Genomic DNA, 143,772 nt, shown 5'->3' on the forward strand with positions numbered 1-143,772 from the left:
GTCACCCCAAATAGTCATACTAGAGTTCCTCAAACTTGAAATGTTACTCATGTCTTGGCCCTTTGTCGTTCAGATGCTTGGAATCATGTTCCAAACAGAAGTTGGGAAGGCTCAAACCTCTCTAATGACTCTCCCTCCCATAGGCAGATTGACGTCCTCTCTTTGCCCTGTATTTTGTCATTATCTGCTTACATCTGTTTCTCCTAAAAGACACTTAAGTCTTTTGATGGCAAAGATGTGGCTTATTTTTTTTTTGTTTCCATCACTTGATAATGTTTGCTGAATTAACAGATTTAAGAACACATTACTGATGCAGTTGTCTGAACATGTTTGGGTTGTTCATTCACAGACATATGTAAGAACTTTTTAAAACCTGGTGTAAATAATTATAAAAAACTAGCACTGACGTGGTGCTTATTAATAGACGCTGGGAACACATATTAACCCACAGGGTTGTGAACGCTCATAACCCTACGAAGCAAGCACAAATATGATTTAGTTTGCAGGTGAGGGGAAACTGAGGCTCGGAGGCTAAGTGATCCATCTAATCATGGCACAAGACCCAGGGTCAGTGCCCCCTGAACCTGAGCTGAACCACTGCGTTTAACCTCCACAGGCGGTGGCGGTTATCACACTGAGTAGGGATTAGAACGACAGTGTACACTCCATGCAGAGTAGGGATTTTTGCTTTGCTCACTGCTGTTCTTTTGGGATCAAAATAGGATGCTCTGGACACGCTGAGCGACGACCCCAGTTAGGCCAGAAGCTAGCACGGCAATTAAGAGAGGGCCAAGTCCTTGTCCACTGCTCCAGCTACGAATCCTAATTACTCGGTTCCCCTCGTGTGTTCCCTCAAGTTTCCTGCTTCTCTTCCTGCGAACGGGCAGCTGCCCTCGGTACTGCCCGCTTCCTCCCATCCCTCTTTCCCATCCGGCTAAGTCATCGCCGGTTCCAGGCTGCTTTCCCCAACTAGCGAGGTTTACATTCTCTGCGAGGTTACTGCATTTTCCTTAACCCGTTCTGCTGCTGGACTGCTGGACTCTCCCAGGCCGGCGGCTCGGTCTTATTTATTCATCCTCCCGTCCCAGGGGACGTCTGCCGTGCCCTCCGAGACGCGGACGTGTTCGCCGACCCCTGGCCTCCCCCCAACCTGTGGCTTCCCCGCATCCGTCCTCCCCTCCCCGGGGAAAGCTTCGCGGGCCGACGTTCTCCGCTCTGCGGGTGGTGGATTCTCAGTTTTACGGGTCTCGCGTCCTCCAAGCGACCGATCTTTCGTGGGCGGGGGGGGCAAGCACACCGGCCCCACACGACTGTCCGAGAAACGTCCCTTCCGAGAGCCCGAAGCGGGCGACCCCGCCACACACGCTGCGCGTCCCGGGCCCCCGCGGGGAGCGGCTTCGCTCCGGCCGGGGTCCGGGAACCTGCCCCCAACCCCGCCGAGCCCCCCGCAGGCCCCCGCCCCCGCGCGCCACCCGACCTCCGCCCCGGCGCCCGCCCAGCCGCGAGCCCGGCCGCCGCGCCACCGCCTCACAATGGCCGGGCGCCGCCTCACCGCGCGCAGGGATCCCGGCCACGCGCGCTCCCCGCCCCCACCCGCCGCCTGCCCGGGCCCGGGCCTTCGCCCACCCTCCACGTTCCCGTCGCGGCGTCCCTGACACTGGGGAGAAAGAGGCGCAGCCAGCCGCTCTGGTCACGGCCCCACCGTCGGCCGGACGGGGTCGCCGGGCGGTCGCCGCGGCGGGGACTACTTTCTCTCCCGCGGAGGGACTACTTCGCGGAGGCATCGGCGTGGCGGCGCGCACGGCATGGCGGCGGCGGCGGCGCGCCAGAGGTAGAGGGACGCCGGCCCGCTCAGGCCTCGGCGCGGCCTATACGCTTCGCTCGCCCGCTCCCGCCCGGTGCCCCGCGCCCGGCCATGGCGGAGCCCTCGCCCGCCCGACGTCCGGTGCCCCTCATCGAGTCGGGTAAGACGCGCCGTCCGCGCCCTCCCCGCGCCGCCCCCGGCCTCGGCCGCGGCCCCCTCCCCGCCGCCGCGCCCGCTCTTGACCCGACTCCCCGTCTTCCCGCAGAGCTGTACTTCCTCATCGCCCGGTACCTATCGGCCGGCCCGTGTCGAAGAGCCGCCCAGGTGAGTGCGGGCCCCGCGGGCGGCGGCGGCCGCGTCCCGGCCCGGCCCCGCCGCCGCCGCCTGGGGTCGCGGGTGGAGGGCGCCGGGTGGACCCGGGTGTCCCCCGCCCCCCTAACTGCGCGTCTCGTCGGCTGCAGGTGCTGGTGCAGGAGCTGGAGCAGTACCAGGTCTGTGCTTCGTGGCGCCCGCCACGCCCGCCCCGTCCCCTCGTGCCCCCTCCCTAGCCTGCCGGGGCCTCTCGCCCAGCTCCCCACCCCGCCGCCCCCTGCCCGGCCCCCCGCGCCCCCGCCCCCGCCCGGCCCCGCGCGGTGGTCACTCGTGTGCGTCTCGTGCCTTTGCAGTTGCTGCCGAAGAGGTTGGACTGGGAGGGCAACGAGCACAACAGGAGCTACGAGGAATTGGTGAGGTTTTTGACATTTCCATCCCCGTGTTTCCGAGCACCCGCTCTCCGCCCCCTTGTCGGGGCTCCTGCTCTTGGGCCGAAGCGGCCGAGCTGTGCTCGGGGGCGACCCCGGGAGAGCGGGACTCCTCGGCAGGTTTTGTTGTGGGGCGGCCGGGTTTGTTTTGGGAGGAAATGGCCCGGGCGGGGGTGGGTGCTGGCGGCAGGTGGGGGCGACCCTGCGCCGCGGTTTGCGGTGGGGTGGGTCCCCAGGTGTTGCTGCCTTTAGTGACTGCCGGGGGGCGCGCGTGCGCGCGGGCGGGGCTCCAGCCACTCAGCGAGCTGCTCTCATCCTTCTGTTTTCGTACCCGACTTGTAACTCGACCTCTGATTGGCCTTTCCTCTTTTGCCCCGCCCAGCTCCTCTAACCACTTGTTCCTTAGGAATAGAATCGTTGGTTTCTGAAAGGTGGAGAAATGGTCCTCTCTTTAGCGTGTTTTTCTTTTCCCTCTGCAGCGTCATAAAACTCCTGCTGCTGTGACAGTATGCCACTCCTCCAGTACTTTTGCCTCTCTAAACTGTACAATACTTGTTGAGTGCCTTAGAAAACTTACTTTGACGAATTTTTGTGTTGACCTTGCTGTACGAAGCTTAGCGTTGGCCCCAGCTCTGCCGTTTCTGCTTTCGGGGCACCGTTAGCGTAGACTACACTTTCCATCGCCCCTTGTCAACTCTTGAGTTGCTCTCACAGTTCTAGAATTCGGTCTTGTGCACTGGATTGCCCTATGACATAAAACATTCTTTAGGAAAATATTTTTGCCAACTCGTGTGTTAGGAGAAAGGATTTCTTGAGTTGCCAGGCTGTATCTGCATCTCGTATGAGCAAAATAACCCCTACGTGATCTTTTACCGCAGTTCTAATACCTGTAATAGGATTTGGTAGTAGAATATGATCACTGTTCTTGGATTAAACGGAAGGACAAAAAATAAACAAGGGGATTTTTCATCTGTATATGAACGGTTAAGTATTATTGAGAAAGTCCGGAGAAAGGATTCTGTTTCAGTCACGAATTTTAATATTTATTGATGTAGTGGTTTTTTGAAGCAAACACTTAAAAGGGAATAGTATTTCCAAGAAAGTGAGTTCTAAAAATTCTGCATCATAGCAGAATTAAGTCTAGGAAACGTTTTGAAGAACTATTTGTTTTAAACCTTCTGGTGAGAGAAAACAGTGTTATCAGGGAAGCAGAAGAGCATTATTGACAGTGCATTTGTGCTGTGGAGGAGATAATTATGCAAATTTTGAACTGCCATAACTACTGGAAAACTTTTAAAATATTACGTTTTTGGCTTTTCTGTTAGAATTGCTTAAAATCCTACTTTAAATTCTGCATAAAGTTACCCCAAATCTGCAATACATTGCTGTGGTATGGCTGTGAGCCAGGTGGTCTCATCACCTGCCTTGTTGAGTATGGTGTGTATCTTCTTTGTCCTTTGCCTTCTTCCCCCGCCTCTACCTTCTCCTAGAACTAAGTGACAGAAGATGAGCTTCTTGTATACAGGAGAGTTACTCTTTGTCCGAGTATGAGTAGCTTCTAGTTCTCCAAATTAACTCCACTTTTTTTAAAAAATTAAGCAGTATTTCAGATATACACAAATAATAACGTAATGAATCCCGTTGCCAATTTGTTACCTTTATTTTGGCTGCTGTTTGAAGTATTCCTTTTTTTTTTTAAATAAATTACCAGTGAAAATCTTCAAACATAGAAAATAAGAGTAATGAACCATCCACTAGGTACTCCTTATCAGCTTGAGTGATTAGCAAAGAATGTTGCATCTGTTAGCTCCCTCCCTTAGGCTGTATTGTCTGTTTGTTTGTTTTTAAAGATTTTATTTATTTATTTGACAGAAATCACAAGCAGGCGGAGAGGCAGGCAGAGAGAGGGGGGAAGCAGGTTCCCTGCTGAGCAGAGAGCCCAATGAGGGGCTTGATCCCAGGACTCTGGGATCATGACCTGAGCCGAAGGCAGAGGCTTTAACCCACTGAGCCGCCCAGGCACTCCAGGCTGTATTGTTTTAAAGCAAATTCCAGACATTCCTTTATTTTATTGGTTATTATGCTGAAGTATTTTAAAGTAAATCTAGATACTATATTTTTTCTCTCAGTTCTTCCAAGTGTATCTTGTAAAAACTGAACGGCTGTTTCTTAAACCACCACAGTGCCAGTGTCACACTTAAAAACCAAAGAATAATATTAATCTTTGGTGATACATATGTAGGTTTATTTATGTATCTAGGCTAAATTTGTTTCTCCTCTTGTTGCTTGGATTTCTTTTTATTTATATTTAGTTCGAACTGGGCTTCAGGCAAGGTCCATGTGTTGTACTGAAATTATTTTCCATCTCTTTTTTTTTTTTTTTTAAAGATTTTATTTATTTATTTGACAGAGAGATCACAAGTAAGCAGAGAGGCAGGCAGACGGGGGAAGCAGGCTCCCCGCCGAGCGGAGAGCCTGATGCAGGGCTCTCCCAGGACCCAGAAAACATGACCTGAGCTGAAGGCAGAGGCCCAACCCATTGAGCCACCCAGGCGCCCCACCATCTCTTTATCTTTAATAATTTTTTCTCCTGTACCATTGATTTTTCTGAAGACACTTGAGTTGGTCAGTCTGTAAAATGTTTCACTTTTGGGGGTTTTGTTTGATAGTTCCCTTGTGGTGTTTGTTTCCTTGTGCTGTTAAATTTATTCTTTTTTTTTCAGTAGACTTTATTCTTGGATCAAAGCCATCTGGGGAGCTTTATAAAATCTGGATACTCAGGCCATGTCTCAGACCAGTTAAATCAGAATTTTTCTCTTGAGAGTGGACATTGCTAGTTTTTGAAACCTTATAGGTGATTCCAGTGTCACTGCTTACAAAGTTAAACAGTTTATCCTAGACTTGGACCGTGTTCTCACTCCCAACATGTATTTTGGAAGCAAGAGTATTTTTGATATTTCTTGAGAGAATTGAGACTACTTATCTGCATTAGCAGTTGGGCCTGTGAATTTGTAAAATGTAATTGGGGTGTTCATGATTTATAGGTGGTGAATATGAAAGAGGAAGAAGGAAATGGAACTGTAGAATGGGGCACAGGAGTGAGGAAGGACCTAATTTGTAAAGGAGGAGCATGTTTAAATAAGGCAAATGCGATTGGGTAGACTCAATAATTGAGTAACACGCCATTGTAGGCCACTGTCTTCCTTAACCAGTAAATGAAATAAAAAAATCCTTACATTAGAGCCTATTGTTAGAGAATTTATTGTCATTATGCTTTTTCTTTAAATGTTTAGTAGGCCTTTAAGGAAAAGAATTAAAGTTATTTATATAGAAATACAAAGTTTATTAGAGTTGTAAATAGTCATTTTTCTTAAATCTTTCAATCATTACAAGTTTTATAGATTCAGTAGTATTTCTAGAAACAAGTATATTTTATTTTTTATTGACTTCATTTGCGATAAGAATTCAATCTTAAGGCATTTAACATCACTTAATTGTCTTAATTAAATTTCCTTGAGTATTTCATACTGTACTACAAATAGATGATTATTTCAGCCACCACAAGATTGCAAACTTTGTCAAATCTAAGTGTAATATTTCTAAAAGTTAACATTTTTTTTTTTTAAAGATTTTATTTACTTATTTGACAGTGAGAGACACAGTGAGAGCTGTGCAGGGAGCCTGATGTGGGGCTCAGATCCCAGGACCCTGGGATCATGACCTGAGCCAAAGGCGGACGCTTAATGGCTGAGCCCTCCAGGCGCCCCTAAAAGTTAACACTTGTAAATATATTTTGAATTCATCATAATAAATAACTCTTTTTACTCTACCAAATATTAAAAATAGTTTAGTCATTACAAAACCACTTACTATATCAGAATAATTTGCACAAATGTATCAATGCATTTTTCTATTTCTTGTGTCTTATTTGTCCATCTCCCTCAGTTATGAATTAACTGCCCAAACCCAGGGGGAGAGCGGTATTATTGTTGTGAGCTCCCTACTGCATTAAGGAATCCAGTTACGGTAGATTATAAACCAAGACTTAGAATTTAGGTGCACTGTTAGACTTACTTGAGGGTTCAGTTGAGCCTTTCTTGTAGCAAGGCTACTTATTTACCCATTTCAAGCAAAAACAACTTTGTATTGGATAATTGTATTGCGACTGACTCCACTGTTGTAATTGTAGGATACTGACACAGCTAATCTCTTTCTGTCTGAATTCTGCATTTCCCTTGTAGTTGACTCTAGAGATCTGTTGTTCTATAGGCATTTCCTTGATAATTTGGGACCCCTTAATGATGATGGCAGTATGATGACAAGTTACAGTCCAGCAATATAGTGGTATAGAAATTAGAAACTTGGATATTTGTGCCAGGTATCTGGACTGTAATCCTGACTCGTGCTGCTTTCTAGATGTTCTAATATCTACCTGAGTTTCTTTCTTTTTTTTTTTTTTTTTAATTTATTGATTTGTTTGACAGAGACAGCAAGGGAGGGAACACAAGCTGGGGGAGTGGGAGAGAGAAGCAGGCCTCCTGCCAAGCAGGGAGCCCGACGTGTGGGGCTCGATCCCAGGACCCTGGGATCCTGAGCCGAGCCAAAGGCAGACGCTTAACGCCTCAGCCACCCAGGCGCCCCATCTACCTGAGTTTCTTGATCTTTGTAACAAAGATAACAGTAATTTATTTTTTCAGATTTTATTTATTTCTTTGACAGAGATACAGAGCCTGAGCAGGGGGAGAGGGAGAAGCAGACTCCCCAGTGACCTGGGAGCTCAACGCTGGGCTTGATCCCAGGGCCAGGAGATCATGACCTGATCTGAAGGCAGATGTTTAACCAACTGGGCCACCCAGGCGCCCCAGAGATAATAGTAATTTTATCAAAGCATTGTTGTAAACATGGGAAAAAAAATGGCTTACAATGCCTGGCACACAATAATGATCAGCACTTACAAGTAGCAACGTTGGTAGGATGAAAAGTCCTAATTGGGTAGACTTCCCCTTTGCTTCATTTACATTTGTAGGGTCTAAATGAGGTAACAAAATACGGTCTCTGTTGGCTCTTAGGTCTGAATGAATGATACCTGGTATTTACCCATTAATGGATGAACACATTGTGGGATGGGGAACTCTAGTGGTACCCTCTACCTAGGTGCTGTATAATGATAGTGGTATTGTTACCTATGAGTCACTTAGCCTTGACTGTGCTATTTTATTTACGAAAGCTCTCCATGAAGCGTAGGGCTTGAATTCAGTATTCTCACATCAAAAGCATGCTCTACTGAGAGCTTGCCAGGCACCCCAGCTGTACTGCTTTGAAAGAGGATAGTTATTAATTACTTTGTTTTCAGAGGCTCTCCTAATCGTAACAGTTATTTGCATGAGACAAAAGTCATGTGAATTTTTTTCCTTTCACATTGTCTAATTTTTTGCAGATTTTTGCCATTTGGCAAATTAACCTCAGTTTTAGGTTCATAGCAAAGTTGAGATGATAGAGATTTCCCATCTTCCTTTGTCCCCTCTAAGTGCACAGCCTCCTTCATTTTCCGCATCCCCCAGAATGGTACATCTGCGGTGGATGAACCTGTTTTGATCCACCGTAATCACCCAAGTCCATAGTTTACATTAGAGTTCTCTTACATTTACAGTGCGTACTCTTGGTGTTGTGAGTTTTGTGGGTTTAGACAAATGACACATACTCACTAATGCAGTATCATAGAGAGACTGCCCTAAAACGCCTGTGCTCTGCCTGGCTGTCCTTCCCTCCCTCCTAGCCACTGATCTTTTTACTGTTTCCATAGTTTTGCCTTTTCCTGAATTTAACCTTTTTTTTAAAAATTAGGAAATGTTCTCTCATAACTTCTCACCTCAAAGTCTGACTTGGCCTTAGTACAGCCAGCCCTGTTTTCTCTCTGTTACTGATGGCATAGTGCATTTTTTCTGTCCTTTTACTTGTAGTAAAGCAAGTATTTTTCCATGTTCTCATTTTCTAAGTATGTCTCCTGTAAACAGCATATAGTTTTATTAGTCTTCTACTTGGAGTCTTTAAGTAATAAAAATACTTAAAATTGTGTTAAGTCTACCAAGTATCTTTTATATATGTTCCCATCTCTTTATTTTTCTTCTATTTTGGATTAATTTTTATACTTTTCTTTCTTTTTAGGTATTATATCCTTTTATTATTTTAGTGGTTGCCTTGGAAGTTACAATAATTGTTGACCATTTATGTTAGTTACTTTACCACTTCCCAAATAAATGAAATTAAAACTTAATTCTTACTCTCCTCTCCTTTGGGATATTATCATATTTTACTTTTACGTATGTTATAAATTTTTCCAGATGTTACTGCTGTTGTTTTAAAGTGAATACTTGGGGCGCCTGGGTCGCTCAGTTGTTAAATGTCTGCCTTTGGCTCAGGTTAGAGTCCCAGGGTCCTGGGATCGAGCCCCACATTGGTCTCCCTGCTTGGCGGGAGGCCTGCTTCTCCCACTCTGCCTGCTTGTGTTCCCTGTCTCACTGTGTCTCTCTCTGTCAAATAAATAAAATCTTAAAAAAGAAAATAAATACTCATTTGTTTACCCACTGTCTACCTTTTTTTGGTATTTTTAGTTCCTTCCTATCTTCCCATGTATCTTATCTGTGATTATTTTTCTTCAGTCTGGACAACTTACTGCATTATTTCTTTTAATGAGGTTTTGTTGGCTGTGGCTTTGGTTTTCCTTTTTCTTGTTTATTTATTTTTTTTGGTTTGAAACATTTTTGTTTTGTCTTTGTTTTTAGAAGTTGTTTTAAAGGTGAAATTCCGGTTGGTGCTTTCTTCTTTTTTTCCCCTTCCCTTTCAGTACATTAATATTGAAAAATTGGCAGTCTTACTGTTTCTTCTTTCAGTATGATGCTTTTTTTCTGACGGCTTTTTAAGATTTTCATTTTGTTTTTGATGTTCAGCAGTTTTACTGTGATGTGTTATAGTTGTTAGCTATTCCTGCATGACAGGTTACCCCAAAACTTAGTGGCTCAAACAGTGCAGGTTTATTATTATTCCAGAGTTTCTGTAAACTAGAAGTTCAGGAGCAGCCGAGCTGATAGCAAGGTTGCAGTCCAGGTGTTGGCCAGGTCTGAGGCTTCAGCTGAAGACTTGACTTAGAAGGGTCTGTTTGCAGTGTTACCGGTTTTTGGCTAGATTTAGTTCTCAGGTTGTGGGACTGAGGAGTCTCGGTTCTAGTTGTCTGTTGGCTGCCCTAAGTTCCTTGCCACTTGTCTATCCAACAACGCAGCTGGCACACCATCAAGAGCTGAAAGCTGACTAGGGAATAATAGTCTGCTAGTAAAACAGAAACCACAGTCTTTTGTAATCTAATAATGGACATGGTATCCCCTCAGTGTTGAGTGTATTCTGTTGGTTAGAAGTAACTTACTCAAGGGGAGGGGATTTGGGATTTCACCAGGTTGTCCGTAACCAGTATTTGGGGATCATTGGAGGCCACATCAGAAGTTGCCTAGTACATGCACCTAAATGAATAGATTTCTTTGCATTTATTCTGCTTGAGGTTGTTCAAGCCTCTTGAATCTGTGGGATATCAAACTGTCTAATGTGTAATTAAAATCCTAAATGGAAAGAATGGAAGAATGGGACAGAAGAAATATTTTGAGAGATAATGGCTGAGCATTTTCAACCTCTGGGCCTTCTCTGGGTCCACTGTTGACTACTGCCTCTCTTGATCATGGGTCGCATTTGGCTTCATGTATCCCATCATCTTTTGAAGTATGCTGGGCCATTTTGTATTAGAGAGTAGAGGCTGAGGTAATACAGTTAGCCCCAGTAAGGGATGCACCCTTTTTCTCTCACGTTCTTAATGTGAGGAGCTGGGTGCATCTGATTTGTGTCCTGTCTGGTGGTCTGGGTTCTGTTGAGCCGTAGTTGGTTCACTTCAGCCCTAGCTTCATGTAGCTTAAGGACTGGATCAGGACTTTACCTTCCAGCAGAGTTTGGGGTTTGGGCCCTGGTGAGATTCCTTAGCGAGCGGGTGAGCCCTCTAGCTCTTTTTTTTAAGTAGGCTTCGCATTCAGCACGGAGCTCAGCACAGGGTTGGAACTCCCCAGAGAAGCCTATATTTTAGAGCCCGGCTGCCAGCTTCCCCAAACCTTGAAAGAGCTTGCTCTGTTTTCTAGCCCAGTTGCCAGCTTTTTGGTTGCCGAGATCTCTTTGCTCTCCAGTTGGGCCCTTGGCTTTCTACTCTGTTTTGCTACCCCGAGCCTTCAGAGGGCCTCTGGAGTGCCCTTGTAGTGGACTGGGTCTTCCCCAGCTGCTCTGCATCCCGTTTTGGGGCCTGTGCAGTTGGTGAAGGCCCGTGGGGAGAATTGGGGTGGTGTCGACACTCCCTGACTTAGGGCCATTGGAATTCTCATCAGGCAACGGACATGCCAGCCCACAGGTGACTGAAGTGTAAAAGCTTGGCAGGTTTTTCCTTGTTCTCATCTGTGGTCAGTTTTTCCTGCCTCCCTGCTAGGGGTGAAAGCAGCTGTGATTCTTTCTGGTCACAGAAGGGCTCACCAGTTTCTGGGGTGTAGTTGATGTCGACTTGTTTTCTCAGGTCTTTGATGGGTTTAAAAATTATTTGCAAGCTAGACCAACCTGTTCTCATTGTTAAGGTGAGAGCGCTATCCTCATGTACTCTCTCCTTTTAGTAGTTGAAGTAAGTGACTACTTTCAACTTAACAGAATTACGTGGGACATGTAACTGTCTGCAGTCCTCTGTGGGTACACTTCACTTGTGCTTCCTGGCACATAGTCGGCTCTCTCTGTTCATTGAAAGAATTAATGTGGGTGTTTTCATGCTTAGTATGTTTTCCTGTTGAGAACCAGTCATCACCAATTTGGTTATTAAATGATTTTTTTTCTATGATCTTTGATTTCTTAAAATCTCTCTGAGTCGTGTGCTTCATTTGTAGGTCAGAGCAGCGTTCAGCACTGGAATGGCTGTGAGATACATGAAAGTTGTACATCCCCCCTCCCCCTTTTTAAAGTTCCTTAGGCCATTTCATTAGGAAGGTACAAAGTAGAATCTTTCAGCGATATTGACACTCTTTCCTTTATTATGTAGTAATGTGAAAGTGACATTTTGAACACAAAACTTTTGTGTTACAGTTAGGTAATAACCATAGCGGCACAGGATGAATTCCGAGTGCAGTACTCAGGATTGGGCAGACACTCTGCTTGTTACTGTAATGGGGTAGGTGAATGAGATCTGGATGGGAGGCTCTTAACTATTAGAAGAAATTCTCTGTGTTGATTTTAATCAGTCTGCATGTATTTGGCTTTAAAAACTTCTAGGGGCCACTTTGGCTCTAAACCCCTTCAGACATTCCTTGATTATCTTGTTACTTGGCATTTTTATTAGGATGCAGTAGAGCCGATTGCAGGGATCCAGAGATGCTGGAGAGTTGTGAACTAGACAGCCAGGGTTATTTTTAGCTTTGCCATTTCTTAGATCTTTGCTTCTGGGCAAGTTATTTAATGCCCGTGCCTACGTTTTCTCATCTGTAAAATGCAGAGTAGTTTGGGGATATAGGAAGTTAGTCTGTGTGTGAAGTACTTAGAACAGTGTCAGGTAGAAATCACCATGTACATGTTAGCTATTATCATTAAGGTAGTGAAGAATTAAATTAGTCAAAACCTTAAAAGACTTAGACGTGTATCTTGTACATTGTAAGTGTGCAGTTTTTTGTTTTTTTTTTTTTTAAGATTTTATTTATTTATCTGACAGAGAGACGTAGCGAAGAGCAAGAGAGGGAACGCAGGCAAAGGGAGTGGGAGAGGGAGAAGCAGGCTTCCCACCAAGCAAGGAGCCTCAATTCGGGGCTTGATTCCAGGACCCTGGGATCATGACCTGAGCCCAGCCGCTTAATGGCTGAGCCACCCACACGCCCCCCCCCACCCCCGTAAGTGTGCAGTATTACCTATTCTTTTTGCGAATGTCGAATCTGAAGTTCTAGAAAGTACCTTGTCCAGGATCGCATAACTAGTTAGGTGGAGCTAGCTTGTACTTTTAACCACATTGCCTGAGGGTCAGGAAGAGTCTACTACCCCCTTACTCAAGTACTTGCTAGTTAACACTACCATTTGTATATTTCAGGCTGGATTCCACATTGAGAAACTTGTTGAGAAAGACCTGTGGTAGAGCCCCAATGTAAAGCCTGCATTTTGCCGATACTAAATTTTGCCCATATTTATATGTAAATGTTTGAGGATCTTGGTGTTGGTAGTGGTCTTTATTGGGGCAGGGGTATCTGAAAATCGATGTAATTTGTTCATTAGTCTTTTCTGTGTAATCTGACCAAAAGTGTCCTAATATTAAATAAAAAATTGCTTTTTATTGTAGGATATTTAGAAAATGGCAAAAAGCAAAGAAAAAAATAGAAAAATCATGAAAACTAGAGGTGTATCATTTTCTTCATGCATATACTCTAACAAAAATAAGGTCTTTTTTTTTTTTTTTTTTTTTTTGAGAGCAAGAGGTGGGATGGGGCAGAAGGAAGAGGGAGAGCAGGCTCCTTCCTTACTGAGCAGGGAGCTGGGCCCTAGGGGCTATAGGGGATGCTCCATCCTGGGACCTGGCATCATGACTAGAGCCTCAGGCAGATGCTTTACCTACTCAGCCATCCCGGCGTCCCCCAAAATAGGACCTTTAAAAATAGGATCTTTAAAAAGATAATATTTTGAGAATTCCTTTCCATTCTCTAGATAATTTTATCTAACCTTTTGTTTGTTGGGCATTTGGTTGGTTTCTAGGTTTTTTTTCTGTTAGTGATTCTATGCATACCAAAGTAAGATCTGTGCATTTATTTACATCTTCTATAATTGTCACTTGTCATAAATCTCTAGAAACTTAACTGTTGAGTAAAATTTTTTTTTAAAGTTTATTTATATATAAATATGAGTTCTACACCCACGGTGGGGCACGAACTCATGACTGGGAGACCTAGAGTCCCAAGCTCTTCTGACTGAGCCAGCCAGGCGTCCCTCAGTAGTTAATGTTTGAGTCATTTTTTGCCAAATACTACTCAAGAGTTGAGGTTCAGTGTATAATTTCATTTACTTTTAGCAATCCTGTTACCCTTGTCTGTATTGTGAATTCTTGTTTGGAGGTGAAACTGGAAGGGATAAGTAACTTCAGTGAGGTAATATTCGTAAGGGGTAGACCCAGCAGCAAGCCCACTTTGTGTGATAGTCATTCAGGAATGTAGGATGCATTTATTGAGTAAATGAAAGCCTATTGTATTCAAGGTTCCAGGGAGACCAGTGTGGTGAGATGGACAAAGCTCCTGGTTTCCTGGGGCTTTACACTCTAGGGGGTAACTAGAAGTAGCAGGCAAGTTACTGTAATACAAATTCACGTAGGTGAAAGGGATTGGGAAGGGTGGTGGGGAGGGACAGCTTTTGTCCATGGGGTGACATATGGCTTGAAGGATGAAGAAGGAAGTGAAGCCATAAGAGGATCAGAGGAAAGAGTGGTTGCCATCAGTCTTAAAACCTGCATAGCTCTTTGGCACATCTACTGCGAGAATGAAGACCATTGTCAGCAATCAGGACTATTGACATTTCAGAAGATGTCAACATCACTCTAAATGACACGGTGTTACTATGAAGGGCCCCAGGGAACCCTGAGAAGAGACTTCAGTCACATCGATATAGAACTTAGTCTCCTTGGAAGAAAAAAAGGCTCCGAGTGACGACTGGTGGGAATGAGAGCAGAGCTGTCCACTGTCCTTGCTGTCTGTAGTTCTGCACACGAGGTGATCAAGGGCATTATTACACTGCGCTTCCTTTACAAGATGACGTCTGTGTATGCTCCCTTCCCCGGCAGGCAGCGTTGTTATTCAGAAGAACAGTTCTCTTGTGGAAATCTGAAGTTTCTTGAGTGAAAAATACACTCATCTGTGGGTTTGGATATGGCCAGGTGTTGCTTGTTCTGTATTTCAAGCCAGGGAAGATGAGTTAATTCTTGAAGGAAAGGACATTGACCTTGTGTCAAATTCAGTGCTTTAGTGATTGAGCAAGCCACAGCCTGTAAAAACAAGGATATCAGAACATTTTGGGATGGTATCTGTGTTTTCTGAAAAAGGAACAGTTGAGCAGGCTGATGAATAAGATTTAAGTTGCCTAGCTACAGAAACAGAAGATACCAGATGATTTTTCAGCCTTATTCATGATATTTTAAAGATGTAAAGATGTAGTAAAAGTGCTGATGTGGGGCTTTTCTTAAACCAGTAATCCTTCCTTCCTAACTTTGGTATTAAACCATCGTAGAAGTAAAAAAAACAAGATAAAATCCTTCATAAGGATAGTACCCAGCAGTTAACATGCTAGACTTTTTTTAAGGAAGTTTGTTCTGCAGCTGTTGATAATTTATCTTTTCTGAAAATGCCTTTTTATATCTTACCTGCTTTCCTACTTTCTGTCTTACCATTTTGTAAGAATTCTTCATCTCTCTAGGTTCCTTTAGTCAGCCATGAGTTGTAGGTCCGTTGTCCCAGGGCTTGCAGGCTTGCTTTTAGTTTTGTGGGAGCTTTCTTTGGAGCCTTTTTTTTTTTTTTTTTAAAAACAGAGGTTGTAAGAGTTTTTACTTTGGTAACCGTGTTAATCTCTATTTTGTCTTTAGGGTTGTCCTTAAAGCGTGTTCTGCACCCAAAAACTAATATTATAAAAGGTGGTATATGTATCTATCTTGTTATTTTTTCTAGGTCCCGTTGTAGTGTCCTTGTCATGTTTTTTCATGTCGTTTGATTTGAGCATATGGTTGGTGTGAGGTATGAATCTAGCTTCTTCCAAACTGTCAGTTTGCAAATACTATTTGAGTCTTCAGTCCTTTCTCTACAGGGACTTGTGGTCATCATTACGTACTATATTCTTGGGGACTTTTTTTTTTTTTTTTTAGGTTTTATTATTTGTTTGACAGGAGAGAGATCACACGCGCAGCGTGCACACATGTGGGGGAGCAAGTAGCAGAGGGAGAGGGAAAAACAGGCTCCCCGCTGCGCAAGGAGCCTGATGTGGGGCTCAATCCAGGACCCTGGGATCAGTCCTGAGCCGAAGGCTTAGCCGTCTAAACCACCCAAGCGCCCTTTGCTGACTTCCATCTAGACTTCTTCTCCATTCTTGTAACATTGTATGCCTATGTTAGTGATCAGATTTATGATACTTTCTTATTAAAATGGTTTATCAAATTCCCTTTGCTCAGGATTTTAGCTCAAAAAGAAGATGATTCTTAAATACACAGTGTGTCTGCTTTCAGCCAGTTAGGAAGGAATTGGTTCTAACTCTAACTTGGGACCAGTATTTGTGCAGCTCTGGATCCTTTCTGCTTGTTACTCGTTTGGGGACTAAGATTTCTATTCTGAATAGAGCCTTACTGTATTAAGAATTGTTTCCTACACTGCAGGATTCCTGCAGCCGAACCTAGAATCGCATGAAGTGCAGGGCTTTTATTTGACTCTGTAAGCTCGTTTTGTTTGTGTTGAGTTTCATGAATTTGGTTTCAAGACCTAGCTAAGATGAATAGGTTTTTATTTCTGTTGGTCTTTTGAATATGGCAGACTTCTTGATGAAGTGATAAACTAAGTCTGGCTAGAAGAGGTACTAATACTGAAAACTCTGATCTTTGTTCACGTGGCTAAAATTGTTACTTGACTGGCACATCACTAGTTCATATCTTCTGTAGTCTGTAGCGTGTTTAAAACTCCTACATTTGAAATGTCCTGCCTCTTCTGCTTTAATACTCTTGTGAAATAGAAAAAAAGAGGTTGACTTTTAGGGCATATTCATTCTTCATTAGTCCGTGTAGAACCCAGACTTTGATTAGTTTTCACACAGGTTCATTTTAATTAGGTTTTGCTTAGAAATTCAATTATTTTCATATGTTATGACAGAATAATCTCAGGTCAGTGGTGTCTTTTCAGAAGTCAGCTGATTTATGGATAAAGCCCCTGATTAGTTTGCCTTTTGTATTTATCCTTTCAGATGATCTTACTTGCTATTGTAGATGGTCGTCAGAGCTCCCTATTAAGAATATCGGAAATCTTAGAATATTCTTCTATGAAAATTTGTAATTGGAAAAGCTTTTAAGGCTAGAAATAGGGCTCACTGTTTTTGCTAAGTAAGGGAAGACGAAAATGATATTAGTAGGCTACCACAGAAATACTAACTAAGGAGATGTCTTTGTTTAGTCTTGGCTGAAGCATGATAGCATTTTCCAGGTAAGCCTCACTTTATTGGGATGGCTGGTGGATGACTTATCTCAGATTTCCAGGTTGGTGGGCAGCACTGGTAGGATTGCTGTGATTGCATCTCACATGATAGAAGGCTTATTGGGATGTTTTCCTTGCTTAGAAGCAGTGGCCTAAATAATAAAGTTATAAGGAGACTTATAAGGTCTGTAGGGAATTGATATAATGAGTTAATGGTGTCATTAAGGCCTAGTCTGTATCTTTTTGATTGGGCACATTGACGGTTTTGGTTTTTTCTCCTCAAACTTTTACGGTTGCTGTCGTATCCTAGAAATGATGGGAGGAAAGGGTTCTTTTATTAGGAGAAGAGACTTTCTGGGGCAGGGTTGCTATCCTAGAAATGCTGGGAGGGAAGGGTGTTTTTTATTAGGAGAATTTTTCAGGAACATCCCTGCCCCAGAAAGTTTCTTCTCCGTTTCTTTGGGCAGGAATACATCACATGGCCTCCTGGTTACAAAAGAGCATCCTTTCCAAGTGGGGGAGATAGTGGCTATAGGTGAGCAAAGCTGGTCTCCAGGAAGCTAAAACTAGGGGTCTTTTCTGAATTAAAATCAGTGTTTTTTGAGTGAAGGATCTTTGTGCCAACACTAGACCATTTCTCTGGCCCATGTCCTTTTGTATAAACTAAGGGTTAAGCTCTTTTCCCCTCTTACATCTATAGGAATATTTATGTTGCCACTGACTAACTTGCATTTCTTATAAAGCTTAGAAAAGAGGCCAAGAACTTCCGTGGCATCAGAGGCTGAGGAGAATTACTTATGAAGGCATCCATTTTTTTTTTTTTTAAAGATTTTATTTATTTATTTGACAGAGAGCGATCACAAGCAGGCAGAGAGGCAGGGTAGAGAGAGAGGAGGAAGCAGGCTCCCTGCTGAGCAGGAGAGCCCGATGCGGGGCTCGATCCCAGGACCTGAGATCATGACCCGAGCCGAAGGCAGCGCTTAACCCACTGAGCCACCCAGGCGCCCCAGGCATCCATTTTTTTATTCTGTATCAAAGACTCTGTTGTCAAGTCTTGTTCATTGTGGTACTGGTGTGCCTATTATATAGGATTTGTGATGTGATTGTGGTAGTTCACTTATGTTTTTCCTTGTAAGGTTTCTAGATGTAGTTTAATGGAGGGAAAGCTAAAGGCTAGATTATGTACATATTAAGATACTAAACATTCATTCTAGACCTGATTATGGTATCCCAAACTTAACAGAAAAAGCTACTTCTCCCATAACTTTCCAATGCGACCTGTTATCTAGACTCTGCTTCCAGTTTAGCTGCTGCCCTGGGCTTGAAGAGGCTCGTGCTCACAATTTTATTTGGTGATAGTGACAGTAAACACAGTGGTCCTAGGATATGCTTATGAACTCTTTGAGACTGACTGGCTACAAAAATAAGATGATACTGACTGTGGCTATAGAAATACTGATGTTGGAAGGAACTTAGTTTTGAGAATGTTGTAAAACTGCCTTACTCATTGAAGTCGCTGGTAGAGACTATTACCAGCCTGTGGAGGACTTGAAAATACCAATGGAACATTATTTATCGTTGGTCATTATGATACTAAGTTTTAATATAACCAAGAACCATGTTCTTTTTTAAAAACATAATTTGAGAGTGAGAATGCATGTGCACACAAGCAGGGGGAGGGGCAGAGGGGAGATGGAAAAAAAGAATCTAAAGCAGACTTCATGCTGAGTGTGGAGCCCAGCGGTGGGGCTGGATCTCACCAGGCTGAGATCCTGACCTGGCAGAATTCAGGAGTCAGTTAATGTTTAACTGACTGAGATGCCCAGATGCCCCTTGTTTTTGTGTTTTGAGATTTTCTCTTTAAGCAGTCTCTACGCCCAGTGTGAGGCTAAAACTCACAACCGTTTTCTGTTCATTTTTGTTGTTTGTATTAGGACTAGAACCACCATACTTTCCAGAAATACCTTGTTGTATACAAAAATAGGTTAATACACTCCTCCCCCTCCATCTTTGTTATGCTGGAATCCTCAGAAATGTAGCGAATCTAATTTTCTTTATGGGATTACAGCTGTTGCATGAATCCATGTTCCTACAACACCCGGACTTGGTCTAAGTACACCTGCCTATGTCGAAGGCTCCTAGTACTTTATGAACTGTTTTAATTGTTGCTTCAACTCAGGCAGCGAGTATAATCTAGAAAGTTCCCCTTCTGATCATTTAAGAGATAAATAAGACCATGTCTAGCACTTAGAAGCACTCTGTTTAAAATTTTGTACCTTTTCTGTTAGAGAATTTGTTTTAGCTTGTCTCTATAGCCTGTCTTCAAGTGTAAATCTCCACTCAGGACACAGGCTTGGTTGTGTAACCCCAAAACTTAAAGCCAAGTACATCTTACCTATCCACCTGGATAGTAGAAATCTTACAACTATTAGAGTGATTTTCTGCCTTACAGAATCCATGTTGCCATTGCCCAAAGTCCTTTTGGTCTTTCTTAAGCTTTTTAGGTAGGTTATTTAGGTGATCAGTGCAAGTTACTTCAGTGGGGGTTTTGTTTCAGATTTGCATCACTGACAAATTCTCAGATCTGTAATTTTCTTGGCCCTGTTGTAATTGCCTTCTAGTTCCTCCTGTCTCTTCCCTCCTGTGATGAGCTCATTATCCACAACAGTTTTTGGGCTTTCACATGCGATACTTTGAAGCACAGAGTGCTAATTAGTATTAGGGAACACTTTGATGTCTCTCTGAGTTTTGATAGGCCTTTTGGAGTTCTGCTGTGGGATAATCTGTCAGTGTAGAAAATAAAAGTTAGGTTGAAAAGTTGAAGATATTTAGCCTCTTCTGTCACAAGGGCTTACGAACAAAAATTTTAAATATTCTATTTACTTGAGAGAAAGAGAGTGGGGGAAGTGGGAGGGTGAGAGAGAGAGGGAGAGAATCTCAAGCAGACTCCATGTTGAGCATAGAGTCCTATGTGGGGCTCGATCTCACAACCCTAAGATCATGAACTGAGCTGAAATCAAGAGTCAGACATTCAACTGACTGAGCCACCCGGGTACCCCACAACAACTTTATATTGAATCCAGGCTTATTTTATATTTGAATTAATGTATAAGAATCAAAAGTGAGATCTTGAACTATGTTTCAAATTTTCTCTGGAGCAGGGTTTCTCAGGGAGCTTGAAAAAGTGTATGGGGCACTGTTGGTGTCAGAGTGGCATGGGGAATACTGTTGGCAATGATGGAAGGGAGCCGGGCGCAGTGGGCCTTGCCTGTACAGACAGTCCTGTACAGTGATGATTTTTGTCTTTCCTCAAATGTTGGTAATGTCACCATTGAGAGACCTCATCTCCTGATTGAGAAACCTTAACACAGCATTAAAATTTGTGATACACATTCAAATCAGGTAACATTAGGCATCTTTAGAAGTTAAACTTACACAGTACCTTCTGTGTTTTTAATTTTTTTTTTGAAATATACATGACCTAAAGTAAACTGCATGCATATTTATAAAGGTTCAGGGTGATGAATTTGCATGTGTGTTAATACTGATGAACCCATCCTAATGAAGATAGTGAACATTTCTGTCACACCCCAGAATGTCTTCTTCCCCTCTGTAATCCCTCCTGCTTTTCTTTTCTCCCTGTTCCCAGGGAGATCTGCTTTCTGTCATGATATATTAATGTGCATTTTCTAGAGTTTTATGTTAAATAAAATCATACAGGGTGTGCTTTTTTTCTGGGTCTTTCAGCGTAATTATTTTGAGACTTCATCTCTTTGTGTGTTATTAATGGTTCATTTAAAAATTTCTTAAAATTTAAATTCAGTATAATTAACCTGTAGTGTATCATTCGTTTCAGAGGTAGAGTTCAGTGATTCATCAACTGCATACAACATCCAGTGCTCATTCCGTCACATGCCCTCCTTAATGCTTATCACCTAGTTACCCACTCCACCCACCCACTACCCCTCCAGCAACCCTGTTTATTTCCTAGAGTTTAGCATCTCTTCTGGTTTGCCTCTCTCTCTCTTTCGGTCTTAATTTTATTTTTCCTCCTCTTCCCCTATGTTCGTCTGTTTTGTTTCTTAAATTTTACATATGAGTGAAATCAAATGGTGTTTATCTTTCTCGGACTTATTTCACTTGGCATAATACCCTATAGTTCCATCCATGTCGGTGCAAATGGCAAGATTTTGTTATTTTTGATGGCTGAGTAGTATTCCTGTGTGTGTGTGTATGTGTGTGTGTGTGTGTGTGTGAGAGAGAGAGAGAGAGACATGTCTGTTCAAATCTTTGCCTGTTTTTAAAAATTAAGTTTTTTTTAATAATTGAGTTTTGAGAGTTTTTTATATTCTAGATACAAGTACTTTAGCAGAGATAAGCTTTGTAGACACTTTCTTTCAGTCTATGGGTTCTCTTTTCATGCTTTGAATAGCGCCTTTTGAAAAACCAGAAGCTGTTAGTTTTGATGAAGTCTATTTGTTGGTTGTTGTGTGGATTGTATTTTTGTTGTCGTCAGAGATCGTTGTCTAACACCAGGTCTTAAAGATTTCTCTAGTGATTTCTGTGATTAGTTTTGCAGTTTTAGATTGTGCATGTAGATACGTGATCTGTCTTGAGATAATTTTTGTTTATGGGGTGAGGTATAGATCAAAGCTAATTTAAAAAAATTATTTTTTGACAAATGGATATCCAGTTGTTCTAGCTGTTTGTTGAAAAGATTATCTTTTGTCCTTTGTGTTTTTTTTAAAAATCAGTTGTCCTTACATAATGATTCCTCAGCGTTAGTATTATTTTCATGCATCAATTTTGTTTTTTAAAAACTGCTTTGGCTGTTGTAGGCCACTTGCATTTGATTATGAATTTTGGAGTAAAGTTGTCAATTTTTGTAAAAAGCCTGCTTGGATTTTGATTGGGATGGCTTTCAACCTATAGATCGTTTGATGTTTGTTTGTTTATTTATTTATTTAAAAAAGTTTTATTTATTTATTTGACAGAGAGATCACAAGTAGGCAGAGAGGTAAGCAAAGAGAGAGGGGGAAGCGGGCTCCCTGCTGAGCAGAGAGCCCGATGGGGGACCTGAGATCCCAGGACCCTGGGATCATGACCTGAGCCGAAGGCAGGGGCTTACCCCACTGAGCCACCCAGGCGCCCCCATGTTTATTATTTTTGAAGATTTTATTTATGTATTTGACAGAGAGAGAGGAAACACAGGGGCGGTAGTGGGGAGGCTTCCTGCTGAGCAGAGAGCCTCATGTGGGGCTCAATTCCAGGACCCCAGGATCATGACCTGAGCCGAAGGCAGATGTCCAGTGACTGTACCACCCAGGTGTCTCAGCTGGCTGTTCATTTAGATTTTCTGTAATTTCTTTCATCAGTGATTTGTAGTTTTCAGTGTACATGTTTTTCTCATGTTTTGTCAGACTTATCCCTAAATGTTTAATATTTATTGAATAATACTGTAAATAATGTTTTTACAACTTGTTCTCCAACTTAGGTCTTGTCCAATAAGCATGTGGCTCCTGATCATCTGTTGCAAATCTGCCAACGCATTGGTCCCATGTTGGATAAAGAAATTCCACCCAGTATTTCAAGAGTCACTTCTTTACTTGGTGCAGGAAGGCAGTCTTTGCTACGTACAGCAAAAGGTACCTTAATTTGAAGAAGTGTTCTGCTTTGTAGCTTAATAATAATTATAATTGTGAAGTAATGTAAGCATTGTGGAAGAAAGGCGATATGTAACTATAAACCATGCTGTGGACTATAAAATTCTCTGCATTTAGCATAGACATTGAATTTTACTACATAAGTGTTTAATGGGTCCTTCTGCATTTAAAAAAAAATGATTAAGGTTTAGATGTTAAGTGAAAAAGCTTGAATTTATTCTGAGATGTGTTTGAGGTTTTATCGATGTGAGTTCTTAATTTTCCATTTTGTAGCTCACTTATAACTTCATTGAATGTAATTGTATGTGTCTAATAAACTCTTTAAATGCTAGAAGTATTTTATTTGGTATTTAGATTCTGAAAGCCCTTTGTAATAAGGGGAAGTGATTTTCTAAATTGGTAGCAGTTTGAAACAAGCACCAAAAAAATGTACAATTGCATGGTTCCTTTTCTTCGATTTTAATTTTTTTGCAAAGTTATGTGGTAGCAAAATGTTTGGAATTGCTGTTCTTTTTCTGTTAGCTTGGTATAAATCACTTAGATTAAGTATATGTATGTGATATGATCTATGTATACGACGTGGCTTAACTGCTAATGGGCAAGAATGTTGGCTCTTCTGATCCTGAGTATACCCGTGATTTTCTTTAAGATCCATTGCTGATACGGTGCTGCCTCCTAGGTGCGCCAGCAGCATGTAAAGCTTGACTGAGAAAGAACAACCCTCCTTCTTGGTTCCATGCCAGACTGGTTTGTCAGCTTTAGTTACTTCTTAGTGCTCTGTGGCCCTGCCACACTGTGGCTTGGGTCAGGAAACTGTTCTTATTCTCCCTTCTCTGTGTCCCTATTCACCTTGTAATTATTCTATTTTAGGTTGTTATGTAGTAGTTGCCTGAGTGGCCTGTTTTCCTCTGTTTTCTTTACTTGTGTCAAGCTCCGTGTCGTTTTGTGATGAGCACTGCTTTAGAACTGGCAGACCTTAGAAGAGACTTGAGCCAGCTGCCCTAGGGTAGGGGCCCATATTTCTCTGTTTTGTACTGGTGTCAAGAGAGGATGCCTTGGTAACTGCTCTTTGGTCACGATAGTGGTAATGAATCCGTTCATGTAAAAAGTAATGTGCGTGTTAGGTGGGGCACCCGAGGCTCAGTAGAGGTTTATATGATGCCTTCCTTCCCTTCCTCTTTCATTTGTGAAGAAGCTAATTCCTGGCACAGCCATAACCTGTGTTACCGCTGCGATCTCATCTAGAGGGGGCAGATGTTTTTCTCAGTGTATTTGTTGATAGTTCAAAGAGGGACGGGACGCTCCAGAATTAGTGTTCCACACTCACAGATCTGTGTATGTGCTCTTGGGTAAAAGGCTTATCCATGAGTCCTAAAACAGAGAAAGCCATTATAATTTTGTCAATATTCCTAAGGAGATTAAAGTCATGGTAATATTGGCGAAAATTAATTTTAAAACTCCATTAACATTTTAAGGATTTTCATATACAGTCAAATAAAATTTTTCTTAACAAAATTTCCATTTTGGGCAAGCTGGATCCGTTGTGATTAAGATCTCTTACCATTCATATTGTGTGGTGTACTTCTGCATTGATGAATAAAAACTTACTCGGCATTGACTAGGACTTGAGAGTCAAAAGATTTGGTTTATGGGTCCATCTGGACTTGGTCATTGGCAGGGGTCTCTTGAAAGGTCCCAGAACCTTTGAGCCTCAAGTTACCTCACTTGTGCGTTGGCGATCACACCTACCTCACAGGGTTGTTGTGAGGATTCACTGAGATGATGTACGTGGAAAGCACTTTGTACATTGTAAAGTGCTATACTCATGTTAGCGTTTGTAGCTGAGATTGTCTTATTTTTTTTTTTTCCCCTTCAGAAATAGTCTAATAAACCCTCTAGGGCTTTTCTGTTAAAGTTGATTAGTTGGTAAAACTTTGAATAAACAGTTTTGTTACAAGTAATACGTAAGTATTCTATAAAATCTTTCTTGTGTGGTTAACTTTCAGATTTTATGTGTATCTAAAATTCGTTTTAAAGGACTGCAGGCACACAGGTTTGGAAGGGCTCTGCCTTTGCTGCTCTTCACAGAGGAAGACCTCCAGAAATTGCAGTGAATTATGGTTCCCCACCCAGTCTTGGTGAGTGAGTGTGCTTGGCAGATGCCCGAAACCCTGCTTTTTAATTTCTTGACCACCCTTTGTAATGGCTGTATTAAAATTTAAAGGGAAATACTGGTAGTGTTGTTTCAATAGTAATAAGTACCATTTTTCCAGACTTACTATTTTTTAAAGTTACTACTAAATGTAATAAAATGAATGAGAGATAATCTTATGGTAACGAGAGGCTCATAAGGGTGGTTATAGTAGAACAGAGTTGGGGAGAAACTAGTGTCCTTAGCATATCATGAACGTAGATTCTGTGACCCTCTAGAATTTGTTTTGGAGTTTTTTTCTTCATTTTTACATATTGGCTCTTCCCTTAACCATTTTCATTGTTTTTATTTCCTAGTGGAGATACATCGAGGAAAACAACTCACAGGGTGTTCCACTTTTAGCACAGCATTTCCAGGAACTATGTATCAGCATATAAAAATGCACAGAAGGATTCTCGGACATCTGTCTGCTGTTTACTGTGTAGCATTTGATAGGACAGGACATAGAATCTTTACCGTGAGTTAACGTTTTAAACTCAATTTGGTATCATCTAGAGCATTGTGTGCATTAGAATCATGTAGGAGATTGTATAAAACATGTAGATCTGTGGTTCCCATTCTCAGGGATTTTGACTCCATTGATCTAGTGTGGGGCCATGAATTTGAATTTTTATTAAGTATCCCAAGTGATTCAGAGGCAGATAGCCAGGTCTTGTAGTAGTGTTTGTGAGACGTTGACTTAGAGAGTGGTTCCATGGGCGTGATTCATCAAGGATCTTAAAAATACGCATGCCTAGTACTTCACTTCCAGCCCATTCCTAGACCTACTGCTGAGGGGTAGTTTCTAGTATGTTCAGTAACCAAAACAGGACCGAAAAAGCTTCCATAAAAATCCAAATCTCTGCAGGTGATTCATAATTCATATTGATTACTCATTGATCCAGGGAATTGATTACTTGAACAGTGAAGATTATTTTATTATTATTGTGAAACTGTATGTAAAAATTTATAATCTAACATTTTCATAGTTTAAGGGACGATTACAATGGGTCAGAAGTTTAAGTTCCTTTTTCAGTTGTGAGAATCAGAGTAGATACTAAAAATTTTCTGAGTTAGGTGGATGCTGGCTGGTGCTACGAGTTTGAGACTGTGTTGTGGGTTATTTAAAATGAGGATGCTAGTCACATTATTTTTCAGTTGTTGTTTGAGAGATTGCCACTCACCTTAGCTTGTGAACTGTAGGTCTGTCCTGATGTGTATCAAATTATTTAGCTGATGTGAGCTAAGCTGACATTTAACCATGTAATTGAAATAGGTGAGGCAATGAATTTTTAGTGAAATCATTACTTGTGGGGAATTTGGGAATTAGTATTTGTAATGTGATCTGATCCACAGAAATGAAAACTTCATAGTATTTTTTTTTCATAGATCTTTATATAAGATGTTACTTGATTTGAAGAAAAAAAATCCCTATTGCTCCGTAAGTGGTTGACTGTAAGACAGTCCATAATTTACAGAGTATCATATACTGGGAGAAGAGAAGAGTTATACTTAATTTGAGTGACCGGGGAAAAATGGGTATTTTAAAAATGCTAGAACATCTTGGTATTTCTGGTATTAGCATTTGTGAATAAAGCTGCTGTAAACATGAAAAAAAATGCTAGAAAAGATTTGCTGTTTTAATATTTGTCTTGGGTTATTTTCTTCCTCAGGGTTCAGATGATTGTTTGGTGAAGATTTGGTCAACACACAATGGTCGCCTATTATCCACATTAAGAGGTCATTCTGCAGAAATTTCAGATATGGCAGTAAACTATGAGAATACAATGATTGCTGCAGGGAGCTGTGATAAGATAATTAGAGTGTGGTGCTTGAGAACTTGTGCCCCAGTTGCTGTGCTCCAAGGACACACGGGGTCAATCACATCTTTACAGGTAAACTAGCTTTAGTGTGCACATTTGTGTATGATCTTTTCCTTTAAAACTCCCTCTTTAGAGATGAGAAATAGTAATTACGTGGTCTGCTTTAGTAATCAAGAGAAAATGTAATTAATCATGCCTCCGTGGATCTTCGAAGGGTGAAGTAATGTTGTCCAGTGCACTTAGGGCTTCACATGAAGGCCTGATAACTTAACTGTTTCCCAATTAGGCTTGTAGTTGAGCTGGGGGAGTGTCCGTTAGAAGCGGGATAGGTTCATGACTTTTCTACTTTAAAACCTGTGGATTTTTCTTTTTTTTCTTTTTTTTTTTTTTTAAAGATTTTTATTTATTTATTTGACAGAGAGAGATCACAAGTAGGCAGAGAGGCAGGCAGAGAGAGAGAGGAGGATGCAGGCTCCCTGCTGAGCAGAGAGCCCGATGCGGGGCTCGATCCCAGGACCTGGGATCATTACCTGAGCCGAAAGCAGCGGCTTAACCCACTGAGCCACCCAGGCGCCCCAAAAACCTGTGGATTTTTCTAAGTTGATTAAGTTTGCTGAAGTATATTTAAAAAATCTTTTCACTTTATTGTGGAGGATAATTTTGCACATACACAAAGTAGAATAGTATTATGAACTCCTAGATGCCCATTAATTCATGGTCAGTTTTTTTTTTTTTTTTTTTTTTTTCTCTATCCACCTCACGTTGTATCTAAAGCAAATCCTAGTCTTAGAGCCATTAGTTCATTCAGAACTGAAAATGGTGCTATTCAGTCAGTTTTTTGAAAATTAATGTTTTGTTAGGAAGATACTGATTTGTAAGGCCTTGTAAGGCACATTGGTGCCTCCGATTTGATTTTGGATAAAACTGTGGGAGTGGTTCCACTGCACCCAGGCTGTATGTTAAGTTGTCTCTAAATAGATGTGTGGAGTCCTGTGACTAGAGACACTTTTCTCAACTCTTCTGGTCAGTTCTCTTGAAGAATAAAGATAACAGATATATTTTGAATGAAGACAAACGTAATTGAGATAGTGTTATATTTTGAAACTTTAAGCAGGGTTTTTGCTGTGCCTTTTTATTTATTTATTTATTTATTTATTTATTAAAGATTTTATTTATTTATTTGACAGAGATCACAAGTAGGCAGAGTGGCAGGCAGAGAGAGAGGAGGAAGCAGGCACCCTGCTGAGCAGAGAGCCCGATGCAGGGCTCGATCCCAGAACCCTGGGATCATGACCTGAGCCGAAGGCAGAGGCTTGACCCACTGAGCCACCCAGGTGCTCCTGTGCCTTTTTATTTTAAGGCAAGAAATTCTCTAGAAGTTTTCATAGTTTGAACATTTATTCAGATCTTCACTGTGTGTTCCATAGTTGACATTGTGGTTGATACAAACTTCCAGGCCAGTATAGCAGCCAATGAGAAAACCTGTGGCTTTGTGCTGGTGTCTGTCCTCAAACCATCATGGAATCCCTCAGTGTGAAACTGGAGCTCTGGTCTTTCCTGAAACCCATTCCTTTGGTAATGGGGCCCACATTCAGTTATCACCAACCAATGATATCTGAAAAGTCTGATTGGGTGGTAGTAAGTTATTATATATCAGAAGGTTGTTAGTGGTTACCAAAGTTCAAAGTCAAACAAGTACACAATTTTAGTTACTAATCTTTTTTATATTCTTTATCCAGTTGTTACTGGCATATAGAAACCATTTTCACTATAGTAAAGGTGTTTTTCTTTTTTCCAATTTATATTAAAAAAAAAGATGTGGAAATAATAATTGTTTGCAGAAAAATTAGATAATAGTTAATAACAAATAAGAAAATAAGCCTCTATGATCTTACCATCTAGAAACAGTCATCGTGAACATTTTGGTGTATATCTTTCTCAAGGGTAGCATTATAGAATGTCATTTGATAGAATTTACATTCTCAAAAATGTTAGTGTTACTACAACCAGAAATAGAACCTTTTGTCTATTTTGAAAGAATAGCAGATGAGCATTCTGCAGGAAGGAAGGACACTGTGTAGGTGGTTTGACTAGCTTTCCTTTTTAAAAAGAACTTGAAAGGCTACACAGGTGGGAAAATACCTGAGGTACATAGAATGAGAAATTAGGATGTCAGGATATGGTGGATAAGGAAAGCGAGGAGCTATGAGTCGGAAGGCATTCGCCAAGTCCAGAGAAGGTGGCCATAAAGCTTAGCGGAATTTTTGACACACTTGGAGTGGAAGGGTAGATCTTGAAAGTATCTATACGTAAGTTCGACTAATTAGAACAAAACATTGCAGCAGAGAACTGGAAGTTAGTACAAGGGAAATTCTAGAGTTGAAATATAAAGCTGAATTTCAGAATGGAGTGGATGGTTTTAATAGTAGATTAGGCAGTACTGAAGAAATTGGAGATTTAATGAACTGGAACTGAGGTCGGAAGAAAATAAATGGATTGAAGCATAGCGGGAAGAGTTGGGCTCTGAGGCTCCGCTGAAAAGACGCCACGTGTCTGTACGCACATGCATGCCGCGCGCGAAACCAGATTTTCTGAGCAAGATGGAATGCAGCAGACCGAGAATTTTGCAAAATTGCACTGGAGAAGTAGAGCCACGGACTGCAGAGACACTGAGGACCCTGAGCACAGTAAAGAAGATGAATGCAGAAGACTACAGCTCTTGAACATCACTCTACAGAGAAATCTGAAAGTAGCAGAAGAAAAAATAAAGAAGCAGTAAGACTGATGATTAGCTTCTCCGGAGGACAGTGGAAGTCAGTGAACAAATATTCCTTCTAAAGTGCTAATAAGGGCACCTGGCGGGCTCAGCTGCTAGAGGATGTGACTTGATCTCGGGGTGATGTGTTCAAGCCCTGTGTTGGGCTAAATACACACAAAAAAAGGAAAATAATCTTACATTTGGGTTTATTTAAATAAATAAGGTGCTAATAGAAAATGACTGTCAAGAATTCTGAACCTATCAAAGATACTGAAATGCTTTAAACACATTTTCAGACGATTTCCTAGCAAGGAAACAGCCTTAAGGGGGGAGTTATAAGTATTCTTTAGGCTGAGAGGGAAATGTGATCCCAGGCTTGGAGATGCAAGAAGGAATGAAGAGTTAAAGGGGGAAAAAAAAAAAGGATGTGGGTAAATGGAAGAAAGCACTGATCGTATACAAGTATAGTAGCTTATGGGCTTAAAAGTTATTACATAGGATCAAACTCACAAATAATAGTAGTAAAAGCTTGTATATCAGGAGGAGCTAACTTTAGTATTCCTAACATCTTTGCATTGTTTGAGAAGTGAAGTAGACTTTTAATAAGATGAATGTGGATTTTTGTAATCTCCAGAATAACGACTAAAAGAACTGTAAAAGAGTGTATAACTACCAAGCTAATAGAGGGGGAAATATGGAATAATTTAAAAAGAAGAGAAAGAAAGGAGAGTGAAAGAAATATGGGAAGTCCTAGGATGCTGCCAGGCTGTGATTAGATAATAGTATGTTCGTGAGCACTTTATTTTTATTTGTGAGTGCATTAGGTGGTTTCATTGAGAGACAAAGATTTCAGACGGAACTAAGAGACAAAACCCCATCTTTGCAGTAAGGCTATAGGGAGGCTAGAAGTAAAGGATGGAAGACTTTAGCAAATATTAACCATAGGACGACTGGTGTACCATGCTAATATTAGCTAATAGGGCTTTAAGGCAGTTAACATTTTTAGAGGCAAAGGGACAATTTATAATGATAAAAAGTTTCATGAGACAGAAGAGTTCTAAATTCTGGGAATGTGGTGCCAAAACACATGAAGCAAAAATAGAATTTATGGGGGGGTGAAATGGACCTCCCTAGTCATAGTGGGAGAATAATATCTTATCTCCATAGTTGGGAAGAAGAGCCTATGCTATTAAGGAATCTCGATTTGAACAACATAAATGATGGCCCTTGACCTGGATGTGCAGATTGAAACATGGCATATAATACCTGCATCCTTTCTTCGTAGTCATAAGGGGGTGTTTATTATGTAAATACTGTCCACGTTCTGACCCTAAAGCAAGTTCTCACAAATTTGAAAATACTGAAATTAATCCCAAGTATATATTCTCTGATGGTAGTGCAGTTAAAACCAGAAATGACTAACAGCCACAATTAATAGGAGAATAGCCCTTAAACAGGTACACTTTTAAATAACCCGTTTATTAAAGGGAAGTCAATAAAAATTAGAGAATGCTGTGCTGATTAATAGTGAAATACTAGTTATTACGTATTGCCGGGCACAGAGTTTCGTAGGCGGCCACCCCAGCTCGTTCAGTGATTCTTGCTCCCGACTCATGCCCCTTTGGTAATCCCCGTGCTGAGTAGGGTTGATCTGTCTAATATCTTGATGGAAACCAGCCGTCATGTTGATAGGACACTCAAACGGCCCTGTGGACTGTTGCATGGCTTCATGGCACTTAACTGAAGTTTCTCGCCATAGGCATGTTGAGTCAGGCCTTTTGGAATCAGTTGCTCCATCCCCCAGCTAAGCCCAGGCTGACATCCGCAATCTCATGAGACCCTGAACCAGAACCACCTAAGCTGCTCCTGAATTTTGACACTTAGTGACTTGGGGTATGAGTATATATTGTTTTTGATAGTTACATTTTGGAGTAATTTATACATGGCATAAAATAATACACAGTGGAAGCTGTGCCCAAAGGGAACTTTATGGCCCTCAGTGCATGTGTTTAAAAAAGTTGAAATTCAGTGATCAAGTGGTACTTTCTCAGAAAGTTAGAAAAAGAATAGGAAACAATAGAGGGTAAGGACATTAGGAAGGTAAGTATAGAAAGTAGTAGAAAAAGTAAGTGTAACAGTAGAGAGGATCAGCAAAGCCCAAAGTTCTTCAAAAGACTAAAAATGTTGCTATAAGATTGATCAAGTGAGAAGAAAATGTCAAAAATAACCATTGTCCGCTTTGAAAAGGGCATTTCTATAGACCCTCTCTCTCTCCTCTTCATTAAAAAGAGGATATTTATTTATTTAAAAAAGTTTTTTGATGTAATCTCTACTCCCAGTGTGGGGTTCAAAACTCCTGACCCTGAGATCAAGAGTTGCTCTTCTGACTGAATCAGCCAGGTGCCCCTAAAAGAGTATTTTAATTGGCTACATAGGAAATTTGAAAATTAAGATATATGGGTAAGTATTCAGAAAAACACCAAGACTGCCTCAAAAGGAGAAAATCTGAATAGACCTTTAATATAAAGCTGTGTAGTTAATATTTTTAATCTACCTGTGTAGTATTTCTGTTAAAGAAGTTTAACCTGAATCTCATGAGGAAGCAGTCAGGACAAATTCAAATAAGAAACAGTCCGTGAAATAGTTCTTCTATATCCTTCAGAAGTTTAGTTTCAAGAAAGACCTCCCCCCCCGCCCAAAGTGTTGTTATAAGGAAGCTAAGAAAGTGGTACAAGTAAATGCAGTGTGTGGCTTTCATGTTGGGTCTTGGCTTTAGGAGTGAAGAAAGCCTGTAAAACACATTTTGAGAAATTGGGATAAATTTTAGTATGAATCATATTACATAATATTGATACTAAATTCTTTTTTTTTTTTTTTTTTTTTTTTTTTAAAGATTTTATTTATTATTTGACAGAGAGAGATCACAAGCAGACGGAGAGGCAGGCAGAGAGAGAGAGAGGGAAGCAGGCCTCCTGCTGAGCAGAGAGCCCGACATGGGACTCGATCCCAGGACCCTGAGATCATGACCTGAGCCGAAGGCAGCGGCCTAACCACTGAGCCACCCAGGCGCCCCTGATACTAAATTCTTGAGTGCTGACAAGGTGTTGTAGTTATGGAGTAGAAAGTTATTGGTCCTAGGAGACTCATGCTGAGGCTCTTAGGGCTGAAGTGTCATGATCAGGTACACATGCTCACCTCTGTCCATTTATAGCAAGAGACAGGGTGTATGATATGCTTTAAAAAACCACGAGAATCTGTTGAAAATGCTTTGGCAGGTTACAGTTTATCTTCTAAAATAATAGCTCTGGGACCAGGTAGTGGCAGAGGCTGCACGGCATGTGAATGTACTAAGTGCTGTTGTGAACTGTACGTTTTATTTTATTTAGTTTAGACAGGAGGAGAGAAAAGGATGAGAAGGGGGTAAGGGCGGGGGGGAAGAGGAGAGAGAGAATCTTAAGCAGACTCCCATGCTCAGTGGGGAGCCCACTGTGGAGCCCACCTTGGAGCTGGATCTCAGGATCCTGAGATCATGACCTGAGCCAAAATCGAGTCAGATGATTAACGGACTGAGCCACCCAGGTGCTCGGTGAATTGTACATTTTAAAATAGCTAAAATGGTGAGTTTTATGTTGTACAAATCGCCCCTCCACAGCTTTGTCTAGAATGGACATGTAATAAAGACGCAGGAAAGATGTGCATTTAGCGGTTAATATGGCAGCCAAATACCTTTGAATACTGCATTCTTTAATAGCAAAACAGAGGATCAGCATATATTAAAAAGTCCTTATTTTGCCACCAAATAAGTTGTAAGAGTAGAACTTACTATGCACCCAGGTGTATGTTCTGTGCTGAATAGTTACTCAAAATGTATAGATTTCAAGGAAAACTATTTTGACTTTGGAAGTAGCCGTGTGAGATTGTTGTACAGAATCACGAAGCCACCAGCGACTTGAGAGATCATACTTCTTATTCTTTCCTTTATGCGGAACTTGCCTAAACCATCTTGGAAAAGTGAGACTCTTAATTTTTAATATCCAAAAAATACATATTATGGTCACTGATGTGTAGCTTTGAGGTTAATTAATGAAACATGGCTGGCTGTCAGTGATACTGCATTTGAGGAATGTTGCTACTTACAAACAGTAAAGGAGAGGCTTGAAAGGTTAAAAATGCCTGTTGGCCTTAAAAAGAAAAAAAAATCTAAAAAGAAAACTCCAAGCTCAGCAGACTCACTGGTGAATTCTATTAAAACTTACTAGAATTGCTGAGATCTTAGTAAACTGGATGGATATAGGACCTATGTCCTAAAACCAAAACTTCACTCTAAACCACCAATAACTAATTAGCTGATATAATGGAGTAAGAACATAATTCACAGTAGCAACAAAAGCCTTCAAACACATTTATCAGGAGATGGGAAAAGTCTATATGAAGAAAGGTCTTAAAATAATGACAGAAAAAAAAAATAATGACAGAGCCTTGGGGTCTGTGGTCGGAGGAGGGGGGAGGGAATAATCTGTATTAGTCAAAATGTCTAGTATACTCCTGAATCAGAAGATTCAATGATGTAAGGATAGCATATCTTTCCAAGTCTTGGTATAAAGTTAGTGTGTTTATGTTGAAATCCCAGGTGCTTTGTTTTAATGGAGTTTAGCATGCCATCAGTTCATTTAGAAGAAAACAAACACATAGAGCCCTTCTCCCGCCCCCCTCCCAAAAAAACCCCTCATCAAAGAGACCTTACAACTTTTTCCGTATTCGGTATTTAAAAATTCTTTAGAGGTATTACAGAGAAAACAGTATGGTGTTGAGCTAGGGGCAGAATAGAGAGCAACGCCATTTGTGTATCTAAGAATTGGATTTAGTTAAATGTAGGTGACTTCTAAGTAGTTACTTTTCCACAGAAATTCAGGTTTAGAATTCTTCAAGTACTCTATGCAGATGTACAGATTTTACGGTGAAATTTTAATTAACAAAAATACTGATTATTAAGTACCTTCGGTTACTACTTTTAACGGGATATCCTCCAAAACTCAGTTTTAGTCCATATTCTGAACACATCTGCTTGATATAAGTAATCACTTTTGGCATTTAAAAAGCACTTCATTTCCTGTAGTGAAGAGAAGGAACTTGGAAGAAGCTTCTTTGAAAAATTATTAGGTGCAGATCTACCTCCCTTACCAAGTGCATAATCCTGAGAAAAATCATAAATCAGATAATATACCGTATCTCTCTGGGATGCTGTAATGTAAATAATCATGTAAATAACCTAAAAATTTCTTCCCAGCTCTTCCTTTTTCACTGGTCTTTGTTGCTGACCTCCTTTGTCTTGAATGCCTCATGAGTCAGCACGGCGTTGGCGTTCTTCATGGCTTTCCTCCCCATTCTGGGCAAAGGAAGGGAGTACTTCCTTCCAGTTAAGGTTCTTAGATTAACTGGATTGATTCTTAGTTGTTTTTCTTATCTGTTTCCTTTCAGTAACTGTGATGGACTGCTGTCCGACACATTTTTTGGGTTTTACTTGAGGACTGCAGTTACTTCTTGATCTTATTCGGTTCCAGATTCTCTACCGTTAACCCATTCCTCACCACCTGCAAAAATGAGCACTTCAGTCACATAGATATTTCTGTTGCTATCACATACCATATTCCTTCTCACTCTGGTACTTCTGTTCATATTCTTTTGCTTAGTGTGTTTTTCTTGTTTTCTTGTATTTTCCTCTTTGTCCATGAGGCCCTCTGGGTATCTCCTGGTCCAAATTGGTCTTACGTTGTCTAGCTTGTTGTGTAACACAGTTGAACTTTGTTAAACATAAATGTTAGCTCAATTCTGAAGTTACAGTATAATTCTTGTGGTTTTTTTTTTTTTTTTTTAGAATACATTTCTAGTTCTTTTTTATAAATATTTGAGTTGTTGATCTCCTTGGAATTTATCCTGGTGTACAGTCCAGAGAATAGCTTCTAGGTTGCTGCACAGTTAGTAAATCATTATGCAGTGATCCATTGTTTCCCCAAACGATTTGAGAGGGCACCTTCATCTTAGCTCTTACGTCAAGGTCCAGTTTGGACTTCAGAGTGTACTTTTCCATTGGTCATTCTGTCACTGTACCTACCATGCCCCTGAATTTTAATTATTGAGGCTTTCATATTGGTAAGACCAGGTCTTCCCTTTCTCTCTGTTAAAAGTTTTTTCTGGCTATTCTTGGTTATTAGTTTTGAAAGTAGTCTTTTATTGAGATCACATTACCTTTATAAATTAGAGTTAGACCTTTTTTTCTTTTATTTTTCACTATACTATTGCCTATATTTTGTAATTCTTAAGTTTTACTTAAGTGTGTCAGTTGAAGTTAACTTTGTGAACTATGACTTCAGTAGAAGGTCAGGAAACTGAATTGTCCGTACTGTTGCATTTTAGTTTAGCCCTATGGCCAAAGGCTCCCAGAGATACATGGTCTCTACTGGTGCTGATGGAACAGTTTGTTTCTGGCAGTGGGACTTAGAATCCCTGAAATTCAGGTAAGTGGCTGTAATTGTGTGATAAGTTTTCTTTCTTTAATGTTTAATTTAGTCTAACGAGATGAAGTCTGATTATAAAGGGAAGTTCCATATTGTGGTTGCCTTTTCACTTTTCTATTATATACAGAAATTGTTGTTTTTTTACTTATAAAGATTTATTTATTTTAGAGAGTGTGCTCAGGGGGAGGGGCAGAGGGAGAGAGAGACAGAGAATCTCAAGCAGACCGCACACTGAGTGCAGACCTGCATGTGGGACTCGATCTCTTGATGCTGAGATCATAACCTGAGCTGAAATCAAGAGTTGATGCCTGACCACTGAGCCACCCCGGCGCCCCTACAGTGCACTGTTGAGGTGTGCGAAAGAAGCACAGCTATTCTTAATGGACACATCTCATGGGGAGAAAAAAGCGAGATTGTATGTATGTGAGATGTTTTGAAAAATGTTAGAGATGTATAATTAGATGCATACTCAGACATTTAGGCAGGATTACTTAAGAATCAGAAGACAGGTTGTAGACCTGTGCTGTCCCGGACAATAGCCACCGGCCACATGGGACTGTCGAGCATTTCGGATGTGGGTGGTGCATTTGAAGAACTTAATTATTAGTTTCATCTTAAAAACTGATACTTGACTCAGGTACCACAAAACCTTTAAGTGTATTTCAAATAGACTGAATTTAGTTTCTCAGCTGTGAGTTTTAGGAAACCTAAATACAGATAAATTATCTTTAATGAAGAGTGTTCAAATCAAGGTGTAGTATGTATCTAGTATATTCGGAAGGTTTCCAAGATAGAGAATGAAAAGCATCTGAAGTTCTCATTAATATTTTATTCATATTCATATGACATTTTGGATATATTAGGTTAAATGAAATAAAACTGATTTTATCTTTCTACATTTAATGTGGCTACTATAAAAATTTAAAGTTACATGTGTGGCTTGCATTGTTTCTGCTGAGCAGTGCTGTTCCTCGTGGCTGTGTACCCTGCCCTACAGCCTGCATAGTGGGTTCGCTTGCAGTGTGAGTTTTAGTCCCCTCAGTTACAAGATGGGGTCGGTGGGTGAAGCCCTTGCTGTGGGGTCGGGCTCTTGGGTATACCGGGATGGGGCAGAGCCTTTGGACTCCGTCCAGCTCTAACAGAATATGCAGAGATGCTTGTGAGCTACTGTATAATAAGGTGATAACATCTAACCATGCTAGATTAAAGCCGGCATTATAAACCCTGTTAATGTGTTGAACTAATGAGTTTTAAAACAACTTCTTTTAAAGTCCACGTCCCCTGAAGTTCACGGAAAAGCCTAGACCAGGTGTTCAGATGCTTTGTTCTTCTTTTAGTGTTGGTAAGATAACTTCAGTAATTTTTCTTCTTAGTTTTATTTAGTATTTATTGAATGATCGTGTTATTGCTAAGAGTATTTGTCAGATGGATGGTAAATCACTTATGCCCATTTCATTAGGTTTAATCCAAGATGTTTATTTCATTAGCTTTTTTCCTCATCTTTTACTCCCCTCATTCTCCTGTTCTCTGATTTCTCATGGTAATCAGAGCCGGGGAAAGGAGGCTTAAGGTATCCACATGAGCTCCCTGTGTGAGGTAATACCAAAACTCTGCTTTTCTTGAATAGGCTGAACTGCAAATTTTTATAGTTTAAATTTGTTTTCCACTCATTTTGGTGAAGTTATTGCACATTTTCTTTTCTTGTACAGTGAGCTTCTGTGGTAATCTTTCTTTTTAGGAGAATTCAGAGATTTTCCCCTTTACATAAAAGTCTGAAAACTTGAATGAGTGAATTTTGTATTCTGAAGCTAGGTTTAGGTGCGTGAAGTTATTTAGAAAGCAGGGCCTCTTTTGTCAAGCGTCTTAAGCAGCACATATGGTCGTTGCCGCAATTAATAAAGCATTGGGAGATAGTGAACGTTTCCGGATTGAAGTACACTTTTAATTTAAGTTCCATCTGATGTATATGTATTTGGTTCTTTTTTTTTTTTTTTCCCAACACCATCCAGCAATTCTTCAGCACCAGCTGGGTGTCCTACAGTTCAGCTCTGTTCTGAGACCCTATCTCTAAAGAACTGTGTGTGATCCCACAGGTTAAGAAGAGTTCAGTCCTACGAGACCCCCAACCCCCGCCCTGGTCAGACCCAGTTGTCAGCTGTGCTTCTGACCGACTGGCTAAAGACCAGAGGTTCCATGACCCCCTCCTTGGGTTTGATTATTTTGCTAGAACCGCTCACAGAACTCAGACATTTTACCAGATTTCCAGCTTATTATAAAAGGATATAATTGAGTGACAGCCATGTGGAAGGGATGCAGAGGATAAAGTGTATGGACTCTCTAGACATGCCAGTCTTCCCAAATCTCCACATGTTCACCAGCCTGGAAGCTTTCTGAACACTGTCCTTTAGGTTTTTATGGAGGTTCTGTTACATAGAAACAGTTGATTAAATCATTGGTGATTGATTCACCTCCCTTCTTCTCCCCCTCCTCAGAAGTCAGGGAAGTGGGACCAGAAGTTCCAACCTTCTAAACATGGTTGGTACTTCTCGCAGTCAGCACCCTCATTCTTAGGTGCTCTCCAAGAGTCACTTTATTAACATAAACTCTGGTGTGGGTGAAATGGATTTGTTATGAATATCAAGATACTTTCATCAGTGTTGTTGCTTGGGAAATCCCAAGGGTTTTAGGAGCTCTGTGGCAGAAACAGGAATGAAGACCAAATACATATATATTTTTTGTTATAAATTACAACATCACTCTGTATTGTATTAATTTCAATAGGTCTTTATATAGTGTGTTAGAAAATGGATCTATTGAGATAAACGTAATTTTGGAATAAAATATCTTGCTTAATTTGATATAGAAATTTGGTTCAGATATTTGTTACACACTGAATTTTTAAACCTTAACATTTTTATTTCAGGTGGTATGTTTTTAGCCACAGGTAGTACTGATCATGTAATCAGAATGTATTTTTTGGGTTTTGAAGCACCTGAAAAAATCGCAGAACTCGAGAGCCACACTGTAAGTATTCATGTTATAAAATTCTATAAACTAATCATTAATATTCCTCTTGGTCCATAGTCAAATATTGCTAACAAAATTGTTATTCTAATTTTAAATGCAGGAGGGATTGCATATATAAAGGTGAAGGATATTATTGACGACTAAGTATATGACTGTGCTAGTATTTTGTGGTTATTTCAGCTTTAAGTTGAAAATCTTGATTATGATAATTTATTCGGGTGGATTTAGTTTCAGGGGACTTACTCATTTTAGTCACACTCATGAAATCAGAATGCTGTTAATGTATAGTAAGGTAGTTAACTCTTAGGATTCTGGAATACTGCTTAGTAGTCAGGTTATCTTTTTTCCCATAGGAAGTTCTATGAAATTAATAGTTCCAAATCACTTTAAAAGAAAAAGAAATTTTTTATATGTAAATAATTATCAAAGTAATGCCTTGTTTTCAGCTACTTTGTGCTTTAATCACTTTCTACATGTGAATTCTTATACAAATGTAATTCTTTGTAAAATACAGTTTTAAACTTAGAAGGAAAGCTTCTTTTTTTATAGTCTTGTTATAGTTAGGTTTTTTGCGTGTAAATGTAGGAACGAAGGTGCTAAGCAGCACAAGTGCACATTCTTACTATCAACTGTGCTTCCAGTTCTAAAAATGGAGTGGGTTTTTTTTTGTTGTTGTTTTATTTACAAACAAGAGTGATCACCTTTGTGTTTGTTTTCTGCCCCATCCCACCCCGCCCTTAGGATAAAGTTGATAGTATCCAGTTTTGTAACAATGGTGATCGGTAAGTGTGTGTGTGTGTGTGTGTGTGTGTGTGTGAGAGAGAGAGAGAGAGAGAGAGAGAGAGAGAGAGAGAGGCAGAGGCACATCAGTGTGAATGTGATTTGAGGCAGATACGCTCTGGTTCATACTAGTAAAGCTGATACATGGCTTTGTGTACTGCAGGCACTTTAGTAGTAAGTGTATTAACTGAATGAAAAGTGTCTGCAGTGCGGCGGGAACACGTTAAGCACAGGTTTTTACAACTGTAGCTTCTACCAGGTCCTATGACCAATAGGAGCTCAACTATTAGGTGTAAAGCTAATGAAGTTTCTTGTTTGAGTAAAAAAAAATCTCTACTAGCAGCCACCATGATGTGTCATGTGACAGAATTGTCACTTTAATTATATACTCTCTTGGTCTCCAGTTTCTTTCAGGTGCCTTTCCTAAATTGCAGTTTTTAACACTTCCTTTGTTAAAAGATGTATTTGTTTGAGTTTATCCTTTGTTGAGTTCATCCTTTGTTAAAAGATGAATTTGTTTGAGTTTAGAATGAAGATGCTTACAGTGGAATTTTGCTCTTACTGATCTTCCCACACATCTTTAATTCTTCCTGTTTTGTTTTCCCTCCATGTACTACTTGTTCATTGTCTTCTCAAAACTCAGTCTATTTGACAGGCTGTTGGTTGAGTTTGAAATGTGCTTTAACTGCATAGGGCCAGGCAAATTATAGCAAACCAGATTTTTTTCCTCATCAGATTTGCTCTAAATCCCTGTCTTTTGAATTAACACCTCTATGTTTCCCTGCGGTCAGGATGGCTACATTAAGAATGTTTTTTGCTTGTGATTTTGACTGTAGTTTTTGGCATGTATATGAGTATAAGATCTTTTTCTGAATTTTTTAAGGTTTTTAAGTGGTAGCAGAGATGGAACGGCACGGATTTGGAGATTTGAGCAGTTGGAGTGGAGAAGCATTTTATTGGATATGGCAACCCGAGTCTCAGGGTGAGTGGAGATGGTTTGTAGGAAGTGGGTGCATCATAATCATGTGGTCTTTCTCTCCCTGGTGGTTGACTGCTTTGTCAGGGGATTGGAACCACCTCCTATTACAAAGCAGTGATCTAAATGAGTGGCTACTTCCTACATATCTGATACGTTGATACATAAATCTCATATATCCCAAAGAATTTATCCTTATATTTATGTTTCTAGGACGCTGCCTGGTCTAGGGTAGCACCGTATCAAAGTTCTTACAAGTTTTTCACATTTAGTTCTTTGAAAATCCTTATGTTTGCTTTACTTTTAATAATTATAGGGGAAATTAACTCCTATTCTGTGACTCAAACAGTTTTATTTGGTTTCAAAATAAATTTGATACTCATATTTTTGTTAAATGATCTATGGTAGGGAATGTGGTAGAGAGAATATATACTAGAAATCTGATAATCCTTGTTCACAAATTGCAACTCTACTGTTATTTAAAAATGCTCTATCTAGATATTTAAAAGCATCTTAGTGTGAGAGTGAACGCTGTCAATCCTTGACTGGTTGAAATAATGAAGGTTAATTCATTATTAAGAGGATAATTTGAAATCACATTTACCTGTGAACAATTATTTTATTAAGCAAAATAGGAATATCAGTGTAAAAACTATAAATCAAAAATTTTTGCTGAGGCTGGAAACTGCTGTTTTCTTACTGCCGTGGAGAGTGCTCTGCCTTTAATTCCTTCCAGTGGTGGAAATAATTCTTTTCTCAGTTAAAGTTTTATATCTTTCCAATCTTGTGAAGTAGTAGAGTTTTCTGTATATAAGAACTCATGGGGGGACGCCTGGGTGGCTCAGTAGGTTAACTCTTGCCTTCAGCTCAGGTCATGATCCTTGGGGTCCTGGGATTGAGCCCCGCATGGGGAAATCCTTGCTCAGTGGGGAGCACTCTCCCTCTGCCTGCTGGTTCCCCTGCTTGTGTGCTCTCTCCCTCTTTCTGGCAAATAAATAAAAATCTAAAAAAAATCAGTGGGTGTATTTGTTTTAGTGTTCTCATCTTGAGGGATCAACTTGATGAAGTAAAATAATGTATATTTCTTCAAGGTTACTAACAGGTGATGCCTTTTAGTTTAAAATGAAGCATGGAGTCTTAGCCTTTACTCCCCATTTTGTCTCTTCTGTTAAACTTTTTTTTTTTTTTTTTTTTAAGATTTTATTTATTTGACAGTGAGCGAGGGAACACAAGCCAGGGAAGTGGGAGAGGGAGAAGCAGGCTTCACGCCGAGTAGGCAGCCCGATGCGGGGCTCTATTCCAGGATCCTGAGATCGTGACCTGAGGTGAAGGCAGCTGCTTAACTGACCGAGCCACCCAGGCACCCCTCTTCTGTTAAACTTTTACCTGACCAGTGCTTCCATTATGCTTATATGGATAGGTGTTACATGGCACTTATTCTATATTCTTAACAGCTGTTTTCTTTAATTAAAATATATGTTTATTATATGTTACAATCTCTTAGGATATATTCTCTGATTTCAGAAGCAGTGGGCTTTGCCTTTTCTCTGTGTATTACTGACTACTATATTTTACAGAGAAACTTTGTACTTCATGTTCATAAAAGCTGCAAAATATTGTAGACATTTGGATCCAAGGCCATTCTTGCCAAGAGATCCCTTAGTATCACTCTGTGCAGGAGAGTGAAGAGATGAGTACGGTTTTATTTAAAGTTCAAAAGATTGACTGTGTGTCAGTTTACTTTTCTAGACACGGGGGGATGTGAGGGTGCATTAACTTCTTTCTGTCTTCCTAAAATTTTTTGTCCTCTTCCCTGGAGAGAGAACAAAATTATTGCTGTTAGGGCTTGGGGTCAAGGGAAGGGAATAATAGAAAAGGGGTAGAGAGAAAAAACTTCACTTTTATGAACAGTGGTGATGTCCTAACATATGCCTTTATTCAAACCGAACTTTAAAAAAAAAAGGTTTTATTAATAAATAAATAAATAATAAGTTTAATTAATTAAACTAATTAAATTAGAGAGAGCATACATAAGCAGGGGGAGGGACAGAGTGGGAGGGTGAGAGAAACTTAAGCAGACTCCATGGCCAGTGTTTTATATGTGGTTCACTCTCAGAACTCCGAGCTCATGACCTGAGCTGAAATCAACAGTCACATGCTTAACCAGTGGAGGTACCTGGGCACCCCTGAAGTGTTTGTTTCAAAAATTTTACTTGTTAGCGGGAGAAGAGTGCATGTGCACAAGCAGGGGGAGTGGCAGGCAGAGAGAGAAGCAGGCTCCTTGCTGAGCAGGGAGCCTGATGTGAGACTGGATCCCAGGACCCTGGGATTATGACCTGAGCCAAAGGTAGATGCTTAACCAGCTGAGCCACCCGTGCGTCCCAGCCCCTGAATTGTTTTTATTACTGTTGTTTTTAAAGATTTTATTTATCTGTTTTGTCAGAGAGAATATAGGCAGGGGGAGTGGCAGGCAGAGGGAAAAGTAGGCTCCAGGGAGCCTGATATAGGGCTCAGTCCCAGGATCCTCGGATCATGACCTGAGCTGAAGGCAGACGCTTAACCATCTGAGCCACCCAGGCGTCCCCCACAAACTGCTTCTATAATTATCCCCTTTCCGTCCCAGTATTTGCTGAAATCTGTTTAGAGATAATCTGTTATGGGTCAGATACATAATCATGTATGGACATGAACTGCATTACTTCAGTTATTTTTCTGTTGATTGTACTTTTCAAATGAATTTGAATTGCTTATGTTTTTCTTAGGGACTTATCTTTGGAAGAGGAAAGGTTTATGAAACCCAAAGTAACAATGATCGCTTGGAATCAGAATGATAGCATTGTTGTCACAGCTGTGAATGATCATGTCCTTAAAGTGTGGAATTCTTACACAGGACAACTGCTTCATAATTTGTTGGTAGGTTGTTTTCATATAATAAAACAAATCAAGATTTTTTTTGAACTATAATTTGATTTTTGAAACTATAATAACGTATTAGCTATGTTTCATCCACTGATTTATCAAATGATTAGAAATTTGTAGGTATACTAATGTTCAGTCACTGTCATTAATACATTTTGAAAGCCCTTGTACACTGTGACAATATGGCTTTTTAACTTTTTAAAACTTAATAACTTGCAAATCCTCCTTAACTCTTACGACTCTTATGACTTTGTTGAATAAAGGGACATGCTGATGAAGTATTTGTTTTGGAGACGCATCCCTTTGATTCCAGAATTATGTTATCGGCAGGACATGATGGCAGCATATTTATATGGGATATTACAAAGGGCACCAAGATGAAACATTATTTTAATATGGTAAGTGAAGTGTAGCTTCGTGTATGCTTACATTGGTTTCAAGTATTTGGATTATGAAGTTAAGCCAGAAACCGATCTGCATGCTTTGGCAGTTTATATTCCTAGAAATCAGGATACTGAAAGCCTGATAAATATCTGACAGCCATATTTCTATACACCTATAAAATTCTGGGTGTAACTGAGTCACATGAGGGAAGGAGTTTCAAAAGTCACTTACTTAGCCCCCTGTATATGTGTGAATGTGTTTGAATTTGCTTAAATTGGTAAAATTATGGCAATTACACACATTTTCACTAAATTTATTAAAATATTTGGTAATGGGGCGCCTGGGTGGCTCAGTGGGTTAAAGCCTCTGCCTTCAGCTCAGGTCATGATCCCAGGGTCCTGGGATCGAGCCCCACATCGGGATCTCTGCTCAGTGGGGAGCCTGCTTCCTCCTCTCTCTCTGCCTGCCTCTCTGCCTGCTTGTAATCTCTGTCTGTCAAATAAATAAATAAAATCTTTAAAAAAAAAATATTTGGTAATAAAACATATTCAGTAAAGTCATCTAGGGAATCAGAAACATCATTTTGTTTTTCCAGCTTTTTTTCTTTTTGCATATGTAATATTCTAAAACCAAATTAGGATCCTGGTGCATATTTTTAGAATTTCTCTTATATAACCACAAAGCTAGTTACAAAATCAGCAAATATAACGTTGATAAAGTAGCATTATATAAACAGCTTTATATTCAAATTTTGTCAGTTCTGGTAATGTCTTTTTAGTTATATTTGGCCCTTGGAGCAGTATTTAATTCAGGATTATGCTATGTTAAGTAGCTGTATATTTCTAGGTTTCTTTAATCTTCAGCAATCCTTTTTTTCCCCTATTTCTCACCTTTTAACTTTTTTGATGAGTGCAGACAAATAATGTTAGAGAATATCTGTGTTTTGTCTACAGAACATCATGATTTGATTCTGTTACACCTTTTTTGGTGGTGATTATTTTTTATAACTTTGTTTTTGGAGAGAGAACTTGGGAGTGTGTGAGTGGGATGGAGAGGTGAAGGGGGAGAGAGAGAATCCCAGGCGGGCTGTACACCCAGTGCAGAGCTATACACGGGGCTGGATCTCAGGACCCTGAGATCATGATCTGACTGAAATCAAGAGTCAGACACTTAACTGACTGAACCACCCAGGGTGTCCTGGTGGTGGTAATTTTAAATATTTGGTAAAGTGGCATTTGCCAGGTTTCCCCCACAATAAAATAGTTGTTTTTCCTCTTTGTAACTGTTTTTTTTTCCCCCTCTTTGTAACTGTTAAGCCAATTTTTTCGGGAGGTATTTTGAGACTCTGTAAATACCCTATTCCTCATTAAACTTTAACTCAAAAACATTAGCATCCATTGAAGGTTTTTAGTGGTATCATTCTTTCCATAGTTATTAGTTGGCATTCTCACACAGTTTTGTAATCTCTTTTTCATCTTATGTACAGAATGTTTTCCAAAATCTTACATAAATTTTTAAGAATTTGCAGTTACATTTTTGACTGTCAATTCAGCCTTTCTCAGAAGGTTACATACCTGGTTAAATTACAGTTGTTACCGTGTCAGTGGTTTCTGAAGTATGCACAGCAGGACCACTTTGAATGTCCAGGTACACGGCTGTTCGTGTAGATCTGTAATTATTTCCCAGGATAAATACTGAGGGAGTTATTGTATAAAAGGATTTCTGTGTTGTCCAGACTGATGTTTGATATACATATGAGATGTTTTATAAAATTACTGTACAGTTTATACTGAGTTCCAGTTCAAAGAGTAATTCATTTTGGAGCCAGTCTAGTTGCAGGGTGTAGATGAGTGGTTCTTAGACCTTTTTGTTGAAGGCCATCTGAGTCCATGTGTTCCATGATTTCTTTTTTAACCTTAAAATTTTTATTTCAGTATGTTTATTTTGGACACTTCTTGACAAACATTTTAAAATGCAGTATTCTATTTATTACCATAAAATGCACTGACAACTCAAATAACATGGCTGAATTGCACATGTGTAACTAGGCATCAAATTATTGGAAAAAAGTCTTTTTCAGCAAGTTTTTTGTGGTCTTAAAATTTATAGGTATCTCCATTTTCTTAATTATCCTTTAGAATTCTTTTTTTTTTAATTTAAGATTTTATTTATTTATTTGACAGACAGAGATCACAAGTAGAGAGGCAGGCAGAGAGAGAGAGGGAAGCAGGCTCCCTGCTGAGCAGAGAGCCTGATGCGGGACTCGATCCCAGGACCCTGAGATCATGGCCTGAGCCGAAGGCAGTGGCTCAACCCACTGAGCCACCCAGGCGCCCTCCTTTAGAATTTTTTAAGAACATTATGTCCTGAATTTAACTTACCAAAACAGGAAACTGCATTAATTTGGGCTTTAAGCATAATACAAGCTGAACAATTTCTGAGGCAAAGAAGTCTCAAGTAGGCAATAGTGCTCTTACTTCCAGTGAGACATGTAAACTTCGCTGTGTATACCGGGTTCTTCCTTTCCTTCTTTTATTTTTTTTAAAAAAAGATTATTTATTTTTAAAGCGCACACATGTGCATGCAAGCGGGTTGGGGTAGGGGGGGCAGAGGGAGAGGGAGATATCTCAAGCAGACTCCCCATTGAGTACGGAGCCTGATGCAGGGCTCAGTCTCACCACCCTTAGATCATGACCTGAGCTGAAATCAAGACTCAGATGCTCAGCCATCTGAGTGAGCCAGGCTGCCCTGAATTGAGTTCTTAACTTTACTGCTCAGCTGAGAGGCTCCCAGTTTTCTGTTAGAGAGATTACATAGGGTTATAAATTACTGACATTACAGTATTTTGTTAAATACATCGTAATTTTCAGTGTGATGTCGAGTATAAGCACAGTTGCAAGTTGCATTTTGTCAGGAATCATTGTGGAGGACTCTTCAAACTACACATAGAAACCCAAGTCGGACTTGCTCTGTGAGAGCCTACTCAGGAAAATTTCCTTCTCTCTAGGTTCTTTAGCAACACTTCTGGTGCACTTAGGTCCACGTGTATGACAGCAGAGGAGCTGCCAGCATTTTTGACTTACCAGCCAATGGTCTGGGCCCAGCCTTTGCTTTCCTTGGAGTGGAGGTTCCCCGGGGGTGCCAAGTGGTGCCGGGCCATGGGGTGGGCTGTGGTGGAGACGGCACCTCAAAGGACTGTGTGGTGGATCTGTGTTCCTATGTTTTAACAAAAAAATTGGAAGAAAGATATGTATAGCACTTATTCCTTTTTATGTTGTTAGAGAATACAGGTTTATATACGTGCTGTGTGTGCACGTAATAGGGAAGTGCCTTCAATATCCCAGTAACTTAGTTTCTAAGTTTGTTAGTTGGTAGCCGCTTGTGTGTGACGTGCTGCTTTTCAAGCAGATGTTTGGGCGTGGAGTGAGTTTGTCTGGGCAGTGAGTGAGGGAGGATTCATTTTCTGGCATTGATCAAACTTTCCCTAAAGTTTAGTTTTTGCACAGTTACAGGCTCAGACAACAAATAGGCATAGCTTTAAGCTGTTAATGAAACAGCTCACTTAACTATACATTGGTAGTGCTAAATTCACATAATTTCAGTTTAAGAGCAAGAATAAAGCTGAAGAGCAGTCTGGGCAAGGCAGCTCTCGCGACGTGATTGGCGCGTCCTTCCTGAGTCCGCGGTGGTTTGCGGTAAGGTAGGCGCAGGCATTGCTGCGCACCGTGTGACTTGGCAGCATTCCACTTTGCACAGTGGTCGGTCCTCTTTGTGGAAAGTTTAAATTCTGGAAAAGTACTGATTTTAGTTCATGAATACCACACTTCATTGATCTGTAATCATTTACCTTGTGGGGTGTTAGTCAATAGCCTTTTGCTATACAAATTAAAACAGAAGTTTATGAAATTGCTTGTCATTCACTTCTAAGAAATGAAGAAAGCCTTCACTTTGGATTGGCTTACGACCTTTCGTTCTGTGGTTCTGAGAACCCATTCTAGACTGCCTTTCAAGGTTTTTTCTAGTCTAGTGGTATCTGAAATGAATTTTATTTTCTGAAAATATTATGTGCATAATGCACATAATTTTGTTTTTAATATTTTCTTTCAGAAGTGATACATTTGGGGACACCTAGGTGCCTCATTGAGTTAAGTGTCTGATTCTTGATCTCAGCTCAAGTCTCAACTCATTGAAAAAAAAAGTAATGCTTATATTGACATGAAAACAGTTGATAAAGCAAAAGCATTCATGTAGAATTGGTTTTAAGTTTTCCTTCCTTTTCCTAGATTGAAGGACAAGGACATGGAGCGGTCTTTGACTGTAAGTTTTCACAGGACGGACAGCATTTTGCCTGCACAGATTCTCACGGACACCTTCTGATATTTGGTTTTGGATGCAGCAAGCCATATGAAAAGGTCTTTTTTATTTTTTTGTAGCATTTTAACCACTTTTAAAAAATTTTAATTCCTGTGTAATTAACAGTGTTATATTAGCTTCATAGTGATTCAGCAATTCTGTGTATTACTCGGTGCTCATCAAGATAAGTGTACTCGTAATCTCATTCATCCGTTTCACCCACCTCCCTGCCCGCCTCCCCTCTGGTAACCATATGTTGTCTCTCCTAGGAGTGTGTTTTTTGCTTTGTCTGGAAAAGGTCATTCTTAGTACTTTTCTATAGTAGTAAAATCAGTAGTTATGAAGGATGTTTTAAAAATAGGTGTACTGATTTGGTTTTCACTGTTTTTTTCATATTATAAGTAACTTTAATATTTGTATTCTTTAACATGTACAAACCTCAAAATGTCAATCTGTAAACAACTTTTTTTCAGATTCCTGATCAGATGTTCTTCCATACTGATTATCGGCCACTGATTAGAGATTCTAATAATTACGTCTTAGATGAGCAAACTCAGCAGGCTCCTCACCTTATGCCTCCACCATTCTTGGTAGATGTAGATGGAAATCCTCACCCGACTAAGTATCAGAGATTAGTACCAGGTCGAGAAAATTCTGCGGATGAACATTTGGTTCCACAGCTAGGCTATGTGGCAACAAGTAAGTGAAAAAAAATTTTTTCTTTCACTTTTTATTTGAAAAATGTAAAAAAATAATACACAGAACTCACATACTTTAAGACTTACCAGACGTTAATAGTTTGCGGTGTTTGTTTTATCATTCTCTCTCTAGATACACATAATTGTATAATTGTTTTTAACCATTTGAGTGATAAGTTCTCGACTGCATGTTCATTTATCCCTAAATACTTCATATGTGTTTTCTAAGAAAAAGGTATTCTCTTATGTAACCATAAGCAGTTACCATCACTTAACACTGATGTAGTACTGTTGCTAAGTCTATGGTCTGTGATCAAATTTTGTCTGTTACTCTGTGCCTGTTAAGACTTCTATTGTTCTTCCCTGATGTGAATCTCAGTTGGGGACTGCACCTTAAATTTAGTTATCCTTGGTGAAGTTCAGGTTGTGCTTTTTAAAAAAAAGTTTTATTTATTTATTTTTACATAATCTCTACACCTAGTGTGGGGCTCAAAGTCATGACCCCAAGGTGAAGAATAATGTGCTCTTTTGACTGAGCCAGGGAGGCACACCCCCAGGTTGTACAGTTTTTGATAGAATATAGTATAAATGATGATGTAGCCTTCCTGGAGCGTCAGGTCAGAGTGCTGAGGATTGTGCTTTGTCCAAATATTGGTGATGTTGTCTTTGCAAACTTGGTTAAGGTGCCTGCTAAGTTTTCCAGTACAAAGTTATTTTTCTCTTTGTAATTGATAAGAAATTTGTGGGGAGATACAATGTAAATAACCTGTTCCTTACCAAACTTTACCTTTAAGTTTTAGGATCCATTGATGATTTTTGCCTGAATCAGTTCTAAAGGTTGCAAAATGGTTGTTTTCCAATTCTGTCATCATTCCATATGCATTTTATTAGTCTTCCTTTTATATGTTTATGTAGTTCAGATTTAGGGATTGTTATATAAGGGGTTATAATCCATAATGGTCATTATTTGTTGCTCATACTAGTTTTAGATTTGAGTGTGAGAGTCTCTTCAGGCTGACTGTTCCCTTTCCTGAGGCCCTTGAACACTTTTTCCTTTCTGGCACAAGATGTTTGAGTCCCATCTTGCACTTGGTCTGTCCTAGTCAAGGGCAGAGTTTTTGTTTTGTATTTGTTCCTAGCAGTGTAGTGTTTCTTCATACAGATGTTATTAAGCAAAGAAAAAAAAAAGCTTGTTTTGTTTGGATGAGGTTTGTTTTACTAAAAGTTAATCACTAGTTATCACTATATGTTTACTGTTTCAAGTGTTTAATTTTTTTTTTTAGTGTAGTTGAAGTATAGCTTACATGTAATAAAATTCATGAATTTTAACTGTACAAGTCACATGAGTTAGGCAGCCGTTAAACAATCACAGAACCACCACCACAGTCAAGGTATAGAATGTTTCCAGTGCCCTCAAAAGTTCTATTGGGCCTTTTAAAGCAAAATTAATTAATTTTTAATTTTGATTTACACTCAATTATTAACATACAATGTATTAGTTTCAGAGGTAGAAGCCAGTGATTCATCAGTCATATATATATACAACGCCCAGTGCTCTTTACCTCACAAGCCCTCTTTAATGCCCATTACCCAGTCACCTCATCCCCCTACTCCCCCGCCCCCTCCAGCAGCCCTCAGTTTGTTTCCTATGATTAAGAGTCCCTTATGGTTTGTCTTCCTCTCTGATTTTGTCTTGTTTTATCCTTTCCCCTCTTCCCCTGTGACCCTCTGTTTTGTTTCTCAGATTCCAAATGTGCGTGACATCATAGGATAATTATCTTTCTCTGGCTTATTTTGCTTAGCATAATACCCTCTAGTTCCATCCATGTTGTTGCAAATGGCAAGATTTCAATTTTTTGATGGCCGAGTAATATTCCATCATGTGTATACACACACACACACACACACACACACACACACACACACACACCCACCCCCCCCACCCCCCCCCCCCCCCCCCCCGCATCTCCTTTATCCATTCATCTGTTGATGGACATCTGGGCTTTTTCCATAGTTTGGCTGTTGTGGACATTGCTGCTGTGAACGTTGGGGTGCAGGTTCTGCTGAGCATTTTTGGAATCTTCTCTGGTCACTTGTAATGACTATTCTGTTTTGTCACTTTTATTTTGTCTCTTTGAGGAATATGGTATAAATGGAATTGTACAATACTAAATCTTTTGTGTCTGGCTTCTTAGCATGGTGCTTTGGAGATTCATTTTTGTTGTTGCACAAATCAGTTGTTTTTTTTTTTTTTCCCTGTTTGTTGCTAGTGATCTATGGTATGTGTATACCCTTATTTATTCATTCATTAACAGTTGAAGGACAGTTGGCTTTTTCCCACTCTGATACATCATTCCTTATAATAACCCCAAACTACCATGTGGGTTTATCTTATGTCCTTCTTTGGTTCTATTAGTTTTTGCTTTATGTTTTTTTTTTTTAAGATTTTTTTCTTAATTTGACAGACAGAGATCACAAGTAGAGAGGCAGAGAGAGAGGAGGAAGCAGGCTCCCCGCTGAGCTGAGAGCCCGATGTGGGGCACCCCTATTTTAAAGTTTTAAAAAATTTTTTGTTTTTTTAAGATTTTGAGGGGTGCCTGGGTGGTTCAGTGGGTTAAAGTCTCTGCCTTCGGCTCGGGTCATAATCCCAGGGTCCTAGGATCGAGCCCTGGGTCAGTCTCTCTGCTCAGCGTGGAGCCTGCTTCCCCTCCCTCTCTCTGCCTGCCTCTCTGCCTACTTGTGATCTCTGTCAAACAAATAAATTAAAAAAAAAAAAAAAGATTTTGTCTATTTGTTTGCTAGATAGTATAAGTAGGCAGAACAGCAGACAGAGGGAGAGGGAGAAGCAGGCTGTCCACTGAGCAGGGAGCCTGAGGCAGGGCTTGATCCCAGGACCCTGGGATCATGACCTGAGCCAAAGGCAGCCGCTTAACCAACTCAGCCACCCAGACACCACTTAAGGTTCTGTTTTTAGGTGCAGACACATTTCAGATTGTCCTCTGAGTGAATTCTTTAATCATTATGAATTGTTCCTCTTTTTCCTTGGTATTATTTTTTTCTTTTGAAGACTTTTTCTTTATTTTGTATTAATATGCCAGTCCACCCAGTTTTGATGAGTATTGTCTTGGTATATCTTTTCAGTTTCTGTAACCAATTTGTGTCTTCATATTAAAACAAATTTCATGTAGGCACCAATCCAGTCTGACAACCTATCTGTTAATTGGAAAATGTAGACCATTTACATTTGATAAAATTATTAGTATCGTCAGGGTTAATTCTCTACCATTTTGCTCTTTTTTTCTCTTTATCCTTTTCTGTCCTTTTTTTTTTTTCCTGCCTTGTTTGAAATTGATTACCTTTTAGTATTTCATATTATCTCTTCTAATGTCTTCTGTTTTTCTTACTTATTTCTAGTGGTTATTTCTAATGGTAGGACAGGAATTGTCAGTGTGTGGGTTTGCAGATCTGTGGTTTTATCCATGACCTTTTTTATGGAGTCTTTAAGGTCATAACTATTTTTGTAATAATATGGAAATATTATTTACTTTTTTAAAAGTGTTGACAATTGCACTGATGTTAAAGAAGCTTCTGAAACTTCTGGCACCACACCACTAACAGTCATTGCATTCTTCATTGACTTAAACACATATTTTTAACTGTTCTGAGTTTAGAATTGGAAGTATGCATTAAACAATTCTGCTGTATATTCCAAAGTTTATCTGTTCTGGTTAGTGGGAACATGGACTATTTCCACTTCTGTGAGAGCACTGGAAATTTTTCGGGAAACTGCCTTTTCATGTTTTTTCCCCTTAGTATGGTAGAGTTTTACCCAGTGTGTGCACATACCATTATTTAGTCAAAGTATCAACTCAACTTTTGTGTGTATCTCTTTTGAGATTTCTGTGCAATTCAGTCTTCTCTGATGTTCAGTCCTGCATTTTATTTATTTTTTATTTAAGATTTTATTTATTGATTTGGCAGAGAAAGACACAGTGAGAGAAGGAACACAAGCAGGGGGGAGTGGGTGAGGGAAGAGCAGGCTTTCCACTGAGCAGGGAGCCCGAGTCTCGACCCTAGGACCCTGGGATCATGCAGGGATGGGGAGGACTAGAGGTCTCCTTTTTTCTGTTTTCCCTTTGGTTCCATTTGTGGTCTTAGGAATCTTTTTTTATTCACAGTTCTAATTAAAACCTCCTTAACATTTTAGATTAGGGCTCCACTTTTTGCTTTCTTAGCTCATTTTTTGAAAATTAAAAAAAAATTGTGATTTTAAGATAGGTTAGGACATTTAGCTCTTGTAAGTTCTTCACTGATTGCCATGGTAAAATGGAGATGTTATTCATGAGATACAAGGGAATTTAACTCAGATAGTAGGATGCAAATATTTTTTCCCTGAAATTAGTACATGACATTTTTTAGTTTTTGTATGTTACTGTGGAGGCTAGATTATATTTTGCATTCTTTTTGCTAATACCCTATCAATTTCAGTCTGTTAGGGTTCTCCTTGTAAGTTGCTGGGGGTGTGGTCTGTATTCTATGTTATGTTCAAAGAAGATGCATTTTATATGGGAGGCTATGTCAGGAATTGTTTGCATGAAAAAGTTAGCATTTAGATAACTTTCCAGACCCCACAACCATCTAACACTTTTTAAAAAAATTTTTTTTAAATTTATTTTCAGTGTAACAGTATTCATTGTTTTTGCACCACACCCAGTGCTCCATGCAATCCGTGCCCTCTCTAATACCCACCACCTGGTTCCCCCAACCTCCCACCCCCCATCTAACACTTTTTATCCGCTAACGTTGACCGAACCTGTTACTTCAAAAACGAAGAAGTAAAGGCACTTTTAAAAAAATCTTATTTTGTACTTTGGGTACTGGCTAGGCTAAAAGCATACCTAAGAAACAGAGTAACTTAAGTTTAATGGGAGAGGTACGTGTGGGTAACTCCCTCAAGACCCTTGGAGGTTGGTTGAAGAGTATTACACTTCTGTTTATTTCTTAAGAGAGTAGAGGAGAAACACCACTGCTTTTCTCTACATCAGAAATCATACATTGTTGCTCTGGTCTTGTCAGAGACTTCGAGAAATAAGAGTTTAATGAAATATATTTTAGGTGAGGCAAGGGGAGTGTTAGTGTGAAACAGCAAAATAAAGCTTCCATTGAAACTGTCACATGTTCCCATGTGCTCACTTCAGGGGTTTCAGAGGCTCTTGAGGTTTTTGTGGTGGTTGGTATATAGGAAGGGTTTTGTTTGCTTTGAATCTTTTCTCTGATCCAATTATTTATGAATATATAGGATATTTTTTATTGCTTATTCATTATTTTTTAAAAGATTTTATTTATTTGAGAGTACATGCTCACTCATGAGCTGAGGGAAGAGGGAGAAGCAGGCTCTGTGCTGAGCTGGCAGCCTGATGTGGAGCTTGATCCCAGGACCCCGGAATCAGGACCTGAGCTGAAGGCAGCTGCTCAACCAGCTGAGCCACTCAAGCACCCCAGTCATTTATGTTTTTTTAAAGAAGTTTGATCGTTGCTATTATAATTTTAATTTTAGTCTACTAGAAGGTTTGTTTTCCTGTTCATGTTTATTATAATTTTGTGTTATGGCTGTGATTGTACAGGTGATGGAGAGGTAATTGAACAGATTATAAGCCTGCAAACCAATGATAATGGTGAACGGAGCCCAGAGTCGAGTGTTCTTGATGGAATGATTAGACAGTTGCAGCAGCAGCAGGATCAGAGAATGGGGGCAGATCAGGATGCTCTTCCAAGTGGACTTCCAACTGGAGAAGAAACACCCCGAAGAGGTAAGATGTATGAGAAGTGTTTTGTCTTAATATGTTGAAATCAAAGAGTAAATGAAGTCATTTTCAGGTACATGAGGTGTGAAAAATTCTAAGTGTATTTTTCTAACTTTAGTAGCCTTAAGGTAACTTCAGTAGGCGTGAAGTTGATGTACTGGCAAATGGACATTTGATTTTCAAGTACTTTGAAAGGCTATTAAAACTTTTTTGCTCTAAAATAAGAGTATTTACAAAATTATATTAAATGAGTAAAGGAATTTTTTTTTTAAAGGATACAATTCTAGGTTTCCCTTTAAACGCTTTTAATTAAAAAAAAAATTAGTTGCATAGAGCATGATATGTTTCTTATGGAACCAGAAGGCTTGAAGTGAGTTTTCAGGGTGAGGTTCTTTGCAAATGGAAACTTGATGGGGAAAGTAAGTGCCTGTGGAAGATGAGGGAAGCCTCAAGTGCCACAGAGGTCATCCCTGCCATGTCATACTGTGCAGGGTACTTGGCCATGAATTTCAGTATCATTCCTTGACAGTGTTTCCACGTGTCTACAGAAAAGAAAAAGCAAATTCTCCCAACAGAGAGGTTTAAGTATTTTGGGCAGGAATACTGCAAGTTGATGCTGTGTTCTTCTCTGCCCTTTTTTCCCACCTTGACAATATATTCTAGCAATCAGTCCATATTCATTCGCAGCACTTCCTCATCCTTTTTTATGGCTTCATAGTACTCTAGTGTGTGGAATAACTGTTCTTTGTAATTAATCTGTTTGTGACGATTTGAGTTATTTCTCAGACTTGGTATTTACAAGTGATATAAATAACCTGTTTCTTCACATTGTTGGAGAATAATACTATAACTTGAGCAGTTAAATTTAGAATTTATTGTTGGGTTTTTTTTTTTTTAATTTTTTTATTTTTTCAGCATAACAGTATTCATTATTTTTGCACCACACCCAGTGCTCCATGCAATCCGTGCCCTCTACAATACCCACCACCTGGTGCCCCCAACCTCCCACCCCCCACCCCTTCAAAATTCTCAGATCGTTTTTCAGAGTCCATAGTCTCTCATGGTTCACCTCCCCTTCCAGTTTCCCTCAACTCCCTTGTCCTCTCCATCTCCCCTTGTCCTCCATGCTATTTGTTATGCTCCACAAATAAGTGAAACCATATGATAATTGACTCTCTGCTTGACTTATTTACTATTGTTGGTTCTTAATTCAAACCGTGTTTCTTAAATATCAGTATATTTTAATACAGATATTTGGATTAATAGGGGCCTTTAAGGGGTCCTGAGGGTGCTCAGTCAGTTAAGCATCCCAACTCTTGATATCAGCTCAGGTCTTGGTCTCAGTGTTGTGAGTTCAAGCCCCACGTTGGGCTCCATACTGGATATGGAGCCTACTTAAAAAAAATAGAGTCATATAATGTTCTCTACAGTAGATGAAGTGTGGTGCAATGCAAGTTGGTTCCCATTTGATTGGTAAACAGAATGCTGTACCTAGAAGGACGCGGGATTTGTGTTCAGTCATGTGGGTTTTGCCCAGGCCCAGGAGAGCTGGCAGAGTTGGAGTAGAATTTTATAGCCTCCTGCAGACAAGGATACAGCCCCAGTTTCTCTGTTGCATTAATAGCAGAAGCCCCTTCTTCCGGTATTTTAAGAGAACAGGCACTTTATCTGTGACACCTGACACCACGTTGGTCTCCATTCTTCATCCTGCTGACCTCCACTCACGAGGGGTTGCCCTGTCTCCTCTGCCCACCTGATCAGTTCTGCACAAGCTTGGGGCTCACTGCTATCTGCATTGTTTTGTCCTCCACTCTCTCAGCTCCAGTTCACGTGCTGCCAGCTTTCCTCACTCGGCCTTTTGTGAGGTTTTAATATCCACTCTGGCAGCTTACCTGCCCGAGTGGCTCAGATTATCTCTTAAAGTCACAAGTGATGTTAGTGTTTGAGTTCTTATTATAAAGCCTCTACAATTTGAGGAGACTGTGCTGCAATGCTAAATTTTCCAAAAAGATGTGTTTTTAGTGTACAGTTTTGAAGAAGGCAGAGCCTTTAGGATGGTAAATACGGCATTATAATAGAAAATACCATAAAAGATTTCAGGAAGTCTAGTAAAAATGGAAGTTGAAGTTAATGTTTGTTCTGTATTCTGTATTTTGATCTCAGTTACATTGTGATTCTTTTTCCAAAGTTTTTGGATTTGTGTTTTTGGTTTGTATGTTATTAGGAGGACTGTATGTATATGCCTGTTTTGTGTAAAATACATATTAGATTGAAATTTGTTTTGGAATCAGTTTTGACAATTTTCCTGCAGGTTTTAGAAGACTGAGCTTAGACATCCAGTCCCCTCCAAATATTGGTCTGCGTCGTAGCGGACAAGTTGAAGGTGTTCGTCAGATGCATCAGAACGCTCCTCGCAGTCAGATTGCTACAGAACGTGACTTGCAGGCTTGGAAGCGAAGAGTGGTTGTACCAGAGGTACCACTAGGCATATTTAGGTTTGTTTTAGGATATCTATTAATATTGTTTCTTTCTACAAAAATATATCTATATGGTTATTTACAGGTTTTTGTACTGCATTATTGGTATAAATAATCATATAAATATATTTTAGTAATGGATTGGAATCTATTTTAATTGTGGTAGGAAAATGTTGAAATTGTTTTCTAAGTTTTTCCTGTGGTAAATTTTTTCTTAACCATTCCTGTTTCATCTTTACATATACCTACTTTTATCCATTCAGTGTTATTTTGAAATAAATACCAGACATATATTTTTGTTTATAACTACGTCTCTGTAATTCTAAAAGATAAGGAATTGTCTTCAGCTACCGCAGGGCCATTATCATACCTTTATAAAATAATACATCAGTAGAACCAAATGTCCAGTCAGTGTTTAAATTTCCAGTTGTTTGGGGCACCTGGGTGGCTCAGTGGGTTAAAGCCTCTCTGCCTTCAGCTCAGGTCATGATCTCAGGGTCCTGGGATCGAGCCCCGCATCGGGCTCTCTGCTCGGCAGGGAGCCTGCTTCCCCCTCTCTCTCTCTGCCTGCCTCTCTGCCTGCTTGTGATCGCTGTCTGTCAAATAAATAAATAAAATCTTAAAAAAAAAAAATAAATTTCCAGTTGTTTGATGTCATGTTTTCAGTTTTTTGCAAGACTGTTTCTTCAGTGGTGTAATTTTGTCAAAAGACACCTATCTGTATACTCTTTCTGTGATGACGGCAGGCATTGGTGCTCACCGGCTAGGTTCCTTAACTTACTGGGGCCATAAAACAGTGATGGCTCAACTCTGTTGAGTCTTTATTTGTTACAGTGGGTACATCTAAAAAAGAAATTTACCCAAATGTACTGTTCGATTACCTAGTGGGAAAGTTTGTATAAAAAAGACATGATATATGCTTATTTTACTTTATTTACCTTCAAACTGAAGATTTACTCCCTTCCACCCCCAGGAACGACCAATTTGTGCTTGTGTTCTTCACTGTATAAATCACACCTCTGTGATTTAGCTCATTTCTGATATCCTTTTATTAAGTTTTTCTATCTCTGGCCAGGAGGAGTCTCTTCAGGGTGCCTCTTGAGTCCTTTTGAATGATGATAATACCCTTCTGTAGCGCCCTTGCTGTCAGGCCTGGCAAGGTGTTATAGATTCATCATGTAAATTTCTCATCCTGGATGTGGAATCATTCTTGAAGTAGCCTAATTTTTTTATAGTGGGAAATAATTTTATAATTACAGTCTGGGCAGTAGGGTCTTTTTTTGCTATTGAGGTGTGACCTGCTGATTTTTTTGAGTTAATGAAACAGAGGTAGCAAATGTTCCTTTTCACTGATAATCTGAAATGTTCAGTATTCTCTTATGTCTCGTAATAACTAATACTTAGAAGATAGTTTTGTAAAGGTACGTGCTTCATGTGTTTAGGCAGAAGAGTTTCAGTGATTGGTGGAGGAATGTAGTATTTACATATTGTATGGTGAATAAGAATGTTTACAAATATACAGTAACATAATGAAAAGCAAAATCTAGAATTGGGATGAGAAATACAGAAAATCACTATCATGTATGTACTATGCTCTAATTAAGCCTTAAAATTGCGTCTGAGTTGCTTAGTCATCAGAACCAAAAGTGTCATTTTGGGATACTTTTTGTTGTCATAAACAAGGGAAGCAGACAGGTACCAGGAGTGAAAGGCCTGAAGAATAATTCCTTAAACAGGCATATATTTATTCTCTTAACATTGAAGATTGGAGATAGTTTTGGGATGGAACCATGGTTCCCTGCTTAATCCGGGACTCAGGCTGTTTCTGATCTCCATCTTATAGTATGGCTTCCAGGCTTAAAGTCACCTCAAAGTCCAAGATAGCTGGACTGCATACAGTAGCCATCACATATCTGCATTTGTGATGGTGGTGGAGATGTAGGCCAGAATAAAGAAGAAAGAGGCAAAAAGGACTTTCCTTGTTGAGGGACTTCATTTAAGCAGCCTTAATGGTTGCACATCTCATTTTTCTGTTCATAACTCATTGTCAAGAATGTTGTCATATGGACATACTTAGCTACAGAGGAGGCTAGGCGATAGTTTGTATGTAGAGCAACAAAGAGCCGTGATAAAAACAGATTCTGTTTCAAAGGAAGAAAAGGAGAATGGAGTTTTTGCATCAACTAGCTGTCTGCTATAATGAAATTTTCCCAAGGAAGAGTGCATCTTATTGTAGTACTATGTTGTAAAACACACGTGAGGTTTTGTAAAGGAGATGCTGAGTGATGGAGTAATGGTCAGTGCTCTTGATAGCAGTCCTTCCAGCGGGAGCAATGAGAATTTTTACATAACTTCACTTAGGGTGGCATTTGATGAGGATCAAAAAAAGTTTTTTTTCCCAACTGTAAAAGTAGTATGTGTCCGTTGTGAAAAATTTAGGTAATAGGTGAAAGCATAAGACAATTAATGGCCCCGGTGTGCAGAATGATGAACGCATAGTATTGCTTCACAGTAGACACGGTTCTGGTTGGAGCTGAATCTCAGGCATGTAATTTGTCTTAATTCAGTAATAGTAGAAACTCTTTTCATTCTTTTCATGCTAATTCTGTCCATCCTGTCATCTTTATCTTTTTTCTTAATGGACCATCTACTTTAACCATGGAATTGCACAGAGTTGAAGATGATACTCAGGAAGGCCTAGAATGTTCTTTGCTTTATTATTGATTGAGAATGAAGTGTATGTAGTATTTCATTTTCAAAACAAAGGGAAGCATACAGCTATGGGGTAGAATTCCATTTGGCTATGAGTGAAAAACCGTATGTAGTTCTTAAATACACATGAAATTGGTGAAACAGACAGCTTGCGAAGGACTGAGTCTGATTTAGAGTTGCCGTATAGATAGAGTGTTGCTCTGCTGTATACTGAGCGTGGGCTGCATATGTACCCTGAGGAAAGTGCAATTTCTGTAGAAATCAGTTTTTACCTTAGGGCATTTGTGCATATTCTCTTTCGGAGCATTTGCTTACATCTTGGAGCATGGCCAATATTCCAGTTGTGAAACTGGCCCAAGTGGGGTTTTAAATTGAACACAAACCCGAAGCCGTATGTTTTCAACAATGTTCAAATTAGAGAAAAAGGACTTTCATTTTTAAAATTTTTTTTAATTTAATTTTTTTTAAGGATTTTAAAATTTATTTTATTTGACAGATAGAGGTCACAAGTAGGCAGAGAGGCAGGCAGAGAGAGAGGGAGGAGGAAGCAGGCTCCCTGCCGAGCAGAGAGCCCAATGTGGGGCTCGATCCCAAGACTCTGGGATCATGACCTGAGCCGAAGGCAGAGGCTTTAACCCACTGAGCCACCCAGGCGCCCTGAAAAAGGACTTTTAGTCACTTGAATTCTCTAACCATAGAAAAGGAAAATGAACTTCGGTACCTTTCTCATGGTGGAAGGTTCCTTGCTTTGAAATTGGTCACAGAATAATCTTCTGTATCATATGAGTTGAGAGATAGAAGTGATTAGAAGTGCTAGTAACAGTGCTATTCTGATTTTCTACAAATTATAAAATATGCAGTTTGAATAAATTTGGAGGAGGATTCTGCTTTTATTTCTTTAGAGAAAGGAATTGCAATCTTGGAAAATTCATATGGAGATTTTGAGTAGCTAACAGTGAAAGATCCTGTGTGAGTTGGCTGTATTGGGTCAATGAAAATATAAATAATTATTTCTGTCTTAAACATGAAACGTAGGGGGTACCTGGGTGGCTCAGTCCCTTAAGCATCTACCTTCTTCTCAGGTCATAATATCAGGGTCCTGGGATCGAGGCGCACATCAGGCTCCCTTGTGCTCGCGCTTGTGCTCGCTCTCTCTCTGTCAAATAAATAAAATCTTAAAAAAAAAAAAAAGGAACATAGGACCTCCTAACTACCTCTGAGATTATATTTATATTAAATTTCCAACGTAAAGTATAGCTTGATTTTTTTTATAACTTTAGAAATTTTCTGTATTAATTTCAAGAGTATATAACCTTATGATGACCAAAACCATAATGATTATTTTTTTCCTCTTTATATCGTTTACTTTATCAGTTCACTAACCAATATACTGGATACTTGTATTTGTAGGAAATTGGAAGATTTCAGAATAGAGAAAGGTGAAGAGGAAAGAAATCTTTATATAATAGGAAGAAAAAGGAAGACTCTCCAGCTCACACAAAAGGTAACTTAAATTCTGTTTTCTTACGAATAACTAGAGATAAAACTGAATTTATACTTTTTTGGGGGGGGATCAGTGAGAATATTAGTAACTTTTGCCGGAGGTAGAATATTTCTTGTTCAAGGTCTTCTCTTCGGGATTTTAAAATAGTAGACATGAGGTTGTACAGCTGTTAGGAAAGAGTACAACTGTTAGGAACGATTTAAAAATAGTAGACATAAGGTTGTACAGCTGTTAGGAAAGGAGAAATGAGGGAAGGAAGTTGCCTAACATTCCTGAAGGATTTTAGGAACTACTCTTCGATAATCACTCTAGTTGTGAGCTAGAATGTTACAGGCTCGTTGCAAACATTTCAAGTCCATTCCCACTCACTGACTTCTACAGCTAGCCAGCTACTTGACTTCTAAAACTGCTGGTTAGCTTTATCTCTTTCTGAAGTTTATCCAGATGATAAACTAAAAAAAAAAAAAAAATTTTAGATGTTAACAGTGGTTTGTGACCCTTCAAAGCGCTCATCCTGCTGGAGAAAATCTCATTCTTTAATATTTAGTTTCTCTTTTGATTTTCATGAACATCACATGAGCAGCATTAACATTGATTCATGGTAGATGCACAGTGTTTGCGAGATCAGTGCTACAGAACTTTGTTGGAAAGTGGTTGTGTTTTTTGGGACTTGCTCTCAGTTCACCACTCAGTCTTGAGGGTACGTCATGACAGATGGCCTGTGCAGGCCTGGCTGCCATGACCTGCCTTGTCGTTTCAGCTTGATCCTTGATAATTTTGTATGACTTAGCTTTGAGAATGAAGTAAAAATAGTTTTTGTCTTTAACTTAAAAGTGATTTAACTATGTTGAGTATTGAAAAGAAAAAGTGTTGACTGAATGAGTATCTTTGGCCTGAGTTAATATGTTTTCTCATGAAAAAAATTTGAAAGTTCACTAAAATCATTTTAAAGAAACTAATAAATTTTTTCAGTTCTACTTTTGCTGGAAGAATAAATTTTGGAAAATTTTAAAAAATTTGATTACATTGCTGTTCCATAAGTATTTATAATTTTCTAATTTGGTTATATTGATATAGTCTGTGCAATTAAATTATATTAAAATTTAAGAAATAGTTATGTTAAATGTGAAGTGCTTTAAAATTTTCAATTTAATCTCTAATTCAAAAATTATGATTCTTAATGCTGTATTGAGTAAAAAGTCTAAGCTTTATAACTTAACCATCTTACGTACCAAGCCTGCTTAGATACAGTGTGTAAACACTGACCATATAGATCTGTGACATTACATTTTGTCTGGGAGCAAATTAGGAAAAAGTTCAGAGTTTCCTGTAGGGGGTACAATGTTGCAAAAATGTCAAGGAACACTAAGTGGAATCCTACAGTATGCAGTCTTTTTTATCTGGGTTGGTCATTTGGCTAGATGAAATTTACCTGTATAGTGGTGAGTAGGTGAAGTCCTGTTTTCATTGCTGTATAGTATTCCTTTGAGGACTATGCTGGTTATTATTTAGTCTGTTCTTGAAGGACATTTGGGTTGTTTTCATGTTTGACTATCAGTCATAATTCTTCTTTCAACATTTTGTATATATCTCTTGGTATCTGTGTATTTCTTTTAAGTATATGCCTTGGAGTGAAATTTTTGGATTATAGGATATGTGTATCTTCCATTTGGTATTTTATGCCCTGTGGCATTTCAGAGGGAGTGCGCTTCTACCTGTAGTGAGGTATGTGTGAAAATTTCATTATGTTTGTACATTCCTCTTTTTCTACTTGTTTTTCTTTATGTGGTTTGCCGCTCTATTATTTGGTACATACACCTTTAGAATTTCCTTTTTCCCTACTGAATTGAACCTTTTCTCATTGTGAATTTTCACCCCTTATTTCTAGTAATGCTTTATTCTCCAGATTCTTCATACAGCTCTGCTAGCTTTCCTTTGGCTAGTGCTTGCATAGCATATGTTTCCCTTCTCGTGACGTTGAGTTACATGTGTATTAAACTTTTACTGCTTGATTCTCTTCCGTTAGGCTGCTGCTTTTCTGAACTTTTTTCCTGACGTCTGTTTCACTTTTGTTAGTTCTGTTCAGCTGTGTGTAATCTGGTGTTAAACCCATTGTGTTCTTAGTTTTAGTTATTGTTTTTCTCAGTTCAGAATTTTTACACAGTCCCTTGTTAGAGCTTCCAGTTTTCTGCTAAAGTTCTCATTATTTTAATTTCTTATAAATCAGCCATGCTTACTTTAAAAATCCATGTCTGATAATTTCATTATTTTAATATCTTGTTCCCCTGTTTCCATTGCTTGTTGATTTTTTTCCTCATATTTCACCATCACATTTACTTTGTTATCTGTGGTTTGACTGAATGTTAAATGTTAGAGATTATTTGAAGTCTAGGATATTTCTTCCCCTAGAGAAGATTTACGTTTGCTTTTGGTAAACTGCTAGGGCCACTCTCAAGCCTCTATTGCCTTAATCCAAGCAAGGATGGGGCCATAGTTCCTTTGGATTACTGTTCTAATGTGGTTTACTGATAGGGCTAGGCAGTACCCTTTGATCGAATAGCCAAAGCCTGGAGTGTTCTCCCACACATAGAAGGCTCTCAATTGCAATTTTTTGTGAGCCTAATTTAATTAGTTTAGTCTGTCAGTGTTTTGCCTACCTTTCGACCCTTCAGCTTTCTCTTCCAGAGTGAAATTCTAGGGTTTTCTTTCGTTGCTTGCACTCTCTTTTCCATCTTGGGCCTACAGTTCTTTGTAGGGTTATTAGGTAGATTCCCTCAAACTTCTTATTAAGGAAATATATTTTGGGGGCGCCTGGATGGCTCAGTCATTATGCGTCTGCTTTCAGGTCAGGTCATGATCCCGGGGTCCTGGGATCAGGGCCCGCATTGGGCTCCTTGCTCAGCAGGAAGTCTGCTTCTCCCTCTCCTGCTCCCCCTACTTGTGTTCCCTCTCTCGCTGTTTCTCTCTCTATCAGATAAATAAATAATATCTTTAAAAAAAAAAAATCATGCCAGTGATGTATTGGAATGATAAGACACCAGTCATTATCACACAGAAGACACTAATGTGAAAACTAATTTATCAGTCAAGTAAAATGTGTTTTGAGTGATTTCTCATACAACTTGGGTATTTGAGGAACAGCAGGCTCCCTCCACCCTTTAAAAAAATGCAGTCTATTTTATTTGGATGATTTTTAAAGATTATTTAATTATTTTGTTTTGACAAAATATGACATTTCAAAAATTCAAGCAGAGCTGAAAAGTACTGAAAATAAATCCTCTGAAAATTTAAAATCTGGAAATAAGCAGGGTTAATATTTGAGGATTATTTCAGATATTAATCTATACTTGTGTTCCTTAATGTTGGTGACAGCATGATAATATTCGAATATATATTTTCACTTCTAAGATATGTATTTTAAGAGATATCCATTTTGGGTTATTGTTATATTCTTAATGGCAAACCATGTCTTCTAAGTAAAAATGCCAAGTTTAATTTAACTCTGTGTGTGTGTGTGTGTGTGTGTGTGTGTGTGTATTTGAAGTGTTGTTGTTTTTTATTTTTGCCTTAAATTCCTTTTGGAATTTGAAAGAATGCCCATCCTACTGATGCTTGTCCTCATTTGGGTGTTGATCTCCGTCTGCACGTTTATGTTTCAGTCTGACTCGGTGGTTTTGCTGTCACAGTCTAGGCAGAGGACGTGCAGGCGCAAATACCCAAATTACGGTGGAAGAAATTTTGGCCGGCTTGACTTATCTTCTGGAAATGAATCTTCAAGCTCTATGAGACATGTGAGTGTTGTAACTTCAAATTATATAAAATAATGTTCAATAATTTGTCTTAATTCTTTCCTTTGTATCTGCCAAGAGTCTAAGATGAATTTTTAGCAGCTTTGTTGAGATACTTACCCTACCAGTGTTGTATAATCCAGCAGCTCTAGTGTATTAACAGAATCGTACTATCATCACTACTATTTAATTTCAAAATATTTTCATTGCCTCTAAAATGAAATCTTACACTCATTTGCAGTTACTTCCCAGCCCACCTCACTCAGCTCCAGGCACCCACTTTCTGTCTATATGGATTGATTGGCCTATTCTGGGCATTAAATACGAATGGAATCATACAATATGATTTTGTGACTGGCTTTTTTTGCTTAGCATAATGTTTCCAAGGTTGATCCCTGTGTGGCATGTATCCACACTTGTTTTTGGCTGTTTTGAATAATGCAGCTTACTAACAGACAGGTTTTTGATTGAATATAGGCTTTCATTTCATTTGGTATCTAGGAGTCAGTTTGCTGGGTCATGTGGTAACTCTGTGTTTTCATCTTTTGAGGAATTGCTAAAATGTTTTCCGAAGCAGCTGCACTGTTTTATATTTCCATCAGTAATGTGTGAGGATTCCAGTCTCACCACATCCTTATCAGCATTTGGCATTGTCTGTACTAGTGGTTTTAGCCATCCTAGTGGGAGTGAAGGGCTAGCTCACTGGTTTTGATTTGCATTTCCCTAATGATTAGTGATGTGGAACATGTGCTTATTTCTTGTCTGTGCAAATCTGTTGCCTGTTTTTCAGTCTGGTTGTCTTTTTTTGTTATTGCCGTGAAAGGTTTCTATTCTGGATGTGAGTCCTTGCAGATACAGGGTGTGTGCACACTCCATTCAGTGCTGGCGTCTCACTTACTGGATGGTTGGTTTCCTTCGAAGCACAAAAGTTTCATGAAGTTTGAGAAAATCCAGTTGATTTTTTTTTTTTTTTAACTTAGTTGCTGGTGCTTTTGCTGTCATATCTAAGCCTTTCTTTAACCCCTTGGCTTGACTTTAAGGAATCCTGTAGAATTAGTGGTCTTCATTTTGATTTTTTGGGGGGAAGCCAGTATTTTTGTAGAGTCTTTAAAAATTAATAATAGGATGTTAATATTTTCTAATCAGTAATGTTTTGAGGTTTGAATTGTTCCATATGGATGGACAGACTATTCATTTAATTCTGTTACAAAGCATTACAGTAGTAGTTCAGTTAGTGTTTGAGATTAAATCTAAATTCTTCCACTCAGACAAGTTGTTTAACCTTTTTGTGCTCTGTCCAGATATATAAAAGCAGTCAGTGTTAGCATGTATTCCTCAAAGATGTGAGAACTTAACTTGATTGTGAACTGTTTAAAATAGTGCCTAATATCCAATCATGCTAGCTGCTGTTATCACCAGCCTTTTAATTTATCTGACTTTGTTTTATGTGATTAGACTGTTTTTACATTAGTTTCTTCTTATTTATAGTGAATTGAGCATGTTTTAACCCTTTCTTAATAGTTTTGGACAGTTACGATAAACATTCCCACCTATCCTCACTAGTTTCTGGTTTATTCTGTGTTTTTCATACCTGTAGATTTTATTGTTTCTCCTTTTGTACACAAGATAGAGCATACTATAGATGCCCTTTTGCCCTTGACTTTTTTCACTTAAAATATTCTGGAACCCATTCCATATCGGTTCTTAAATATCTTCTCTGTGTTTTTTAAGAGTTGCATCACATGTGATTGTGGGCTTGTAACAGTTTATTTAACCACTTTCTCACGTGGGCATTTTGGACATTTCCGGTGTTTTTGTCATAAATAGTGTTACAGTGAATAATCTTTTTGTCTTTGTATGTAGTTTTGTCCTGTCGGAGATGCAATTTGGGAGTACATTTCTGGGAATGGGATTGCCAGGTCCAAAGATAGATGTCTATGAGTTGTATGAGAGAGTGATAAAAAAAATTCCTGCTGAAGGAGGCTTCCAACTTGGCATTCCTACCAGTAGCACCTAGGAGTGCCTGTTTCCCTATCCATTAGCCCACAGAGTATGTTATACTTAATAATTTTTACCAATTTAGTGGGTGAGAGATGGTGTCCTAGTATAGTTTTATTTTTATGTTTTGGCTGTTCTTTTAGTGTGGTAAAATATAAAATTGATCATTTTAACTATTTTTCTGCATATAGTTCATTGGCATTAACTACATGGATGATGTGTGCGGCCATTACTACTGTATGTTTCTAGCACTCTCTCATCATCCCAGACATTCTGTATTCATTAACCATTGACTCTTATTTCCCTTCTCCATCCCTGGTAGCCTGCCTTCTACTTTCTGTCTCTCTATAAATTTGCCTATTCTAGGGACTTCTGTAAGTGGAATTGTGCAGTATTCTTTTGTCTTTGGTTTATTTCACAGAAAGTTTTATTTTGACTTTCTCATATTATGTGTGAAGTTGTTGAACATTTCTTCTATATTTAGTGTTTTTTTTTTTTTTTAAATCTTTATGCTCTGTGTATTTATGTCTTTTGGTCATTTCTCTATCATGTTTTTGGCCTCTCCTCACCCTGCCCTGAACCTTAATTTTTATCTTTTTTGGGGGGAGGCGGGGCAGAGGGAGATAACAAATCTTAAGCAGGCTCCTTGCCCAGTGTGGAGCCTGATGTAGGGCTTGGTCTCAAAACCCTGAGACCGTGACCTGAGCCGAAATCAAGAGCCAGGAGTCGGACGGTTAACCAACTGAGCCACCCAAGCACATCCCCCTGCCTTAATTTTTAAAAGTTCTTTATAATTGGGGCACCTGGGTGGCTCAGTTGTTAAGCTCCTGCCTTTGACTCAGGTTATGATCCCTGGGATCGAGCCCTGCCTCAGGCTGCCTGCTCCGTGGAGAATCTGCTTCTTCCTCTCCCTCTGCTGTTCCCCCTGCTTATGCTCTCTCTCTTGGCTGTCCCTCTCTCTGTCAGATAAATAAATAAAAATAAAATCTTAAAAAAAATTCTTTATAACTAGGGATATATAATTCTTTATCTGTAGTTTGTAAGGTGCTGGGAGTTTTCTGCCATTACGGCCTCTAAGTAGTTATTATTTGGCATAGATGAAGGTTTCTGATTTCAACAGATTTAATTTTTTACACATTCTGCTGTGTTCCTGAATTTTTGGGTTAATTTTATCATTGAATTTTCTGAGGTTTTCAGGTATCTTCTCCTTTGCACGGATACCTAGTTTCACTCCTAAGTTTTGTGCCTCTCATGGATTTCTCTGGTCTAACGGCATTCCTCAGTTCTTCCAGCGCAGCGCGGAGTGCTTGTAGAGACATGGGTCCGCATTCCTGTTGGTGGATACAGTCTACCATTGTCACGTTAAGAAAGATGCTTTATTTTAGGTGTCTAAAGTATACATACATACCGTATTTTGCTAAGGGGATATCAATTAATGCTTATTTTCTTATATTCTTTTTGAAATACCAGGATTGATTATAGATTTTTTTTTTCTTTTTAAATCATCACTGGTATCAATCTTAGAATTTTTGTCTTTATTAATTTGGTGTGTTTTTAAGTAATGAGGAACTTTTTAAACTAATGGAAGCATAGATAATGTGGAATGTTAAAACCACTTGACCTTTTAAAATCATGATTTTGTGGTTTGGTGTCCTTGGTTTTACTTGCATCGATACGAATTCATTCACCTATGTTGTTGCAGGGGGGTGGGGGTGAGGGGGCTCTTGTGGCTGGGTGGAGATGGGGGTGTGTGTGTAATGTGTATGGCAGTAGGATAGAGATTGTGGCATTGTGTATATTCATGTTGGTCCATTCCATTTTGTTTTGGAAAGCACTGATGGTAGGAAGGTTAGCCAGATTTTTAATTCCAGTTCCTGTACTTATCCTCCTGTGACCCCAGGCTTGTTATTTACTTTTACTTTTCTTACTCCTGGGTGTTCCTATAGATGAAGAGCTAGTAATGTATAGGGCCTGGGAGACAGCAAAACACTCAGAGGCAGGGTGGATCTAAGTTTTGTGGGTTGAAGCTTGTGTAATCTTAGGACTTTTTTTTTTTTTTTAAAGAAAAGTAACTCAAAGTTTCAAGTAGATTATGCCACCTTGATGGGCAAGTTAAATCAGAATCTCTGAAACTTAGTGTTGTTAGTTTTCTTAGTTCTTAATTTCTTAATTTTTTTGTTCTTTTTTTTTTTTTTTTTTTAATTTGACAGAGAGAGAGATCACAAGTAGACAGAGAGGCAGGCAGAGAGAGGAAGGGAAGCAGGCTCCCTGCTGAGCAGAGAGCCCGATGCGGGACTCGATCCCAGGACCTTGAGATCATGACCTGAGCTGAAGGCAGCGGCTTAACCCACTGAGCCACCCAGGCGCCCCAATTTTTTTTTTTGTTCTTAATTCTGCCTATGTTAATAGGTGTTTGGAGAGTTGGGATAACACATATAAGACATTTCATATGGTGTGTGGTTTCGAGGTAGTAGCTTTGAAGTTTTTATTACTGTGATTAAAAAAAAAAAGTTGATTTGAGCATGCGAAGCACATTCCATTTAGTAGTTCTGTTGTGCTAGGCCTAGAATGTACTCCTGGAATAGTGTTGGGCTCACATTTTGAACAACAGTTTGTAGAATATTTTGACTTAACATTTTGCTTATTCATATGAATTAAACAAAAATAGGGTTTTTTTGTTTTTTGTTTTTTGTTTAAGATTTTATTTATTTGAGAGAGGGGGAGAGCACAGAGGGAGAAGCAGACTCCTACTGAGCAAAGAGCCCATTGTGGGACTTGATCCCCGGACCCTGAGATTATGACCTGAGCCAAAGGCAGAGGCTTAACCAACTGAGCCACCTGGACGCCCCCAAAAGTAGATATTAACTTGATATTTTCCCTTTTGAGTTTTGGATCTTACTGACATTTTCATTGTCTATTATTAAAGCTCCTAAAGTAAATGCTGTTACAGGAAAAGGTCCTCAGTTTAAAAGTACCTGCCTGGGACTCATGGCCAGAACTTAAAGTGGATTGCAACCATTGGTGCTGTGACAATCAGAAAGTTGTTTGTTCCCCTCTCTTCCCTTTAAAAAAAAGGGGGGGACACCTGGGTAGCTCAGTGGGTTAAAGCCTCTGCCTTTGGCTCAGGTCATGGGATTGAGCCCCACATCAGGCTCTCTGCTCAACAGGGAGCCTGCTTCCCCCTCTGTCTTTCTGCCTGGCTCTCTGCCTACTTGTGATTGCTGTCAAATAAATAAAATCTTTTTTTTTTTTTTTTTTTAAAGGACTGTTTTGGAGCAGTTAAAGGTTTACAGAAAAATTACACAATGAGTACAGTGAATTCCCATATACTCTCTTCCCTTCACACAGTCTTTTCTATTAGTAACGTCTTGAATTAGTGTGGTGCATTTGCTATAACTGGTGAGGTGAATTCCCTGGTTTACATTAGGGATTACCGTGTGTTGTATAGTTCTGTGGGTTTTGACAAATGCCATATCAGTATCTACCATAACAGCATCAGACAGAACAGTTTCACTGCCCTAAACCCCACTGGCTATACTTACTCTTCTCTCCCTCCTCCTGAGCCACTGGCAACCATTGATCCTTTTACTGTTTCCATAGACTTTTCCAGAATGCCGTATAGTTGGGTTATACAGTATGGAGCCTTTTCAGATTGGCTGCTTTCTAGTAATATGAGTTTTAAGTTTCCTCTATAACTTTTTGTGGCTTGATGTTTCATTCCTTTTTAGAACTGAGTAATATTCGGTTGTCTGAATTTACCACAGTTTATATATTCACCTACTGAAGGACATGCTGGCTGCTTCTAAGTTTTGGCAGTTATGAATAAAGCTGTTATAAACTTACACATACCGGTTTTGTATGGACAATATTTTTAATGCATTTGGGTAAATACCAAGGAGCAAGTTTATTGCATCATATGATAAGGCCCTGTTGGACAGCTTTGTAAGAAACTTCCAGACTTTCCCGAGTGGCCATGTTGTATTTTGTATTTCCATAGTCAATGAGGGAGAGACCCTGTTGCTGTTTGTTGTTGTTAGATGTCTGTTCTTCACAGATTCATCTGTAGATTCAACACCATCCCAATCAAAATCCCAAGTTAATTTTTTTTTTTTTTTAAAGATTTTATTTATTTGTCAGAGAGAGAGGAGAGCGAGCGAGCACAGGCAGACAGAATGGCAGGCAGAGGCAGAGGGAGAAGCAGGCTCCCCGCCAAGCAAGGAGCCCGATGTGGGACTCGATCCCAGGACGCTGGGATCATGACCTGAGCCGAAGGCAGCTGCTTAACCAACTGAGCCACCCAGGTGTCCCTCCCAAGTTAATTTTGTGGGTGTTGCCAGAGTGATTCTAAAGTTTACTTGCAGAGGTAAAAGACCTAGGATACTGAAGAAAGTAGTTGGAGGACTGACACTACCTGACATTAAGAGTTAGTATAAATCTGTAATTTTTAAAACAATATGAGTTTAGTGAAAGCGTAGACAATAGTTGAGTGGAACAGAATAGGGAAACCGAGAAATAGACTAATAGCAAGTAGCGTTTGACAAAGGAGCAAATACCACTCAGTGGATAAAACATAGTTTTTCAACAAATGGTGTTGGAATGACTGGATATTCACATGTTTAAAAAAAAAATCTAGACAGAGACTTCTCACAAAAATTAACTCAAAATGGATCATAAACTTAATATAAAATGTAAAACGGAAATTTCTAGAAGATAACATACAGTAAAATATAGGGGACGTTGGCAATGGCAGTGACTTTTTAGATAGAACACCAGAAGCACAATCCCATAGAGAAAAACGTGACAAGCTAGAGTTCATTGAAATTAAAATCTGCTCTGGGAAAGATACCATTAAGAGAATGAAAACACAAGCATATTGACTGGGAGAAGATATTTGTAGAACTGCTATCTGATAAAGGACTTGTATTTAAAACATACCATGAATTCTTAAAACACATTCATAAGAAAACAAAGAATCCAGTTTAAGAATTAGCAAAATGCCTGACACCTCATCAAAGAATATCTATAGATCATATGGAAAGATGCACAACGTCCGTCATGGGAGTGAGAGTAGAACGACGAGAGCCCATTGCATACCTGTCACGGTGGCCTAAGTCCAACAAAATGCTGAGAACATCTACATTGACTTTTTACGAGCTTCACTCAGAAGGGCCGGCTGTATCAACAGTAGTAGGGTTAAGTCTTAGACTCTAATGCCTTATGCTTGTTAAGAAAAAGAATATAGTAAGGACATTTACTTCTTGTTTTTTTAAGTCCGTCTAACTCTTTTCTTGCCCGATGGCCTAAGATGATCAGGACAATGTGTAGTTTTTCTTGACTTGTATTGTTTAATCTCCAAGATCAGGATTTTTATTTTATCTACATCTCCCCCCCGACCCTACCCTGGCCAATAGGAGACTTCCTGTGATCAGAGTGAAGGCTCTTGTTCTTCTGAAGAGGAAGAATGGAGGAGTGATCGAAGAAGTGAGAGTGACAGCGAGAGTTCAAGGTATCTGCTTCTCCTTGTTCCCATCTTTTCCGCAGTTCAGTCGTAGGCATGGATGCAGTGGGGCACGGATGGCATTCTAGACAGAAGAGCTCACATCTGTGGGACAACTGACTTTTTAGTACATTTAAAAGGAGAAGAAAACCGGATTAACAACTTTATCTGTAGAAAATATTTGAGGTATTTTTGACTGTAAACATTTGAGCCGCAGGACGTCGGGTGTGTGTACTCAAAATCAGTCCAGTCTTGAGCTGCATTTCTAATGAGTAGTATCCAAAGTGTATGTGGTAACACCATCATTCTGTTTATTATTAGTTATGCATGTGTTGACCTTGTGTTTAGTTTTGATACCGAAATTTCATTGGATCGAGATGTTAACATCTGTTCCTTCTCTTGATAAATAAATGTCAGCTTCACCTTTGACAGATGCTCAAGCTAGAAACCTGGACCTCTTTCTCTTTTCATGAACATATCCATCACCACATGTAGGAAGGTGCCTCTATAGGACTGAAAGTATCTTCTTTCTGTTTCCATTGGTCCTGTTCTTGTCTAGACCACCTTACTGTACTCCGTTTCCTTTCTTGACTTCTCTTACTCCATTATGATTAGGAGCTGGAGTAATTTTTAGAACACTTGTCTATTTTTTTTTAAATTCATTTTTAATTATAAAAAACAGACATAAAATTTACTATCTTAACTGTTGTTAAGTGTATGTTTCAGTAGTGTTAAGTACATTCATACTGTCTTGCTCACACTCTCCGGAGCTTGATGCAAAACTGAAACTGTATACCTGTTAAACAGTGATTCTCCACCTCCCATCCCCGTCCTCTGGCAACCACTGTTATGCTTTCTATCTCTATAATTATTATCTTTTAATTCAGCTTTTCTTGAATTTCATTATACAAAGCAGGTGCTCTTGAATTTTTTCTAAATAACTCTTTTTATAATAAACAGCTCTTAGAAATGTGTGTTAGTGTGCGTATGTTTTATTGAGCCTGAGAGGTATGTGGTTGGCCAGTGATGGCCCAATAGAGTCCTTTGTTGTCCTTTTCTGTATTTTCTGAAGCTAGCACTGGGCAGGGGCTCGTTTTCTGGATCTAGTTTCCTGTTGGACTCCGCTTCTGCTCTGGGGTGGGCTACGAGTTCCTCTCACGAATCTTCTGTCCTATCAAGGAAAGGTCCCCTCTTGGCAAGAAGCTCTGACCACTTACAGCTTTCTGTTTGTTGTGGTTATGTTTTCCTTGGGCTCCTTGGTCTGTTCACAGATGGTTTTTCATTCCAGTTAAAATTTCTAGTCTATTCCTGAGCCCCCTCTCACTTGGGGTGGGGAGGAGGGCCTACTCTTACGGTTCCGTGTGAGCTCTCCTGTTTTCATAACTACACTCCATCTTCTGAAAGGGGATTGTTGGTTGGCTCTAAATGTTGTGTTCCACAGTGTCTCCTCTATATTGTACTTTAAAATAATTCCTCAGGCTTACATCCTTTCCTAATTTCCAGCGTCAGTGCAGGTTTCTGTCTTTCTCACGATCTCTGGTTATTTCAGTATTCACTGATGGTGAAGGCAGAGTGTTCGAGTTAAATTTTCCCACGATCCTTTCCTTCCCTCTCCATCTCTTCTCTTAATGTCATGTGACTGGCTTGCTGTCAGGGCTTAGATTCTGGTTCCCTGCAACTTACACTTTTTTCCTTTGCCAGTGACTCGTCATCTCGATATTCTGATTGGACCGCTGATGCAGGCATCAATCTGCAGCCACCTCTGCGGACGTCGTCGCGTCGGCGGGTTACCCGCTTTTGCAGTAGTTCAGAGGATGAAATGTCTACTGAAAATTTATCTCCTCCAAAGCGGAGACGAAAGAGAAAGAAAGAAAATAAGCCTAAAAAAGAGGTAAGAGAAGTATATCTTTAAAAACATCTTTTTAGGGACGCCTGGGTGGCTCAGTTGGTTAAGCAGCTGCCTTCGGCTCAGGTCATGATCCCAGCGTCCTGGGATCGAGTCCCACATCGGGCTCCTTGCTCAGCAGGGAGCCTGCTTCTCCCTCTGCCTCTGCCTGCCACTCTGTCTGCCTGTGCTCGCTCTCTCTCCCTCTCTCTCTCTGACAAATAAATAAATAAAATCTTTAAAAAAAACCAAAAAACAAAAAACCATCTTTTTACACTTTTTATACAGGTGTTTCTGTCCATATTTAGAAATTAAGGGGCGCCTGGGTGGCTCAGTGGGTTAAGCCTCTGCCTTCAGCTCAAGTCATGATCTCAGGGTCCTGGGATCAAGCCCCACATTGGGCTCTCTGCTCAGCAGGGAGCCTGCTTCCCCCTCTCTCTCTCTGCCTGCCTCTCTGTCTACTTGTGATCTCTCTGTCAAATAAATAAATAAAATCTTAAAAAAAGAAATTAAAAGTCTTGGGGCACCTGGTGAGTTCACTTGGATGAGCGTCTGCCTTCAGCTCAGGTCATGATTCCAGGGTCCTGGGATCAAGCCCCACATCAGGCTCCCTGCTTGGTGGGGAGCCTGCTTCTCCCTCTCCTTCTGCCTGCAGCTCCTCCCTCTTGTGCTCTCTCTCCCTCTATCAAATAAATAAAATTTAAAAAAAATTAAAAATCTTTAGGAAATTGGAACTTTTATATTCTTTTGACACTGTTAGCACAACTCAAATGTAAAACGGAATTTATATTTGGAAAAGCTACTCTGTTGTGAAGCCTTCTCTGTTGAATCTGCCCCAGATTGGCCTTGGCATTGACTCCTTCCCCAGTTTGCCACCTAAAGGAGGAGCTCTGTTTTGCTCAGAATCCCACTATAACTCTTTATTTTCTCCTGTTAATCAACACCAGAAATATGCTTCAGGGCATTTTGGGGCACTTTATTCTTCTCTCATCTGTTACTGCCATGTGTCCCAGATGCATCTGGCATGTTCTCCTTCGTTTGGCAGGTTCACGCTCTTAACTGTGCTGTTCCTATTCCTTACCATATGCACAGGGCTCATGTCGTGCTGGTGGTGGCCATTATTTAAAGATGCCCCATGTTTGTACTCGTTCTCTTTTGCTGTGTAACAGATCACCCTGAAACTTAGCTCCTTAAAACAGCGAACTTGTGTTCATGTTCTGATGGATTGGGACTTGGAGGGCTGATTGGTTAGGTGATTTGTGGCTCACAAGGTTGCACACAGTGGCTGGAGTTGGCAGTCTGAGGGTTCGATCTTCTCTGAAGCTTACTCACGACTCAGTTCCTCACCACAGGGCTCCTCTGCAGCGCTGCGTGGGCGTCTGTGGGACATGGTGGTTGGTTTTCCCTGAGGAAGTGATCCTGAAGTGTAAGCAAGAGGTGAACCCGAATCCCTGTGACAGCCTAGTCTTCAAAGGCTCTCGTCACTTCTGTTTTATTCTGTTTGTTAGAAGCAGTTCCAGCCCACCCTCAAGTGGAGATGTGGCTGCACCTCTTGAAGAGGAGAGGAGGAGGATCAAAGAGTTTGTGGCGGTGTTTTAATATCACCAATTTTAAAACCTCAGTCAAGAGGAGACTGTGATGATTGGTCCCTGGTGGAATTCAGAATGGTGTGTCGGTAGGGCAGGCTGTCTGTTGAAGAGGATTTAGGTTGGAAATTAGGTCCCTCCTGTAGGATATAAAGTGTTACAAAGAACCTTAGAAATTCAGGAGATGCTAGAAAAGTGCTAGGTAAATCTGCAATGCTTTCACAAGTGATACGTTTCTGTGTATGTTAAGGAACCAAATATGTATGCTATTTAAAAACTAATCATTAGGTGACGAGCCCATAAATAAGCATTCTCAGTGGTGAAGTTTCTTTTGTTGTTTATTTATTTATTTATTTTTAAGATTTTATTTATTTATCACAGAGAAAGAGTGATAGAGCACAGGCAGGGGGAGCAGGTCACCAGTGAGCAGGGAGCCTGATGCAGGACTCTATTCCAGGAATCATGACCTGAGCCGAAGGCAGCTGCTTAACTGACTGAGCCCCCCAGGTGCCCCGTGTTTTTCAGTTACACAGTGTACACATGCCCTTTCTGTTGTACTAAACTTTGTTCTGTTCCCCTTGGCAGAGCTTGCAAAGGATGACTCCGGTGGAGCTTGCAAATACGGAGCATTTATATGAGTTTCATCCTCCAGTTTGGATAACTGACACCACACTTCGAAAGTCTCCTTTTGTTCCTCAAATGGGTGATGAGGTGAGAGTAATAAATTTTAAAAATGTGAATATGGACACCATAAGACAAAATATTTTACTGTTAGGTTTTAATTTTTAAATGTATGCTTTTTGCAGGTAATATATTTTCGACAGGGTCATGAAGCTTATATTGAGGCTGTCAGAAGGAGTAACATCTATGAGCTGAAGCCCAACAAGGAGCCGTGGAGAAAAATGGATCTCAGGGTAAGAGGACGGTGTCATTACGTCATTAAACAGTTAGCACATGGATAGTTAAATATTTACAAATCCATTAAAAATAAACCAGCTTGAGGCATATTTCTTTACTATCTTTCCATTGGTTTCCTGCTTTCTGCTATCAACTTTTAAGACTTACGATCTGGCAGGAAGACATGTTTGTCAGTGGGTGGTCTTCGTGTATTGTCAAAACTAAGTGTGTCAGAGTCTTTCGGGAAGGCAGCTTGGCGGTATATATCATTGATCTTAAGATGCATGTATCAGGATACATGTTCAAAAGAAGTACAACTTTTCAAGAGAGGAAATACAAATTGGAAAAAAGGTTGGACCCCATGCATAATAAACTAGATTGCTGAAAACAATATAGAATATCCCTGTACTTAACCAGTTTTATAATTTAAAAAAAAAAATAACATTTAGGGGCACCTGGGTGGCTCAGTGGGTTAAGCCGCTGCCTTCGGCTCAGGTCATGATCTCAGGGTCCTGGGATCGAGCCCCGCATCGGGTTCTCTGCTCAGCAGGGAGCCTGCTTCCTCCTCTCTGCCTGCCTCTCTGCCTGCTTGTGATCTCTGTCTGTCAAATAAATAAATAAAAAAAATCTTAAAAAAAAAAAAAAATAAATAACATTTAGAGAAAGAAACTACCACATTTTAGCAAGTAACAAAGGTTTTGGTTTGTTACCAGTTATTCACATTGGGGACAGGGTCCATGAAAAAGCCCAGGCTTTCTGGAGGCTATTTTAACAATTGGAATCGAAATTGAAAGATACTTAGATGTTTTGGGGCGCCTGGGTGGCTCAGCCATTAAGCATCTGCCTTCGGCTCAGGTCATGATCCGAGGATCCTGAGATCGAGTCCAATATCGTGCTCCCTGCTTCTCCCTCTCCCACTCCCCTTGCTTATATTCCTTATCTCACTGTCTCTCTCTCTCTCTCTGTCAAGTAAATAAATAAAATCTTTAAAAATATATATATATATATTTAGATGTTTTAATTCAGTGATTTTACTTCCAGTAATTTAGGAAACAATTGGAAATGCATGTGAATTTTTGAGCAAGGTGATTTCATTTCACTGTTTATAAAAACAAAAAATTAGAAAGTGTCCAAATATCCTATAGCGTTGAATGAATCGAATCATGGTACATTCACAGAATTGACTACTATGTAGAGCCCACTGTGTAATTGAGGCTTTTAAAATATTTGTTTTTGAATGACTATTGACTTTTTATAATTTATTACTAAGGAAAAGTAGGATGTGGAATATTTGTGGTTTTGATAAAAATTTACAGATGCATGTCTTAACAAAAATAAGTACATCAAAAAGTCAATAGTGATTACATGTGGAATAGCATTACAGTTGATTTTTATTTTATTCTTTATGCTTTTATGTTTCTGATATTCCAGTAACTATTAGATGATGAGAATAGCTGTGTTAGCAAAGACAGCGTTCTTAACTACCCTTCAACTTAGTGGCTGTCCTTCTTGAACTTGGCTTGAGTTATGTTCTGATTTATGTACGTCTGTCTCACTTATTACTGAGTCTCTGAGTACAGCTGATCCTCATTATTCACAGATTGCATATTTGAATTTGCCTTTTGGTGTATGTTATTTGTGACCCAAAATCAATGCTCATGATGCTTTCTGGTCACTTGCAAACATTCACAGAGTGGCAGAAGATTTGATTTGCATGACCAGCATGTTCACAGCTGAGAGTGAGCAAGGTGATGCCTTCTTATTTGAGCCCTCATCTCATAAATAAGGGTCCTTTTCATAGTCTGTTGAATGCAATAGTAAAGACTGTTTACATTTTTATGCTTTTTGTTGGTGACTTGCTGTGTAAAAGAGCCCGCAAGTGTAGTGCTTAAAGTGCTCTCCTGTGTTAGCACAAGAAAGTGATGATGTGCTTTGTGGGGAAAAATGTGTGTTAGATAAACTTCGTTTAGATGTGAGTTATACTACTTTGGGCTGTGTGTTCAGTGCTAATGAATCAATGTATTAGATGAAGTGTCTTTACACAGAAACACACAGAACAGGATTGTGTATCTCTGAGAACAAAGCTGCAAAGAAATTCAGATTATTCATAGCAGTTATCTTTAGATATTGAGCTGGTCAGTGACTTACATGTTCCTTCTTCCACTTGTGGTATATTTTCTAAAGTTAGTATATTCCTTACATTAGAAACAGTGTTAAATGTCTGTCCTAAAAAAGATGTGAAGCAAAATGATTGCAGTTAATGATTGATGTGTCATGAAATGATAGCAAAAATGATTATAATTAATGTTAAATTGGAAGCTAAATTGTGAGTTTATTTAATGTGGCAGTATGTGGAGAATTATGGTCTTGAGGAATTGCTCTGTTTTAACCATTTTTAAACACTTTTTTAAAAAAAATATCTGTTAAAAGGATCAAGAATTGGTCAAAATAGTTGGAATACGATATGAGGTTGGGCCCCCTACACTCTGTTGCCTCAAACTTGCATTTATAGATCCTGCAACTGGAAGACTAATGGACAAATCTTTCTCTATTAGGTATGTGTTACTATTTTTTTATGGAATTATTTAAGTTTAGATTTTTCCTCTTGCTGATGAGCAGGTTCTTTCCCTAGCTGTAGGGTAAATAGTAGAGCACTGTGGACAGCCTGTGAGTTGAGGTTCTGGTGGATGGGAGCCCACTAGAAGTAAAGATCATGTGTTAAAACAACAGTGATGCGTTGGCCTGTTGTATACCTTTCTCTGTGCCACTTAAATGTGTGGAGAATTCTGGGCTGGGGGGACATTTCTTCTGTCTTTATTTTTGAGCAAACGTTAGAATAAATAATCTTTGAAGCCTATGCTGTCTGTTACGGTAGCCCTCAGCCACAGTGGCTCTTGAGCAAGTAGAGTGTGGCCGATTTCAGTTGGGTGTGATGTTAGGTGTACACGCTAGAGTTTGAAGACTTGATACAGAGAAAAAGATTATATAAAATATCTCATTATTTTGTACTGAAAACAATGTGAAGCAGGATTTAAGGTATGTAGGGTTAAATAAAATACACTCTTAAAATGAATTTTACTAGCTTCTTTTTACTTATTTTTTTTTTTCTTTTTACTTATTTTTAATAAGGCTAGTTGAAAAATAAAAACTACAAGTGCAGCTCCCATCCTGTTTCTTTTAGACATTGTTGCTCTAAACTGTAACCTCCTACTCAGGGCGTTTAACAGTTTTTTATATTTCTGTTTAGATACCATGATATGCCAGATGTTATTGACTTTCTTGTATTGCGTCAATTTTATGATGAAGCAAGACAGAGGAATTGGCAGTCTTGTAAGTCCATCCCTACTGAGTTTTATATGCCTTCAAAAAATGATCTCTCATTTTATTGGTCTATTTTTGTGGTTCTGGTGCTGCTTTTTATGGAGGATGCGAACACGTAAGTTGTGGAAAGATATAAGCGACTGGAGTATATTTTGCTTAGGGCTGGTACTTACATCTCCTTAATACCGTTTTTAGTCAAGCACCATTTCTTGTATTCGGATAGTACCTGACTTTTTGAAGGGATTATTTCTTACTCATTGACTATATGCTGGGGTTGACCTTTTCTTTCCTTTCAGACTTCGCCACATTGCATTTTTTTCTGTCTTTTTAATAATTCACAAAATTATTTTATGATATATAACAATCAGAAAGTTGAAAAATAATGCAGATTTCAAACATAATATTCTGGTATATCAGAATTTTTTTTTTTTTTTTTTTTTTTTTTAAAGAACGGAGAAAGGGGCCCGGTTCTTTTTTTTTTTTTTTTAAAGATTTTATTTATTTATTTGACAGACAGAGATCACAAGTAGGCAGAGAGGCAGGCAGAGAAAGAGAGAGGAGGAAGCAGGCTCCCTGTGGAGCAGAGAGTCCGATGTGGGGCTCGATCCCAGGACCCTAGGATCATGACCTGAGCTGAAGGCAGAGGCTTTAACCCACTGAGCCACCCAGGTGCCCCAATATCAGAATATTTTAATGTCATATCCACGCAGTCTTAAAAAGGTTGACTTGAGGAAACCATTCCTTTAAAAAATAAATTCATAAAACATTTACAGTTTATAACCCTGAGACATTTGGCTGGACAAAAAAATAAAATTACCCTATTGGACTATTTTTAATGGTAACATCCACTCAAGTAGTCAGCATTATTTTGGAACTAGAGGTAAAGGAAATTTTTCTTGAAGAAAAACACATCTAGCCACACAAAGAAACAACAAAAAGCAAACTTGAGTCGTCTGGAATGTGTGGGAGTTAACAAGTCCTATAGCCAGATTTGGAAGTTTCCCATCTATTATGTTTATCCAGCCCCTAACGATGTCTGTGTTGGAAGCTGTCCTTTCGTTCCACCAACATGTGCATCCAAAAATTATTTTAAACTAAGTTTTCTGTAGCTCAGCTCTAGAGATGGATTCCTACTCACCTCTCTCAATTTAGTGGGTTTGTTTTATTTTTGTGGCTGAGAAGTGAATGTACCAGATCTTCTAATTAATTCAGTTTTGTTCCCCCATGAAATCTTACCTGTTTTCTTGAAGTTTGGGGAGTGCTATTAAAAGAAGTTGCTTGATTTTGATTCTCCTATATTGAAAACTTTACTCAAGTTCTACCATACTCTTGACTCAAGTTTATCCTACTCTTGTATAGGCAAAACAGGTCCTTTTTGTGTGTGTGTGTGCTTAAGGAAAAGCCAGGTTTTTACCTTCAGAAAAGTGATTTTTAAAAATTTATTTAAGTAATCTCTGTGCCAAACCTGGGGCTCTAACTCATGACCCTGAGGTTAAGAGTTGCATGTTCTTCTGACTGAGTCAGCTAGGTGCCCACAGAAAAGTGATTTCTTAAGGCTCCTTTTCATTAAAAGTGTTATCGATACACTGAAAAAAACCTTTTGTTTAAACTGAAAGTATCTTCTGGTTTTAGATTAAAGAAATTATAAAGTTAATTCATTACATAATTAGATAAAAACCAGGGTGTTCCATCAGATTTTTAATATATGCCTTTCATTTAAAAAGTTAGGAGAACTTGGGGCGCCTGGGAGGCTCACTTGTTGGGTGTCTACCTTCAGCTCAGGTCATCATCCCAGGGTCCTGGGATCGAGCCCTACATCGGGCTTCCTGCTCCTCGGGAAGCCTGCTTCTCCCTCTCCCACTCCTCCTGCATGTACTCCCTCTTTCACTGTGTCTCTTTCTATCAAAAAAAAACTAAATACTCAAAAAAAAATTTAGAACTAACCAAGATTTTTTTCTAAAGTTGAAGTTATGTTTTAGAATATTTATATAATGAAATACCAAAAGTAGAAATTATTAATGGCAGGGAGATGGGTAGAGGGGTGAAGGAATTAAGGGCTTCTAATAATGTGGAAAAATATGAAATATACATAAAAAGTCTTGTTTACATGAATTTGAAAATATATTAAGAACCTCAAAACTGGGATGCCTGGATGGCGCAGTCAGTTAAGCGTCTGCCCTCGGCTCAGGTCATGATCCCAGGGTCCTGGGATCGAGTGCTGCGTTGGGCTCTTTGCTCAGCCGGGAGCCTACTTTTCCCTCTGCCTGTTGCTTCCCTTGCTTGTACTTTCTCTCTCTTTGACAAATTAAAAAAACAAAACAAAACAAACCCTCAAAACAAGTAGATCTGATAATTGCAATATTGCTGTTTTTTTTTTTTTTTTCAGTTTTACAGAATTTAGTTTAAGCATACTTTGTTTAGTTAATACTATTTGTGGGTATTTTCTTACATGAATATTCTCTTTCTTGGGGGTGAGATGTAACTTTAATTTTGATTGCTACCATTTCCTTAAAAATTTCCTTGAAGAAAGAACTGTGAATCTACCAAGGATAGATCTGTGACTTTTTTAGGTCAGTGATTTTGTTTTGAGAATGGTGAAGAACATGGGAAAGAAAGGTGGGGTTATTACAGTGGTCTGTGTTTGTTTTGTAACATATGTGCAGTAGCTCACATACAGCATGTTCCTCTAGACGCATTCTTAGAATACATTCCCAAAATGACTGAAGTTGGTTGGAGCACTCTCTACAGTTATTTGGGTTTGTAGTGGAGTCCTCCTAATACCTACTTGCCTGCTTGTATTTATCCTGCCAAGATAAAGGAGTATTTGGAGGTTTAATTATTTCTTCTTCTTCTTCTTCTTTTTTTTTTTTTTTTTTAAGAGAGGGAGTTGGGAGGGGCAGAGGGAGAAGGAGAGAGAATCCTAAGCAAGCTCCATGCCTGAGGTGAGGCTCGATCTCACAACCCTGAGATCATGATCTGAGCTGAAACGAAGAGTCAGATGCTCAACTGACTGAGCCACCCAGGCTCCTAATTTTTTAAATAATCGATATGTAAGCATTTCCAAGGGTGCATCTAAAACTGATTCTTATTGTGAAGCCATAACAATTAAGACAGTTTTAAGTAGCATTATTTATATAGGAACAACTTTGGAACAATCATGGATTAAATTCACATCATAACTTTTATAATCTGTTTTATTCTTTAAGAAATATATATTTCAGAGCTGTATATATTTAATATACTTAATAAACAAGTATTTATTGATAGTACATATCGTTACAAATGATTTTTGAGTTTTATTAAACTTGGTTTTTTGTTTCTTGTAGTAAAACATAATGGAACTTATTTGGGGGTGGGTGTTTGGATGCACCAAACAACAGCATCTAGTCATAATATTTAGTCTGTTCTACGGTTTGGTTATATGCTTTCAGTAAATTGCCCCCTGTAACATTGTATCTTTTTAATATTGACTTTATCACTGAAGATTGCTGAAAGGTGGCTAATTTTAAGATCAAGAAATAATTTTTATCTGTATCATTGTATTTTATAAATTAAAAATGTTAATCTTGGCAAATTGGTGTCTCAGACTTGGTCTTCTCTTACAGGTGACAGGTTCCGATCCATCATTGATGATGCTTGGTGGTTTGGGACAGTGCTAAGTCAAGAGCCATATCAGCCACAGTACCCTGATAGTCATTTCCAGTGCTACATCGTTAGGTCTGTATGCAGTTGAAAATTAATTCTCCACTGGTGGGTGGTTTTATGAAGAACTATTAGGTTCAGGTTAAAGACGATTTAGTCTTTAACTAAAGACACGATTTAGTCTTTCCTCAAGTCCTGTCTGTCTCCCCTGTGTGGTATCTCTAAGATGCCCTTGCTGCTTCCTGTTCACCAGTACCCCTGGAGGCAGGCTCTGCTTTCTTCCCTTGGGACCATTTCTATAGCCGCCTGGTATTTTCTCAGTGTAATACTGCAGGGTTCTTGTTTAGGAGCACACATTACATCATTTCCCTTGTTTATGGAAGTCTGTGCTGCTTTTCCATTGACTGTGGAATAAAGTCCCATTCTGAAGGGCGCATTCAAGGCTCCATGGTATCTTTGAGTATTTTTTTCCTTAGACCTGCAGTGCGTACAAGCCACACAGGATTTCTGGCTTTGTCTTTGAACCCGGCATACTTTTTTATACTTTTTCTTCTCATTATATATCTTCCTAAAAAATCTTAACTATTAATATTTAAATTTGTATTGCTACAATGAGGTTTTCATATTTTCTTTCTCTTTACTTTTGTAGTGGATACCTAGTCATTAGCCACAATTCATTTTTATGAGAGGCTAACTGGACTTTCTGTTTTTTTAACAGGTGGGACAACACTGAAATTGAAAAACTTAGCCCATGGGACATGGAACCAATTCCTGATAATGGTATATAATTTTTAAATGATGAAAATATTTTACCTATGTTTTCAGTTTGAGAAACGTTTTTAAATTATTATGGTAACTGTGAGGTTTACTAAAACTCAAGAGAATTACTGCATGTCTGGCTCATTCTTTTTTTTTTAAAGATTTTATTTATTTGATAGAGAGCAAAAGAGGGAACACAAGCAGGGGGAGTGGGAGAGGGAGAAGCAGGCTTCCCGTGGAGCAGGGAGCCCGGTGGGACTTGATCCCAGGACCCTGGGATCATGACTTGAACTGAAGGCAGACACTTAACGAGTGAGCCACCCAGGCGCCGCTGGCTCATTAATTCTTATCATAGGCTTCCAGCTTGATGCTGAGTGCATCTTAGTAGCCCCACGATCATTTCTCATATAATCCTGGCTAGTTATTTTGCAGAATTTCCCTCAGCATAGGCTTGATTCACATTTACTCATCATCCAGGGTTTGCATTTTTGGCACGAGTGTTAGAGAAGTGATATGTGGTCCTCAGTGAGTTCTGGAGGCACATGGTATCCATTTGTTTTACTACTGAGGAAGTGGTGTCTGCCAGGTTTCTCCACTGTAAAGCAGCTACATGTTCCTTTGTTGTGTCTTGTTTATGAGTTTTGACAACTTAAATATAGTACATATTTGTTTGGTTGATTATTTTACTTTTTGTTTTTTTTTTTTTTAAATGGGATTCATAGTTGATCCGCCTGAAGAATTAGGAGCTAGTATTTCTGTCACTTCAGATGAGCTAGAGAAATTGCTCTACAAACCACAAGATGGTGAATGGGGTCAGAAATCAAGAGATGAAGAGTGTGAACGAATTATTAGTGGCATCGATCAACTTTTGAATCTTGGTAAGTTTTTTAGTGTGAAGTTTCATGTTCAAGTTTTCCTTTCCACAATAGTATTTAAAAATAGTAACAAGCCGTGGTCGTGTTCTTCCCTACAATTTCTGTTTGCTACCTTTTGGTTGGGCCTGTGGTGTTAAACGTAGCTCTATTTTTAATCATTTGTAGAGAAGTAACCTCTTAAAAATAACGAATTTATTGATGAAGGTTTCTTCTGTCTGCCTCCACAGACATAGCGGCAGCTTTTGCAGGTCCAGTCGATCTGTGTACATACCCCAAGTACTGCACTGTAGTAGCTTATCCAACTGATCTTTACACCATTCGGATGAGACTTGTTAATCGATTTTACAGGTCAGTAGAAACCTCCTTTAAAAATAATCTGAAAGGGTCTTTGGTCGTCCTGACCAGAGTGAATGGTAGTGGAGTGGGAGCTGATCAACATTACTTTCTGTTTCATTCTCTTCTTTCATTATGGTAATTTGTGGTCTTATGTGTAAGACATGTTCGACATTCAGATGACAAATAGCATGTTTCACTCCTCAGTCTTTCGTAGTCTGTTTTTCTTAGGAATTATGTTAAGTAGTTAGACATCCTTATTTGTTTTTATTTGCATGTTAACATTCCTGTTTAGCAGCTCAATTTATTTACTTATTTTAAGGTTTCATTTTTTAAAAATTTAATTTCTTTCAGTGTACCAGAATTCATTGTTTATGCACCACACCCAGTGCTCCATGCAATCCGTGCCCTCCTTAATACCCACCACCTGGCTCCCCCAACCCCCCAGCCTCCCACCCCCCGCCGCTTCAGACCCTTCAGATTGTTTTTCAGAGTCCATAGTCTCTCATGGTTTATCTCCCTTTCCAATTTCCCTCAACTCCCTTCTCCTCTCCATCTCCCCATGTCCTCCGTGTTATTTCTTATTAGCAGCTCAATTTAAAGATAAAACTTAACTTGGTTAAAGATTGGCCTTTGAAAGATTAATTCCCCAGAGTCACCAGCTTTTATATTTGGCTTCTAGAGCACTGATAATAAAATTTCGTGGTGTCGGTGATATATTTTTTTAAGTAATTTATGGTATTTTTTGTAATTCATCTACTTCAAGAAATTACCAATACAAAAAACTGACTTCTTAACATCATTTGTATAGCCAAACCTGGGAATGTGCTTTCGTTCAGAAACTGCTTTGCATGGTTACTCTCATAGGATTAATGGTATTTAACACATTTTCTTTGAGTCTTAGTAGCTTCAGTTGTATCTCTAGACAAGGTGAAAGGGAGGTTGCTCTGTTTTTTTTTCTGGATGTGATTAAGTGAACTGTTAAGATTTTTGGTCTTTACATGTATTCTCTGCGGTTTGGCTTCCGCTATAATTGCTTGTGACTGTGATCAGGTTGATAGCATTAGGAGGTTATTATTAGTTGTAACTTTGGCATTTAGATTTAATATGTAAATATATGCTGGCTTAATTTTGTTTTCTTGGTTTCTGTCTTCTCATTTTCTATGTCCTAAATCGCCTGCTTTTTGTTTTGAAGGAGGCTGTCTGCATTAGTTTGGGAAGTCAGATGCATAGAACACAATGCCAGGACGTTTAATGAACCTGAGAGTGTAATTGCAAGATCAGCTAAGAAGATAACTGACCAACTTTTAAAATTTATAAAGTAAGTTACCTCCTATCAGAGATGTTGTGGGAAAATGTCTTTTCATGTTGTACCTCTTGCAACCAGCCAGTTCATAATTTCTGCTCTCTGAATTATACCCTTTTAATGTGCTACATTCAGTGACACTTCTTTACATATATATTGTGAACGTAATTTCAGTAAAGGCATGAGAAATTGAACAAATTTTCTGCTTTTTAGAACTTTGAACTAATTTTCCAGAGAGTTGCCCTATAGATACCCTTCGCCTGGTGTCCCCTTAGGTTAACATTTTTCGTACCTGTGATGTCCTCGTGAAACAATAAGAAATGGTCCTTGGTGTAATGACTGCAGTCCAGAATGCCTGTAAATTTCCTTAGTTCTTCCACCAGTAGCCTTGCTCTGTCTCAGGATCCAGTTCAGACTCCCATGGCTTTCATGTGTCTGATGTCACTGTGTCCTTTCCCTCTGTTGTCTGGCCTTTCCCTTCTTTACTGACCTCATCATTTTTTCTCACCTCTTATTTTGTGGAGAGTGTTGAGTTTGGGTTTGAGAGATGTGTTGTCATGACTAGATTGGTTTTTATCTCTCTGGGACTGTATTGCATGAGCGTGTTTGTGTGTGACTTTGCACACGCTTGCTTGCACTGAGAGATAAGTTTGGAAGAGTAGGATGGAAACTGACTTGGAAAGTGAGATCTGAGTTTTAATCTATTCGAGTGAACATTCTTTGTCACTTTGGACAGATTACTCAGCCTGTTTCCTTCAAAATTAATGAGTTTTGCTCTATGATCTTAATGCCTTTTTCTACCATAGCCATACGAATTGTTGGAAAGAATTATGTATTGGAGAACATGGTTGATAAACTGTGCAGTCATTTGCACCATCAGGCTACACCCTGGGAAATTACTGGTTCTACTCTAGCTCACTTTGCTGGGTTGACTCTATCTCTTGCCCAGACGACTTGGACTTACTAACACTTCTCCAGAACTTTCATTTTTTTCTGCTTCGGAAAATCACATACCTTTTTCATCTTCCTTGTGCCTGGACGTTCCTACTTTCGCATTCTTTCTTCGGTGTGTGAAAATATAATTTGCTTTGATTTCTACTTTTCCCCCTCTGTTTTATCTTAATCAACCATGTTCTTGGTACTCGTATGAGTATTACTAGTGATGATGTGTAGGAAAACTCATCTGGACGTTCATCCAATTGAGCTCATGTATGTATTATTTCTGGATTACCAGCTTAATTTTTATACATACCTAGCTGGGGGAAAAAGCTTGCTTTTAATATTCTAAGATAGTATGTTTTTCCCACAGAGGATAGATTAAAAAACCTTGATATTCCTCTGCTTGAAATTAGGCATGCATACTTGGGGAACAATATTTATATCCTAACCTACAGTTTGAATTTTTGACAACAGTCATAACTATCTCTACATACTCTTAAAAACGTGAAAAATTGTTTTTTAGGAATCAAGACTGTACAAATATCTCAGAACTTTCTAACACTTCTGAAAATGATGAGCAAAATGCTGAGGATTTGGTATGAAGTTTGTCAATTTTATAATGATTTTTGTTAATTTCAAATGGTAACTTAAAAATATTGAGTGAAGTAGAAAATATCAATTCTCATTATATTCCAGTGAACTATGGGAACTATTTTGGTAAAAGTATATTTCTTAATTATCTAGATGGTTTAGTGAGGTAATTTTTAGTTTTAACCAGTAATTGATACCAAATAAGCAAAGTATATTTATATGAATAACATAGCTGTGGAGTATGTTCTCTACTTTTGCTGAAACCAATATCTGAGAGTTGGATTTAATTTTAAGTAAAAATTCATGAACTTTCCTATGCTCATAGTACCCACAGGTTCTTCACTCAAGATGGTATTGAAGTTTAAGACAGATGTCAGTGGTGTTGAATATTTCAGTCTATACAGAATTGAGCAGGAAGTTGCAGAAATTGTAGGAAGGGTATTCTTTAAAAACACCACCCATGTCAGTGGAATGTCAGATTCTACACAGGCCCTTATTGTGATTCACTGATTTTCATGCTGATTTATCTTGAAATAAAAATGGGTATATAGATATTGATTTAGAGAATAAGAAAATGTGTAGAGTAGGAAATTCAGGAAATGTAGGAGATGGTTTCTAGGGTTTTATGGATAGAGGTAAAACAAATTTAAAGTTGCTTATGCAAGTTCTATTTAGATCATGCACAAAGCAACTTTTTATAGCTCTTTTGGAATTATTGCATGTTCTTAGGGGATGTAAGGGATTATTAAGAATGGTTGGTTGGTTGGAGTCTGGGTGCCACAGAGGTCATCTGATACGGTCTGCCTTTTGAGATTTTTGTAAACAAGGTAAACCTAATGTCTTTGATATGCTTTTAGATTATTATATTTCAAGTGAGAATTTAACACTTAAGCTGCTCTGATTTTTATTCCTAGGATGATAGTGATCTTCCTAAAACATCTTCTGGAAGGAGAGTAAGTTAATCTTCCTGATTGAACTTTGTTTACTTATTCTTGTTTTAAAATCAGTCTAAGGGGGTGTTTGGGTGGCATGGTTGGTTAAGCGTCTGACTCTTGATTTAGGACCAGGTCATGAGATTGAGCCCTGAGTGGGGCTCTGTGCTGATCCGTGGTGCCTGCTTTTAAGATCCTTTCTCTATCGCCCTATCCCACCCCGACCCTGCGAGCATGCACATGCTCTCTCTCTCTCAAAAAAATGCTTAACATTTTAAGTGTTACCCAGATGCTTGCTGCTTAAATCCAAGCTTTTTATTATAGTAATTTACCTAATATGCTTGCCCCAAATAACATTGAGAAAGTGAAAGTTGAATTATTGTCATTTTCATATAATTTCATTTTTAAATAGACTCCTAAGTGTTTAGTATCTCTTTAGTATTTGCTTGCTATGACTGCTATAGCAAATTACAAATCTAGTGGCTTAAACAATTAAAAACAAAATAATGTTGGGGCGCCTGAGTGGTTCAGTTAAGCATCTGCCTTTGGCTCAGTTCATGATCCTGGTACCCTGGGATTGAGCCCCACATTGGGCTCCCTGCTCAGTGGGGAGCCTGTTTCTCTCTCTCTCCCTCTGCCTGCCACTCCCCCTGTTTGTGCTCTCTCTCTCCATTAAATAAATAAAATTAAAAAAAAAAAGAAAGAAAAATGGTCTTGTACTTATGTAGATCAGCAGTTGGACCTGGGTCTCAGTGAGCTAAAATCAGCGTGTCATTGCTGTGTTCCTTTCTGGAAGCTCTAGGGTTAGAATCCCTTTCCTTGCATTTTTCCACCTTCTAGAGCTTCTTGTTACCTCTTCCATCTTTATGCCAGCAGCTTGAAGTCTCTGGCTTCTGACTCTTCGGCCTCCTCCAGCCCTTTTAAAAAAAAAAAAAAAAGATTTATTTATTTATTTTAGAGCCCGAGTGGGAGGGGCCAGAGAGGGAGAATCCCAAGCAGACTCCGTGCTGTGTGCAGAGTCCAACGCAGGGCTCAGTCTCACGACCCTGAGATCATGACCTGAGCCGAAACTAAGAGTTGGATGCTTGACTGACTGAACCACCCAGGCACCCCTCTTCTGCCTCACTCTTAAGAGGACCTTTGTGATTACATTGGGTCCATCCTGATAATCCAGGACAGTCTTCCCATGTCAAGATCCATGCCGTTAGTCAAGTCTGCCACGTAAAGTGACAGTCGTGAGTTCTTGGATTAGGGTATGGGCATCTTTGGGGCCATTATTTAGCCTACCAGGTTGTCCCAGGTGATGCTTCATATTCTGTGAAAATATTCTCTATACTTGGAAGATAAGTGGTGGGATGAACAATATTTTCAGAGTGATGGATGTTCTTGGGTTTTTAACAGAAAAGTGGGTTTCTTCCAAGTAGGTAGAAAATAAGAGTAGCCACAATGTGGGGCGCCTGGGTGGCTCAGTGGGTTAAGCCTCTGCCTTTGGCTCAGGTCATGATCATAGGGTCCTGGGATCGAGCCCTGCATCAGGCTCTCTGCTCGGCAGGCAGCCTGCTTTCCCCCCTCTCTCTCTCTGCCTGCTTCTCTGCCTGCTTGTGATCTGTCAAACAAACAAAATCTTCAAAAAAAAGAATAGAAAAAAAAAGAGCGGCCGCATTGTTGCAGTACAGAGACCGTCCAGTTGCATTTTTACCACCGTACTGTGTCCTACCACACTGTTACATTTCCAACACTGAAAAAACTTCTAATACTACAAATGTGTTTTCAGGTCCGTGATTGGAAAAAAAGGAGCATCAAAGCGACCAACTATGTTGAAAGTAACTGGAAGAAACAGTGTAAGGAACTAGTGAACTTAATTTTTCAGTGTGAAGATTCTGAACCATTTAGACAACCTGTTGATTTGGTTGAATATCCAGTAAGTTGTCAATGTTGAATGTTTGGGCCTTTTCTTGTTTTGTATAGAGATTGGGGTGAAGGCATTTAAAGTAAACTTTAATGAGTAGGATGTCTTAGCTTCGTGTTAACTTTGTCTCTTACCACTGAATGGAAGAGTTGTATTACATAGTTTTTCTCGACTCTATAGACACTCTTGTAATTTGGGCTGAGACCTAGCTAATCACTGCTACATCATAATGGGAAGACCCTACATGGGGCCAGCCCCAGGAAAACTGTAACTTGGATAAAAGCATCTGTATTCATTTCTCCAATACGGGAGTGGGAAATGACCTTTTAGAAAAAAAAGTAAACAAATTTACTCTAGGAAGCTTGGAAATTACATGAGCGTGTAAAGAAGGAAAAAAAATCATTCCACACCTACCAAGTATATCAATTTGGTATATTTCTTATTTTGTCTTACTATCTGGGTCTCTTTAAAGTTATGGATGATTCTTAAGGTGTCCTTCTGACCTTTTGAATATTTTAGAGATCTGTTGCACTTGGATTTCTAAAAGTAGATATCGAATCTTTGAACTAATTATTGTTTTTAAAACCTAGGACTACCGAGATATTATAGATACTCCAATGGATTTTGGAACAGTAAGGGAAACTTTAGAAGCAGGAAATTATGACAGCCCTTTGGAATTTTGCAAAGACATCCGGTTGATATTTAGCAATGCAAAAGCGTATACACCAAACAAAAGATCAAAGGTAATTTTAAAAGTGGTCGTCAGAGAAAAAAATGCGTCATCTATGTTGATGGTTATTTTCCACTTGTGGGTAAATCAGTGTTGGAGTGTTGCAGATACGTGGGAAGAGAGACAACCTTTGGTAAGAATAGTGCTCCGCTGCAGCCTGAATGTCCGTGTGGTACCTTCAGCAGTTCGTGTTTACTTTACCTAAAGTCGTAGAAACACATAGGAATTTGGGGGAGTGAGGCTGCCAGTGAAATTGGTAAATAGAACGAGAAAAACCTGTGTTTCATACATGTAGGAATCTTGAAAAGTGGATTAGAAATTTACTGAGAGAGGCTGGGAGAAAATTACAGTGAGTGAAGAATGATCTGAAGTGGGGGTGGGACTACTGACACTACACCGGTATTTTGGATGCAGAGAGGAGGCACAAGAGCTCTGTTACTCTTTATTTATTTATTAGAATACTAATAGAGAGGACATCCCTGAAGTATTATTAAAATGTTGGATACATTGGATACACATTGAATAACTTTTCAAAATTTGTTGAAGCATAATAAATGTACAAAAAGGAGGGTACATATACTCTCAGCGAATTTTTTTTTTTTAAATATTCTATTTATTTATTTGACAGAGAGAGATCACAACTAGGCAGAGAGGCAGGCAGAGAGAGGGGGGAAAGCAGGCTCCCCACTAAGCAGGGAGCCCGATGTGGGGCTCGATCCCAGGACCCTGGGACCATGACCTGAGCCGAAGGCAGAGGCTTAACCCACTGAGCCACCCAGGTGCCCCACTCTCAGCGAATTTTTACAAATACCACAAACCCTTGTAGCCAGTGTATGTTGGGTAATTAAAAAAAAACAATGATTTGAGAAGATCTTAAACTAAAGCATTTGCTTATTAATATTGTAGCACCTTATCTATGATCAGCGATTATCACTGCTAATTAACCGTTTTGCCTTAAATTCACTTTCTCTTCATTATTTATTATCAGACTCTCCTGTTTTAATTCTTAATCTGAGAACTCTTTCCTTGCATTCAGTGTACAAATTTAACATTGATTTAACATCAGTTTTTAAACATCACTTTGATGTCAAGTCTGACTTTTTCCCAAGCTTGTGTTATCGCCCGTATTCATCATTAGTGAGACACTTTCTTTCCAGAGAGAAAATAAATCTCATTCATGCTTCTTTCCCCCTTTCATTAAAAATATATATTTGAAGATAAATCATACATCTCACCCATTTAAAGTGTACAATTTATTGGATTTTTGTGTATTATATTATCAGAATTTCAAAGTTGTGGTTATACATATGTAACTAACTTTATTGTCTTAACCACTTTTAAGGGTACAGTTCATTGGCATTATATTCAGTGTTGATTAACCATCACTACTATTTCCAAAACTCTTTGGTCAACGCAAACAGAAGCCCTCATCACCAAGCAGTACTCCGCAAACTCTGCGCTCTCTCCCTCTCTCAGCCCTTGGTAGTAATGTCTCCTGTCCTTTGTCACTATGCATCTGCCTATTCTAGATGTTTCATGTATGTGGAGTCACACAGCATTTTTCTTTTGTGTTGGGTTTCTTTCATTCAGCAGGACATCTGAGAGATTCATCTGTGTTGTATCCCGTATGAGAACTTTATTCCTTTTTATGTCTGAATAAATATTAAAAACTCCATCATATGGGTATATCACATTTTGTTTATCTGTTCATTTCCTGCTGGACAGTTGAATAGTTCTGCTTTTTGGCTATTAGGAGGAATGTTGCCATGAATATGGAGCATGTCATCTGCAAAGAGCGATAGTTTCAGTTCTAGCTTTACAATCCAAATGATCTTTATTTCTCTTTTTATCTAATTAGCCTGGCTAGAATTTAAAGTGCAGTGGTAAAAACCCACAGTGTTGTCTCATTGCTCATTTTGGGGAATGATTTTCCGTCTTTCACCATTGTGTATGATGGTAACTGCTTTTTTTTTTAATTTTTAAAAATTTTTTAAATTTATTCATTTGACAAGAGAGAGAGAGAGATCAGAAGCAGGAAGAGAGTGGGGGTGGGGAGCAGACTCTCTGAGCAGAGAGCCCGATGTGGGGCCCGATCCGAGGACCCCCAAGACCACGACCCGAGCCAAAGGCAGAGGCTCAATCCACTAAGCCACCCAGGCACCCCTGTGGTTTTTTTCATGTATGAAAAATTTGGGGGAGCTAATAATTTTGGTATCCATTTTTGATAAATGTTTGTGTTCAATGCAAATGTATCACAGGTTTATATAAAACCTAATGAGAAGACAAGTAATAGGAAAGTAATGATTCTTAAGACAATCAGGTTTTGAACTTAATACGATTAAGAAAAAAAAATCATTTGAAACTGGTGACTTACACTAGAATTCAGATTCAAAGGAAAAGAATAAATTCAAGTTACACAAAATACTGGAAATAATAGTCAAAGATCATTTCAAACATGAAGTGGGATTTTGAATTTCACATATATTGTGCATATGTATGTGTGTGCATATATTTTCAAATATAAATATGTATGTTTAAAAGCATATATGTTCATATATGTTTAAGAGCGTATAGGAAATTGATGTATCCCACACACTTTTTTTTTTTTAAAGATTCTATAATGGTAGCCTCTCCACCTTTCTGCTAAGTGCATCAGACTTACTGATACACAGCTTTTGAACATTAGACTTTTTCGCTTATTTTCCAAGAATGATTGTGAATGAGTTGAGAGTACTTCCTGTAAACACATAGTTGTACCAGAGTTATTTATAGTAGCACTGAATATCACACTGCAGAATTCTATGAAAGATTTGATACTATTTAAATGTAAAAACTGTTAAAACACAGTCTTTCACGTTAAAGTTGTAGGGTGTGTTTTCTTTTCCCAAGGAAGATCGCCTTCGGCCTGTAGTTTCTGTATAGATCTAGGTGGCATCAAAGGCAGTCACTTTGCAAGTTGGAGACGAGGGTCAAAGTGCCTCTGTTTCCTCATCCCAAGGAGACACTGCTCTTTTGCTGTCTAAATAGCAATCCTAGAACCCACCAACTTCACATCTAACTTTGGGAGAGGGGGACCTTTTTTTTTTTTTTTTGGATTTGTACATGTAAATGGGAAAATGGGAAGAGCCAAATGAGAACCACTGACACGTAGACGTCAGTCCTAGATTACAGAGAATTGCTTGATTTAAAATGACTTCCTTTTTGTCTGAGAGGTGTATGTTTGATGGTGCCTGTTTCTTGTTGTGTCTCTGAAGGAAGGGGGTCAGTGGGTAAAGGAACACATGTTTTCTAGAACAGTGATAGAATAGATTGCACGTAGCCTATGTGTTACACATTTTTTTCGTGAAAGTATTTTGAAAGGTATGTTGTAGTTCTAGTTTTGCTTTCATATCCTTGCAGATTTACAGTATGACCTTGAGATTGTCTGCTTTATTTGAAGAAAAAATGAAGAAAATCTCCTCTGATTTTAAAATTGGTCAAAAGTTCAATGAAAAACTTCGAAGAAGCCAGAGGTTCAAGAGACGGCAAAATTGTAACCGTGTCAATCAGGCTAACAAAAGTATCAGGTGAATTGGTTATTGCGGGCTTTGTGTGCAATTAGACAAATTTGGGTTGTGATGCTTCTTTAATTTTATTATGCTAAAATGGTTAGGAATATAGTATATTCAGAAAGATTTGTTTTTCATGACTTGAAAGCACTGCATGTATACAGCTACTATAGAATTTGTAAGTAGGTTAATATTAAAGCATTTAATGAAAACTGCAGATTTTAAAAATCTTAGGATTAAAGTATTATTTATTACATAAGAACCTTTTTCTTTTAATGTAGAGTTAAGTGATTACTTTGTGTGATCCTTGAGCATTTGATTGAATAAGGGAAATATCGATGAAACTTTATGTACCCTATTTTTTTCTGAGGATTAGTTGTAAAGAAATATAAAATTTATGTTTTATTATATTTTTAAAATTTAATTTATTTTTATTTTTAATTTATTTTTTAATTTTTTAAATTTTTATTATAAATTATTTATTCTCTATCAGAAATTTAATACTATGTTCTGTCTTCTTTGACCGTGTAGCTTACACTAATATCAGATTTCCAGATTCTTTTAAAGTGTTGCAGTGTGAAAATGGAGTAATTCAGTGTTTAGTGTGTATCCGGGCGTCTTTGGAATATGCACTGAGGGCATGGCGGTTGTCTTCCTGCGAGTTCAGGGCTGGCACTCTGCATCTCAGTTCAGAAGTCTCCTTCAGATTCATACCGTTCTCTTAAGAAGTGTGTTCTAGTTTAGCTCCCTCCCCCCCCCCCTTTTTTGTGTTGTTATTGTCAAATTACATCCTTACATGTTATGGCTTATCTAGTTTTCTTTAAAATTGCTTAGGAAAAGAAAAAAAAATCATTGATACTGTTAATTATATTTACCTATGTGATTACCTTTCCCAGTAGTTTTTATTTTTTGTGTGGAGTGAGTACCCTCTGGTGTCCTTTCTTTGCAGCCCGATGTCCTTTAGTGTGTCTTTCAGAGGCGGGTGTGCTAGCAGTTCATTCTGACCGGTTTTTGTTTGACACTAGTTTTGCTGGATATAGAATTCCTTGTTGTCAGTGCTTGTTCCCCGCCACACCCACATTTTGAGTGTTGCCTTCTATTGCCCGCTGACCTCTGTTGTTTCCCAGGAGAAGTCAGCTCTAATCACGTTACTGACATTCCCTCCCTTGTACAAACGGAATGGTTTTTCTCTTGCTGCTTTCAAAATTCTGTCTTCATTTTGCACCCGACTATGGTGTTTGTAGGAATTTTTCCAGCTTTCTAGAGTAATGTTTTTCATCAAATCTGGGTGGTTTCTAGCCATCACTCAAATATTTCCTGCCTTTTCCCTCTCATTTGGGGACTCCTACTGTACATATGTGGATATGATGGATGGTGTCCTACAGGCCTCTGAGGTTCTCTTCATTTTTCCTTCTCTTCCTGTTCTTCAGATGGGATAACATGCACCTACCAAGGTCTCCGATTCCTGTACCAGCTCACGTATGCGGCTGAGCCTGTCTTCTGAATATGTTTTAATTTATTGTGCTTTTCAACTCCAGGATGTTTGGTTTTTTGTAATTTCTATGTCTTCATCGATATTCTTGTCATCTTGCTTTTATTCTGTAAACATTATTTCATTTGGTTTTTCAGATGTGTTTGTAATAGTGGATTCAAGTATCTTTAGTTCGACATCTGGGCCCTTTCAGAGACTGTTTCTGTTGCCTGCTTTTTACCTCGGTGGGCGAACTTCCTTGACTCTTGGTAGGCCTTGTACTGTTTTGTTGGACACAGTACGTACTTAATAAAATAATGTTGCCTTTCTGGAAATACTTCTCTTCGGGTTTTTTGTTGCTGTTTGTTAATGTATTGTAGAAACTCTGGATTCTGATCCTTCTCCCTCACTGATGGTGCTTGTTGCTGGTTTTGTTTAGTGAGTTGCCTAAACCAATTCTGTAGTCTGTCTTCCCTAGTGTTAAGCCACTGAAACCCACTTATTACTATTTTTAAAGATTTTATTTATTTATTTGCCAGAGAGAATGAGAGCGAGTGAGCACAAGCAGGGGGAATGGCAGGCAAAGGGAGAAGCGGGCTCCCTTCTGAGCAAGGAGCCCGATGCAGGACTCCATCCTGGGAACCCTAGGATCATGAGCTGAGCCAAAGGCAGATGCTTAACTCACTGAGCCACCCAGGCGCCCCTGAAATCTGCTTTTTAAAAATTAAAAAAGAAATTGGCGGGGGGTGGGGTGTCTTCCTGGATGTCTTCTCTGACTTAGCATAGCTCAGTGGTCAAAAATTTGTGTTCACACACTTTAAGTAAGCCTTCCACCCTTTTTTGAAGATGGTCTTTGGGTGGAGTGGGGCTGACTTCACCTTCTTCTTATATTTTTTCCAGGCATGAGTCTCAGGGTCTGCCAAGGACAACTAGATAACTGGGCTCTCCTCGAGTATGTGTAGAACTTTGAGTATGTGTAGAACCTTCCACACCCCCGGGAAGACACTGGAGCTTTTCAAAGTCTCCTGTGACTGTCTCATTCCCTAGATCTCCTTTAACTTTTTGGCTGAACTTCTGTTGGCTCTAACTGGTGTCCCAGCTTAGGCAGCTGTGTGGTTGGCCTGGCTGGATTGCTGGCAGTGAGTTTGGTGCCCTCAGGCAGAGCAGGTGCTGTTTTGTGAAATTCCCAAATCAGGCCAGCTCCCTTTGCCTCTTCATCCTGGTCCTCAAGGCTGTGCCACAGAATTGGGGTGTGCATGACTGGGAATAGCCGAAAGTTAAAATGCCCAAAACTCCAGTCAGTTTTTTTCTTAGGTTCAGAAGGATTTCTTGAATAAATGCTTTTTAATTTGTTAAGTGCCTGTGATTACTTTCCAGAGTTGTGAAATGACTTTTTCGGATGATTTGCCAGTTTTATTTTTGCTTTTTGGGTGAGAGGGTTTGCCAGAGTCTTCCTTGCATCCCTGCCCCCTTGTTTAGACTGACGGCTGCCTTGAAACAGGTAAACACGTGCTCCATCAGTGAGTGAGTTTGTCCCGTTGAGCTGCTTTGCAGCCTGTCATTCAGGGATGTACATTACCAAGTGGACTATGTGAGTCCTCCCTGCCTTCCCCCGCCCCCCACCCCCAACTTTTAATTTTGAAATAATTTCGGAATTACAGAAAAGCTGAAGAATAATTGAAAGAACTCCTTTATACCCCTTGCTTGGGCTCACCAATTTTTCATAGTATGTCACATTTGCTTTATCATTGCTTTATCTTTTTGTAATGTGTTATTTTTCTAAATTGTTCAAAAAAATATTTCTGACATCCTATTCCTTTACTCCTAAATACTTAGTGTGGATTTGCTAAAAAATAAATAAATAAATAAATAAATAAGGTTCTAACCATACCTTATTGCATCCCTACCGTTGACCCAATAATGTCCTGAGGGCAAAATTTTTTTCCAATCTAGACCCAAAGGAGGATCTTGCATTGCATATATATGGATATATATGTTTCTTTAGTCTGTTGTTTAAAAAAATATTAACTCATTTAATCCTCGCGCGATCCTATTTTCAGGTTTTTTTGTTTTTGTTTTTTTTTTTTTTTTTTTTTTAAGTAAATCTCTCCACGCAGTGAGGGGTTCAGATTCACATCCCTGAGATAAAAAGCCATAGGCTCCACTGACTGGGCCAGCCAGGTGCCCCTCTTTAGTCTTAATCAGGAATTTTATTTTCATCCTTTGTCTTCGTAATTGACATTTTTGGAGAGTATGGGTTAGGGTTAGAGTATGGGCCATTTATTTTATAAAATGAACCTCAGTTTGGGTTTTTCGGTTATCGTAGGGGTTTAATTAAAAAAAAAAAAAAAACTTTCTTTTTGAACCAATGAAAAGTCAGGGTGAAAAGGAAGCAGTCTTACTCCGTAGGTATTTATCACTTTGTTTTCTGTTTTAAAATGAAGTGTATGATGAGTATGAGCATGTAATTATTTCTTTTTTATATTTATTGGTCTGTCCCTCAGTTGATAGTAATGGAAGTTAATATTTTGACATAAGACGCTTGAAATTTTCTGATGATGACAAAACAGCTGCTGCTTTTTTTTTTGGTGGCAGGGGTAAAGATTTATTTATTTATGATGTATGTGTGTATGTATGTATTTGATAGACAGAGATCACAAGTAGGCAGAGAGAGGAGGAAGCAGGCTTCCTGCTGAGCAGAGAGCCTGACGCGGGGCTCAATCCCAGGACCCCGGGATCATGACCTGAGCTGAAGGCAGAGACTTTAACGCACTGAGCCACCCAGGCGGCCCAAAACAGCTACTGCTTTAAAGAACCTTGTGGTTGGGGCGCCTGGGTGGCTCAGTGGGTTAAGCCTCTGCCTTCAACTCAGGTCATGATCTCGGGGTCCTGGGTGGGATCAAGCCCATCAGGCTCTCTGCTCAGCAGGGAGCCTGCTTCTCTCTCTTTGACTGCTTGTCATCTCTGTCTGTCAAATAAATAAAATCTTTAAAAAAAAAAAAAAGAACCTTGTGGTTATTTTTAAGCTCAGATTAGATAGTCTTAAAAAAGCTTCTCTATCTTGTTTTAAACAAAAATAGGATTATTCAACATGAATATTAAACCCAGATCTGTAATTTAAAAACCAAAGACTGTCTTGTCCTAAACTACTTTTTCTTTAATCCATGGCTCAGGTACGCAGCATAGTGAACTGGTTGGTACTTAGAAGTGAATGGATTGGTCTTAGAAAAAACTATCTTGTTCCGATTTTTTTTTTTTTTTTTTTTTTTTTTTTTTTTTTTTTTTTTGGCCACTGTTCTTACTGTTTAGGTTTTGTTGCTTTCTCTTCTTAATCTTATATTGTAGTTTAGGAACATATAGACAGACAAGAGAGAAAATTATGTCTTACAGAGACTCAGTTTTGTATTATGAATGAATGCCTATATTACATGAACATTGGCTTTTAGTCCAAAGAACCTTGGCATTCAGTCTGATTCTCTGTTCGTAACTCTGCTACTTGGATCATTTGTTCATTACTCCAGTGTAGAATAAAATTATGTACAATTTAGAGTAAGAATATTAGTAGTAATCCATGTCAGAATAAGATGTTAACAATGAATATTTCAATGTTTCAATCATAAAATTATTCTCAGATTAAGTAATAGTATACTTTTACTCAGGCATTCTTGGTTTAATTAAATTTTGTTTTCTTTGTTCCTGTCTTTGACCAGAAATATCAAGCAGAAGCGGTTAAAATCTCAGACAAAAGTAATTCCTGAATTGGTAGGTTCTCCTACCCAGTCTACCTCCGGTAGGGCCGCTTACTCTGTGAGCCACAGGACAAGTGCTAGTGTCTCTTCAGGGGTGACGTCTGGTGACTCCTCGGATTCAACAGGATCGTCAGAAAGAAGGAGAAGTAGGCCTGTCACTCTGCATGATGGCTCCACGTTATCTGGTGAGATGGGAGCATTGTTAATTTAACTGTCCATCACTCCCATGTGTAGCACTGCCAGTTTATCGTGCCTTCAGAGGAAGGAATAAATAAGACTGGCCTAACAGTTGAGGAAATTGTATTCAAGAGAATCAAAAGTAACAAAATCGCAGCAGTTACTGTATGTTTGATAAGTGCTGGTCTTTGCAAATAGTGCAGCTGCATACTATGCAAACTTGAATCTTTTTTGTATACTTTGTATACAAAATATGATGCTTTTTCTTTTTTTAAAAAAAGACATCATCATCATCATCATGTGAGCCTAGTAAATTCCAAGCTGCTTATAGTATAACCAAAGCTAATCCTAACCCTTTTTTAGCATTGTGGGAATGATCCTGTTGCTCTGAGTGATTTTGGTGACTTACTACTATGACTTAAAATAATAGGACCAAAGAGGTAGAATGCAAGCCTTGGACTTAAAATAATAGGACCAAAGAGGTAGAATGCAATGTAGAGTGGCAAGCCTTGCAGAAGAATTTGGATTACTTATTTGGGTCCCTTGATGAGTAAGGGAATCACATGATGAATTCTGTTTCAGGAAGATCAGTCACTTTGGCAGTAATATGCAGGGAAAGGGAAGAATCTAGAAACCGAGTCAGTGTGCTGGGAAGTGAACCGGAATAGAATAGGGACAGTCAGAATGGCAAATGGCAGAACAGTTTCAGAGACAGAAAAACAACTTGGTGACTGGTGTCCTAACGCAGCCGCCTTAACACGGAGTTGGTGTTGTATTTGTGGAGCAAAATTTTATCTTTTAGCAACATGTTCCCACTCACTTTGATGAAACTTTCACTCTGTGATATGTTTGTAAGGAAGGAGTAGACGAAAGAGTGGGAAGCTTCTCTGTGCCGTGTTCACACTGGAGCGTGCACTCATTCAGTGAGGTCGAGGGAGAAGTGACGTGTACTGTTCCAAGTCATTTATCTTGTTTTTTCTGTCCTTCCCTCCCCCTTTCCAGTGGAACATGTGGAAATGGCTCTTGAGCTGAAAGCACGTGTGGTACCACTGTGCTGTTACAGGGTTTACTAGCACAAGGCCTGAAAGTGTGTCCACTGATGTGGGACTACACAGCAGTTGTCTTTCCTGAAGGAAATATCGGTCTCAGGACAGAAGTGGATGGGGGGCTAATTACATTTCTAAATGGAAGTTTATGAAATACGTAAACTGTATTTTCTGAATCCAATCCAGGATCAATGTGGTCCTTTCAGAAATAAGAGAAAAAACTGACTTTGGAATGCTGATGACATACTTTTTAATGCCAGAATTTTATGACCTGTTCTTTGAAACAGTTTTTAAAAACATAATCTCCTCTAAGTATTTTGAGAATCTGCTTTTAGCTTGTTGTTATGAAACAGCTGCGTGTGTGTGTAAAGAGAGAATATGTGTGACGAACTGCTGATGCTTTGTTTTTCTTAGAAAGTGAAATGGAAGATTCCTTAGGTACCTCTTCATCTTCAGCTTCAGATAGTTCAGAGGAAAGCAAAGAGAGTTCAAGACCGCGTGAAGCCTCCTTACGTAGTGGGCTGGCCAGAAGCAGTAGTCTCAGGGTGACCAGAACCAGAGCTGCTCAGAGGAAAAGTGGTAAGACACTCAGTGGTTGGTACTTTGGAGGAGTGTTTATCAAGGGAATCCCTAAGCTAAGCATAGAATGGTTTATTGTTTTAATGTATCTACACATATGGTTAAAGGTCTTTTTTAGATTTTTTTTTTTTAAAGATTTTATTTATTTGCCAGAGAGAGAAAGGAAGAGAGCGAGCATAAGCAAGGGGAGAAGCAGGCTCCTCGTCAAGCAATAAGCCTGATGAGGGACTCGATCCCAAGACGCTGAGATTGTGACCTGAGCTGAAGGCACATGCTTAAACTTGCTGAGCCACCCAGGCGTCCCACCATTTTAGATTTTTTAAAAAATTGTGATAGAATTGACACATATAACATTGTATTGCAGGGGTACAACATAATGATTTGGTATACTGCAAAATGACCACAATAATACAGTTACAGTCAGTTATTATTATACATAGTTATTCTTTATTTCTGGTGAAGAGGACTTTTAAGATTCACTCTTAGCGGCTTTCAAATATGCAGGAGTACTAGCTGTGGTCATCATACTGTACATTGCATCCCTGTGTCTTATAACTAGAAGTTCGTATCTTTGATCTCCTTCACCACTCCTCCCCCACCACATCTGCTCTCTGATCAGTGAGCTTGGTTTTTAGTTTGTTTTGGTTATTTTGTGTGTTAGGTTCCACATACAAGTGAAGTTATACAGTATTTGTCTTTCTCTGTCGACTTAACTTTGGTTAGCATAATACCTTCAAAGTCTATCCATGTTGTCACAAATGGCAATATTCCATTTTTTAATGACCAAATAAAACTCCATTATAGAGATACACCACATTATCTTTTCCATTCATCCGCCAGTGGGTGCCTTGGTTGTTTCCATATCTTTGCTTTTGTAAATAATGCTGCAGCGAAATTGGGGTGCAGATACCTTTTTAAGTTAGTGGTTCATTTTCTTTAGATAAATACCTAGTAGTGCAGTTGCGGGATCATAGGGTAGTTACAGTTTTAACCTTCTGAGGACCCTCTGTACTGTTTTCCACAGTGCCTGCCCCAGCTAGCATTCCCAGCAGCAGTGCATAAGGGTTCCCCTTTCTCTGCATTCTCGGCAACATCTATTGTTCCTGTGTAATTTTAGCTGTTCTGACAGGTGTGAGATGACATCTCACTGTGGTTTTGATTTGCATTTCCCTTACTGGTGGTGTTGAATATCTTTTTGCATTCTTTTGGCCATTATTTGTGAGCCGTATTTTGAAAAATGTCTACGCAGGTCCCCTGCATTTTTTAATCAGATTGTTTTTTGCTGATGAACTGTATGAGGTCTTTAAATATTTTGAACATTTAACTCCTTATCACATACATGATTTGCATGTATCAGTAGGTTGCCTTTTTATTTTGTTGATGATTTCTTTTGCCGTGCAGAAGCTTTTAGTTTGATGTAGTCCCACTTGTTTATTTTTGGTTTTATTGCCTTTACTTTTGGTGTCAGATCCAAAAAAAAATCATTGGCAAGATCAGTGTTAAGGAGCTTAGACCCCCTGTGTTTTCTTTTAGGAGAGTTTATGGTTTCAGATCTTACATTCAAGTCTTTAATCCATTTTTATGTATGTGTAAGATAGTAATCTCATTTCATTTTTGTGCTGGTTGGCTGTTGGGTTTCCCCAGCACTGTTTGTCCAAGAGACTGTCCTTTCTTTGTTATATGTTCTTGCCTCTTCTCTTGTAAATTAATTGACCCATGTAGGTATGGGTTTATTCTGGGCTCTCTTCTGTTTTGTCCTTAGGGCTGTTTTTTGTTTTTGTTTTTGTTCTGGTTTGGGGTTTTTTTGGGAGTGAAAGATGCATGATCAAGGGTGAGAGGGAGAGAATCTTAAGCAGGCTCCACACCCAGCACAAGGCAGGGCTGGGTCTCTCAACCCTGAGATCATGACCTGGGCTGAAATCAAAAGTCAGACAGTTAACTTGAGACACCCAGGCACCCCCATCCTTAGGGCTTTTTAGATATAGAAGGGAAATCTGTTTTTAACATTAAAAGGTAGGGAACATCAGTTCTGAAATAATAAATTTTTTTGTAAAAAATGTTGAAATAAGGAAGACTTTCCTAATCTTATTGCTACTTTATTTCTAGGTCCAGTTTCTTTAGAGAATGGGTGTGGCAGGAAAGCCACTCGAAAGAGAGTCTATTTAAGTGACTCTGATAATAATTCAGTGGAGACCCATGAAAGTCTAAAAGCCAGGGCTGGAAATAACCGAAAAGTGCTACGAAAGTGTGCTGCCGTGGCTGCTAATAAGATAAAGCTCATGAGTGACGTAGAGGAGAACTCTAGCTCTGAAAGTGTCTGTTCTGGCCGTAAGCTGCCTCACCGTAATGCTTCTGCTGTGGCTAGAAAAAAATTATTACATAATTCTGAAGATGATCAGAGCTTAAAGTCTGAAATTGAAGAAGAGGAACTAAAAGACCGAAATCAGCCATTACCACTGTCTAGTTCTCATGCTGCCCAGAATACTGTGAATGAGTCTGAAAATGGGGATTCAGAGTCAGAAAGTGATTTGCGAGTAGCCCGCAAAAATTGGCATGCCAATGGGTATAAGTCGCATGCTCCAGCAACTTCTAAAACTAAATTTCTGAAAATAGAGTCTTCTGACGAAGACTCTAAAAGTCATGATTCCGATAATGTACATAACAGAACTGCTGGTCCGTCCACATCTGGGCAGAAACTTAAGGCAGAGAGCGTCTCAGAGGAAGAGGAAGAAGCAGATTCTGAACCAAGAAAGTATGCCGGTAGGAAATACAACACAGGTCGCAAGAATCTTACTTTCCTTAAAAAAGCAAAGATCTTCAGTGATTCAGAGGACTCGGAATCTGAAGAGCAAGATCGAGAAGGTGGCAGCTACCACAGAATGGAAACGAACCTGGTCAGAGGGGGTTCGAAGTGTGAACCCGCTGCCGGGTCCCAGTGTTTCTCAGATCATGTATCTGAGACTGATTTGGATTCAGATGATGACAATACAAAAGAAAAACCAAACAATTTTATGAAAGGTAATTCAAAACCTGTAATCTTGGCTTACTGGTGTGTTCTCACTGTTCTTCTCTCCTTAGAGCTTTGTTTTTTTGTTTTTCCCCCACGAAACTTCTCCTCACTGGTGGTTTTCTGTCCACTGCATGCGTTCTCAGTCTGTTCCGTGCATCCCTGATGTTCTGTGTGCACGCATAAGTGGTTGCCAAACATGTTTAGTTTTATTCTTGACCTTAACAGCTGTTTCTGGTAAGATTTCAGTTCTTGTATTGACTGTGGGTTTCAGGAAAGCAGAGGCAAGCACATTTATAAGCTGTGGTGTTAGTTTAAGAGGAGGAAAGAAAAGGGTAGGACTATTTGCTTGGAAGGGATGCGTGAGTAAGGCTGACAGCAGCAGCCAGCAGCAGAGTGCCCCCCAGCTGGCCTGTGGGTCAGGAGAGTGTTCTCCGTGCTTGACGTGTATTAGCTCGTTGGGTCTTCATGTCCTTCATGAGCCTGGCTGTCATTATTGTCCACTTGCCTCGTAAGAAATCTGGAGCACAGAGCGGGGACACCGCCTGCTGATTTAAGGGTGTATTTTGGCAGGTGGCGGCCAAAGCTAAGATTGAAGGTGTTGGTGTAACTTCAGTGTTGTGAAGTGAAAAACGTTTTAGGGAGGCTGACGGTCAGTGATTAGTTTGCGGACGTTAGGGCACTAGTGAGGAGAAGTTAGTGTGTATTCGTGTAAATAAAATGTCTGTGCCCTGTGTGTCGTGCATGTGTGTCGCAAGGCCCGGGCCGTCCGCGCTGGCAGTGCGCTGCGCCCGTGACCGCGGCTGCGGCTGCGCAGAGCTCACGGCCTCAGAGGCGCGGGCGCCCGAACGCTCGCTGCCGCCCTCCTTCCGCGGCCGGAGGAGGCCGGACTCCAGGCGCTTAGAATGACGGGCATTTAATTCCTCCGCACATAGCCTTACGGATTAAAAGGATACTCTTACTTTTTAATTTGTAGATTCCGCGTCACAGGACCATGGACAAAGCAGGAAAGTTTCCAGGAAAAGGGTCTGTTCCAGTGACTCAGACAGCAATTCGAAGGTGGCTAAGAAGGCCTCAAAAGCCAAAACGGGTCTCCTCAGGACTCCGCGAAGACGGGCGACGGCCGCCGCCAGTAAGACCAAGCCCGGGAGTGGCGCGGAGGACGTCGGCTTAGACGGCGCGGGCCGCAGAACCAGAAACGGACGGAGAAAGCCCCTCCCGGCCGCGCGTGCCCCCGCTGGGAAGACGGCGAGCGAGTCTGAGGGCGACGGCGGCCCGGGAGTGCCGAGCGAGCGGCGCGCCGGCGACTCGGAGGGCCGCGCGGGCAGCGTCGGTCCGTCTGCGCACGGAGACTCGGGCTCCGAAGGGCTGCCGAGCCCCGAGCCCAGGAGCAGGCACGCCGGGAGGCACGGAGCGGACGGTGCGCCTTCGCACGCCGGGAGTTGCTCGGTTGGGGCTTCAGAGGAGCCGTCGCAAAGCCATGTTCCCGGAGCTGAGGCGGGCCAACAGTGCTCCCCGGAGGCCGCTCTGGTGCAGAAGGCGAGCGCCGAGAACGCCTTTGAGGACGACCTGAACTACGGGCTGCGCAGGTGGAACGGCCGGAGGCTCCGGACCTACGGGAAGGCGCCGTTCAGCACGACCAAGGCGCTGCGGGCGTCGCAGGCGGCGGCCGAGGCCGACGCCAAGAGGAAGAGGCTTCGGCCCGAGCCCGAGAGCCGGCCGGCGGCTGGGCCCGGAGGCGCGTCCGAGCCGGGGGCCGGCGCCGGCCCCAGATCCGACTCCGAGTTGGCGTCTGTGACGGAATCCGACGTGGACTGTGCCGATGACGCGAAAACCAAAAAGAGGAAAACGAGAGGAAAAGCAAAAGCGGTGAGAAAAGGTAAAGCTTGTGCAGCTGCCGCATCTAGAGGCGCGAGGCGGCGGAGACAGAGCAAACGGCCTAGGCTGAGTGTGGACGATAACGACTGGGAGGACTTGGACTATGCAAAATCGAAAAGAGGTCTTCGACGTTCAAAAATCAAAACGAGAAATCAGGGCAGAAGGACCGTGAGATACCACGATGGGGATGATGACAGAAGCTTAGAAAATGTGTTGGATTTTGATGATTGCACCTTATGACCTTGACAGAAAGCCAGTTCATTGAAGGAGGAAATGGACTGGAATTTATGGTGAAAGTTGGCTGTTGAAATTATTTTTTGTCCTACAATTCAGGGAATATATTTATATTTTTCTATGAAAAGTTATGAATGTGACTAAATCATGACTGTTATCTTTATTTGCACTTGCTTGCCTTTGTAGCAGCGCTCAGCACAGGTGCCAAAATATGCTTCATTTTGGGGGCAGATCTACTTTGACAGTATTTAACTACAGATAGCAAGAATTTGAAATCTGTTCAACACTAGACATCCTGGTTATCAAAACCGACAAGCATTACTTTCATGGTAGCAAGTGTCACGCAGTTACTTTCTGACCGCGTCAAGAGGTGGTAGTTTCTAACCCCTGTCCTGTTGTAGTCGAACAGTTTCACGTGGCCTATGTTTACAGATTCTTCCTACATATTATGTGCATACTGACACTATAATCATGGGAGGTGTAACCATGATTAGTAGGCGAGGTACCTACCACTCCCCCCCCCCCCCCTCCCCTTTCCCTGGCTACTTGAGCAGAATGCATTATACCAGATTTGGTCATTTTCATTGAAATGGTTTCTTTCCAAATGTTGTTGGGTCTTTTCTCTCTTTTTCTTTATTTTTAAGGAAAACGTCATCACTTTTATTTTATAAACTTGAATTTATAAAGTGCTGGTAAATTATTTTTTAAAATGTTTTGATTGTATATTTTAAACCTCTAAGGCCCAGACCATAGTCCTAGCATTTTCTTTTCAATTGTGCACTAACAGAATGCTATATAATTTGTCTTTTCAAGATCTCCTGGTTTCTATGTAAGGGATTTAACCAAAATCTTGGTCTTCCATAGTCTTACTCTGTGAAATAGAGGAGTTTGTGTGCCTTAGATTTAGGAAAAGTGTGTTCTTTAATAGAGTGTACAGGGCCAAGAGAGTATTTAAATTATATGTAGTTTCCCCTCCTTTCCACTGAGATTGTAGAGTTGTTTTGTTAAGAGTGCAATCGCAAATCTCATCTATATAGGAAAACAGTTAAACGTCATTCTCTGTCTCTTTGTTTTAACTTACTGCTGCCATGTGCAATCCCAGGCGTTCTTTGTGGGGGCAACTAAGTGTATCTTTACTAGTGACCTCTAGTTTAAAGCTAAGAAACTGTCATGTGTTGTGGGAAAATAATTTTGAAATCCATTTAAAGTGAAACTTCTCTATCACATCATCAAATACATCAAATAAGTATACTTATTTTCGAGCCAAATACTTTTGCTTGATAGGTTGTGCTACTCCATACAGTGTAGGTGGCCATTCCTAGCTTGTTTGTGCCTGAAGATGGACTTGATTCAAATGGTTTACATATTTTGTAGCGAAGGAGTATGTTAGAGTACTCCCACCTTTGTTATTTATTGGCCCTGTGTTTGGTTCCAGACAAAATTAACCTTTTTCTCCTGTGTATCCTAAAGGTGGCAGGTATGGAAAAGCATCAGACTCTGGTGTCAGTGTTAAGAGAATGTTCTTAAGTGTTGTTACTTTTCAGTTATTTGTTCCATTCGACATGGTAGAAGGTACTTTGATGTAAGGGGAAGGATATTTTTGGACATTACCAATTGCGATAGGTGGGATAGACCTACCCGTCCTTTGTTGTTGAGAGAGCTGCGATTACTTCAAAACTATGAAGCTCTTCTTATTAGAGTTCATGTTGAGTATATGGTAGAGAGAGTGATTCAGGAGAATTGGCCTTGATTCTTGACCTGAAAACATTAATGGAATGTTCTTTACTTCCCTAGTTTTAAGCAACGGTGATAGATGTCCTATCCATTAATTTATTTAAACTCTTCTAAAGCTTCTCAGTTTTATATCTATTCTCAGGGTTATAACTCCATGTTTACCATCATCTGCAAAAAGGTACCAAAAAAATCCATAAATACAAATATAGAGTATGTTCATAAATACATAAATTCTTTTGGTAGAATGAGACTTTGATCATTAGCCTTCATCAGTAGAACTATTCTTATCTTTTGGACTGAATTAACTGGTCATAGATTGGCTGGTCAACCAATTACTAATTTTTCTTTTTGTCCAAAACTGTTAGACCTTTGTGTATAGAAAGCAGTATTTTGGTTTCACCTGGAAAAAAAAAAGCAAACCAAGAATTTGGCCTCATGACTTTGAAGATGTGGTTGACAATGGTAGCTTCTCAAGTTCTGAAGTAAAACTAAGGGATTATAGTGAGAATCACTTTTATGGGTTTTTTTGGTCATGGTGCTATTCCTAAGGTTAACTTTGAATATGTGACACACACTCCTAAGTACTTTAAGGAAAATTAATAAATAATTAATAGTTCAAAATGTTTACATTGAGCACTAGAACATGTTTGACTTTTTTTCTACTTTATGCGAAATGCGCAGGGATTTAATGCACGGATGTACTTTAATGTGTTTGGGATCAGTTTGTATTTACTTGTGAAAAAAGACAAAAGCTTGCAGACTGAATGTGAACTGATCCGGAAGTAAGTGCTGTAGTTTTTCATTGCACTTGAAGTCACTTAATGGTGTATATGAACAACAACAAAAACTGCTGTGGTTGTGTATGTCCAGGGTCCTATGATTTTATTCACTTATGGTTGAAAAAAAGGGCTGAGGTATTTAGATTTGAGTTTTGATTCCTTTGAAAGACTACTAAGAAAAAAGATGTCAAACACTTAAGAAATAGGTGAGGTTTAAAAACTTTTTTTTTAAAAAATCAGACTTACTTTAAAAGGTATACCAACAATGTGTAGTAACTTCTAAATAAAAGGGAAAGTGTATCCCATTTTCAGATAATTCTTAGGGTGGTCATTCTCCCTTTTTTATTTTAGGGGAAAATCTCTGATTACATTCATTCTCAATTTAGTAATTATTTGGAAAGAATGATAAAGCATTTACTCACAGCTTCTAAGTTACAACACAAAAGTTTCTTTTAAATAGTACATGAAAATGGGGAGAAAGAACTTATGTTTGGGGAAAAGGCACTTCAAAACCTAGAATTGCAAATGAGAAGGTATGAAGCCAATAAAAATGCCATCTTGAAGGTATTATCGTCCAAAAGTAAGAATAAGACTTGTCACTAAATCTTCACACTCCATTGGTTGCTGACGTGTTAGATAAGAGTTCTTAGAACTGCCTTGGGTTCATACTACATTCCCTGCCCTTCTAGCCTTTTTTTTTCTTTAGAATAATCAGAACACAATTTGTTAATTTCATTGTATCGTTTTAAAAACTACATTGAAAGGACTTCAATCTCTCATCAGTGCACATTGAATTTGATTGTGCCACCTGAGAAAAATGAGGTTTGTGTATCACTAGAATGCAAGAACGTTGTTCACAGTGCTTACAGTATTTTTGGTTTTTCCTTTCTACTCAATCGCGTTGGTTTTTTTGAGTAACTTCTAAATGGCTAGAACAGGTCTGTTTGCCTTGCCCTTTATAGCTGAAATACCAGCTCCATCCTTTTCATCCATGTTAAGTCAGCATATATCCTTGATTCGGCATCTTGGAGTAGTCCACAAACACTTCAGTGTCTTATGTTGTATGGAAATTGTAGTTGAGTTATTTTCTGGTGTGATGTAGTCCCCCTCCCTGCGGGAGAACTCTCCGTTATTATGTAAGTCCATCTCTCAACTCCTGCTGTGGATAACAGGATGGAATAAAGGAGAAACCTTAAGAAATTTGCAACGTCACTGTTTAAAGACTGTCTCTGATTCTAGTATTTGGGAACAAAGACCAAACCAAGTAAAATTGTCAACGCTAGGGAGAAAATGGAACATTGTGGAAAAATCTAGTCCAACTAGATTAGTAAGTGCTAATACCACTTGGTAGCTCAAAAGTTGTGAATGAATGGAGATTAAAGTGTAAAGACCTTAATGGTGAGGGCTGTGTTGTCTTTTCTCACTTCTTAATTGAGGTTTTTGTAGCTGTTTTCTTAAATTATAGATGTTGCCAAACAGTATGTGGGGATTCTCAAAATTGGGAGGTTTTTACTAGTCACTAATAATCTGCCAAGCTAGTTCCTTAATACACTGTGAATTTGGTGGGAAAATATCAAGACTTTTACTTGGTGTCTCCTTAAGGATTGCTTGTATGGACCTGATGTAGGGAGTTTGGATGGAGGACAGTTAAAACATTGGGGTCTTACAAATCTGCAGGCTCTGTCTCTGGCATCATGTAAGTAACTGTAGAATATGTATCTATTTGTCCGACCAACTGACCGTTTCATTGAATTTAATTACCAGTGTTTGAGCATATTTTCTGGTCATGCTTTAGTTTTTAAGGTAAGTTTTGTCATTTATGAAAACCTTGAATGGGATTCTGACTGACCTAAGTGAAACAAGACAACCAGTTACAGTTTGCCTGGACTGCAGCAGCCGGCCTGGCCTACAGGAGTAGTATTTAGAAGTTACTGCATTTTTTGATCAGTAGTTACATCTTGAAACAATCTCATTTTTAATATTCTGAAGGTAATTTTCGAAGTGTCGATCCATACTTAGTCCTCGGGTATGCACACATTCAGTTCACCTGTGAAATTCTGACCATTTCACTGGAGCCGGATGAAAAAAATCTCTGGTTTTTCACTCCCACACAAGATCTCTCAAACTTTTCTAAATTAACTCATTACCACAGCTCATGACTCAGTTGTCATCTAGGAACCAGTTTTCTTTACCTTTTTTAAAGTCAATTACTAACTAAAAGAGTATAATAAATTTAATGTTATCTTAACATCTTAAACAACTTCAAGCCTTCTAGCTGATTAATTCTATAAGGTCTGCAGTGGGCAGTCAATTTCCCTTGCAACTCATCTTTACTCTTAAACAGCTCTATTTTCTCTCTCAAACCTCTGTCCACTTGTGATTGCTTTCTCAGGCAGAAAGCAGGGCCACCCTGTCATATGGGCTGGGGGGGTGGGGAGAGGAGGGAGTTGAAAGATGGGCCCTAAAGGGGTTGTCCTTGGATTGTCTGTGCCCTGCTGCTTTTCATTAGGGAAGTAATAAAGTAGATTGAAAACCAGGGTTGATGCCTGATAGCTTATCCTGCCCAACAGTTTAAAATGCTCTGACATCTCTTGGGGTGCCTGGGTGGCTCAGTGGGTTAAGCCTCTGCCTTCGGCTCAGGTCATGATCTCAGGGTCCTGGGATCGAGCCCCACATCGGGGGGCTTGGCAGGGAGCCTGCTTCCCTACCCCCTCTCTGCCTGCCTCTCTGCCTACTTGTGATCTTTCTCTCTGTCAAAGTTTTTAAAAAATGCTCTGAGATCTCTTACAAGAAGTTCATTAAATCCAGAAACCAGTATTGCACTGTATGTCAACAAAAATTTAAAGTTAAAAACTTCATCAGACAGGTACAGGATCCCTGAATTGATAGTTCACAGAGCTTTTATCAGATTTTTAGGGGTGAAAAAACGGCAGTAGCTATCACAAGTCTTTGAGAATCGTGGCTGTTAACAATTAACTTTTCTGGGGATGTGAGAAAGCCATAGAGTGATGAGCTACCTTAGCCATCAGAGCCAAACAGAATTCTGTGGTGCTCATCATGGAGTGTGTTGAAGACTTGATAGATGAATTTAAGTTCATCTGTTCAACTGTAAAAGGGACCAAGCTAGTGAAGAACAGCTCTTGATTCTGGAATTATTTCTGACAATCTCCTGACCTGATGTGGCCATACTGTAGAAGCTGACTTTGCAGTGTTACCAGCTCCCCCAGAAAACAGGAAAATGCTCAGCTCAGGGAGTTAGAGAAAACCTGTAAAGACACTTTCCAGTGTATGGGGTCTTTTTTGGAAACCTGTGCTTTGGGAGGGATGAATATCCATGATGAATGCTGTTTGCGCCCTGAGATTTTGATCATTTCATTGCTTTTCAGTGAAGGGCAGACAAGGAATTTTTTTTTTTTTAAGATTTTTAAAATTTATTTGACAGATCACAAGTAGGCAGAGAGGCAGGCAGGGGGAAGGGGAAGCAGGCTCTCCACTGAGCAGAGAGCCCAATGTGGGGCTCAATCCCAGGACCCCAAGATCACGACGTGAGCCAAAGGCGGAGGCTTAAACCACTGAGCCACCCAGACGCCCCAAAGGGCAGACAAGGAAGAAGGCATCTCAAACTAGCTCTGGTGAAATCCTTGCTCGAGAGAGGTTACATTGATTTGCAAACAAGATTTCCGCTCTGGATTTACCACCGGCCACAACAACCAGTAATGTCCAGTACTTCAAAAAGATGTGAAATAGGCTAGTACATGTTCATTCTGATTCGGACATGCTTTCATCTTTTTCCCATTTTCAGATTTGTTTTTAATATTCCACAATTAAAATGCTGATGAGATTAAAAATTTTCATGCTTCTACAGCAATGATGTGAAGTTTATTTTGGATCTAGGAAAACAGTTTTGCATTAAGTATCATAATTGGAATATGACTAGTCCTTAAAATAGAGCTAATTGCTTTGAATCAAAAGTATAATGTCTACATCCAAATTTCTATTCACCACAGACCATCTTAGAACACACAGTGATACAATTTAAAGTGGTCATATAGGTGAACTGTGATGGGGTGCTATTACAGATGTAAATTTTTACTCTGTGGATGAGGTTTTTGCCATATCCAAATAGGGAATCATTTATAGGAAAGCAGCAATCGCTCAAGCTCTCAGTGGCTCCTCCAAATCACCTGACCAAGACCATCTGGGACAGGAGGACTTGGGGATTGCACTGACTGGTTAGTATTAAGTGACACAATCACAAATGTATTGTTAGAGCAGTGTCCTCCAAAAGTTATAAGCTTGTACCCTAACATATAAATTGGACTTCTCTCTAGCTCTGAATGATCCTGTATATATTTCTAAAAACTGTTTGTAGTTTTCTCAAGGCGAATAAAGCACTTTATAATTTACCAAATTCTTAGTAATAAAATTAACACTGACTTACATGTATGCTTTTTTTTTAGTTTCCCACACTGTCACTCTTCTGTCTTAGAGTGCTTTTATCTTTATTCTGTGACCTTCCCATTTTAGGTCTAAGACTAGAGTTACAGCTTCATCAAGTTGGAGTGGCTGTACACAGTAGAATTGACTCGGTTATCCCTCCCTCCCCCCATAGTTACATATTTGAAGTGCAGCTTTTCTTAAAGCACTTTTAAAAACCTACTTAGAGTTTCTTTTGTAGAATCTTAACTGTTTTCCCTTATTTTGGATTACAAGTATCCATTTGTTAAATGAGCTCATATTTACTGGGCTCCTAAATTGCATCAGTACATCAAAAAGGAATTAGTTGCTGTCACTTAAGTCCTTTTGTCCCACAGAAGTGGTTGGTGTGCTAGGATTTTATCTATACTATCAGATGGCTATATTGTTGGGAGTGAACTGGCTATCTACTTTTGATGTGGTGTCAACATGCAAATGGAAGTAGTTGAGCGATGCTGGTTGCTGTCATCTGTGTAGGTCAGATTTAACCTTCATTTTGTTATCTGTTTATAAGAGCGTTTGTCTGTTGTAGCATACCAATTCACATACTAGTATTTGCCTAACATTGATTTTATGTGCTGAAGATTGACTTTGGACCTAGGGTTGCTTTGCAGAGACATTAGTTGGTAATTTTAAACATTCCTGAGAAAAGGCCCTTCGTAGTGAAAACGCGAGCTTTCTCATGGTCTCTGCTGCTTGTGTGAGTGACCGCACAAAGCCCAGCCAGGCAGGGGAGGCTGTGCTGCCCAGGAGTCTGAGGATGAACTCAGCAGTGAAAAGGCCATTTTTGCAATGCCTGGGGACGTAGAATGAACAAAACAAGTTACCTTTAGAAATAGAACTTCACTGGAAAAGTATAGAAGTCCCATAGTTGGCAAAAGGGACTGATGCATTTTTGGGGTTGCTTTTAGTACAGGAGTTCTAACCAGGCTGGGTCTTGGAGAAAGCGCAAGCACATTTTGAAGTGAGTTTCACAGACTGAGGGTAAAATCGGAAGGGCTTTCCTTTTGAGAGCAGAAGACTTCCTCAGTTCTCACTCTTAATGAACATATCAATCAATAGTAGCCCATTTTCACCTGTACTCATTTGTGCTAGGTGACAGAAGGGCAAACCTCTCTGTTCATAAAGGAAAAACTAGAAAGGTTGTTGATCGTTGGGAGTTTCACTGCAGTAGAATGAATAGCATTACTTGAGAGCTGGCAAAATGAGTCCTTATTTTCTCATCCTTAGTGGTGAAAAGGATAGAGTGGGAGAGCGCAGATGTGGACTCTGGCGTTTCGGTGGTCTCTAGCCTGTTTTTACCAACTGCTGAATGTCTGCAAATGAGGTGGGGTCCCCAAACTCACCCCCCAGCAAGGCTTGTGTACCTTTAAAACAGTTTTAGATAGCTTGATTTAATGGCTGCAAGGCTAGAGTGCCAACAGATAAAACCTAACCCTCAGCGGCTGAAGTTCAGGTGCATTTTTATCAAGAAATACAGATTTTGCCTGCTCTCTGAAAGTAAGGCATTCCTGTGAAAGCTTTCATAAGCCCAAATATGGGATAAAACAAAGATGCAGCTACCATTAATATAGATGGAAAAAATTGAAGGCATTTGCAGACTCTGAAAAATCACCTCTCAGGCTTCTCTGGTATCTTAGGACATGGCTTACTAACGGATGCACAAAATGAGTGTAGCTCAAGCCCAGGTGCTCAGACAGTACAAGAGCTCGGGCAGCAGCGGGAGGAGCTTGGTGGGCCCCTCTTCTGGCTCAAGGTGTTTGCTGCCTCTCTAGAGGCTCTCAGCAAAACCAACACCAAACGCTGTTTGCGCTTTTGGCCCCAAACTTTTTTTTTTTTTTTTTTTTTTTTTTAAAGACTTTATTAGAGGCCACAAGCAGGGGGAGCGGCAGGCAGAGGGAGAAGAAGCAGGCTCTGTGCTGAGCAGGGGGAGCCTGAGCCAAAGGCAGATAGATGCTTAACTGACTGAGCCACACAGGTGCCCTTTTTTTTTTTTTTTTTTTAAATAAAAGTGAGATCCTCTTTGATTTCTTTTGGTTAGCAAAATCAGGTAGATCTTTTGTAAAAAACGAAGTGGCATGATGTGAACTTTCCAAAAGCCTAGGAGTGCATTAATTAATCCTATATTTGAAATTTGAAAATCTGGCTTTGAGACATTGGCAGAAATAACACTGATTTGAGCCCACCTGTTGGTAATCGTGGAGCGGTGGGTGCAACATCATGGGATCCTCACCACAGCTTGGGTAGCTCTCCCACCACGCTTGGAAAATTGCCTCTCGGTAGTGCTTTCCGTCCTGCCTGTTTAATCCCTCCACAGTTCCTAGCTCTCAGCTACAGTAACACTCCTCAAAGGAAGCTTTCCTTACCCCATAAATCTGTTTGGTTTCTAGAATGTGGTTCTCACAGTCGCCCTACACCTCTTAGTTCTTAGAGCAATTAGAGTTCATATGTATAGAATTAGTGTTTTAGAATCTTTATCCTGATCCTCTGGATGGCCAGTATATACCTAGCTCAGAAAATTATTATTTAAATAATAATGGAACCAGGATTTAATAATTTCAGTTATGTAAAAATGCTCAAATATTTTTAAAAAAGTGGACCTAGGGTTAAAACCATATTTTAGTTAGATAAAACGAACAGGCAATTCCTTTTTATCTACTGGTTCATGTTTGTTTTGACTAAAGGTGTTGGAATTCAAACTTCAAGGAACTTCTTGAGGTAGAGCTGATGCCACATCGAGTCATGATGGCACTGCCTTCTCTTGGAGGTTCTAGGGAAATCATTTCAGAACTGCTGTTGAATATCCTAAAATAGTTCAACAGAGAATATCCAAAATGATACCAAGAATTTGGTGCTTTATGATGCTGAAGATACAGTCTCACAAGTCTGCTCCTGTTCGAAGTGGCAGTTTTCTTTGCAGATTAGAAAGCGTGCCAGGTGGCATACTACTCAAGGCTTCCTTTTGTTGATAAGGAAATGGGAGGTTCTACCAATGTTAAGAACATGTAGTATCACTGATGAGAAATCATGTACGTTTTTTACTTATTTAGCAATGTGAGTAATTTTTAAATTTATTGTTTAGGAATGTGTTACTGAGGAATTGTAAGTAGTAGTAAAAACTTGTGTTACAAGGTTTTTGCATTTACATGAACTTTCACTCGTTTTTCAGAATCTGTTCCTAGGGACAGAGAACCCAATACAAAAATGAGAACATGTATGCATAATGAGAAGGCTGCAGTGCAAGTGTCTAGTGCAACTCTGAAAGCAAACATGGTGCCTGACAAAGTTCTCAGCAGATATGCCACTGTGGCTGCAAGTAAGATAAAAAAAATGAGCAATTTCAAGGATGCGATTTCAAGACCAGAAAATGTGTGTTTTAGGAAGAGCAGCAGAAAGCTGCCGCATCGAACTGCTTCTGCTGCGGCTAAGAAAAAATTACTGTTTATAAAGAGGATGATACAACCATAAATTCTGACAGTGAAAAAGAGCTAGAAGATATTAATAGCAAAGCACTTTTTTTCAGGCAGTTCAGATCCTGGAAAACAAAAGCACAATAGTGACTATGGAAACGTAGAAGTGGGATCAGCGACCACAAGTAAACCGGCAGTTGTGTTCTGCTCCAAGCTCTAAAGTTAATACCTTGTTGGCACCTTTTTTGAGGAATTTCCTAAAAGCCATAATGGAGCAGGTCACAGTGAGCCCTGGTACAGAAACCCAACTACAGAGATTATGAGGGGGGAAACAGACGGTGGAGCCTGGAGGGGAGAGGTGGAAAGGAGAGACAAGTAACCTGTCCTAAGAGTGTTCCTTTTCAGAAAGGAAGGTCTTTGAAGAAACCCCATAATTCCTTAGAGGAAGAAAATAATGGGAAGTGTACAGGGTCTGTAGCAAAAACTTCAAGGGCTGAAAAAAAAAGTCAAAATCGCAAACTGATGCTCATTTTAAGGGTTCAGATGGGCGCAGCTATGGTGTGTCATTACTGCAGTAAGAGGGGGAAAAAGGTAGGCACATTTCAAGAGAAATGCCACTAAGCTTACCTGGCTTTTGAGCAAAAATCCATAAAATCCAGTCCTTTCATAAAATCCAGTCCCTAGAATTCACCACCTTAAAAGTCAAAAACAACTTAAACTAGAAGGACCTGGGGATTCAATGATGGGGATGTTGATAATCGAGTTCTGAAGCAGAGTGGGAAACAGGCAATTAGCAAAAACCCATTAAATGTCTTACTTTGTTTATAATACTGGAATTCATATGGAATGGTGACCACTTGATAAGACTAATTCAGGGAATATATATTTTTCTATGAAGGTTATGAATGTGACTATCACAACAACTTTTCCTCATTTTTACTTGCACCTAACAGCATTTACAGAGTTGCCAAAATGTGCCTCATTATGAGGCAAGGTCTTAGTTTTAACCAGTTAGAAAATAAAAGGTATAGATGAAGATTAAAACAGTCATATTTTTGGATGAGACAGTGATATCTTCTTACGTTTCTCTACAGCAAAATTAGTACTTTATGAATGCTTTGAGCAAATTATAATCTCATCACAACAAACTTAAACGGCAGCATGTGTGGGCTCTTTCACTGTGGCCTTTGCTAGGATTAGAAATCTTGATACTATAAAGAATTCTTTGCAGTGAGGTTTAATTTAACAGGTATTTGTTGAAAGGAAGATCACCAGATTAAATGAATGCACTGTTGAATCTTTTTAACATAGTAACATGTTATTGGAAAAATGAATTGTTAGAAACAAGTTGTTTTCCCATTAAAAAATATCTGTGAATATTAATATGATTTGCATGTGTAACTCTGAAAAAGTAAAATACAGAAACCTAAGAGTTTCTATTCCTTTTTCATTAACAGACTAATGTAATGCATACATTTTGGTTACACGGCTAGATCCAAATGTCTAGATTACTTGAGAAATTTGTTTGTGGTTGCATGTCTGCTTAAAAAAAAGGCTTTTTGTCGTCTTTTTTTTTCCCTTGGCATAAGCCAGAATATTTCTAACGTACAAAGTCTGTGTCCTTTGCTCTGTTTATAATATACTTTCATCTGAAATACTGATACCAGTATCTTGTTACTAGTACAGGTGAGAAAAGGAAGAATTCCTAATAAACTAATATTTTTAGGCGAATGGGGTTTGATTTTTGATTGCTAAAATGTATAAATCTATTTCCATTCCCATATTTACCCTTAATTCTACACAAGTTTCTCATTGGGGCTGCTATATACTCAACAAATACCATAAAATGAAAATATTTAAGTCTCAGTTAAGACTCTCTCACACTGAATTTCTTGTCAACTTCCGTGTAATCAAAGAATTTGTTTTGAATTGACAGTGTTCTGTGATGGGTTAATTTCCGTCAGGTCTTGAGGTGTCACCAGCCTTCTTTCATAACGCAATCTTTGCTGGTTTAGTATTTAAATTGAACATCTATTTGCCTTTTTTTGAAGTGCTAGGCCTAAATTTACTGTAAGTACATGAAATAAGCATTTGTTTAAAAACTTTACATTGTCGTAAAACTGTGAAATGTACACAGAATTTAAATCACTGCCAAATGTATTATTACCCTACTCATAATTTTAGTCAGCTTTCTAGAAATGATTTCTTCATAATGTAATTGTGAAATCAAATCGCAGTAAATTTTACTGGTAAAAATGACAAGTTACTTTATTCGACAAAAAGGACTTAGACACAGTGATAGCGAAACTTCCTCTTTATTCTGCAATCCAGGCATGCTAGAAAGCAGCGCAGGAATCAGTGCCCCTTAAACACCCCACCTTGGTAACCTTGCTAACCACACGCAAAGGTCCCCTAGCACTCAATGGACAGCAATCTGGTCACACTGTTATCCTTAAATGTTCCAATTTTGCTTCAAAACTCAGACTTCGGTTTTGGTTCCGTTTGCTAAAACGGATTTAATGTACATGCCTCTGTTGATACTATTACTCCACGTCTCAAGACCAGGTATTCGTGGCGGCTGAGATTGGAAAACAGGAGGTTCTGCCTGACCCCAAGGCAGCAGCTGCGGGCCTTTGCCGGCGGCGTTCCAAATTGCGCGCAGGTCACGGATCTCCAGCTCGAGTAACGTAACACGGATCTGGGTATCACGGCAGCACCCGACACCGCGCCACATCTGACCCGGCGCGGCGGCCCCTCGGCCTCCGCCTCCGCGAACCCACTCGTCCCGCGCGCTCCAGCGGAGAGAGCCGAGTCGGCACCCACCGCACACCTCGCTCCGTCACGGGAGGCCACCGACGGCGAAAGTGCAGTCGGGACGGGACGCGGCCACGTTCCGAAGAGAAGCGAACTATGCTCGCATTCCCATAAACCGAGAGGCTGGACCGTCAGCCCCGGACCTGTGAACTCTTACCGCAGAGTAAAGGCCGCGTTTGACCCCCCCAAGGAGCGCTGTATTTCTTCCCGCTCTCGGTCCGCAGCGCCACCCCCTCCCCGGCGAAGGGGAACGGACGCCGCGGGAAGGAAGGCGAGGGAGCGGGGCTGGTTTCTTCCGGCCGCCGCCGGCGGAACCCGGCTCCTCTCTCCCGTGCGTCACCTGCCGGGACAGGACGCCCCCCGCCCGCCCCGCGCTGGCCTCTCTAGCCCGGAGTCTTCCGACCTCTCGTTGTCGCCGCGCGCTCGGGCTCCAGAATAAGACGCTCGAGACTGGCGCGGCCGCGGGGGCCCGCGCGCGTGCGCGGGGGCGTGGCGTGAGGGCGTAGCTCAGGGGCGCGGGGGCGGAGCACGGGGCGCGGCGGTGCGCGGCTGAGGGCGGGGGCGCATGCGCCGTGCTGGGGCCCCGCGGACCGGCCCGGACGCAGGCGCGGGTACCATGGCGGCTACGTTCTTCGGCGAGGTGGTGAGGGCGCCGTGCCGCGCTGGGACGGAGGACGAGGAGGAGGAGGAGGAGGAGGGGAAGAGGGAGACGGCCGAGGACAGGGAGGTCCGGCGGCAGCTGGCGCGGAAGAGGTGAGGCCCGGCGGTCGGGCGCGGGGTGGCGCTGGCCTGCGGCGGCCTCCGTGGCGTGCGTGCCGCCGGGGCTTCCTTTGCGGGGACTCGGGGGCAGCCCTGCGCGCTCGTAGCAGGTTCCCGGGAGGCCCTCGTTGGTGGTCCGTGGTCCGTGGACATAAGGCAGCTCTCTTAAAGCCTTTTTATCCTCCGCTCCGCTCTTCGTTAGCCTCGGTGTCCGTAGCAGGTGGAAAACCCGCCTCTTTAAAAGGATCGGAGAAAATACAAAATGAGCCTTCGCCCCAACCCATTCACGTAGATTCAACAGTTGTGATGGCGTCGCCGCATGTATTTTATCCCCCCACCTCGGAGTCCCAGTGACCGCGGCCTTGCACGTCCCCGCTTTTCGGAATGCGTCTCAAACGACGGAGGCGTTTTCTCGAGTGTGCTCTAACAGCTCCTAACGAAGTTAGTGGTTCTGATACCCTGTAGTACCCGCGCAGGACCAGACCCGCGCAGGAGTGTCAGACGCCAGGTGTTACAGTGAATTCGTGTAAGTCAGGATCCGGACGAGGTCCACACGTTACTTTTCGACGTTCTGTCTCTCTGGAGCTGTCATTTAGAGCAGCCCCCCCTTCTCACCCCTGCCGAGATTAGTTGTTGGGTAGGGTGTCCCACACCCTGAATTTGTCTGATTTATCCTGTTCGTTCTCTCACTGCATTCTCTGTGGATGGATGTTCCTCTTGGAGGCGTGGTGCAAGCTCAGTATTCCGCTGGCAGGAGGGTGGTGCTTCCCATTTCTTGTTGCACACTGTACCCCTTTGTGCCACGTTGGGGGATGCTGAGGTTGATCACTGGGGCAGGTGGACGGCCTGATCTCTGTTTTGGAGCTCTCCATGAATTTTGCATCAGGTTGTTGTTTTTTTTTTTTTAAAGATTTTATTTATTTATTTGACAGAGATCACAAGTAGGCAGAGAGAGGCAGGCAGAGGGAGAGGGGGAGGCAGGCTCCCCGCTGAGCAGAGAGCCCAATGCGGGGCTCGATCCCAGGACCCAGGATCGATCGTGACCTGAGCGGAAGGAAGAGGCTTTAACCACCGAGCCACCCGGGCACCCCTGCATCAGATGGTTTTATCTGTTAGTTATTGTTGCCTGAATCTGTTGTTTACCTTAGATGATAATTACATTCTTTATGAAATTAAAGCCTGTATATTGCTGATTACAGAATCATGCCCTAGTATGCTTTTCCTCATAATATGGTACTAATTATGTTTAAGTTGCTTTAGTTTTGTCTTTTGTTTCTTGTGTTAGGGAGGTGCGGCTCTTTCGAAGACAAACAAAAACATCTTTGGAAGTTTCTCTTCTGGAAAAATATCCTTGCTCCAAATTCATAATTGCTATAGGAAATAATGCAGTAGGTGAGTAGAAATGTGTTAGAATGGTCGTTTTGTTGAAAAAACAAAATCCGTGGGAGGTGGGTGGGGGATGGGGTAACTGGGTGATGGGCATTAAGGAGGGCGTGTGATGTACTGAGTCCTGGGTGTTGTATGCAACTGATCAGTCACTGAACTCTACCTCTGAAACTAATAATGCACTGTATGTTAATTGATTGAATTTATTATTTTTATTTTTTCAAAGATTTTATTTCTTTGACAGATCACAAGTAGGCAGAGAGGCAGGCAGAGAGAGAGATGGGGAAGTAGGCTCCCTGCTGAGCAGAGAGCCTGATGCGGGGCTCCATCCCAGGATGCTCGGATCATGACCTGAGCTGAAGACAGAGGCTTTAACCCACTGAGCTACTCAGGTGCCCCTAATTGATTGAATTTAAATAAAAAATTTAAACAGAAGAAAAACCAAAATCCGTGTTACTTACTTCTTACCCTGGTACTTCAAATGTCTGTTACTTTTTAAAAAAAAAGTCGTAGCAGGGTAACTTTGTATCTGAGTAAAATCTGTGCCTGCTCATATGATAAGCTTTTTTTTTTTTTTTTTAAATTTCTTTTCAGTGTAACAGTATTCATTGTTTTTGCACCACACCCAGTGCTCCATGCAATCCGTGCCCTCTCCAATACCCACCACCTGGTTCCCCCAACCTCCCACCCCCGCCCCTTCAAAACCCTCAGGTGGTTTTTCAGACTCCATAGTCTCTCATGGTTCACCTCCCCTTCCAGTTTCCCTCAACTCCCTTCTCTCCATCTCCCCTTGTCCTCCATGCTATTTGTTATGCTCCACAAATCAGTGAAACCATATGATAATTGACTCTCTCTGCTTGACTTATTTCACTTAGCATCATCTCTTCCAGTCCCATCCATGTTGATACAAAAGTTGGGGATTCATCCTTTCTGAGGGAGGCATCATACTCCATAGTGTATATGGACCACATCTTCCTTATCCATTCGTCCGTTGAAGGGCATCTTGGTTCTTTCCACAGTTTGGTGACCATGGCCATTGCTGCTATAAACATTGGGGTACAGATGGCCCCTCTTTTCACTCCATCTGTATCTTTGGAGTAAATACCGAGCAGTGCAATGGCAGGGTCATAGGGAAGCTGTATTTTTAATTTCTTGAGGAATCTCCACACTGTTTTCCAAAGTGGCTGCACCAGCTTGCATTCCCACCAACAGTGGAAGAGGGTTCCCCTTTCTCCACATCCCCTCCAACACATATTGTTTCCTGTCTTGCTAATTCTGGCCATTCTGACTGGTGTAAGGTGGTATCTCAGTGTGGTTTTAATTTGAATCTCCCTGAAGGGTAGTGGTGATGAACATTTTTTCATGTGTCTGATAGCCATTTGTATGTCTTCATTGGAGAAGTGTCTGTTCATATCTTCTGCCCATTTTTTTGATATGATTATCTGTTTTGTGTGTGTTGAGTTTGAGGAGTTCTTTATAGATCCTGGATATCAACCTTTTGTCTGTACTGTCATTTGCAAATATCTTCTCCCATTCCGTGGGTTGCCTCTTTGTTTTGTTGACTGTTTCCTTTGCTGTGCAGAAGCTTTTGATCTTGATGAAGTCCCAAAAGTTCATTTTCGCTTTTGTTTCCTTTGCCTTTGGAGACATATCTTTTTTTTTTTTTTTTTAAAGATTTTATTTATTTATTTGACAGAGATCACAGGTAGGCAGAGAGGCAGGCAGAGAGAGAGAGGAGGAAGCAGGCTCCCCGCCGAGCAGAGAGCCCGATGCGGGGCTCGATCCCAGGACCTCGAGATCATGACCTGAGCTGAAGGCAGAGGCTTTAACCCACTGAGCCACCCAGGCGCCCCTGGAGACATATCTTGAAAGAAGTTGCTGCGGATGATATTGAAGAAGTTACTGCCTATGTTCTCCTCTAGGATTCTGATGGATTCCTGTCTCACATTGAGGTCTTTTGTCCATTTCAAGTTTATCTTTGTGTATGGTTGATAACCGTCTTTTTGACAGACTTTTAAAAATTAAGATTTAAAGGAAGTGTGCTTTGGTTAAGGAAGTTGTAAATCACAGGAACTGAGTTTATAGTGTGTCCAGGTATTCACATGTCCTCCGAGTCCTGGTACTGTTTGGGCCAGACTCAGAGGACAGAGGTGGCATGTGTACATGGCCCCGTTGGAGCAGAGGTTCTTAAATGTTTTTGAAGTAACAGGATCCTTTGAGAACAGGATGAGAACTCCAAAAATACCAGTGATGGTCGCTAACGTTTTTGAGCACTCAAGTTTGAAGATCTGTACATGTATGACTCCATTTGATAGGTTAACAGTGCAGAGTCCAGCTAGGACAGCAGATGCATGTAGGTGTGCAGACCTGTGTGGTTCTGGCTGGTGCACAGGCTCTGAGGGTGAGCCTTGGGAACCTCCAGTGAAGTCGATCCTTGCCCTGTCAGGTAGCCCTTGCTTGCAGGACATAGTAAGTAAGTGGTAAATAACTGTTGACTCGTTTATGTGAAGTTCTCCTGGCCGACAATTTCCCCGCAAGTCTTACCTTGTGACAGTGTTGTCCAGCCCGGCAGTAAACCTGTGTTCTGAGTTCCTGCCTCTGATACCATCTGTACTGACGTGGTTTAACTTCTTGAGTCCTCAGTTTCCTTTTCTGTAAAATGGCTGTGTAAGGTTAGTGGTCTTAATGGCTCTTGTAGCTCTCAAATTCTAGAGCAACTTGAAATCGTTTTTGATTCTAGAAAATGCAGCTTGCAGACATGGCACTAACTGATGTGAATTGTTTTTCCCAGCGTTTTTGTCGTCATTTGTAATGAATTCAGGAGTCTGGGAAGAAGTTGGCCGTGCTAACCTCTGGAATGAATGGTGTAGAACAACGGACACGACACATCTGTCCCCCGCAGAGGCCTTTTGTGTATTTTATCATCTGAAATCGAGTCCCTCGGTACGTGGGACTTGGATGCTTCAGAGGGAGCTGTTTAGGCGTCATTCGTGTGGTGTTCATTTGAATTTCGTGTTCCTTTATATCTACTTCTGGGCTGATGAATTGCACCTGTAGGCTGTGCTGTTACTTATATAAATATTAGTGTGGTGAACACAGTGTGTTGATAAAGTCCTAGGAAATTCTGAAATAACTTTGTGAGGAAAAACCATAGACAGTAGCCATTCACACCTTGCTCTCATTCAAAAAATTATTTCAGCTGGTAAGTCTGAATGTGCAAAAATGTGTTCATTCTGTGAAAGCAGGGAGTTCTCCTTTGTGGCAGGATACCCAAGATTTAGCAAATGCCTGGTACATGTTAGAAACTCTGGTAGTGTTGATTGAACAAATGAATGCTTTATGCGTAACCTGATTTTTTAAGCCCTGAAAGTCATTCTGTAGCTGACACCGAGTGATTTCCTTGTGTCCTATGCATTCAAATCCTAATCTTGGGTCCATTCAGAGAACACAGCATATGGGGCGATTTGAGAGTCAGGCAGATGAGGTGGCCAGGCAGGTGCTGTGTCTCCCCACCTGCTTGTCTGACAGCACCGTTCCCCAGCTGCTGAGCTGTTGAACACGGGCCAGCGCAGGGGTTTAAACAATGAAAGAAGCTGCTGAGTCCCTAATACTGTAATGGGGCTTATTTCAAAAGGTAAAGACCAAATGTTAGCCTTGAAAACTGTAAAGTTTGATCTTTTAATACTTCTAGTTTGTTTTTTAACATGCAATCCAAAGTTATTTAAGATTGCATAAGGATTTTTATGCACATCTAGCACTTATAGGAAATAAGAATGAAAGTAAGCATGTTTTTAATCTCCTCTTTAGTTGGGAAGATTGTACTTTAGAACAGATTGTGAAGGTCCAGTAGGAGAAATTTCTGTCACCTTTTCTAGTTGTACACTTATTAGTTAGATATTTCTTGATTATGCACAACTGACATGTGTAGTTTATTATATGTCCAGTCTTTTTCTTGTCCCCCATCCCACTGTACCTTTTTTCCGTTCTTTGCTTCCTTTGGGTAATTAAGTGTTAGCATTTCTGGCAATGTTTTAGTAGAAGAAGTTGAGTTCTGTGGATAATATCATTCCATGAGCATTAATAATCAGGAACCCAACCTTTTATGGCATCGTGGCATTACAAATTATTTTGCTTTGAGTACATGGGTTAGAACTTGGTTTCTAAAATAAGACCATGTCTTCAGAGGCATCAGTACTGTTTCACAATGCCATTTGGGTTGAGGTGTTGTCTGGCTGCCATTCACTCTGATAGCACCTAGAGTTTGTATAATGCTTATGTTAATAGCGTTTACATTTATTTTGCGTTTGGCCTTCCCAGTGTATGACCCCCAGAAGGGCAGCAGGACTGGTATCATTCTCGTGTCATAAAGAAGATTCTGGTAGCATTTATTGGTAGTGTCTTCAGTGTCTCCTATGCAAACTCTTGTAGTCACTCCGTTCATGTGTACTTTATTCTCATGTTAACTGCCAGTAGTGGTTTGATTCGAATAAATAAACCAATAGCAAATTAAGAAAGCAAGTATTACCTAAAGGTTATATTAGGATTCAAATGATGTGTATATGTGGTAGTTCAGAGTGTGTCAAATTCATTTGACCTGACGAAACAATTGGATGTGATTTTCCAGGTCGTCCTCTGTCAGTGCAGCTGCTACGTAGCTGAAGATCAGCAGTATCAGTGGCTGGAAAAGGTAAGAGAAACGAAGACTGGTGAGCTCCCTTTTTTAAGGGCTCCGTGTCTTAATGCTTGAGCCTACACGGTCACATGCAAAGCAGGGAAGTACTTGTTTTTTTTCTTAAAATTATCATAGGAAATCAAGTATCATAGCAGTTTGTTATGGAATATAAAGAATAAAATAACTCATTTAACAAATGTGCTGAAGATTATAGGCCAAAGAAGCATAAAACAGTTGGATCCTTTTCATCTGCTATATTGTTACGTTGTTGTTGTTGTTGTTTTTTCAATTTTTTATTTTTTCAGCATAACAGTATTCATTATTATTATTATTATTTTTTAATGTTATTTATTTTTTTGAGAGAGAGAGACAGTGAGTGAGAGCATGAGCGAGGAGAAGGTCAGAGGGAGAAGCAGACTTCCCATGGAGCTGGGAGCCCGATGCGGGACTCGATCCCGGGACTCTGGGATCATGACCTGAGCCGAAGGCAGTCGTCCAACCAACTGAGCCACCCAGGCGTCCCAGTATTCATTATTTTTGCACCACACCCAGTGCTCCATGCAATCCGTGCCCTCTCCAATACCCACCACCTGGTTCCCCCAACCTCCCACCCCCTGCCTCTTCAAAACCCTCAGATTGTTTTTCAGAGTCCATAGTCTCTCATGGTTCACCTCCCCTTCCAGTTTCCCTCAACTCCCTTCTCTCTAACTCCCCTTGTCCTCCATGCTATTTGTTATGCTCCACAAATAAGTGAAACCATATGATAATTGACTCTCTCTGCTTGACTCATTTCACTCAGCATCATCTCTTCCAGTCCTGTCCATTGTTGCTACAAAAGTTGGGTATTCATCCTTTCTGATGGAGGCATCATACTCCATAGTGTATATGGACCACATCTTCCTTATCCATTCGTCCGTTGAAGGGCATCTTGGCTCTTTCCACCGTTTGGCGACCGTGGCCATTGCTGCTATGAACATTGGGGTACAGATGGCCCTTCTTTTCACTACATCTGTATCTTTGGGGTAAATACCCAGTAGTGCAATTGCAGGGTCATAGGGAAGCTCTACTTTTAATTTCTTGAGGAATCTCCACACTGTTTTCCAAAGTGGCTGCACCAACGTGCATTCCCACCAACAGTGTAAGAGGGTTCCCCTTTTATTGTTACGTTTGAAAGAAAGCCAACCAGGTGCCCAGCTATCTCGCTCTTTAAATAAATAAATAAATATTTATTTATTTATGAGAGAGAGCGAGCGAGCAAGCATGTGCACACAAGCAGGGGGAGCTGCAGGGAGAGGGAGAAGCAGACTCGCCGCTGAGCAGGGAGCCGGATGTAGGACTCAGTCCCATTGATCTGATCCTGGGATCATGACCTTAACCAAAGGCAGATGCTTAACTGGCCGAGCCACCCAGGCACCCCAATTTGTGTTTCTGCAATTTAAGTAGCATGATTGTTATGTCAAGAATGTTTTATTATTTTTGTACTATGGGGCAACTTTTCTTTTCCAAAAGTTCAAATTTTTTCATTAATTTTTTTTTTTCCTTAGGGACACTCTGCGTCCTCCTACCGTTTGGCTCATGTCAGCCACAAAATCCTGATAAACACACACAGTCTAACAGAGTGGTCAAGTGTGAATTCAGAATATGAGTGTTGTAGGAAGGTTAATAAATTAGGACTTGTGAGTAATGTGGTGTTTCTTAAATGGGATGTACCTGCTGATGTTAGCTATTTTGTGTTTATTTACTAAGCTGTGAGATGATGAAGTTAGTCTTAGAAATCATTATTGATGTGTAAAATCTGTAGTTCTGTTGTTATTATTAGAAATAGCCATTTTCGGGGCACCTGGGTGGCTCAGTGGGTTAAGCCCTTGCCTTCGGCTCCGGTTGGGATCTCAGGGTCCTGGGATCAAGCCCTGCATCGGGCTCTCTGCTCAGCAGGGAGCCTGCTTCCCCTCTCTCTCTGCCTGCCTCTCTGCCTACTTGTGATCTCTGTCTGTCAAATAAATAAATAATCTTTAAAAAGAAAAAAAAAAAGAAATAGCCTTTTTTTTTTTTTTTTTTTAAATACTTCCCAACAAGGTAGGGTGGTCTAAAGTTTACTTTTTGTTGTTAAAAAACAAAAACCAAAAACCCCCCCCCAAAAAAACTGCTTTTTTTTTTGTTTACAAGACCATAGATTTTAAAAGCTGGAAAGGGTTCTTGGAACTTCACAAAATACATGCTTAGGAGAAAATGAAGGTCTAGAGTGATTAAAACTTGCCTATAAGCAAAATAACTTAAAAATGCATTTACGGAATATTGCAGTGATACAGCACTATTGTGAGTGCACGGTTGCAGCTTAGAAACATCTTTATTAAAGTGTTATTGAACGCAGGAATACATGGATTAGAGAAAGGGGATCACTTCCTTTTGCTGATACACTGTTAGTCTGAATGTCGCTTGCAAGTAACATGCTGTTCTTAGAAATATCTGTGCTGGAATAGATCTCATAGTCAAGCGGCTCCTTTACCCTGGAAGCCTGTCCTGGTGTTTGCTTAGCTGCTCTGGCCATGTTTCTTCCTGACTTCACTGACTGTGTACTGCAGCCTCCTCAGGCGGGCAGTACTGTCCTCTGCTCACAGCTGAGGAAAGTGACTTAGAAAAGGTCAGCAAACGAGAAAGTGACAGAACATCAAACCTGGGTACGGGGACAGCAGATGTGTTCTCTTTTCCATTGGACACGTCCACCTCTCAAGGGGAATATTACTGTGAATGGTGTTAGATAAACAGCTAGAGGAATGTTTCTGTTCTGTAACAAAATTATGTTTGTATTTTAATTTGAGGCCAATTTTGCCTTAGGTCTTTGGCTCTTGTGCAAGGAAGAATATGCAAGTGACGATTCTCACATGTCGGCATGTTACTGACTATAAAACTTCAGAATCTACTAGCAGCCTTCATTCTCCTTTCCTAAAAGCCCTAAAAACACAGAATTTCAAAGAGCCTCCATGCTGTTCACTGCTGGAACAACCAAATATCGTACATGACCTTCCTGCAGCAGGTGCTGTTAAAATTTGTGACATTTACAGTATATCTTGTTAGTGCTTTATTGGTTATTGGTTACTACTATAATTATTAGGGGACTTTTTAAAAGTAGTTTGCTAATGATGATTGATACCAATGTATTGCTTTAATATCTCTTGTTGCTAGTATGTTGTGTTTGGTTTGAGTTTTAACATTGTCCACACATGCAGTTACGATGTGAGAGCAGCTCAGAATTCTTAACTGAGTTCTTAACTCTGCAGCCTTGCAGAGTTGCTCTAGTTCTGAATCTGGAGTTTCTTGAATATTTTATTTTTTATTCCTTTTACTGATTATACCCTAACATCACATCAAATGTGAGATTGTCACTTACTTTTTAGTAGCTAATATAAGTAGGTTTCTTTCCCCTTAAATGTGAAGTTTACTGGAGTAAGTGGCTAATCTATTTTATTATATTCAGCAAAATTTTAACCTTGTAGTTACCTGTGATGTGTCTCAGTATATTCAGGAAATGTAAAATAAGCAATATTTACAAAAGCAAGAAATTAATTAGTGAAAATAAATTGGCTTTGAAAGAAAATATACATTATAAGTGGTTTGGTATGACAGTAAACACTTTAAGGAAAGCAACAGAGAACTACTTTTAAAAGTACCCTTTTCTTTCTTTCTTTTTTTTTTTTAAAGATTTTATTTATTTATTTGAGAGAGAGGGCATGAGAGGGGAGAGGGTCAGAGGGAGAAGCAGACTCCCCGCTGAGCAGGGAACCTGATGTGGGACTCGATCCTGGGACTCCAGGATCATGACCTGAGCTGAAGGCAGTCGCTTAACCAACTTAGCCACCCAGGCATCCAGAAGTAGCCTTTTTTATTTAGAGGTGTTTAGTTTAAAAATCATACAGTAGAAGACTTAAGTGGTTTTTCTCCTTGTGTTTGTTATTCACAGTTCTGAGTTACTGTCAAGTGTGGAGGATTCCTGCAGTTCTGTATTTGTGTTACACTGATGTGATGAAGTTAGACCTAATCACAGTTGAAGCTTTTAGGCCTATCCTTTCTTCCAGAAGTTTGAAAGGTTTGGTTAAGGTAAGGTTTTAGCTCACCGACTTAATACCTGAGTTACAACAAACTTAATAACAATGCTGAATTTATGGTGCTGATTTAAAACTTAAGGAATGCTTAGAGATCTTTTTTCCTCCAAGTAAAGCTTTCTGATCTGGCACTTTGAATTGGATTGCTGCCCTTTCTTTTAGATGTACTTCTGTAACTGGAGATATGTTTTGTTTGAGCTTTTTCATGGTAGACCAGTGTAGTGCATTGATACAAATCCCAGATGGCTATGTAGAGGGATGGTTTGACTGTTCAGGAAGTTTCTGTAACTAATTCACTTGGAAGGTTGTAATATTTAAGAAGGCATTTTTGAGCACAGCATGGATTAAATTATCAACGTGTATTCACTTAATTTTGCATGGCCTGGCTATGTGAAGGCAAGGTAAATCTGCTCTTTGTATGTATGTCCCTGGGCTCTTTCCCTAGAAAAACTCATATCGGAACATGTACACCAAAAGTTTTGCCTGTGGTTTCAGGTAGTTTAGGAGGTCCTGTCCTTTCCCTAGGACATTGACTGAAAGTGTATGTGCCCTGGGTAAGATCTTCTCTCGTACAGGGAAGAGACAACAATAGCGTTCCACAGTGGGAGTCTGTTTTATTGTAGAATGACCATTGGTGTTAGGAAATCTTTTCTGGCAAGTTCTTTTAGAGTTAGCTCATTGCACTTGTCTATTAAATTAGTTTGCGTGCTAGATGGTCAGCTCCGTGGGAATGGACCGCATTTTTCCATTTTGGTGTCCCCTGGTCATCAGGTACCTGGCATATAGGAGAATGCTTTCCCAGCCATTTGTTGAATTAGTAAAACTTATGACTAAGTTCGTATAATTCAAGCATGATTTCATATCAGCTGGAGTCATGGATAAGCTTTTTGACCAGCTGAGTTTTATAGGTAGCGGTGCTTTCAGAGGACATAACTAACCGTTGTGTTTGCTTGTGTGGTTAACTGAGGGCCCTTCCCGCGGCGGTCTTGTTCTGGTGTGGCACGGCGCTCCGCACACGTTCTGGAAACTGGACGTCGTCGCGTGGAGTCTAAGTCTGCCTGCAGCTTTCAGGAGTATTCTTTGAAGGGGAAAATGAGATAACGTCTCTTAACCTGTTCATTTCTTCCTGTAAATGTAATGATGGCGGAGGGTGCAGTGGCTGTTTGAGGAGGGCGCTTGTCTCTCAAACATGAGCAGACGTGGTCATCCTAAGTTCGCTCGTAGTCTCAGTTGGTCTGAGGGGGGCGTGGGGTCAATGAGTGGAATTCTCCTGAGCGCCTCCAGAGCCACGTGAGTGCCACAGCCCGGAGGTGGCGCAGGCCACCGTCATGCCAGCTGGACGGAGGAGAGCACCCCATCGCGGGCCTGCCACAGCGGGGTGAGGGCCATCTGAGGAGAGGCTGGCACTGCAGCTGGATTCGAGATGGAAGGAGGGAGTGCGGACAAGGGCAGGCTCAGAGCCGAGGGCACGTGGAGGTGGGTGCAGGGGGGCTGCGAGAGCTCCTGTCGGGGAGAGGCCGGCCTGGAGGTCTCGGACAGCCTGTGGAGGCCGTAAGGCGTCACCATAAAGTTTTGGGCTTAGGTGTTTCAGCTACTTAAATACTTCAAATTCCTGAAGCTCTGAGACGCTCGGATGTGTTACCTCCTGAAAGTGGAGATTCAGGGCAGGGTCCATTTCTTTGTGAGCCTTCCTGTTTCCATTCTCAGAGTGTAGGGCTGGAGTGTGCCTGTTGTTTCTAACTGGGTTCTCCATCGCACTGTATTGATGACTTTTTTTTTCTTCTTCCAGAATATTCCTCAGAGCACAGAGATACTGAAGAAATTGATGACAACAAATGAAATTCAGAGTAACATTTATACATGATTCCGGAGATAGTTTTGTAAAGTGTATTACCATCCATTCCTTCAAGGGGAGCAGGGTGTATGGGTTTGTTGGTTATTATTTTTTTTTCCCCCAAGGGGGTATTTTGCGGATGTACAAACAGAATAAACTTATTTTAAATTCATTGTAGTTTTAGTTCCTTTTTTATGGTGGTACTCTTGATGACTAAGATAAGCCAGAAGTTTTTCTTTACCCACTAGGTGGGAGTATTGTTTTGAGTATTTAATACTAATTTAGTTAAAATTTTAAAAACCTACAGATAACAACAGGTTTAGTAAAATGTAAGTAGAGTTACTTTAGTGCAGTAGTTCTGTGTGATATCTGAAAGTTGATTTGTTAATGATTATTATTTTATTTATAAGAGATAGAGCATGAGCTGGGGGAATAGGGGAGGGGGAGAAGCAAGCTCCCCACCGAGCAGGGAGCAGGGATCCCAACCCCAGGGCTCCATCCCAGGACCCCTGGATCATGACCTGAGCCTAAGGCAGACATTTAACCGACTGAGCCACCGAGATGTACTTGTTGGTGATTCTTAGTATGTGAAGTTTATATTTTATGGGTTCTTCAGGTTTTTTGTGGGTAGAAACTGATCAGATAAGAAAGTTAGTTATTTCCTTAAAATGAAATAAAAGTGTGTATTTCATTACTTCTCAGTACTATCTGCCAGGCAGGCTCTTTGTGCAGACTTTCCCGGGCCCTGGTGCAGGGTTAACTGTCCCGGCGGGACCAGCTCGGCTGCGGCAGGCCGCTGTTGCTAGAACGTGACCAAGTCGTGAGCTCGAAGTAGCTGCCCTGCTGCTACTGCCCTTCCTGCTGCAGGAAACCACATGCTACACTCTGTCAGCGGAGATAAGTTTTACAGTGGTGAAGTTGAGGAATGTTGCTTGGTCTCCTTAAAAGTTATGGAATCTTTGTATATTACAGATTTGTTTCTGTTATTTTATTGAAATTCTAGTTGGTTGACATACAGTTCAGTATTGGTCTCAAGAGTAGAGTCCAGTGGTTCATCATTTAAATGCAGCACTCAGTGCTCATCACAAGTGCCCTCCCGAGTGCCCATCCCCCATCGAGCCCATCCCCCACCCACCTGTATATTACAGATGGTAATAACATCCTCGTATCTTCTAGATTCAGTTTGCTTCCTGTTCTCGACAGGATTTGGAGGTGGCGTGAGGATACTCTGCACTCCCCTTTCGAGTGTCAGAAGTCTCCGGCACAGCGTGTGTAAACATGCTTTGAGAAGAGAAGTTGAAGCGTTCTTGTTACAGAAATGTCTACATCCATTCAGGAATGTGTGTGTGGAGCCCTGTGGTGACTTTGGGATCCAGTCTGGAGCCAGAGCCTTCTCTCACACGGAGGGTACATTGATCACAGAGGAAGCACGACCTCAGAAAAGAGCCACTCTCAGGCCAACCCTTACAGGCCGGGTGGTCCCTGGCGTCCCAGTTTCCTCATCTGTGAATTGGAGGTAGGAAAAGGAAAATTAAGGAATTAATATAAGTGTGCATAAATGTTTCTTCCCTCGGGTTCCGTTTTTCATCTGCTTAGTAAGGAAGAACCGATCTGCTCTGTGGTTGGGTGACTGGAAGTATAAATATGCAAAAATGCTTCTGATGGGCAGTAGAGGGTATTTCCACGTACCACCCCCGTGTGCACGGCTTCGCGGTGCAGCCAGGAGGGAGCGACGCAGGCACCGTCCTGCGTTCCTTCTCGACGCGCCGTGCCGCATTCAAGAACCACAGCTCTCGGCAACATAAAGGCCAGTGGTGGGGTCGCTGAGGGGGACGCTGAGAGGGTTCGCCGGTGTGGCGGGTTGGTGAGAGTGTCGGATGTTCCTTCACACTGACATTCATTGACAGTGACAACGTAATTATTTAGCAGCATAAAATCTGTAATTACATTCAGGCAGATAAGCCACCAATTTGAACAGTGGTGGTTTCTGGAGAAAAGCAATCAGAATGAACACAAGTGGCTACCTACAATGCTGATGTCTTTCTAATGCCAACGGACACTCGTTTGTGAACTGCATTCAAGCCTGGAGATCTTCATTTGGGCTGGGGAGAGGGGCAGAGAGGAAGAGGGTGTGCAGGGGGGATGGAGAGAGAGGGTGTGCACGAGGCTGTCTGGAGTCCCGCTTGTTTGGGGAGGTGGGGGTAGGCAGTCTGCATGGTGCCACCCCGAGGCTCTCCGGGTGTGTGGCTTTCCGGAAGAGCTCAGGGAGGCCTGGACAGGAGCCCTCCATGACCCGAGGGACTGTTGGCCTGCCTGCCCCTGCTGTGTGGCTTCTTGATTTCATTACCCGACCTCAGGCTAGCTCGGCCGGTGTCCCCTCCGTGCTCCACCCCTGACATTAAACACGGCCACCCCAGACATTCTTGGTGAAGAGCAGCCACCCCTTTCTGGTGTTCTGCTTAGCTCTCTGGTGCTGCTGGAACAAACTCCGTCACGGCCACACCCAGAAGCCTCGTCTTCCTGTTCTCGGCAAGTTCTTTTTGTCTACTGGAATCCCAGGCAGTGTCACTCTGCATTAGTATTTGGGGCAAGGAAAGGAGGCGATGAAGATCAAATCATTTTGATTGTTGTTAGCGCATCTCACAAAGGTGAGCCCGAGCTGCCTGCAGATGTACCTGTGTTGTCTGGTTTCACTATGGCAGATCTGGGGGGGGGGGTGCGCGGAAGGGGAAGGTTGGTGTCCGCGGAAGCTGGGACAACGTACTTACCCATGTGAATGTCAGGTTCACTTATTCAGGAGAAGGACAGAAGTGTGAAGTAGCCCTTGCTGTCCCTTCTCCAGCCCCAATGCCATTGGGAGATGCTCTTAGTCCCCTTTGACCCAGACTGCATCCTGGAAAGGAGCTACTGTGATTGACCACAGAGAAGGGGACTGTGCCGCACTTGACGTCTAGACGGGTTTATGGTTGGCATCTAACACCGTCCTTGAAACAGGCCGAGGGAGAGCCTGTTTTACAAATGATGGCACTAAGGGGCTTGAGTCCCACAGGGTCAGACCCCCATGAGGGGTAGATTTCCAAGCCCAGCTCTGTTGCAACAGGCTCAGCGTTCCTGCAAACTGCCTGCCCGAGGCTGGGGATGAAGGGTTCCAGGGCCTCATGGCTGGAACCATCCAGAAGACCAAAAACCCAATGACCAAAGATGGCTCAGCCTCCCAGGGACAGGACTGGGTCTGAACCTCATCTCAAACCCCAGCTGGTGGCCCTGGGCACAGAGCAGAATGACGTCGGGTGGAGCTGCTGCGCTGGGGTCTGTCCCAGGTCAGGCTTCTGGGGATAGTATGGACTTGGCTACAGACCCGCCTCCCCTCACGCTTTGTCCCCTTAGCCGAGTTCAAGTCTCTGCCCAGAACCTATTTCCTGTTGTGCCCGTCGGAGTGCTGCGGGCAGGAGGCTAGGAGAGCAGAGCTGAGTCCCTGAGGGAAGTCACACTGGCAAGGAAATCGCAGGGCGTGTGGACCACTGCACAGAGAGCTGCCAGGCAGAGGATCTCAGCAGGCACTTAGTGTGGGGTAACACACCAGAAACCCAAGAACTGGTGGCAGAACTGTGCTCTAGACACAAAATGGTACTTGGAAGCATCTTCTGGGAATGTCAGCTCCTCTGGCTGAGCCTGGGGAGGCCCGGCCAGGAGCTGCTGAAGTGCCAGGGTGGCCATCCCAGGGCACAGAGTCAGAGTCCAGACAGCATGACCTGCTAGGCCTGGCCCATAGGCCCGAGAGCAAACGCTCGATGCCAGCCGGCCCTCAGTCTCCGCTGCTTTCTGGGCTTGTCCCAGGAGAGGCGTGGGCTCTCTCTCCAGTCCCAGGATGCCTCCAACTTCAAGAGATAGCCCCAGAATGACAGGACACCCCAGCCTGTCGTGTCCATGAGCTGCAGGCCTGCTGTGGGGTCCATGGCACCCCCAAGGCCCTGTGGCTGGCCTCTGGAACCCACGTGGCTCTGCGTTGCTCTGCGAGCGCTTTGAACCCCAGGGGTCTCCACTGGGTCAAATGTGGGCCTTTGATGTTTATCACAAAACAACCCGTGTTTTGGGTTGCCCTGTGGCTGCCAGACCGTGGGCATTGCTGGCGATTGCTCAGAAATTCCACCTCAGGTTCTCAGAAGGCCAGTGTGGATTTAAATCACATATTAGTAACTTGGCCATCTGCTCAATCTCGTAATATTAAATGTGAGATGGATCGTGTATTCATGTCTACACACTGTGAAACCATGATTAAATTAAACATGACCCCATACCAGAATAGCCCAGAGTGTATTTATTTCAAAGGAAACAGAATGATTTACGGTGAATCCTCATCGCTGCAGTGAACTTTAAAGGTGTCTTGAGGAAGGGATAAAAAGCCACACGATTATTACTGCAAGTTCACAGAAATCTTTGGACTTTCAAGATAATGAAGCCCATTTTTTTTTTTTTAACATGTTTAGTTGTTGTAACCACAAAAGCATTTCTGTTTTTGACTCACGATCTGCTTAGGTTTTAGATTAGACTTTCATTCTGTTTGTCTCCCTAGGACGCTCTATTTCCATCGACAACCATGCCTGCTTTCCCGCATGTTCTAGAACCTTCTTTCAGTCCTGCTGAATAAGGAGGTGGAGCCATCCTCCTTCCCATTTCTGGTCGTCTGGCCTCCGGCGCTCCTGGAACGCCGGACTGTGGGTGCCCGACCCGGCGTCCCGGCGCGCAAGGTCCGGCCGCTGCCAGGGGCCTGCTCACCTCTTCTCAACTGGAACAAGCCTGTTCCAGTGCCAGGCTTGGCCCCCACCTCCCCCGTGTCCACCCCTCCCCGCCCTCTCACCCTACCGCCAGAGGACCCTCCGTGGGGAACTGGGTGCCCCACCATTCCTGCTGTCTGTCAGATAAACTCCAAATATCTGACCCCCCTTTGGGCTCCTCCTTGGTCCAGATTAATCGATCGTTCCCAGTCTTACCCCTGCTTTTTCTTTTTTTAAAAACTTGGCCACCTGCTTCCTTTTCCAAAAGCTGCTCCTACCTGCTCAGCCCCTAGCTGTCTGTTCTGCCTCTGGATCTTCACAGAGGGGGACAGCACGTGCACCTGTCCCCCCAGTGCCTGAGCCGTCTGTGTGGATGGGCTCTAAGGGTGGGGGAGATGCTGTGTCAGGATTTCGAGAGGGTCGAGCGTGGGCCCTGGAGGACGTTGCCTTGAACGCGTACCATGCACAGCTAAGAACCCTCGGCAGGCAAGAGTTAGGGCCCTGAAGCCAGACGCCAGCCCCTTAGCAGAGACAGGACAAAAGTGAGGGCTTTCCCACAACGGGGAGGTGGGATTTGGGCTGTAGCAGTGCGGGATTATCGTGAATTCCTCAGTGAGCAGGAATTGGAACAAAATACCAAATCATACACCATTGAGGAAGCAAAAGGTTATTATCTGTATGTCTCCATGTCTGTGTATGAGTGGTGAGTGCACTCCGTGCCCAACCTGAGCGGCCATACAAGTCTTTATCTGTCTATCTAGCTAAAAGATTTTATTTATTTATTTGTCAGAGACACAGAGAGAGAGAGCGAGAGAGAGAGAGCACGAGCGCACAAGCAGGGGGAACAGCAGGCAGAAGGAGAAGCAGGCTCCCCACTGAGCAGGGAGCCTGATGCGGGGCTTGATTCCGGGACCACGGAATCATGACCTGAGCCGAAGGCAAACGCTTAACCGACTGAGCCACCCAGGCCCCCTAAGTCTTTACTTTTCCATAGTGGGTCTTCCTGTTCTCTTTTGGGCCCACATTCCACCAGTGACAGGAACTAGATCTTCCCCAGTTAAGAGAGAGCCCTTCCCTGCGGTGTGTCTCCACGTCGGGCACCAACCCCAGCCTCAGCGAAGGCATCGCACCCAGAGGGCCTGTCTCAGCTTCTCTTTCTGGTGTCAGTGCACAGGCTTCTTCTGGACCCACGTTCCCTGTCCTCTTGGGACCACCTCAGCCACAGGGGGTACAGTAGAAGGCGCCCTGCCTGCTGGGGTCTCCAGGGACAGCGAGGGCTGCTTCAAAGCCGCTTTCTGACACCACAGAGGGGACCCTCTTCTGCCCTCATGTTGGGGGGCCCACTGTTTCTTTTGTAGTTCGTGTCTGGTAAAATTCTGGGGGCGGGCATTTTGCTGGACCTTTCCAGCAAAGGGAAGGTTCCTGTTGCTCTGTGATCCAGGCGACCTGTTGTGCCAGTCTCTGCCCGGCCCTGGCTTGGGAAGTCGGGACACATGCAGGGACCTCCAACATCATCTATACTCCTTGTTTCTACTGTCCTCATCCACTTCCCTGCAGTCTCTTCTCTGAGGACAGAGGACAACTCAGACAGGTCTCCTATCTCCGCCTTTCCATTTAGGCCAAGACTTCACATTCTGGAACTTGAAATGTGCAGAGTTTGACTCCTGTACTCTGAGCTCTGCAGGGTCATCCATTCCCTGTGGCAGGAAGCAGAGGACCTGGTGGCAGGACACAGGGCGCAGGGACCACGAGGAACACAAACCAGAGTCACCCTGCAAAAGACCGCACACTGAAGACGCTGGGAGAATATGTGCTCAGATTTTAGTCATGATCGTTTTTAGGTGGGGGGAGGGTTTGGAGGTTTTCTGCTTTTTACCTAAAAATTTTTTTTGAAGATTTTATTTATTTATTTGAGAGAGAGAGAGGGAGCACAGAGGGAGAGGGAGAAGCAGACTCCCTGCCAAACAGAGGGCGGGTATCGATACCGATACCGATGCAGGTATGAACCCCAGGACCCTGAGATCATGACCTGATCTGAAGGCAGACTTTTCACCCAATGAGCCACCCCTGTTGCCCTGGCCCCTAAATTTTTTTTGAACACTGAACATGAATTACTTTTATAACTAGGGGGAAAAATAACCCCCAGACCAGTGAATTTTAAAGATCTGCCCTGTTTTCCTCTTCAGTATGTCAGGTTTGGATCTCATTCAGAGTGTGCCTCCAGATAGGCCCGCCAAATCTTTGGTTTAATTTTCACAAAGATCTGTGTTAAAACGAATTCTCATCCCAATCATTCATCTCCCTCTGTCCAATAGGTACTTATTTCCAAGTAGTTGAGATGGAGTGACGGCAGGGTGACACAGTGTGTGTTGTGGAGTTTTGTGGTTGGCGACGAGCCCACCTGATGGATGATGCTTGGCTCCAACCCCCCACAGTCCCAGACGGGGGACCCGACACCAGCCCCTGTGTACAGATGCCGTCCTACTAGGCTGTTCATGTCACGGCAGCAGAAAGGTACAGCCTCGGTATTTGTAGACTCATATTTACGAATTCTATTCATTAAAATTTGTCAGCCCCAAATCAATACTCCCAGTACTTTCTTGGTCATTCATGTGGACACGTGCAGAACAGCAAAATGAGTCACCAGAATTGTGTTTCCAGCTGAGGTTGAACAAAGCTGCCTCCTTGTCTCTGCTTCATACAGAGACTATGGGAGGCTGGAGACAGGGGTAGACAGGCAGGCTCTGGCACTTGGGCTGTTGGATGGTGTGGAAGCCCCTCTCTGGCACGTGTTAGGGCTGCGGCCTCAGACAAGTCGCTTAGCCCTTCTGAATCTCGTTAGTCTCCCCCACAGTAAGAAAGCAGACTCTACCTGGATGCCTGTTTTTAGAATTCAAGACTATAATCTCTGTGTGATATGTTCATATCTCCTTCCTTAGGGGTTCAGTACCTGCTAAATTCGTGTTCGTGGAGATTTTATTACCTATCACGAAAAATGAGGAATTGGCTCCATTTGGCTTAAAGGTCTCCAGCCAAACAGGGTCCTCTTGTCTAGACATCTCCCTAGGTGACCGATCTGTCCCTTGAGGACTGGGGCAGATTTTGTGGGGCAGGATGAGGAAAGGGGTTAAGAATCTTTGTTGGCTCAGGCTGCTATAACAAAAACAACAGAAATTTATTCTTATGGTTCTAGGGGCTGGGAAGTCCAAGATCAAGATGCCAGCTGATTCAGTTTGGACTGAATGTGAGGACTCTTCCTGGCTTGTGGATGGCCATTTTCTCCTTGTAGCCTCCTATGGTAGAGAGAGAAGGGAAACAAGCTCTCATGTCTCTTCTTATGACACCAATCTCATCATGAGGGCTCCACCTTCATGACCTCATTGCCTCTCAAAGATCCATCTCCAAATACGATCACATTGGGGGTGGGTAGGGTTTTAAGGTATGAATTTGGGGAGGGGTGGGAAGAACAATATTCAGTCTATAGTAAACATAGAACAATGGCTCTGTGGGACAGGCCTGAGTAAGGGATTATAGAGACATCTGCGTGGTCAGGGAAGGATAATTCTGTGCTCTGCTTTGGGGGAGGAATGGGAAGAAGATGCAGAGGGGGGTGGGAGGCTGCTGAGGACGCCCATTTCCATCTTGTGGAGAGCAGTCTTGGCGTTACCGTGCCAGCAACAATTTGCAGAAGGGTAAATCTAATTATATTTATAACGTCTTTCCTGGGTTAAAAATGGACTTTTTTTTTTTTTTTTTAGATACAGTTTTATTTTTCATTTTCTATTACCATTTTCCCTCCTGACCTACAGATGATTTGGAGCTTAAAAGGACAGGTCTTGGGATGTGGCCCCTGCCTTTGCATCACTGCTGACAACTATTATTTTAATATCTTAATCCCTTCATTACCAATGAGAGAGAGATTTTCCAGACTCCAATCTTAGCTGAGTGGATTATTTAATGAAATTGCTTGTGTGTGTGTGTGTGTTTGTGTGTGTGTGTCTCCCTTCCTCCTTTCCCTACCAGGCTGGCTTGGGATTCTACTGCAGAATCTCCAGGCAGATCTGAAGCTGTGCGGGCCACTACTGAGAGGACCCAAATCCTTGCCCCTTGTCTGATATGGGCTGAATTGCGTCTGCCCCTAACCCCAAATTCATTCCTTGAAGACACCAATGTGATTGTGTTTGGAGATTGGGCTTTTAAGGACAATTGAGGTTAAATGAGTCGGTAAAGAGTAGAACCCTAGTCCACTAAGATTGGTGTCTTTATAAGAAGAAGAGGGGACAACAGAACTCTGTTTCTCCACACATGGGCACAGAGAAGAGGCCATGTGAGGATACAGGGAGAATGGGCCTTCTAGAACCCACAGGAGGGAAGTCTCACCAGAACTTCCCCCTACCAACACCTTGATCTTAAACTTCTAGCCTCCAGAACTCTGAGGAAATACATGTCTTTTGTTTAAGCTCCCCAGTCTGTGGTGTTTTGTAGTGACATCCCAGGCTGACTGATAGAACCAATGAATGATGGAATCAGGGCCACTCCACTCTTGTGTCCTGCATCAGCCTTGGGGGGGTGTCTCCTCAGCCTCCTCTTAGCCCTTACCCTATTCTGACAGGACCCAATGATACCAACTGGAGAAGAATTTACTGATGAAAACTGCTACTACATTGGGTAGAATGGTGAGTTTTTGCCTTCTTGCCCATCTTGCCCAGCTTGGGTGGTGACCTTCTGCAACCTTACCAGCTATAGACAACAGATTTGGTTCAGGGAGCTGACATAGCAACTAGGAATTTAAGGGTGAGGTTTTGGATGTGAAAGCCAAAGAAGAACATGCATGATAAATTCTTGCATTCTTGGTTGATGGCTAAACTTTGTAGGCACATGGGAACCACAGGAGGTCCAGCAAAAATGGAAAGCGTGGGAGACTGGTAAATTTACTGTACTTTTAAAGATATCCCTCAATCTACACCCAGCTTAGGCAGCAG

The 143,772-nt window shown here is 40.7% G+C and overlaps 2 protein-coding genes across 4 annotated transcripts; both read left to right on the forward strand.

The window, feature by feature from the left end:
* The first annotated feature begins 2,090 nt into the window (after positions 1-2,090).
* BRWD1 (bromodomain and WD repeat domain containing 1) lies at positions 2,091-117,133 on the forward strand. Of its 3 annotated transcripts, none has more exons than XM_047719871.1 (40): positions 2,091-2,128; positions 2,266-2,295; positions 2,470-2,529; positions 22,285-22,435; positions 24,492-24,591; positions 24,962-25,122; positions 26,318-26,539; positions 35,640-35,740; positions 37,012-37,082; positions 38,664-38,764; positions 39,509-39,549; positions 40,431-40,529; positions 43,286-43,436; positions 43,706-43,840; positions 48,110-48,238; positions 48,653-48,878; positions 54,502-54,687; positions 56,993-57,176; positions 61,281-61,374; positions 65,034-65,165; positions 72,572-72,666; positions 74,359-74,548; positions 76,711-76,839; positions 76,935-77,042; positions 79,456-79,580; positions 80,273-80,355; positions 83,952-84,063; positions 84,707-84,768; positions 85,470-85,625; positions 85,850-85,970; positions 87,151-87,276; positions 88,724-88,796; positions 89,706-89,744; positions 91,498-91,644; positions 92,223-92,375; positions 95,762-95,928; positions 101,092-101,315; positions 102,768-102,932; positions 105,039-105,950; positions 106,916-117,133. In XM_047719871.1, exons 4-40 carry the CDS (start codon positions 22,301-22,303, stop codon positions 108,055-108,057), a joined length of 6,597 nt encoding a protein of 2,198 aa, XP_047575827.1. In that variant the 5' UTR covers positions 2,091-2,128; positions 2,266-2,295; positions 2,470-2,529; positions 22,285-22,300; the 3' UTR covers positions 108,058-117,133. The 3 variants fall into 3 exon arrangements, with proteins under 3 accessions (XP_047575827.1, XP_047575834.1, XP_047575841.1); XM_047719878.1 differs by having other exon boundaries at positions 76,714-76,839; XM_047719885.1 differs by having other exon boundaries at positions 65,061-65,165.
* A 4,700-nt stretch (positions 117,134-121,833) lies between these two features.
* Positions 121,834-134,187, forward strand: PSMG1 (proteasome assembly chaperone 1). The gene is made up of 7 exons (XM_047719892.1): positions 121,834-122,017; positions 123,309-123,415; positions 126,201-126,352; positions 128,034-128,096; positions 130,917-131,115; positions 132,040-132,176; positions 133,971-134,187. The coding sequence occupies exons 1-7, from the start codon at positions 121,881-121,883 to the stop codon at positions 134,043-134,045; spliced, it is 870 nt and encodes a 289-aa protein (XP_047575848.1). The 5' UTR covers positions 121,834-121,880; the 3' UTR covers positions 134,046-134,187.
* The last annotated feature ends 9,585 nt before the right edge of the window (positions 134,188-143,772 follow it).

This window comes from Lutra lutra, chromosome 1 (assembly GCF_902655055.1).
Source record: "Lutra lutra chromosome 1, mLutLut1.2, whole genome shotgun sequence".
Lineage (NCBI taxonomy): Eukaryota > Metazoa > Chordata > Mammalia > Carnivora > Mustelidae > Lutra > Lutra lutra.

What these genes read in the sequence shown, in the direction of transcription:
- BRWD1 (XM_047719871.1), top strand. Translation starts at nt 22,301, where the DNA reads ATGTGGCTCCTGATCATCTGTTGCAAATCTGCCAACGCATTGGTCCCA. An exon ending in TGATGGCTCCACGTTATCTG is followed by an intron (nt 101,316 to 102,767) that starts GTGAGATGGGAG and finishes TGTTTTTCTTAG; the next exon opens with AAAGTGAAATGGAAGATTCC. An exon ending in AGCTGCTCAGAGGAAAAGTG is followed by an intron (nt 102,933 to 105,038) that starts GTAAGACACTCA and finishes CTTTATTTCTAG; the next exon opens with GTCCAGTTTCTTTAGAGAAT.
- PSMG1 (XM_047719892.1), top strand. Translation starts at nt 121,881, where the DNA reads ATGGCGGCTACGTTCTTCGGCGAGGTGGTGAGGGCGCCGTGCCGCGCT. An exon ending in ATCTGAAATCGAGTCCCTCG is followed by an intron (nt 126,353 to 128,033) that starts GTACGTGGGACT and finishes GTGATTTTCCAG; the next exon opens with GTCGTCCTCTGTCAGTGCAG. An exon ending in GTTTGAAAGGTTTGGTTAAG is followed by an intron (nt 132,177 to 133,970) that starts GTAAGGTTTTAG and finishes TTCTTCTTCCAG; the next exon opens with AATATTCCTCAGAGCACAGA.